This window comes from Fundulus heteroclitus, unplaced genomic scaffold, assembly GCF_011125445.2.
Source record: "Fundulus heteroclitus isolate FHET01 unplaced genomic scaffold, MU-UCD_Fhet_4.1 scaffold_105, whole genome shotgun sequence".
NCBI lineage: Eukaryota > Metazoa > Chordata > Actinopteri > Cyprinodontiformes > Fundulidae > Fundulus > Fundulus heteroclitus.
The window spans coordinates 281,590-425,768 of record NW_023396518.1 but is presented as its reverse complement, the minus strand read 5'-3'; the positions used below and the strand labels follow the sequence as shown (position 1 = coordinate 425,768).

Genomic DNA, 144,179 nt, shown 5'->3' with positions numbered 1-144,179 from the left:
GCCCCTCCTAAGTGATAGCTGGAGTGTGTGGCATGGACTTAAGCATATTAAGTTGTAATTTTAAACAGTTTAATTGGAAGCACAATGAACAGCTATTTCATTCAAAATCCAAACACCAGCTAATGGAAGACGTGTGATTAGTTATAGAACGTATCAACTATCAATACTGATGCTTATTCACTGTGTTTTGGTGTGTTTACTAAACTCCCAACACTGTTAATTAGTCACACCATTTCAGAATTTTATTTATATGTGCATTTAATTACTTGGTATAATTCTATTGCCTTTAACATGTTTGCCTTGGTTTTAAAAAAAATGACCTATGCTCAAGCAGTTGATTGGTTTGAACTTGTTCTGTTCAGCTCAGAAATGAGTTTGACTGTGGTATGGCTGATTTTAATATACTATAATAGTTTTTGAGTGTTTCAGAAAGTACGCAGACTTCCATATCCAGGGAGATCGTGTCCCACACAGTGATATATCCAGTTGCTGTAATCATGTGACTTTGGCTAGTGAGGTTATGTATGTATGTATGTATGTGTCACAAGTTGGGTTTTTCCTTTTTGGACTGATTGGCTGATCCTTCTCCATTCCATGCTCCACTTTTCTCAGTCATCGTTCAGCTCACATAAATCAGTTTCACCTGCTGCTGCTAATTAGGTCCAAGTCTTTTCACCTGTTACTCCACTTACCTATGCCTGCCTCACACTACCACTCCAGCCAGAACATCTTGTCTCACTTCCTGCATGTTGGTTCCCCAAGTGTCTGTCTGATCAGCCTGCCAATACTGTGCCCGGCCTGCCCTCACTGGTTTGCCGTACTAGTGCTTGTGTGCACTGTCTGCTTCATGTGTTCCTGTATGTTTGCTGAGGAGACTCATCAGCTTGAACTAGGGCTGGGCGATATGGATTAAAAAATAAATCTCAGATTTTATCATACCAAATCCGATTAATCGATTTTTTTCCCCTCCTTTTTGTTTCATAAAAAGAAATTAAAGACATTATTTTAAAACCTTGCTTTTTTTGTCAATCATTTCGTCAGGGAGTTGACCTGGATTCAAAGTGCAACTAAAAACGAGCTGTGAAACATGCAAACAAGATGGTAGCCGTGCCATTATAAACAATGAAAATACAACAAAACATTTGCTGCTAGTGGTATTACACATTGAGCTAAGAACAGGCTTCACTGCACTTGTGAACTTGAAACTAAGTTAAAAAAAAAGTAAATATGTAAATGAAGTACCTTGTATTATGGTAAAAAAAGGTTTCCACTTAACAATATTTTGACAATAATTTTGCCTAAACATATGTTCAGCATCACATGCTGTTCTCTTCATGGAAACCCAATGAGTGTATTGGCAAAATAAAATCCAGATTTTCCAAAAATGAAATCTTAAAGAATTGTAAATTCAAATTAATCGAATAAATCGATTTATCGCCCAGCCCTAGCTTGAACTCTAGTCATCTGCCTGTCTCTGCCAACCTCATCTGAGGTGTATTTCACAAAAGCCGAAATTGGAACTCCAGGATAAGCACTTAAGCCAGACTTGACATAGCATGATCAGCACACCCTGGTTTTATCCATTTCACAAAGCCCAATCCAGGCTCAGGAAGCACGACTATGTGAAGGCAGGTGTAAGTAATCTAGCTAAATGCACATCCCCGGCTGTCTACAAAAGACCATGGAGTTGATTACAGATTCACTGATGCTACAATGGATGAGTTGCGTGCACCAATCTTTAAACCAAACCAGCAACATCTTTTGATGGAGCCTTATGAGGAACGGAAGCACATCCGACTCAAGAAAGGAAACACTGCTGCTATTATAAAGGAAAACGCATTTGTTTGGAGCTACTCATTTTGCAAAAAACAATGTTAAACCATTTTCTATGATCTATCCAATTTTGACTCTAGAGGGTGGTGTTTCACTGACCTTTCTATAACTCCTGAAGCAGTAGAACAGCGGCCCTCACGCTGGGGTCTTCGGACCCACAGGGGGTCCGTGAACCACAGGTTGGGGGTCCATGAAACGCATGTTGTCGGGCCTGAGGAGGCACTGCTGAGGATGCGTTGGGGTTGAGCTAAGTAACACAGGGGACAAATATTTAGCTCCGTCCATTACATCAAGTAAGGTAAAAGCCAAATCAGCTAACATTAGGAAGTATAACAACAGTTACATTGAGTTTGGCTTTATCGTGAATGAGGATCTAATCTCCACCAAAGCTCTAATATTAGGTGTATTTTTATATCTTTTTAAAAACACATGTAATTCCTAATGTATTTAACAGTACAAAAGGCTATTTAAAGTACTATCAGCATGAGGAATCTAAAGGGGTTCTTGGAAAATTATTTTACTGCTGCTAAGGGTTCCCTGGCCACGAAATGTTTGAGAGGGATGGAACTTCTTCAGCAGACAGCCTTTGAAAAACAATGTTCACCTCTTGTCAGATTTTAATGGTGGCATTAATTATTAATACAAATATTGTTTGCATTTAAAAAACTAAGCATATACTCTAAAACAAATGAAATAAGTTAACGTAGGATATCTGATATGCCATGAAATCCTATTAATGATAAAAATATATCAAACAGCATAATATTAGTTCCATTAATAGTTATTAGGTGACTGGGCCTAATGGTTTGTATAGTTTTGTTTTCCTGTTGGGGCTGTGAGATTGCATATTTTGTGCACTTGAAGGCAAAAAAAAAGTTAGTTTTCTGTAAGAGTCAACAAAACCGCAACCCCTAGAGTCACAGAATGTCCTGGAAAATGGTGTAACACCGGACTTTATTGACGCCTTTGTTTCATCAGCCATTCTAATTTCCTCAACACATTGAATATTCTTAAAGGCCTTTCTGTTAAATTCAGAATAGCAGCAGCTATACAGAAAACCTCTATTATTATCTTCAGCTGTCATTTTTGCATTCCGTATAAAATAATACTGTATATTCTTCAGTGATGGTATCAAGGCGTTGCTTGTTTGTACCTGTAATACTTTATCGGCTGGTTTTGCTGTTCTTTTTATATATCTCTTTGCAGGTGAAGAAGCAGACTGAGGATGTTGTATCGTTCTCTCCCTTTTCTCTCCTCTTTCACCTTTTTTCCTTTTTTCTCTTCTACCTTCTTGTTTCAGTGTCCATTTAGCCTAAAATATTCCCAGCATAAATTACAATAAAGCTTCTTGCATATATAAATCAATTGGGGCACTATGGCGAAAGCAGTAAGGTTTTGCTTGTGAATGTAAAATCTGTTGGGCTCTTTTTGGCATTAAGTCAACAATTCTTAATGCTACACTGCCAGACAGGAGACACACACACACACACACACACACACACACACACACACACACACACACACACACACACACACACACACACAAATAACAGCTAATGACAACACCACATTCAGTTTTGTAGAGAATTACGATACTGAAAAAGAAGAAAAAGGTATTTAAAAAAGTACATTTCCGCCTAACAAAAAGTAATAATAATAATTTAACTTAATTGATCCCACAACGGAGAAATTCACTTCTGCATCTTAACCCATCCCTCGGGGAGCAGCGGGCTGTGAAACCAAGTACAGGCTTAATTCAGCCAGGATATCTGGGATATCCTGGCTGAATCATCTGTCTTGGTTTTGTGAAACAGCCCTCTGGTCAGACTGTTTTTACCATCATCACCTGCTCAACATGTCTCTGCCGTCATCATCATCCAGCCTCTACTCTACTTTCATTACCTAGTCAGCCTGCTACATGTCATTAACTATCTTCACTCTGTCCTGCCTGCTTGTGACCTATACCTTCTACACTAAACTTTTTTAAAACACAACTCTGTGTCTGGCTCAAATATCGAGTTCCCAGTGATGTATGGATGTGTTGACTTGACAGTTGTCCAGTAAACAGACAATTACACCCTACACAAGGTGAATGAGCTACAACAGACTGATGCTACAGAAGCTGAGTGCTTTCACCAATCATAATTTTGGAAAGTTGTGTGGAAATGTGGTAGCACAAGGTGCACAAGCAATTGTAATAACAGCATTAAGAACCAAGGCCCATTCAAGAGTTGATAGGAGAGTCACAAGCTGTAGACTCCAGCTCGTATCAGAGACTCAAGGAACACCACACACAGATGTATTCAGGACATGGATTACAACTGTCATATACCTTGTGTTAAGCCATTCCTGAACCAGAGAAATGCCAGGAGTGTGTTACCTGAACCAAGGACAAAAAAATGACCTCTTTTTCACCATGTCATCTGCTGATGTTGGTCCACTGTGTTTTTTTAATCATGCATGAGTCAACGCATACGCCTACCAGGCAATTTTAGAGCACTCTGTGCTTTCCACTGTCAACCTTTACAGACATGCTGATTTCTTCTTCCTGCAGTACTTGGCGCCTGCCCACACTGCCATAATGAACAATACCTGCTTTAATGACCATGGTATCATTGTACTTGAATGTTTACAGAACCTGTATGACCTGAATCCCACAGAGCAGCTATGGAGTATTGTCAAACGAAAGATTCAACAATACAGTAGAGTTGCATGCAGCTTTAAAGCTAACTGGACTTGTTTATTACTTGAGCAGTGCGGGGCTGCAATTGTCAACGCAAAAACTCCTGCATCGACTTGTCATTTATAAATATATAAACATTGCAGCAGTCTCAAAGTTTCACTTTCAGTGGTAGTCAAATGCAGTTCACTAAGGTTGCAGCCGAAGCCAGTATAGTGTCAGTTCCTTGGAAAACAATTAGTGCACCTTTCGCATGACCCTCTCACATGGCTGCAGCTTCGTACTCCAAATTAAGAAGGTACTTGCCCTATCCTAGTACTTGCACATCCACCCTTGTGCCCCTTAAATGCATGTTCCCGCTGAGGGTGTGAGTACGTGGTAGTGTGTCCTGATTCTCCAGCAGTATTTCGCCCTGCCACCTTTGTGCCCGCGATCCACACTTTGGTGAAGTCTGCATTGATACGGGCTTCACTGAAATGTATTACCCAACATTCATTGTTGCATGTGACGTTTTGAGCCACAAGGTGAAAGTATTTGATCCAGAAAGACCTAAACTCATACTGCCACCTTGAAATAAACTACTAATCACCAATTTTAATTTCTTAAAACAAATATAGTTGCTACTTTTACTTATAAAACAGAAATTTCCTGAAGCAAAAGAAGCTGGTTTAAGTTAAATAAAATGTACCCTTTTGCAATTAATTTATTCCAGAATTTCTTGTCCATTATCTGTAAATGTTACACATTTTAACAGCTCTCTAATCAACACCAATAAAAAAAAACTCTCATTATGTATTCACACAACAAGGAAATTCTATAAAAGTCTATTTCTACAGTCCAGGATCTATCTTTCTCCAAAATGAACCCAAAGCCTCGGAGGAGTAAAACAAGCTGAAATTTTTGCAGTGTTGGGATACAGAGAGGCTGAATTCCTGCTGTTGAGTAGAGAAGCTGCAACATCAAGGTGAGTCAAAACAACTGAGGACCCTTCAAGTTTGAAGCCTGCAGCCTCTAAGGCTGACCTCATTGGTTTGCATTCTCTCCTGTAAACCAGAAACAGCATTATCTCTTTGCTAGACCCTGAAGCCACATCTTTTTTTCTTTTTTTCACGGCTTCAAAGAGGTAACTTTCCAATGCAGTTGCACCATATTTAGAAAGATCTGTTCCGAGGAAATGGGTCAATCGTGGATAGATAAACTTGGTTCTTATCTAAATGTCTTTGCTATCAATGCCATTGCATACTGATTGTCTTGCTGTTTGAGTGCTCATTAGAACGTTTCTTAATAATTTTGCAGAGCTTATGAAATCAAATGCTGTGCAGAGGACAAGTAAGTGACTTTTCCTAATGTTGTGCTCGGAGGAACCTTGCAACAATTAAAAACAAGCTTTGTTTTAAAGCAGATTTAACTCCTAAATGTGTTGTTAGGCTGTTGTTATTTTTTATGTCCTATTAATTAGCTTCTCCTTTCAACATGAGACAAGTTTGTGCCAGTGTGTGTGGCTTGCCTTTTGTCTCTGTCTCTGCCTCTGCTGTGTTTGTTTGTGTAGTTCATGCTGTTTTTAAATGCTAGAGTCAACTCTTTTTTGATGTACAGTCACCAAACACTTCTGAACTTTAGACAATTTTATAATTGTTTTACCAATGCAAAGCATACCTGGTTTGAAACTTTGTCTCCATTTCTATCTCCCAGGTCACCTCTGCCGCACTTTGGCTCTAATCTCCCAGCGAAGCCCTTCAGATGCTTTAGCATTGGTCTAAACCACCAGCTTCTCTGGTGCATTTTAACATGGCTCCTTGGAAGTAGTTTTGTCTTTTTAACGTCCTCTCTGGATTTCATAGTCGAGTGGTTGGTGCTAGTTGTTGGCTTGGATCAGATGTTCCAGCCCTGGAGGTTCTTCACTGCTCATCTCGCTGGCGGAGACGCACTGCACTTGCGGCCGCTGTGGGTCTCGTTAATAGCAATGGACGAGGTGACATCCACTAGATTTGGATAAGTAAATGCCAGATCACTGACTTAGATTTTACAGGATTTAATCACATCCCAGTGAGTGGAACATTACTGCTTTCGCCATAGTGCTACCCTTGATTTATATATGCAAAGAGCTTTATTAGATTTTATTCTGAGACTATTTTACATTCAGTGGACACAAAAACGGGAAAGTAAAAGAGGAAAAAGAAAGAGAAAAAGGTTAGACAAAATGCTAAAATGGAGAAAAGGAGACAAAAATAGACGAAAGGAAAAGGAAAAGGCAGGATAAGATCCTCCGAGTCTGGTTCTACCCCTGCAAAGAGACATATGAAAAGAGCAGCAAAACCAACCGATAAAGTATTACAGGAACAAATAATGAACTGCTTGATAACATAATTGAAAAATAAACAGTACTATTCAATACAAGATGTATAAAGTGACAGCTAAAGCTAAGGGGTTTTCTGTATAGTGTATAGATTGTTAAGTGAATCTGTTAGCACCTTAATCCAAGAACCTGTAGGTGTTTGCGAGAGTGCATTTGTGTATGTAAGGTTTAGTGGTTGTGTGGAGCCAGACCTACCCCCAGAGCAACGAGGCAGACGCCAAGGAGAATCAGAACCCCAGACGCCTAAAAGGGCCCCCAGAGCAAAGGGGCCTAAGAGGGACCGACACAGGGATAGCTGCCTCCCACATCCCAGGGAAGAACAGAGGAGGGCCGCAAGAAACCCCCCAAAAGCCACATTGCGAAAGCCCCTGGGAGATGTGTTCTCACAATGTTATACCATTGTAAGAATGTTATAAAATATATAAAATATGAAATTTGTACAAGTTGTACAATACAATTGGGCCCAAGGACATCACAAGACAGCGGGGCTGGGAAAACCTCCTCGGTCCCCAGCAACGTCCCCACTCCCCAAGGTCCTACATGTGTGACAGCGTGATGGAGCAGGCAGTGGGAGGTGTCCAGGGATGAAATGGCTGGGGAGTAGCATACCCTCCCAGGAAGCCAGCTCCCCTGCTAGCTCCAATAGACACCCCCGTTCTCCAAAAGCCCACCCTGATGGGGAGGCACCACTAGCCATGCCACCAAAGTCTGCGGGGTCAGAGGCTAGAGACAAGCGGGGTGGCCCGAGTGCCAACTGCAGACCAAAACCAACATGCCCCCAACCCCGGACTACCCGGAGGAGAAAAAAACATGCAGACCACCGTTCCCCAGATAGAACCAGCACGAGAGCCGCCATGAACCAGGACCGAGACAAGGAGCCAGACACGGAGCCACCCAAGCATGTCTCCACTACACCCCACCCACACACACACTGAGGAAAGAAAATTATATTTAACCCAACCCAACACAACCATTCAAACAACTCCCACACCACATAAGACGTGGTGACTTCTGTCTTAGCCTAAAAGTTTCTACCAGTGAGTCTTAGCTTAAAAGTTATTCAGATTGTTGCTGAGAGAAAATCTGGGAAAAGAAATGTATCTTAGTATGGAGGTGGTTGACCCCATTGCTAGGTTTGACATTAGCTTTCAAGAGCTGTGATTGGTTCATAGTACAAGGAAAAACAACACAAATACAGTCCTAGTAATCAAAGGAGAGAAATTAACCGATTAGACTGGATTAAGAAATCTGTGTCATGATGATGAAATTTAGCAAATTTAACTTATTGTCATACAGCATCAAAATGTTTGAAGGCATCTTATTTATGTTTGTCATCATTATTTTGAATTTGTTTATTTATTTTTACTTGCTAGCCATTTTACTACTTTATCTATTTGATATTACAGTGCACTCACATGTCAGCGTTTTAGTAAGAAAAGTGATTGTATTTTGCAAAACGACCAACATAAAATGGAGAAAAAAGTTGGACAAAACCAAACTGGAAGGAAACAAGAGAGCAGTGCTCTCTTGTTGTGTCTCTGCTATGTCTTCTCTAACCCCCAGTCGGTCGAGGCAGATGACCAATCATACTGAGCCTGGTTCTGCTGGAGGTTTTACCTTCCCGTTAATGGGGAGTTTTTATTTCCACTGTCACTTCATGCTTGCTCAGTATGAGGGATTACTGCAAAGCCATAGACAATGCAGACGACTCTCCCTGTGGCTCTACGCTTCTTCAGGAGTGAATGCTGCTTGTCGGGACTTTGATGCGATCAACTGGGTTCCCTTATATAGAAAATGTTTTACCAATCTGTACAATCTGATCCAATCTGTATAATATGATTGAATTTGACTTTGTAAAGTGCCTTGAGATGACATGTTTCATGAATTGGCGCTATATAAATAAAATTAAATCGAATTGAATTGAATAGCTTCCCGGATAACTTACTTTTACTAACTCTAGTAAACGTAACTACGGTTGTTTTTAAACATAATGGTTGTTCTCATTACCTTCACCATTGTTTGATAGTGCTACAACTGTACAGATAAACATTATATTGTGGTGTTCTCTGGATGTTGATTTATTGCTGTTAATAAATTATTATACTTGAAGAGAAGTTGTCACTCTTTTATTCCATATGCGTGTAGAGTTTGCTGTAAGAAGAATGCCATTACTCAAATCACTCTTTTAACTATTGTCCTAATATCAGCTGTTTGGGCTGATATTCACCAGGCAGTACCTAAAAGACAGAGAGTTATTTATTAAAAATTAAATAATCTAAAACATGCATAATGGCACAAAAGAAGGAACACCCCTGGCAGCTTAGGTGCGCAGGTCTGAATGTTACTCAAAAATACAAATACAAACAGAAGAGTCAGACAACATCAAGAATTACAAGACAGAAAAGAATGGCATAGTGAAAAAAACAAGTTTTTATAAAATAATGATTTCACAAGGCTTTCGCTGGAGGAAAGAAATGTTGCTTAAGAAATTTAGACCAAAATAACCAGAATTAATAATCTGGCAGCAGGCAAGTGACCGTGGACAGATTAAGATGTTGTTTTGTAAAACTCCTAGTGTGCTCCCACCAATTTTTTTATTACCAGCCACCAGCCATCTTTAAATTGTGTAGGTTGTATTAAGATTTAAAGGGCCCGCTCCTGTCCATTCCCCACGGCCTGTCTCACCCCGGTCCAAGATTTGGTAACAAAGGAGAAACAATTATCAGAGACAAACATTTAAAATATGCATATTTATTTCATTTGGAATTCCAAAGACACAAAGACAACTTACAAGCTTAATTTCAGTATGTTACCGATGTCCTTCTCCCCAGCCATTGTAAGCCCTTTGTCTGCCATCATCTCCACAAACACATCTTTTTAGCAGACTGACCAGCCCCTCCCGATTAGTTTGGGGAGTGTAAGTGGCCAGACATCCAAGACTCCAAGTCCTATCTGCACCCAAAACAAGGAGACTATTCTCTCGAGAGTCTTCATGAACTATGGCTGATTTAGCACCCATATGTCCTATCAGGGGGTCAACCTAGATGACCTCAAGAACCATAAAATAGTTTTCAGACCTTAATACAAACACCCTGTGAAGCTATGCATGTTCTCCCTCAGAGGGGCAAACCCAGGGATTAGAAGGTAACTATTGTTTTCCATAAAAATGCCTGATTAATATTACAACTAATTATACATTTCCATAACAATTCTTAAAATTTAAACAGTGTCAGAAAGTGGGTGCAAAACATATATTCTGTATTTTTTATATATATAATGTCCAGAAACCAAATCCTACAGTAAAGCCCTAAGTTCAACAAGAAGGTTGGTAATAATTGTATAGACAAAAAGGATATGTTTCTCATTTAACAGCTGTGCATCTTATATCTCATTCAATTCATATGACTCCTGCTAACTTAGAAGAGTTGTGTCAAGTGTCAGAATGCCAACTTTTCAAGAATATTTTTAGCCATTTATCTTACCCCTTTTACATTTTGTGAAGTTGCAACTATAAACTTATATATATAGCTTATTGGCCAACATGAAACACTATGAAATTGTAAAGTGGGTGCAATGTATATATATATATATATATATATATATATATATATATATATATATATATATATATATATATATATATATATATATATATATATATATATATATATGTAAAGATATTAATGTAAAAGTATGTGAAATGCATAAATCAGTTAAATATTCAGATCACTGATTAACATAAAAAGTTATTTGTAAGATGTTCAAAACTTAGGATATTGTTTTAAAATCTAACTCTGTTTTTTCCGCAATTTTATCACTGACATACCTGCTGTGTTCCTTTGTTTTCATGATGACTGATATTTACTTTTAGCAAACCTCTGACACCATGACAGAACGTTTGTATATATTTATATGGAGAAGGTGGACAGGTTTATGTATTTGATGACTTCTAAAGGCAATTGATTACAATGGATGTCCCTTAAGGTTATCAAAGTACAGAGATACTAAATATAATTTGCAAGCCACACTTCCAGATGAAGTAAAAATTTTTATCCTGGATTAGGGATAATTAACTTACTCATTAACATGTCTTTTTTTCTGATCTATACAAAGCTTAAATATTGTTGGATGGAAGAACTTCTTTAGTTGAGATCTGTGGCAGTTTCAGGAAAAGTTATTTTGCAAACCCTCTACATAATGTGAAGTCAGATGCATTGATTGAAGGTGGGCCGACTCATTGGTGCTTTGAAAAGTTGTCTACAGTAATTAATAGCAAGCAGTAGGTCTTTGTATAAGATAAAAGTAAGCAAAAGCAGATGGCAGCAGGGGGCATTGAGTGGAAAGGAGAGTACCAAAATATGACAAGGTTGTTTTTTTTAGCTGCATCAATGTAACTGTTTTTTGTGTAGATTCAAAGAAAATCTATATGATGGTTTTATATCCAAAAACTGTTTTCATATACATATAATCAAAGCTATTGTCACTGTTTTATTTCTTCCCACATATGTGCCTTAAATGTGTATGAAACAAGGTCCTGTGAGGAAATTAAATGTTCTTTCTAATAGATCAAGTTCTGCCATCTAAGTTCATTCAGATGTCAAAACACTTGAAATGCAGAGGTGGGTCAATCTTTATTAGTGTAGACAGAGCATTTGCATAGAGAATGTTGGGATTAAGTAAAATAGTTTTTTGGGCTATTACTCAAAGTTAAGTCACAACTATGTCAATTCTATAATACTAGCATATTTGCTACTATTTGCTAAGCAAAGTTAGTATTTTAATGCTCCCAACAAATTCATGGCAGCCTGGATTACCTGGAGATTTAATTTTATAAACTATAATGTTAAATGCAAAGGAAGCTGAGGTGATACTGGAGTGGTAGTGTGATACATAAAGCTGCTATGCTTCTCAAAATGCAAGGATAATTTGCAATCAAATGTAAGTGGTGCAATGCACCGCCAATACGAGCCAGTGAAACTAGGCCTTAAGTGACACCCCATTGTTAATCCATAGGGTTACATAGACAGATTGGTCAAAAGGTTTCCTATCTGTGGAAACCTAGCAGATTGGATTGAGTTTTAACAAGCAGTATTCACTTCTCCTGAAAGAGCATAACCTGCCTTTGCTCCACACGGACATCCAGTGACTCTTGGGCTCCCATGAATCTGGTTCAGCACTGAAACACTTAATAGATTGTGATCAGGAACATCCCACAAGTGTATTAAAGTTGAAAATGTTCTGCCACCATTCAGCCATCACAATTTTGCCTTTATCCATCTTGTCTGAGTCATCACGCTAGTCCAACTTTGAGGACAAAATGTCCTACTGCTAGTGGCTGGCAGAACATGCCAGCCACTAAAAGGTGTATTGATGAATAGATAATCAGTGTTATTCACTTACTTAACTGTGACCATAATGCAATGCCTGATAGGTGTAAATATTCATAATCATAAAGCAGGCAACAAAGAAATGCTGATGTTATGATTTGCAGAGATGGCAACAGAGCTTAGAAAAATAAATCAGGCAAAGTTGTAATGAGCTGAGATAAACTATAAAGATGCTTAACATTGTCCAATTTAAATATAGCAACACATCTCAAGCTTTTTTAGAATCTTTGCGCAATGCAAGCCCTGCCAAATGAGGTCGAGGGATGTACTCAGTGTGGCAAAGAAACAGAGGAGAAGCTAGGGATCAGATTTAACAGTAGCCTATGGTGAAATATTTACTTGGCCTAGATTCATATCTAATGAGCTTAAGAAACACAGTTGTGAAAACCAAACTGGAGTTAAATGTTTAATGCTGTGTTGTTGTGAACACACTGGAGAGGCCAACACTCATCTTTAAATGAGCTCATCTCTCTGTTTTCATATAAAGTATTTGCTGGGTTTAAAATGAGATCTTTGAGCTTTCTTCATGTGCAACATGGCTGTTGTCCTCTGAATATGAACTGACCGAAATATGTCATTAGCATGAATAAAATGTGTCTTTTTACAGTAAAATAACAATAGACCAGCATTTGTCCTGTACGCTCATCTGCTGATTTACTTCAAATATTGTTTTTGTGCTTTTAGCCTGTCTTAACTATGGTGTGCACGTATGACGCTATAGCTGCATGATAAGTTTGAAGTCTTCCTCCCTGCATGAACAAGGCCTGTCCCAGTTGGAGCTGTTCTGTAATATGAACTGCACTAAGCCATTGTTTGTATGCCTTTTTAATTAGCTAGTAACTATCTATTCATGAAGCCCATTTTGAAGCCCCAAACTTTAGGGGACCCACACTGCACTCATCTTTCCAGATATGCAGCCCAAGGCCACTGAACAAAAGCTCCAATAAAACAGAGAGACAGAGAGAGACCCCACTGGTTACAAAACTTGTGATGAGTCTAATAATCCTACGAAATCTGTCATTCTCATGAAAGGCTTTTTGTGTTTTTAGGCCTTTTTTCTTTCTCTTTTTTTTCTTTTTTTCTGGGCTACATCTGTGCCACTAAAGATAAAGTGAAAGAGCGTGAGCTACTATGGGAATTACAAAACTGTTGCTCCTTAGGAAATGCAGCTTAAAAGAATCTCTGGTGTAAAATGGGGTTTTGTGTCAGTCTTTGTTCAGAGTTTAACTTTGTTCACAATAATCTGCAATGATGCACCAAACTTTCACTATCAAATGGCAAGATCACATGGTTTCCACCGTTGGAGAATATTACAGAAATACCAGATCTAGATATTATTCCACCCACGATGAATTCCATAACCCCTAACCCCACCTCAACGTTTTCTGAGTTGAATTTGTTCTTTTAACACTCATAGTCTTCAAAAATTCCCCATTGTTATGTGTTTACCTCAGGTTTCAGGGGAGAGGAAGGCCTATTGGTTAAAGTGTTGCACTTGTGTCCTGGAAGTTTTGAGTTCAAATCTCACAGATTGCCACTCTGGGTCCCTGACCAAGACCTTCAGCCCCAGATTGCTCCCCGGGCGAAGCACAGTGGCAGCCTAGGGATGGGTTAAATACAGAAGACAAATTACAGTGGAATGTATCTTACGATGACGAATAAAGATGACCAATATTATCAAGTCAACATCAACATTTTCAACATGGCTGCCAAAAGCAAAATACCAAATAAAAACCATTGTTATACTATTTTTCTTAATTTATTGTCCTACTTTTTTATTGTTATTGTCACATTTACTGTATTGCCAGAAGTATTCAGTCAATAAACCAAAGTGTGGAGTTTGCATGATTTTCCTCTGTATGTAGGTACTCCAGAGAGAACCCCACATGGATGTTTCTCCTTTGTGTTGCCCTCTGATGGACTGGCAACCTCTCCAGGGTGTACCCTGCCTCTTCAATGAACACTAGAGACATGCACTCCAATACTACCCTACAAGGATAAGTGGGTATGCACAATGGATGGATAGATGAACACTCCTAAACCTCATAGAAACACCTTCTACAAGAGGATGCAAAGGATGGGCCAATTAACAATCAGATGTACTTCTGGTTCAATTGTGTACAAAGGCAAATGACCCGACACTTTCGACAATATGGTGTTGACAGTAATCTTCTACTTGAAATTGTAAATATATAGTTTAATTGTTCAAGATGCTCTTTGTGTATTATCAACTATAGTTGGCAGTTATCAAACTCCTTTTGTTTTCCAACATCTAAATTGGATATTGAGATAGGATTTTTTTGGTGTAACAGATGATTATGATTGTACAGATTAAATCTCATCTACAAAACATAAACAACAAAGATGGCAAAGTAAGACTGAAGGTGGTTTAAAGAAGAAAAAATTACCCCAATACTAGTTTGATAAAAGCACCACTGGTAGCATGGTAAGGCATCACTATTTAAAACTTTAACTTGCTTTACATGTAAACTCATCGTCTTGAACTGCTCTATATCTGCTCTTTCTGCTTAAAGTATCAGAGAACCCATGCTGTGGTGCTAAATGGTTGAAAGCTTGCAGGCATAATTCTATGATAATGTGAGCAGAGCCTTTCTCTAGAGAATGTTTTAGGGCTTCATTATGAGTTTTAGCAAACTACAGGTTTTCTCATACTGCCCAGGTGTGGGTGTGCTTGTTATGGATCTTTGAAATTCTGGACAAAGCTTCAGTTATAGCCTTCGCACCGTGTTCAGGGAAATCTCCCCTGCATCAACAGAATACTAACGCCACTCCTCCTTGACATTTAATTGCTTCTACCCATCTTGTTAAACAAGAGCTGTGATTGAGCTCAGTGGAAGTTTTTTTTTTTTTTTTTTTTTTTGATGCGGCTTTCCAAATGTTCTCTTTGAGGCACTTTAAGTCCTCCCTTGAAACCTGAGGTAAAAACATAACAAAGGGGAATTTGCTATCACTGCATTTTCTCGCACAAAGTGTTCCTAATTGTGTGCTAACAAGGAAGTAATTCGAATGTGGACTCATCAAGCAAGCTTTCATGTTTGGGAATTTGATGTGATTCAAGGTTAGAGTAATTAGTATGTGCGGTTGATGAAATCTGTCTAAATAATGAAGAATGGTTTACTATTTAGGACAAACTTCTTCGGCTAATCAGGATTAACAGAGTAACAGCAAATCTTGTTCAGACACCTCATTCCTGTAAAATTGGTACACAGGTCTGTCAGAAATCAACTAGAATACCTTGCAATGTTATTCATAGACCTTCAACCACTTTGCAGGTTGTAAATCCAAGGTTAAAAGAGGAACCAAAAAACAACAAAACACTGAGTTTTATTATGCAACTTTTAAGTGCAACGATGAACCCCCTATCCTCTTTATCTTCCTGCCTGCATAATGCCATTGTATTTTGTATAGGTTTCCCCTTACATTTACTTAAAATGTACTTACTACTTACATTTCTAATAGTCCTATTTTCTGAATTTTGTTTCCAAAATGATATATACCATTTTACTTGGATTTGTAAAGTATGGAATGAGCATATAAATGTCTTAATGCACTTAAGTACATCAACACACAGAAAACAATCAATACCAATAAACAACCAAAATGTCCAGCAGATATCACAAAAACATTCAATTCAATTCAAGTCAACAACATGATGGCAGCGACTGTCCACTATTGCTCCATGCTCATCAAGCAGGAGTGAATGCTGCGAGTCAATGGCCCGATGCGATCTGGTGGGTTTCCTTAGACAGAAAGCATTTTAATCAATCTGTCTGGATGATTTGATACAATTGATTTTGTAAAGTGTCTTGAGATAATGTGTTGTGAATTAGCACTATATAATTACATTGAATTGAACTACCAACATTGCAAAGTCTGAAATAGATCTAGTTGTATGAATACTTGCATGGTTCTATCGTAAAACAATAAAACAAAACAAAAAGACCTCAAAGCAATCGTGTTTTAAACCTTGTTTGAATACCAAGGTCTATAAATGTTAGCCATCAACAGATACATAGACTGTTTCAATTATACTGCCATTCTACCTATGACGGCCGCTTATTATTTCTTTCCTTAAAAACTATTAGTTTCATAGCTGAAGGAGCTTTGTGGATTACAAAATAGACCAAATAGCTTGTATACCATTCTGAAATTAAATCTGACACAAAAATATCTGCAATTTTATCAAACTACAACCAAGTCATCAAACATCTGTGCTAGATTTTAACCACAGTTGTGTCTTTAGGCCAACTGCAATGTGACTCTTCCCACAGTGATGCTCTGTCTTCTAAGCCCTACTTGCTCCTCACCTCCATAAATTATTCATTCAGAGCAGCATGAAAAACCCATGTCAATTAGCCAGGTTTATTTTTTTTTCTCAAATGAAAAGCAGCGGGTCTCTCTCTCATCATGCCAACCAGAGGAGTTATATGGTGAAATTGTGCATTATTTAGCATTTTTGGTCATGACTGCTCAGACTACATAGCCTCATTCTTCTTTAAAAAAAGGAACAAAGGGACAACGTCGGTTATTCTCTTTGATTTGAGCAGGCAATTTTTTTTTTTTTTTCATTTTTAGTGAGGATAGACTCAAGGTTTGCCTGCTGTGTTAATATTGCTGCGACTGACTTTAGTTTTCAGCAACTCTTCCTGAGCACCATGATTCACATATCTTCGCTGGTCTCTGAAAGTAATTACTGAATGCAATCTTCCTATCTGTATGAACATGTAATGCCACCAAAGCAGTTCTGCTATGACCAACCTAATAAATGGGAGGTATTTGGAACAGAAATTTAAGGAGGCAAAAGAAAACAGGACATTCTTAGAGAGGGTTTGCAACATACAGTATGTCATGTTCCTTTTCCATGTGTGTCAGCCTTTTTCCACAAGTTATTTTCTATATTCGCTGAATTAAAACGGTATGCCTCTAAATAAAAACTAGATTTTCTAAAGCCAGCATATACTCTTTAAAGTAAACCATTTAACACAAAACAACTGGTTCTTTAATAATTTCACAGCACTAAATATGAAAGTGTTTCTATTTTTAATCACAGTGATTAAAGAGAAACACTTTTGCTGGAGATGTTCTGCCTCTGTTTAGGTGTCTATATCCATCTGACCTCATCCCTCATAACACAGTTGTGATGAAAACATTATCCAGCTTTCATGGAGAGTCCCAGTGTGTTCATACACTGATCAGGGAAGTAAATATCATGTTGAGTTAGGCTTTTAAAGACCCATTTTTCAATCACTTTCAAAAACTAGAATTCTTTTGTGTGTAGGTTTTAATTATTTGTGTATTTCCTTGAATCCACACCGTCAAAATTATAGACTCAAATATGTACATGCCATGGCCTACATGTAAGATAACCCTCATGAGACAGTGCTAAAGGTTTACAAGTTTATTTTGTTACAAAGGAGAAATAGATGACTGGTCCAGGAGCAGACAGATAATGTTAAACAGTGGATCACTATGAGGAAAAGGCGAGAGATGAGCAGAGGGAATAAATGGTCAATCTTGTGAGTCATAGGAGTTGATCTAACGGGTTACATGCCAATGACTTAGATATAGGGGGAGTGCGTAGAGTCCAGGAGTGTAGGTCTGTATGGTGAGCTGCGTTTAAATATGAAGTAGATTGCTGAGCGTTGGAGAGGGGAAAGGTAGGGACAGGAAGGCCGGAAGTTCTTAAAGAGTGAGGAGCTAAATGTTGCCAGTGGAGGACAAAACTGTCCGAGAGGTTATAGCACAAGCAGGTATCCAGAACGCATACCTGAGTGCGAGATCCAGGGGAGAATTCAGGGGGTGACCACCTGGGTTGACTCTCAGGGCTCAAACAACCAGCCACCAGCAGCTCCGCTTATACTCTGTCCTGAACCATGTGACACAAACTGGTTCCTTTGAGAAAACTGTTTAAAATTATCAGAAAAAATCCAGGATCCTGGTGTGGAAGCTGTGTCACTGGACAGACAGTGCTGACCCAAACAAGAAGCATATGCTTTAACTTGATTTAGAGAAGATTATCTAAATATAAACATATTCATCTATCAAAGACCTATCTTAAATATGGAAAATTAAAAGATATGTACATTTAAAGTTATATACCCAATTCTAGTTTTAAGAAATAACCACTGAACTTGGTTCTTTCGTCAGAAAGAACAGCTTAAATAACCAATTAAAAGTCCTAAATAATTATTTTTAATATGGTTGTAAGTAATTATTTATGTACACATTTACTATATGGGCTTTTCATTTTTTTTTTGTTGTTTTAAGTTACCCGTCCACACAAAACCCACATTGTACTGTGGTAGGAAGAGGGAACAGTGTGTCATTTGAATTAAAAATAAATTTGTCAGTCGATCAAATCCCTGCTATTTTTTTAGTCGACATATAACAGTTCTGAATAATAGAAAAATCAACCAGAAACTTCTCAAATACTTTAAACTTTCCTAATTTGTTATCCCTCTTTTATGACTGGAGTTTTATTAGGACTTGCAGAATTGCTGCTGGTTTGGGGGTGTTTGTGGCACAGTGGGGAGCGCTTTCCTTTTTATTCGCCTTTAAAGGTAATTCAATTCAGCTTTGAGGAAACAAATATTTCTAAAATGTTTGGCGTCATTAAAAACAACAAAAAAAATTGTGGTATGTTTAAATTGATAGGTTTCATCACATTTGTCCACAAAAGAGCTTTTTACACTTTTGTTGACACCTGGAGGGTTTTCAGGTTATAGAGCACATTACAAAACCTTTCTGTGTTCCTTAATAATACCAAAATATGATTAGATCTAACCACGCTACACTTTAATCAAAGGTGGATTTGCAGACATGGTACTCAAGACATACACTTCTATCAGCGAGTTGTTGTCAGCAAGGAGCAGTGCATGCAGCCCTGTTGCTTAGTAACTATGCCTGCAGTGAATCATGACTTCCATGGCCCTGGGCTGCTCAGGTAGATTTAGTTCAACTGAATATATATATATATATATATATATATATATATATATATATATATATATATATATATATATATATGCAGGGTTATATTATTTATTTTTGAGATGGAGCTCGTGTGCAGTTATATCTTAAAAATGTTACAAACTAAAATCTGTAAAAACTGTTAGTTTAAAGCAACACAAATGAAATGTAGCCATCATTAGATGAGTGCTTTCTCCTATTATTCCCAGAAACCCTTTTTTTAATATTTTAACTTATCAGTTGAGCTGAATTACGCCCACCAAATGCAACATTTCGGCTAGGAATATGCACGTTTGGGTTGCCCATCTCTGTGCCTGGGCTTGCCCAGCGCACAGCCTTGACTGTGGGGGAACCCCAATGCTGGCAAGACTGGGAAACAGTGGCATGTTTTATTGGGCTTATACTTTGACCGTAGTTGAATAACTACGGTGATCAGGTTGAAGTTTGGGGAAAAAAACGACTGTAATAAAATTTTACAGACTAGTTAAAAGTTGGTATGTTGACAAGGCCTTTTTCAAACTGTTCATAAACAGTAACCGGATTTAAAGTAATGGATAATTGCTCGGCTAGTGAGCACAAATAATGGGTGCATCATTGGTGCTTGTGACAACTGTTTGTTGATACTCTAGATCAGAGGTTCTAAAACTTTATTAGATTAGATTAGATTGGATTCAACTTTATTGTTATTATACAGGTACAGGTACAAGGCAACAAAATGCAGTTTAGGTCTAACCAGAAGTGCAATAGCAGCAAGTGCAGGATAAAAAATGGTTCCATAAGTACAGGACATGGATATGTACTGAATAAATATAGAGATGGATACTATTATAAACAGAATTTTACTGATAGATTTGTCCTATGAATATAATATATAGGTAACTAGTATTGTGAACTAAATTTACAGCTGGATATGTACCGAATATAATATACATGTGGATATTACTATAAATAAAGTTTTTACAGATATGTATATATGCTGCTCCGCCTCTCTGCCTGCTCGGACGCTTTTTTCTCTGCTCCCTGCTTGCTTGCATTTTCCTGCGTTTTACTTTTTATCTCCTTTTTATCTCTTTGCCAAAACCACGGAAAGTTGGATTTAGTTATTTTTATTTATTTTCTTTTTATTTATTTTTGATTTTGATTTTGCAAAGATGCCTACCTTCACCACAGTGGACCTTGACACGCTTCTACAAAAGATCGCCGTTATAGAACAGAAGATATGCCGACTCGAACTGAATTATGATGTAAACGGCGCGTATGGAAATGAAACAACCCTGCCTGCGACTCCAAACGGGGACCACCAGCCCAGCAACTCTCTGAACAAACAGATCCCTGAGGAAAATGAGAATCCCTGGATCACTCAGGGTGCAAGACCAAAGGATCAACGAACCCCACGCCTAGACAAAGAAAACTGGCCGAGACTACAGAGAGATGTCCCAGGACAAGTGAAACAACAGCGGGCTGTTCCCACAACAAATGATAGGAGTAAACCTGCTGGAAATGCTGGAATTCCTTTACGAAACAGATTCGCTCCGCTCCAAAATGTGACCCAGGAGAATCATGACAACACTCAGAGGTACGTCAACGACTTTCGCTCTAATACATCAGAGAAAAGACATGCCACGGGGCCAAGGACCCTGATTTTATGCAGTGGGTCTGTATGTGGGATTAAACATTTCTGTAACAAGAAAAACACAGAGGTGTTAATTTATAACAATTCGAACTATGGCCTGGTGTCTGATTTATTAGACATCCTTCCAAGGATCTTGAAAGAGCGCCCGACCTTGGAAAAACTCATAATACAAGCTGAAGCCCTGGGCGACGTCACCCGGATAAGAAAATCAGAAGTATTGAAAGAGGATTACATTCGTCTGTTGAACTTAGTTCATGGCAAAAATGTCAAGGTGCTTCTCAGCGGCCCTTTCCCGCCCGTGGCTTGTGGAGACGAGATTTTTTCCCGAATTCTGATGCTAAACAAATGGCTGGAAAAAACATGCAAAGAAACAACTGTAACCTTCATAGACAACTTTAACATCTTCTGGGAAAGAAGACATCTGTTCAACAGAGATGGCTTCTCTCTAAATAGGTCAGGTGCAAAACGACTGATTTCAAACATCTTCTGTAAACATCATATTCTGTAAACCATACAGCATCAGCTTTGTCCCAAAACAAAGAACATCCAGTGCCAAAATAAAAGATAAGCCCAGTGCAGCCCGAACAAGCCAAGATAAAGATGGCCAGAAAGATGACACAGAAAGAGGCTTCGTCAGAGCTACAGGAGGATTCATCCCAGATCTCAGCAGGACAAAGAGAGGACCAAGAATCGCCATCGTCACAAACACCGATCCAGACTACACCCGCCTCGCCTTCCTCTCCACAAAGCCCAGAGGTTCCTTTCCTGGATTTTTCTCACACCATGAACAAAGTCCTTAAGATTGGTCTACAGTTGACATCCTCTCCACATATTAATTCTGAAAACCACAGTTCTGTGACTAAATCAGCATCTTCCAAAGGACGCAGAGGTCCAGATCCTCCTCCTCCTCTACATATCACAGAACATGCCTGTCCTGAAGACCTTCGGATAACGTCCTTGTGATATACAGCAGGCCCTGGCTGTACGTTTATCAGTCAAGACCGCCACCAGCATAAGCCTGGGCCTCCTGACGGAGAACATGGAATATCTGTTATGATACGTGGCAGAAATAAGAAAAGCAAAAGGAAAACAGACAGGAATAATCAGTCGTACTTAAAAGTCATAAACTGTCAGATGCAACCTGCCACAAAGACACCATCAACCACCAAATCATATAAACTGGGTTTATTAAACATTAGATCTCTGTCAGGAAAATCCCTTCTAATTAATGACTTCATTATTGACAACAATCTTGATGTTATGTTTTTAACAGAAACATGGTTACATGAATCTAATGAAGAAGTAATACTGCTGGAGTCAACACCTCCAAACTACAATTTTCTTTGTGAGAGCAGACAGCAAAGGAAAGGTGGAGGAGTAGCAACATTGTTTAATGATTCACTAAAGTGTAAAAAGGTGTTTTTGGGAAAATTTGACTCTTTTGAACATTTGGCTCTCCAGGTAAAGAGCCCGGTACGAACTATGTTTCTGAATGTTTACAGGCCTCCTAAGTCCACATCAAACTTTTTTAATGATTTCAGTGACCTCTTGTCTGTGATATGTGTTGATTATGACTTTTTAATTATTGTTGGAGACTTCAACTTTCACGTTGACAACCCTGAAGACAGAAGTGCAAAAGAACTGTGTGACACACTTAGAAACTTTGGTTTAACTCAGCATGTTAAACAGCCAACACACAAGCAGGGGCATATTTTAGACTTAATCATCACTAAAGGTCTAAACATTTCACAGGTCAATGTAACTGATGTTGCCTTATCCGATCACTTCTCCGTTACCTTTGAATGTATCATTACCAGTGACTCATTTAGCCAAAGGGACATCGTAAGAAAACGCACCTTTAAGGACAATGCCACTGAAAATTTTATTCAAGCTTACTCTGCTACTTCAACCTTGGGCTGCAACTCAGTAGATGAGCTAGTAGATAACTTTCAGTCTAAAGTCTCAGACATCATTGACTGCATTGCTCCAGTTAAAGTGAAGGTTTTTTACGGGAAGAAAAAATCTCCTTGGAGAAATGCTCCATCAGTTAGAAGTGAAAAAAGGGAATGTCGCAAAGCTGAACGCAGGTGGAGAAAAAATAGACTCCAGGTTCACTATGACATCTACAAAGAGAGACTTAACAGATATAACTTACAACTGAAAAATGCAAGAGAATCTTTCTTCTCTGAGATCATTAAGAAAAACATTAATAACGCTCGTGTCTTATTTGCCACAGTCGACAGGTTAACAAATCCTCCTGTGTCCGTGACTTCCGAACTCCACTCCACCAGGGCCTGCAATGAATTTGCTAACTTCTTTACTGAGAAAATCCTAAAAATTAGAGGATCAGTTTGTACATCCACACCAGCTCCAGAACCAAAGCGGTACTCAGCTGGAACTTATCCTGACAAAATGTCCCAATTCAGCCAAATAAACTACAAAAGCTTAGAGCAGATCATTCAGCAGCTAAGTTCCTCTTCATGCTGTCTTGATGTTCTACCCACAGCTTTCTTTAAAAAAGTCTTACCTGTCATAGCGTCTGATTTGACTCAGATAATAAACACGTCCCTCCTGTCAGGTGTTTTCCCCCAGTCCCTAAAAACAGCAATTATCAAACCACTGCTGAAAAAGAATAATTTAGACAAACTTCTACTCCAGAACTACAGGCCCATCTCAAACCTCCCCTTTATCAGTAAGATTATTGAAAAAGCTGTATTTCAACAATTAAACACCTTCTTAACTACGACCAGCCGCTTTGATGTTTTCCAGGCAGGTTTCCGTGCTCACCACAGTACAGAGACCGCCCTTATCAAGGTGTTTAATGACATCCATATAAACACAGACTGTGGAAGAACCACCGTGCTGGTTCTATTGGACCTCAGTGCAGCATTTGATACTGTCGATCACTCCATTCTGTTAGAACGCCTGGAGAACTGGGTCGGCCTCTCTGGTACAGCACTCAACTGGTTTAAATCCTACTTAAAGGACAGGGACTTTTTTGTATCAGTAGGTAACTTTACATCAGAGATGACAAAAATCACATGTGGGGTTCCCCAAGGGTCCATCCTGGGTCCCCTCCTTTTCAATATCTACATGCTCCCTCTAGCCCAGATAATAAAAAATAACAACATCAGCTACCATAACTATGCAGACGACACACAGCTCTACATCACCATGTCACCAGGTGACTATGAACCAATTCAGGCACTGAGTAAATGCCTAGAAGAAATCAATACGTGGATGTGCCAAAATTTTCTCCAATTGAATAAAAACAAAACTGAAGTAATAATATTTGGACCAATAGAGGAGAGATCAAAAGTTAGCACACAGCTTCAGTCGCTTCAGCTAAAAACCACTAATCAGGCCCGAAACCTGGGTGTAGTGATGGACTCAGACCTGAACCTTCAAAAGCATCTAAAGACAATTACAAGGTCGGCTTTCTATCACCTGAAGAACATTTCTAGGATTAAAGGACTGATGTCTCAGAAGGATCTAGAAAAACTAATCCATGCGTTTATTTTTAGTCGAATTGATTACTGCAACGGTGTCTTCACAGGTCTGCCTAAAAAGTGGATCAGACAGCTGCAGCTGATCCAGAACGCTGCTGCCCGCGTCCTCACTAAGACTAAGAAAGTAGAGCACATAACCCCAGTTCTAAAGTCCTTACACTGGCTCCCTGTATCTCAGAGAATAGACTTTAAAATACTTCTGTTAGTCTATAAATCCTTAAATGGCTTAGCTCCTAAATACATCACAGACTTGTTATCAGCGTATAAACCATCCAGACCATTAAGGTCTTCTGGCTCCAGCCTACTCTGCATACCTAGAACCAGAACCAAACATGAAGAAGCAGCATTTAGTTCCTATGCTCCAATTATCTGGAACAAACTTCCAGAAAACTGTAAAAGTGCGGAAAGCCTGAGTTCTTTTAAATCAAGATTAAAAACACATTTGTTTAAAATTGCCTTCAACTGTCCTAGTTAACTGAATCACCACTTTTTTGTTCTATTTTCTATCTATATTTTATTCCTACTTGCTCTTATTCTGTTTTATTTTGCTATATTTTAATCATGTAAAGCACTTTGCATTGTCTTTGTACTGAATTGTGCTATATAAATAAATTTGCCTTGCCTTGCCTTGCCTAGATAACTAGTATTGTGAACTAAATTTACAGCTGGATATGTACCAAATGTAATATACATGTGGATAGTACTATAAATAGAGTTTTACAGATATGTACAATAGTATAATATACAGATGATTGTTATAACAGTTTACATGTACTATGAATATATATAAGTGCAGATGGCTATTACTATTGGCAGAATTGTGTGCATGATATACAGGTAGCTATTACTATAAAATGAGTAAATAAAGTTTGGACAGAAGCTATTTATATGAAAGTGCAGTGGAAGGTAATTGCATATTACAGTTAAAGTACGGTATTGCAAATGCATATGTAAACAATTGGTACTGTGAATAAACAGTCAGCAGTGCAGATCAATATTCAGTCATGGTGAGTAGTGCAAGATGCATGTAAACAGTTGTTACAATGGTAACAGTCAGGAGTGCAGGTGAACATTACAGTTTTGTAAATAACAGAATAACAAAATGGAGGTAGGTGTGAGGAGGGAGAGGAGAGTCTATCAGTGAGGATTAGAGTTCAATAAAGAGACAGCTCTGGGGACAAAGCTGTTCTTTAGTCTGCTGGTTCTGGTCCGGAGGCATCTGAAACGCCTGCCGGAGGGCAGGGGAGAAAACAGTCTGTGGGCTGGGTGGGATGAGTCCTTAAGGATGCTGCGAGCTCGATGTAGGCAGCGTTTCTTCAGCGTTATAGCATGTGACCCTCAAAAAATTAGTGACAAAGACTGCCAACCCCCTAATTGGCTAGGGGGAATTTTTTTTGTTTTGTTTTTTTGGAAATTATGAGAAGAAAGTTGTAAAATGATCAGAATAAGGTTGTAAAATTATGCAAATAAAGTTGTATTTTTATAAGAACTTTTAAAAAAAGTGCAGCCATCCCCCTGCGTTAAAATTAGGAATGCTGAGCATTTTATAAAGTTATACATTCGTATCGGTTACACACTGTTACGTCCACCAGGCTCGTTTGGTGGGATAACATTACAAGGAGACCACACAAGGATTTCCTGGTTAAATTAAAACTGAATTTTATTAAATTATACTAAAGAAATAAAAGGCCAAAGAGAGAATACCTGAAATAAGAAACCATAACTAACCAGAAATAAGCAAATGCAAAACAAACCTAACAAAACCCAACCATAAGACAAGCTACAAACCAAACCAAACCAAATGGGGATCTGAGAAGGGAGAGCAGGAAGAGAGCCTCTCCTCTGCTGCAAGCATAGCAGCTTTAAAGCAGCAGAGCACTAATCAGGGAAATGCATCCCACCTGCAGAAAGCCTGTCTCTCAAACCGACAAGGACATTACGGCCAGGACTGACTGCAGCCGTAACACCTCCCCCCTTAAAACAGAGGATCCTACCTAGGACCTCTGTAACCATTTTCCTTTTTATGTTTGGTCTATCACAATCCGAAATCTAAGAAGGAGCAGCAAAAGAAGTCAGAAGGAGCTGAACTATTGAAACAAAAACTAGATGTGTTGTTGAAAAACCAATTAACCTGATGTAAAAAAAATAAAATACCCATTAAGACAAAACACAAATGACTTAGACGATGGCAACATGTGACCCAAAAAGGGAGCACAACAGTCAAATGGATTATTACACGAAGTTACCACACAATACCCCAAGAGGCAACTAATAATCCAACTGTCGACACCACAACACAAATGGTCACACACACCAAGTGGTTTAAAACCACAAGTTACCACGTCAACAAGTCACCTAAACACACAAGTGACCAACAAAATTTGGAGAGCCACGCCAACAAAAAGGATCAACATCAGCATGGTCCACTGCCACACTCAAAAGTTACTGCTTCAGAAAGCCAGCAACACAATATGTGATCCAACCACAAGTAGCTAACCTCTCCACAACACCAAAGGTCACAATACAAACACCAGAGAGACACTTAAGACGGACATCTCAGAAAACAGGTTTATCACAACATATCTCACAGCTTCAAAAATCAATTTTAAAGTGGTCAGCTACTATACGGATCTGCTCCTTTTGTTTGTTTTTTAAGTAGCTTTACATTTGGGGAAGACAAAAAAACAACAACACAGTATCCATTTTTGAGTAAAATAATCCAACTTACAAAACTAGTCAGAAAATACCAAATACTGTAACCAAACACTGTCAGGAAGTGCATGACTGGTTCAAACCGATGGCAAGTCTCCATTTTCCTGCAGCTAACTGAGTGATCAGAACCCTGCCTAACCTTAGCCTAGTCTTCAGGCCTTCCTCCAAGAGCCAAGGCACTTGAAGCACCAAGATACCGCTGGCAGCAAATCCTTCCAGGTCAAAAACCTCTCAGGCAGCAACCACGGCGGTGCCCTCAGCCCAGAGTCCAGCCCAAAAATAAACTAAAATAATAAACAGTAGTGATGTTACGTTATGTGCCGAGGCTTCGAGGCGTGTGTCGAGTAATGGAGGGGGCGTTTCCGTGAAGCGCGTATCGAGGCTTGCTTCATTTAGGGGAGGAGCCGAAAACGATGACGTCTGAAGCCTCGCTGGCCGGCTGTACCACGTGACTGCTCCGGGAAGTGGTTCAGATGTTGGCGCGGCTTCGACAGCTTTTAGAATCCCCACAGGCTTCATTCAAAATGTGGGTTGTTGTAGGCGAGTTGCGGTCAGTTGAGAGAGTGGATAGAGTTTTGATAGTTTGGATAGCAGAGTTTGGATAGTAGTTATTTAGTTTGCGACAGTTAGTTTGGTGTTTGGAGAGTTTAGGAGAGAGATAGATAGATAGATAGATAGATAGGAGATCAGTGCTCTCAACTATCACGCATTGACCATCACTGACTTCACACGGTCACACGCAAACATGGCATTTTTCACGCATAAAAATCCCAACGCCCATCTGGGCAGCGGACAATAAAAACTCCGCCTTCTGCTGAGATGTTTCAGCTTCTTTCACAGCTTGTGGCCATCAGTAATTCCTGCTGCAGTTCATGTTAACAGAGCAGCAGGAAGAGCGATCAGAGTTATGAATAATTTTAGTCTTAACCAGCGGTTGAAAGTGTGCCGGTAAGGTCCTGTACTACGTACGCAGGAGGGGAGGGGGCGGGGGAAGAGAGCTGCTGCCAGATATTGCCTTAATTCAGAACCAGTGATGGCTGCACTCTGGATCATAAAACAGTTCTGCTCACCAGATGCAGTTTAAAACGCTACGTCTGGTTATAAGTTGTTTTTATTAATTCTGTATTTTTTAACTACATGCACCGTATTTCTGTGCCTCAGCGCTTCGATGCGCTTCTGCCGTGCGCTTTTTTCAGGTGCGCAAAATTACGTTACTTGTAATTTGGGTGCGCGCTTTCATTTTAAAGAACTTGTAACATCAGGAGGCTGATCTCAGACCGGTCAGCTCCTATGATCACTGTATAGGAGCCCTTTACAGTTTTTATTTATGCATTTCCACCCTGTTTATCCCTCGCACGCAGCGCAGGCATCGGGTAAAATCCTCCCACCTCACCACCCAGAGCGCACTGAGGAGAGCAATAGAGATTTGTCTGGTCGACTGAGATGAGAAACCTGTTGCTGTGAAAGGTGATATAGGTTATAAACTGTTACTGTCTAGAATTGCATTGAGCTGAAAAGAGAGGAGACATCAGCAGCTGGATCGTGCGTAAAGACGCAGCGGGAACCTCTGTGTGCTTCAGTGTTGCTGCTGAGGGTAAACTGTGGGACCGTATAGTACTGGGCTAATCATTGGTCACAGTACCCCAATCTGTACATACTTGCACTTATTTATTTATGCACCCCGGCATCATCTGTGCCATGTGAGCGTGTCTTTTCAAAGGTTGGAGAAGTAGTATCAAAAAAGAGAAATCATTTGAAACCAAAAACTGTGGAGAAATTGTTGTTTCTTAATAAAAATGCACGAAATCATCCAAGTTACACAAGCATTAGCCTATTCACTACCCCCTGCCTAGTTCCACAAGCACTTTCATTGTCCTCTGCCTGATTAAGCCCATGCCATTTTACTAGAGTCACAGAAAAACATTATTACACAACATGCCATATCATGTCACTACTATTTTGGGAATAATTACACACAGAGAATACATTCAAACAATATTTTATTGTACACATGTGTTTACAAAATTTATGTAGACAAATGATTTCGTCCTACACCTTCTGTGAAGTCATTCCCAAGAGCCATAATAGACAAAAATGATATGCATCACACGTGTTAAGATACAGCTGGCTGTGATTATACAACTTGCCAGTAGGTGGTGGTGTGTGCACATGAACCGTCAAGAAATGAACCTTTTCTCGAACCAGTTGGCTGAGTGGTTCAATGCCTCATGAGGCTTCATCTCGCCATCACTAATAAACAGGGTTGTCTAAACTGGAGTTGCCAAAACCACCAACACAACACTTACCTAACAAAACAGAGACTTCTCTCTCCCCCCTCTCCAAAAAATGTGCCAAAATCCTCATGGACCTCCAACTACATACAAATGGAACATTAAAAATGTCCAAACTGTAGTAAGGTTCCAAACACCTTAAACTAGCCCAGATATTTATCAGAAACCTGTAAACAGGAAACACACAGTCAGGGCATGTAACTGCAACCTGAAAACAAAAATGAGCCCAATTAAGCCTTATTAGTCCACATAAATTTGGACGAGCCCCCACAAATGTTACGTCCACCAGGCTCGTTTGGTGGGATAACATTACAAGGAGACCACACGAGGATTTTCTGCTTAAATTAAAACTGAATTTTATTAAATTATACTAAAGAAATAAAAGGCCAAAGAGAGAATACCTGAAATAAGAAACCATAACTAACCAGAAATAAGCAAATGCAAAACAAACCTAACAAAACCCAACCATAAGACAAGCTACAAACCAAACCAAACCAAACCAAATGGGGATCTGAGAAGGGAGAGCAGGAAGAGAGCCTCTCCTCTGCTGCAAGCATAGCAGCTTTAAAGCAGCAGAGCACTAATCAGGGAAATGCATCCCACCTGCAGAAAGCCTGTCTCTCAAACCGACAAGGACATTACGGCCAGGACTGACTGCAGCCGTAACACACACATAAGAAAATACAATCTTTTTAGCACATCAGCATCAAATCTTTTTAAGACCTCCAAGAGGTATTTTGTGATGCCCTGGCGGGTCCCAGGGAACCCCTGGTCTAAATGCTTACACCATGCTGTGTGATGGCAGCAGAGTCCTTGTCAGCAGTGTACCTTAATAAATTCAATACTTTAAATCATTTAAAAAATGAAAAGAAGTGTGTATCCTCGGTTTGGCCGCACACCACTTGGCTCCGTCCGCTTGTGAGTGTTTCAGGAGCTTGACATAAAAAAAATGGGATTAAAAACAAAAGTCCTAGAAATATGTAAAGTAGCTTTATGAAATAATTGTCACAAAATAAAATTCCATTATGAAATAAATAAATCTTGAGAGATATATCTTGAAATAAACCCATAAATAAATCTTGAATTAAAAAAATATATCCATAAATGAAAAAATACAAATACTGAAATAAATAAATATATCCATAAATGAATAAATAAAAATACTGAATTAAATAAATCAAACATTTAATAACCTTGAGACAAATACATAATGGGCAAAATAAGCATTTCTTAAATATACATTTTTGTCATGGGGACAGTTATATATTTGATGGAATATTTGTTAATATCATTATGTATTTGTTTAATTTTAAATGAAACCGCTCTTCATAGCATTAAATTGAAAAAAAATTTGACATGCTTAGATGTTTAACAAACCTGCTCAAAAACACTAAACCAAAGGAGAGGATCCTCTTAACTCTATCACTGCCCATGGTTGTATATGTTTGTAAATAAAGTTCCAAAAAAAAAAAAACAAAAGTTGGCATTGGTTTGCAGAAGTACAACATTGTTCTACTAATCTGCGTTTGAATACTCGGGCTTTCTCAAAGACCAGGATGTCTGCCCCAGAAAAACTGAATTTTGGAATTTAAACTGAACATGTATGGTGAGAATTGTAACTAAAAGTAGCTATTCGAGAGCTAAATATTAACTTGGATCAAATACAGTTGCAAAGCAAATAAATTCAGTTTCAAAATATAAAAAATCTGTTTCAATTTAGTGACAATCATTTCCAAACTAATAAATTGGATTTCAAATTACACTAATTCAGATTAAATTTTTAAAAGCATTTATTCAACTAGAGCAATTCAGATTCAATCTGAGCTCTGCAAATTTGAAGGGAACTAATTCAAATTCAGTTTCTGATGGCACAAGTTTCTACCCATAAAACTTTATACATATTGTAATAAACAATACTGTGTATTTTTCAGTGATTTTATCAAGGCGTTGGTTGGTTGGACCTGCAATACTTTATCGGTTGGTTTTGGTGTTATTTTTATATGTCTCTCCGCAGGTGTAGAAGCAGACTCTGAGTTTATCATGTTCTCTCCTTTTCCTCTATACTATTTTGTCATCTTTTCTCCCTTTTAGCATTTTGTCAAATCTTTTTCTCTTCCTTTCTTTCTCTTCTACCTTGCCGTTAATGTGTCCATTGAACATTAAATAGTACCAGAATAAAATCTAATCAAGCTTTTTGCATGTATAAATCAAGCGGAGCACTGTAGCGAAATTAGTAATGCTCCACTTGTGAAAATAAATCTATTGGGCTCTATTTGGCATTAAGACAGCAAATCTCTTAAAAAAAAAACAAACAGAGGAAATGCCTACGTGGTGTTTTGACAGGACATTAATTATTTGTAAACTACACCATAACATCTCTTTATTTCTACTACATCAGCATTTCAAAATTTTTCAACATATATTTTTCAAAGTGACACAAAATATTTTTTTTTTTTTGTCGTTTAGGCATACCTATGTCTGGACATTTATAGACGAAATCTAAAATTCAGAATGTGTCATTTGTAGTAGAAGTGTCTTATTCACAAGATTGTGGCTAAAGTTTAAATATTCAAAATTAGATTGAACACAGAGATTTAAGAAAGTACAAATCATTGGAATTTCAAAATAAACATGGCTGCTTTACTTACATTTTATTAAATTTTTAATTCACATTTATACATGTAAATCTCATTGAGTCACAAAGTCTCTTTTTCAATAGTGACTTGTTTTATTAATAATAACAGGAATAACAGCCTGAAGATGAAGACTCTCAAAAGCAGATACAAAAGAGGATGGGGGAAAAAAATAACATTTTAAAGAATATCCATTTTCTCCAAAATAGACATAAGTTTTAATACATACATTTAAGCATGTGAGAAATAGATCTGTTGTGAATAAATGAAAAGAATAAAATAATAAAGAAAATAAATAAAAAAAAAAAAAATAAACTAAGGGTATATTTGCTTTACAGCTCCAAGTTAAATAAAACCTGAAAAACATTAGGTTTAACATAAATTCTATATATACAGACACCATCTATATAGTTAATCAGAGCATTTGTCCTAAAATTCAATTGGAATTTGACCTGCTGCTAATATTCCACTGCAATGTGCTTTCCTCTGTAATGTTTTTTTTCTTATATTCTGTTCATGTGCATAACTATGATTTGTCTTGTACTTTGTTGTTACCTTGCCTTAAAAATGTAAAGTCCCTCGCTATAAATGATTGTAATAGGATACAACATAAACACACACACACACACACACACACACACACACACACACACACACACACACACACACACTCAGCTAACTTATCTACAGTAATTTTAAAATCTCATATAAAAAACTCCAAAACAAAATGTTGCAAATTGAGAGCACAATTAAGTCTTTAAGAAATATATGCTTAATGAAGTGGTATTACTTCAAAGAAGCAAGGAAAATCATTAAGACATGAGTGATTCTTATTTTGTTTTTTGCAGATTTTCTTTTCTTTTCTTATTATAATAAGCATCTATGACTGGATTGTAACTATCAATATATATATATATATATATATATATATATATATATATATATATATATATATATATATATATATATATATATATATATTTTAATATCTGAACTGTGGTTCTGTGTCATGACATTTGGCTTCCTTTGAAAAAAATATGTTGAACTGTTTGAGAAGTTTTTCAGAAAGTAACAGATTTGAAATTTAAATGAAATAATGACCCTTTCTTAGAAAAAAAATCTGTGTATGTTCTGTTTAAGGATGTTTCTGAAAATGTACATTCTGGCATTCAGTAAAATGTTCTGTAAGAATTCAACTGAACAAACATGGAGCTGTGTGTTTATATGTTTTTAATAACTTATTTAATACTGCTGTTATTTTTGTCTTAGGTGTTATTTTTTGTTTCTTTGGCACTGATAAATTGTGAAAGATTTCAACCTCTTATAGCTGAAATCAATGATGATCACTAAGGACAGGAAGGAGGCTCTATCCACGCTGACTGGCTCCTTTTATTTGGCTTTCCTTCTGTCGGTAGTGAAAGAGGCTTTTAGTGTCAAGATCCGCTGCATAACCAATAGCTTCAGCAAACAACTTCACCACCTATGAAAGAGAAGAGGAGAATTTTCCTGAAAACCATGAGACACAGCCAGTTGAATTACATAATTTCACTGCTCTGGTGACATCATTTTAACTGACCTGGTAATTTGTAATGAGGGGAACACCATGGTCGATAGCCATTCTGCGTATCACGAAGTTATCCTTCAGATGGCGCGTGTTGTTATTGGGCAAGTTGACAACCATGTCAATATGGCCCTCACTGATCAACCTGTAGATGCATACAAAAACGAGAAATAAAAAAGAATTTGAAACAGTCAGTGTAAAACACTAATTTGCTAAACTTTGAGAGAGTTTGTGAGTGTGCAGGGAATAGTAGGTTAATTAGTTCATACTCAATGGATAGGAGTGTTTGCGATGCAAATAGACTGGTGGAGTAAGATGCATGGATCAGTTTTGATGCAAGTTGGCAAAATAGGATACATTCTAGAGACAATTTACAGTGAAGTTAGTGAATGAACTAAAAGACTCTTCTCTTGCCATTCTTGAACTGGAGAAGTATTATTTTGTCAGTGGAGGCCCCTACTATTTGGGAAGAGATGTGCTGTGAGCAGTATTGTCTCTGTATGTGGGACCAGTGGGGCCTGGCCCCACCAGATGTCGCTGCGGAGCTCTATGTTCACAATAATCAGTGGGGCAGAATAATTCTTTATAGAGTAATATTGTAAAAAAGACAGATTGCCTTACCAATACAGGGCAGTTAAACTTTTTTACAGTAGCAGGCTACACACTATCAGGTAGGAGGGTGCACTTATGCCGGTGCCCAAGCCCCGAAGGGGAGAATTTTGCAAAATAGAGTCTCCCTGATGTATTTTGGAAGCTTTCAAGACAGGTGATTATTTAAAGAATAGAGTCAGAGTGCATGTTTTAAATTGAATAAAAAGCAAAAAAAAGTGAATGATCAATTCTTCAAAAACAACCTTTGTTTTTTTTGTATTCTTAAAACATTTTTTCACATGTTATCATCATGTTTTAACAAGGTTTTGAACAAATTTGCATAAAATTAGTTGAGTTTGAATTACTAGCACCATATAAAACAGATCAAATTAGGTGAATATATGACAATTTACTAACTTCCGAGCGCACAGTGAAACAACACGCGCGCGCTCAAAACCGGTCTCACGTCCGCTCAGTTCCTTCTCTGCTCGCGCGCTCAACCTGCTCATTCCATGCTCAACACCAGCTGTGCTGTGCGCTCGCTTGTCCGTTTCTCCGCGAGCTTTGCGCGAGAAGAGTTTTTCAGAGTTGAGCTCGGATTGGTTCCTGCGCCGCTCAACCAGAAGGCACAAATATCGCTCCATTATATAATCGGGGAAATGTAGGCGGTGGCAACAGCTGCTATAGACGGCGATTTGCCGCCGTTGACCGGCTACTTTTGACTGCCCTGCCAATAAAAATTATGTTATAAACATCTGTGTCTGTATATCCAAGTCCGCCAGAATACTGACAAGTTCAGTAGGATAAATCTTCTTGAGGCGCCTTGATATCGGGGCTGGCCTACCAACATTTGTTTAAATATTAAACATCTGAAACTGCAGTCTGCATTCCACAACATGCTCTCAGTCGACAGCCATGGGGCACAAATCTTGTGGCCCCAAGCTCGGATTGTCCAATCAAAATACTGGAATTGCACACGTTATGTTTGCGTTCTGATGGATAGTGTGGGACCTTCTAATGTTGAAGGATCGACGTTAATCTTTGCTGTTCAATAAATGAACATTATGAGTAAGCCTTTATTTGTAATTTTTTGTATGAAAATTAAATTACACTTATCTTAAATAAAATATATAGGTGTCGAGTTTTTATGCCTCACTTAACTTATCATGCCAGCAATGAGTGAGCCGAAAACAAATTGAAAGTAGGCTACTTTTAGTTCTTCATCTTTTAGGACTTCATCTGTCTATAGTATCAAACATAATTATTGAAGAAGCAACTTAAACCATAACCTGGTTTTAATAATGGCCTGACCAGTGTGCATTTTATTGGTGTAGCACAGAGTTCTTCACATTATTAAAGGATTGTTTTTGCTTCGCTTTTAAACAACACTATTTTCATATAAGCAATGAGACTGGTTTTGTATTTAGTTAAGGCCATGGATCACATTTTACATTTGTGAGCACTTTTGAAGGTCTCTGTGAGATTAAATTAGTTGCGGTTTTTAAGTTTTGGATTAATAACACAAAGCCTTTTAATGATTTTTTTTTTTTTTTTTTATAAATAATGACCTTATTATTCTCATTTATTTGGAAATCCTCATTGTATTACTATATCCTAATGTATTGCATCAAACTTAAATCATGTTATGATGGATCAATAACCACTGACTGAATTAGGGTTGGATTATTTAATGAAATCATACAAATTAATTGTTTACCGCTTAAATATCTTTAATATATAAGACGGCTCGCAGTAAGACTGTATATGTATTGTGGCAGCAACAAACCAGAAAACCTTATACAGCCCCTTCATTTCTGTTTTAATTCAAAACATTTTATGCTATATTACTGTCAGGAAAAGCCAGCAAACTAGCAGAAACATGCTGACTGTTCTGTGCAGAAACCCCACAGATCCAAGGCCAAACACTGAAGAAAAGCAAATATCAGACTGGAAAGTCAAGGTGACCCTGGTACTTGATCTAATTGGACTAACTATTATGAAAACCTTCTTGGGCACAAAGAGAAACAGAACCAAAAAAACCAAACAAAACAAAAAAAAAAACTCTGGAAAAAAAAGACCTGGAAAGATCTGCTAACTCTGGTCACTTCGTATTCCGAGTATGAAAGAGTTCTGTTTTACAAGACATATTTTTTGTTTATCCAAGATGTTTTTATTTATATTTTATATAAATGGAAGTAATGGCAGAGGGAGCAACGTTGCCCGTATTTTCTGCAGTTTACGGTTGCAATAACCGGTGATAACCGCTGAAAGTAGATTACGCAGTGCAGATTACCATTTTGAGCAGAGATTAGTTCTGGAGATGTTTTTTTATGTGCTGATAACATTGCTTAAACCCAACCAATAAGCCATACTTTAATGTTTTTTAATTTGTTGTCTTTGTATTTGACAAACTAAGGCTGAATCACATTGCCAAATGAAGTACCCTAGAGTTACAGTGTCAGCACATGTAAACTGTGCTAAACAGTTCTTGTTCAAGGGGATTAAGATCCTGCCCCAGTTGCAAGCAAAGTGTAAGACTCTGGAATCACCTGGAATTTTTAAACCCTTTTCCAGGCTTTGTAAAAAAAAAACAAAAAAAAAAAAAAACTGTATGAACGTGGATATAAAGAAATGCATATTAAAACTGCCCAAATAGGCTTTTACACTTTCAGAAATAAAAGGTAAAATACGCAATTTATTTGTGATTAATCTCAAGTTAACTATTGACATAATGCAATTACATTTTTAAATCATTTGATAACAATTATATATATATATATATATATATATATATATATATATATATATATATATATATATATATATTTATTTATTTATTTTTTTTATTTTTTTATTTTTTATTTTTTATTTTTTTTTTTCCTGAACTATACTGAGACTTCACTTGGAACCTGTGTTTTTGGTCAGATTAGCCTGAGATTGAGACATTTGATTTGAAAAGAGAGAAACTTGTAAAAGTACCTCATGAACTATGTTAAGTATGATGGGTGACTTGTTATGCTGTGGGCCATTTTGTCTTTCAGAGTTCCAAGGAACATTGTAAGAATGCATAGCACCATGAACTATTTGAAAAAGCCAGGACAGTTTATATTAAGTTCTGCTGCACTCCAGTAAAGAAAACTGGGCAACAATCTGGCTCTCCGTTTGCTCAAACATTGCGAAATGCTATAGGTGAAGACCCACAAAGCGTTTTTTTCTTCACTGAAGAAACAGACTAAAATGAAAGGCTGTACTAAAAAATATGTAAGATTGTGCAATAAAATACTTTTCATTCATATATTTACCCTTTTGGGATCTGAGGCAAGACATGTTTTTTTTTTTGTGTAATTGATGTGTTGATGTAATAATACCATGTATGAGTGTTTCTGCTTGAAGTCATCATTTCTTGCATTAGAGGTAAAAAAAAATGCCAACCTTTTTATACTGGGCAATGTTGTGTTTCCTTGTTTTTCAGATGGCCAGGCTACTGGAATGGCAGGCACATCATTGGCACACAACCAGGCTGAGGTGGCTTCAGTAGCATAGAGCTGGATGGAAAATTCAGTAAATGTCATGTTTTTTCTAATCTCTTAATTAACAAGTGTTCAATCGGTAAAGTAAACATCTCTGACTTTCCTAAAATGTCTTGAAGACTGTGTTAAACAGTTAGATTTTTCAGCTCTCACCTTGAAGCCTTCTTCTTTCAGCTGATGGGCTGTAGCAAGAAAATTCGGTCGGAAAGATTGCTGGAAGGGAAAAGTGCTCATTTAAAAAGGAACAAAACAAACAAACATCTTCAACAAGAAAAAATAAGATACACTGTTCCTCTGTTTATATATAACGACTTGAAGAATTAAACAGAATAAGATTAGTACTGAGCTGAAAAATATTAAGCTTGTTACCCTTGACTCAAGCTCAAATCAACTGACACAGTCTTCAAACTGAACATGTTTTTATTTACATTGTATATACATTATTTAAAAGTACACAACAACGAACACTTCTGTTTTTGCCAAAAATATTAAAGCTCATTTAAATATAGCTATTTACTTATTTTCATCACCGGTAATGTAACATGTCCTTGCCAAATCTGTTTTCATCACATATTGAATTGGGATATTAAAAAACTTCATCATGTTCAAGTAAAAATCCTGTGTTTTATTTATTTTTTTTTATTCATGTTACTTTAATTTTAGGCAGTTTAGATATTTATGACTATGAACCATTCAGGTCAATGAATTTAGGTGAAAAGAGGATTGGCTCTTTGTCTAGCAAATTACACACCTAGTTATTTGTTTAATTTAATCTTTTAGTTCACTTGTGGTGATAAATCTACTAGCCTTTAGACAAAAATGTGAAGGAAATAATACTGACAAAGGATACAGAACCTTCCACATCCACTGACCCTTCTGGTAAAGATGAGCTTTGAATTCAATAAGTTCACTGCAGATGTATTACCTCCTAGTGATTTTTTTCAAGGAATGCACAATTTAATTTGAATACATTTATGTTGTGAGGAAATAAACGGCCACCAGAAGAAAAACAAATAATGATTTGTGTCAAAATCAACTAGCTTCCCCATAAACAGTTGCTATAAAAGTTTAAATAAAAATATTTTTCATGCTCTACATATGCAAGTTGAAATGCCAGTGATGCTCAACGGATGGTTTATAGAGAACTTTCCGTAGGGTATAAATATGGCTTTACAAGGCGGATTGTTTTTAAATATGGTATACTTTTTAAAATGGTAAAGACCAGAGAATGCCCCAGTCAAATGTTTTAGGTTAAGTCAGGAAACAAACAAAAACCGCTACTTATCTAAACCTGCCCATATCTACAGTCAGAGCAGAAATAAAGAAGTTTGAAACAGCAGTAAAATTGTCAAACATAGGCTGAACAAGTAACAAAGATAGATATTATCCACCAAACACAATGCGGAAGATGGTAGGGAGAAGTAAATGCGAGACCACTGATTGACATCAAGAACAATTATTCAGTTCGCAGTGTTAGTTTAATAATCTAAAAAAAAAAATTTGTTCACATTTAGCCGTTTTTTTAACTCATCTTTACCAGTGGAGCCAACAACTGTGGATGATGCTTTACATAATCTATAGCACCATAGCATCTCTTTGCACTACAATTAAACATTAGTAACCATTTACTGATTTTTGGATTTTTAATGGAACAAACTTTTTTGACTTGCAATATATTCTGCTATATAGAAGGATCTATTTAAACATTTCAAAATAGTGTTTGTGCATTTTCATGTCATGTAATTATGGCTATAGTAAATTGGTAGGTCAATTCTAAATTAACATAGTGCTGCTAAGCCATAACCTGATTAACATTTCCCTGTCTGGATTTGTACCACAGAACGGAGACGAAGCACATCTATAGGGTTGTCAACTCTCCCATATTAGCTGGGACATTCCGCATTTGGCCCAAATTAAATTGTCACTCTTTTTCTTGTATTTTGGTTGCAACCTGCAGTTTGCATATGCGAACACTAGGTGTCACTGCAGGTGGTTTACTACTTTGCTGTTGCAGACATAGAAGCTTTAATGACCTTTTTACATTGCTATCAAACATCGGTGCTGAAGCGTTGGGATGTATAATTAGCTTAGCAAGTAGGCCTAGCATCGTTCAGCAATTTGTTTTTGGTTTTTTGTTCATCTGTCTCATAAGGAAAGTTATTTTGAATGTTTGTCTTATCAATTAAGAGAAAGGCATATGTTTTCTCGTTGTACCAGCAGCTGATCACTGTTGAGATGAGCGATTTGTAAGGGTGCTACCTGTATTGTATTGGTGTGGTCGGAAGAAGAGCGATAATTTAGGCAAATGTGAATGAGTATTTTTGAATAATGTTTTTTTAGAATCAATTATTTTGAGATATTTTTTTAATATATAAAAGGACTGAACTTATATAGTGCTTTTCCAGTCATAGTAACCACTCAAATAGCTTCACACTAGAGCCACATTCACATTTCCATTCATATGCCACTGCACAGATTGGTTCCTTGGGGTTAAGTGCCTTGCCTAGGGTCACAAGTGGAAGATGCATTTAAACCCACAACCTCCCAATTGCAAGACGACTACGCTCCCCACTGAGGCACAGTCACTCCCCATCCCTCATAATACATTATTGTCTTTCAATATTTATCAAAGAAATAAAAAAAATGTTTTTGCTTTAAATAAAGAAGTTTGTAAGTTTCTCAATTTCAGGAATTTAAGGTCTTTACAAAACTGTATTGAGTAATTGTGGCATGCTGTCCATTAGCTGTCAATTGCACACAACACAGTGTTTTTTTTTTAATCCATTCTCTAAAATCTGTTTTTATATATTGGTAGTCGTAGGCCTTCTGCAGTGTCTGATCTATTAGCCTTCGGGATTATATCTTAAAAATAAAAATAAAATTCTCTCAAAAAAATTGTTTTCATACTTAAGTTGATCCTTTGTATTCACCTTAGATCTTTGAACAGTTTTATAGTGTATCTCAGTGGGATTTATATATATATATACATATATACATATATATATATATATACATATACATACATACATACATATATATATATACATATATACATATATATACATATATACATACATATATATATATACATATATACATACATATATATATATACATACATATATATATATACATATACATACATATATATATATATATATATATATATATATATATATATATATATATATATATATATATATATATATATATATATATATATAAAAATGGAGGAATGTGGAGCTAGCACAGATTTGGACTGTTTATTCTGCACTTTTATTTTAATGTCTTGTGGCCAGGAAACACCAAGAAGAGAACAAAACAGGAGGAATGTAGACCTGTAGGTAGCTGTGTTGTTACCTGAATTCCAATCAGGATGCCCTTCTGTGGAAGTTTAAATCCTGTAGAGAGGATGGCCTTCAGAAAGGCTGAATAAATGTTTGGTCCAAAACAAGCTACCTAAATAATGACAGAAATGGAAACATTTCAAAACAGTCATTCTTGTTATATTATTGATTATTTTTATCTGTTCTGGCAATGAGAAACAAAGAGTTTTTATTGTTTTTTGTTTTTTTTTTCGAAAACAGAATAACAATAGACTCAGGTTGCATAATTGCAGCTTGCTTACTTCTCCAGTGGAAGCCATCTCACAGCGAAGGACAGGGTCAGCATCCCTCAGTCGCGGCCAAGAGAACATTGGCGCCTGGAGAAAGCAGACACATTTAATTTGAAGAAATGGGATGTCCCAGCATGTGTGCCAGTATACTTGATTGCTGCTTTTGAAATATGTCATTTTTAGCTGGTTGTGCAGTTATAAAAAAAAGGTTAGGTCCACAGGACTACTTCCACAGGATAGCAGTATAAATGCAGTTTTGCAAGATTTTTATTCTGACAATATACAATTCAGAAATAAAAAACATAATAATTGCCTTTTATGTCCTTGCTCACAATTATCTATTCATTGTACTTGTCAATGGCTGTGCCAATTGCTAGATATTGAAGTGTGTAGTGTTGTAAGAATTTAACTTTAAAAGTGTCATGATGGGTATCTGTCTCCTTTGGAGCGGCTTCTAATGTGTGAGTGTCAGGACTCATGTCAAATGGGCAAAACGACTAGGCCTAATATTTATTCAATGATCTCTAGGTTAGAACACTCTACAACTGGTTTATACAAAAAGAAAGAAACAGTTAGTTGAAATGTCCAATATATATTGTTACAGAAGAATGAAGAGGCAAAGACATCTGCATTTTCCATTAAGCAACAATCCTTCAAAGCTGACAAAAGGGTTGAATGTAACAATTGTTCTTATTTGAGCATCAACTTCATAAAAATACATTAGGCTGTTCTGCACCAAAAAGATTTCATGTCAGATAGTGTATGTATATCAGAGCTATGCTAGCTACATGTGGGACTTATACAAAAAGGTCAAAAGTCAGGATGAAGAACTTGAATTGTGAACAATATGTCTGAGTAGCAGTATTTAGCAACAGGGTCAGGGACTTTACAGAGAGTAAACAGATAATTTTAATTGTTAAGTCGACTGCTGGAACACAGGTTAAATAAAGCCTAAATATAAGATGAACCTTAATCAGAAAAACTAAAATGTCACCATGGTTTAGTTTTTGGTTTGAAGCATAAGGTAATGAAAACTTTAGTGGGATTGATGCACTCCAGAGATGGATACAACTATTTGATGTTTTAATGAGACACCTAGGTGGTTGTTACAATAAAACCTGCATTATCTGAACCGGTGACATGGGTGTGGCCAACATCATAACTAAAGAAATCCACAAGGAATAGGCAATGTTTTTTTTTTTTTTTTTTCACATAGGAGTTTAGTTTGTGCTGAACTTTTTTTGTTTGGCACATCTACTAAAAAATAGCGATTATATAAAGGATCCTGTCATCACATTTTAAAAAGTATAAAAAAGTAAGAATTTATGTTGGCAAAAATATATATATATAATAAAAAGCATGAATTAGGATCAAGGAGCAGGGCCACATGGATAGAATTCTATTAATGACTGAATAGTTGGTCTGAAGTGGAAAAAAACCTTTAAGGTCAACACATTTTGGATTATAGCTTCTGGATCATAAAAATCACCATCAAAAACTATACAAATAGAATCATTGGATGGTTTCACATCAGTTTTGCATCCCATTTGCAAGGATTACCTGGACAAAAAAAAAAACACTAAATGCATTACACATCAACTTTTGAAAATGATAACACCACCAGTGATGGAACAATACAATTTGAATGAAAAAGTCCACAAAAATGTTTAAAAGTGCAGTCAAATAATTCATCAGTCAAAACATTTACATTCCAATCCAATGTGCAATGAAACGGTTATTGTACAATTTGGATTGATGTATCTGTGCTTCTGGTATATTTCTTTCTGGTTAACTACTCATTACGTCAACCTGGGGGAGACAACACTTTCTGGATTTCTGGATTATTTCTGGATATTGGATGATCTTGGATAACTTATTGTTACAGATCAGATCAATTTATTTTTCAGGATAGTGCCTGCCAAAAGTTCAGAGCTAAAAAGTGTTTAAACTCTACGTAAATTTGAATTTAAAAGTTTGGTAGAACAGAAAGTAAATTTGGACCTAGCATTTAAAAGAAGGCAAAAAACAGTGATGGGAAATGCCTGCCATAGGATGATTGAAACAAAGCAAGCAAAGAGAATGAGTGATAAGGACAATGAAATAATAGGGATAATTAAAAAGAGACTGAAAAGGAAAGGGGACACGGGACGAGATAGAGACACAAAGAGAAGGAAAGAAAGAAGATACAATTGTGAAAATAGATGATAAGATCAGAAGGGGAACAGAAAAGTGCAGAAACATGAATAAACGATGGAATCCTCACGCTATTATGTTAAACAAAAAGTAGGAAAAGTCGAATGTCATTTGGGAAGCCATTCTTATTGCTCCATTTAAGAATTGCAGAACGCTTATTACCTTGAGAAGAGCAAGAGGTTGTGTGATGTTGTGTGACTTAGGTGTCCATTCACACACACACACACACACACACACACACACACACACACACACACACACACACACACACACACACACACACACACACACACACACACACACACAAGCAAGGGCCACTGGGGGAGATTCATCCTTGAAGAAGGCTATCTAATCAGTAAATGTAATGTTGGCATGCTAATGTAAGAAGAGGCGAAGAAAAGCAAAGGGAATGCACACAGGGAACCAGAGCAGCTTATCATGCCTTTGTTTAAAAAGTCAGAGACAGACAGGGGTGTAACCAAGAAAGAAAATGAAACAGGGGGATGAACATGTACAGAGGGAATAACAATGAGAGCAAACCTTCTTTTAACGCTTGAAAGCAGATGCAAGTGAAAGTGAGCGACAAAAAGACACATGCAACCATACTTTCTAGCTGATTTTACCCACCCAACACAAAATCCCCGGAATCAAATTTACAGGAGGTTGATCTCACTCATTAAAACAAAAAAAAAAACAAAAAAAAAGAAACCTTCAGTGAAAATGAGGTGAAAGTGCAAAGGCACAAAGCAAGCAACAACCAAAGCCTAAGGAGCCGTTAGAGAATACAGTCACTTGCACCTGTAAGATAAAACATACTAGCTTGCAAAAGCTTTCCTACTTTTAAGGCGGTTTGTCCTTCGGTAACATATTTAATATGTGCTTATGAAATTACATGTTTTTCTGCCACAATAATCGAGCCCTTTTAACTAAAACATCCAAACACAGCAGCACATATAAGCAGGACTTCCTAATTCCCCAATTCCATGCTGACTGCCCTCTCCTGGGCATTACCGAGAGGCTTAAAAGCATGCACAATGTTATCATGGGACACCAGATGTGCTAATGAACAGAGCATTGTTGTTCAATAACAGTGCACCATGTTGGAGGTGGGAGTGGTACCAGTTTAAGTCTCTCAATAGTCGCAGCTAAATGAAAATGTCCTATGCTTACATTTGTACTAATCAAATTGGTGATGGTATTGCATGACATTTCAATCCTATTCTTATTATAACAGTATTTTATATTATATATATATATATATATATATATATATATATATATATATATATATATATATATATATATATATATATATATATATATATGTACTCAAATGTCATGTAGGCTTTAAATTCACTTTAAATTATTTCTTGGTGAGCATTTATTTTATTCCATTCTATTTATTTGATAAGGGGTGGTTTACATTATAACTGAGATATAGAACCTATTTACATTAGTGCTATTGTTAGGTAAAGTTATTGTCATTGCACATTAATAAAAAAAGAATATCAGAACAAGCCAGAACATGAAAAAAATAAATAAATCTTCTCTGTTACAGGAAAGAGTGGTTTGATCATCATTTTCTAGAACAAAAAAAAAAAAAAAGTAAAGATATACATTGTAGTTTAAAACCAAAAACAAAAATAAGAGAAAATGCAAATATAAGAATATATAGCCCTGGGCTCCGAATGGAGTGCAGGGGCTCCAAAAGAGAGCATGGTTGGACATTTCAGAAACAATTTAGAATGAGTGAAAAAGCAATTCATAAACAGATTAAGTCATGTTTGACTGTATATTGTTAGAGGATCTATTTTCTGACCCAAACTGCAGCCGAGACTGGTTCTGAATGAGGGCTTTACAGCAGGCTGCCACTATCCTCCCTTCCCGGTGTTGTGCAAAGAATTTTCCACCTGCTCGTACAACAGTGTTTTTTAAGCGCTGTTGTGAGTCCCCCTCACCAGCCTGCAGCCTTCTAGCCCTAACCTCACATGACTTGCACCTAAACCTAAAGATGTCTGGGGAACAAAATAGTTCAGGGGAACCGAATTTCGCACAGCACCAGTAGTGTGATGATGAATTCTTTTAGTGGCTCAGTACCGGCTGACATCACCTCTGGGTGATAAGAACTGACAGTATTCTGCACCTCCGATACTTGCTTGCACAGAACTGCACAGACTGAGCTGCGTAGCACTTTGTATTGTCCTAAGCACTTTAGGTTGTCCTTGTACTGAAACGTGCCATAGAAATCAATTTGCCTTACCTAGCATTGCTATTTCAGCCTCATGATGACAAGTTTGCAATATGCCAGAACAGCAAAATGTGCTACAATACCAAGAATTATAAAAAAAGGTCACCATTTTAAAGCATACACCTGACCTCCTCCCCCCAGTGTATGGTTTGTACGTGTGTGAAAATTATGAAAATTTTGAACCCCTAAAATTATAACAGACAAGCCCACATTTGTTTTTAAAGGTTTAAAGTCCATCCATCCAGCGGTTATTAGGCAAGAAGCAGGGTACACCCTGAAAAGGTCTAGATTTCATATAACCTTTTTAATTTGATCAAAACAGTTTATTTTTTTCTGATTGGTTAATGTTAATGTTGTAGAGTGGCCCATAGATTTCCCACTGGTATATGATAGAAACTCTATATAGGAAGCCAAAGATTAAGGTGATGGAAAGGAGGCCGTCAAACCATAAAAGGTAAAAAATCTAAATACCAGTGGGAACACACAAAAGGCTAGTCAGAAATTAGGGTTAGGTTGCTTTAATTCTGATAAACGTTTCTCCAATATTTCTTGAGAAGGGAATAAACACTTTCTGGCATACCATTTTACTAAAATGTATTAAAAAATAGATAAATATTTAATCAAAGATAATATTTCTTTTACATTGCTGTATTGCCTTTTGAGAGATGCCTGACTTATGTCAAGTTAGAAGTAAGGACCGAATAAAAACAATAATCAAAATTTTTATAAATAATTTTAGGCTTAACAATACAGCCTAGTCATAGCCTTATGATTAGTTTAATTCTTACTGGCTCAGTTCATTTAATTTACCTCCTTTGGTCCCCATCCATCCCGTCTCAACCGGCATGCTCTAAAGCTCTGTCCTGAGACTTTTACTGTTTTTATTTACATTCTTCCCATGGACAACATATTTCGGCCATTCAACATCCATTTTTTACTCTTATGCAAATAGCATCCAGCTCTATCTTTCATATAAGTCAAGTTAAATACTCCCACCTTTTTCGCTTACCTCCTGCCTATCCAAAATATAATCCTAGTTTACCTACAACTTCCTTAAACGGAACAGTGATAAAACAGAAATCCTCCTTGTAGGAACCAAATCTATATTATCCAAAGCTGAAAGTTTCTCCCTTTCACTTGACAGTCCTATATGCTCCTCCTCACCTCAGGTTAAGAGTCTGGGTGTCATCCTAGATAGCACTCTATCCTTTACCTCACACATAAATAACACCTGTCTGCCTATTTTTTCTTCTGAACTCACTTTCCTTTGGCCTTCCTCAGTAAGGTACCAGTTGTTCAAAACTCAGCTGCTCGCATCGTTATCAAAACCCCCTTATTTCATCACATCACCCCAGTCCTACAGCAACTCCACTGGATCCCTGTTCAATGTAGAAGTATACTCAAAATCCTTCTGTACACATTCAAGGCCAAGCACAACCTTGTCCTTCCCCCCACCCCTGCCCCCCCTACTTATCTGGTCTCCTTCACATTCCACTCCATTCTGCACCCTTACCCCCAAATTCCACATCCTCTGTGACCGTTCTGTTCTGTTCATGTACATGCACGTCCGTCCGATAGAGCAACTACGTTGTATTTTTAATGAGTGAGAACCATTCCACATTCTCTGTGACTGCTCCGAACACCACCGTCATCGAACAAGCTCTCCATCCTTCCCCGCAAAATACGGAACAAGTCTATTTTCTGTTCCGTTACAGTCCATCGGGCTCCAGCCAGAGAGAAATAGCCCACTATTTGCTACTGACATTCCTATAAAATGGTGAAGTGTGGGTTGAAATGTCTATCAATATACCGTATTTTTTGGATCATAAACCGCACCCGATTATAAGGCGCACCAACAACTCGTACCTCTTGTGCATGCTCTCCTCGAGCTCCAAGGAACTCAGAGTGGAGCAAGAAGGAGTAACAGCGGATGCAGCAGGCATTGCTTTTCATGGACTCATGGACGTGCAATGGAGCGGACAAGTACAGGAGCAGAGGATGTGGAATCTGGGGGTTAGATCCTCCTCTTCCTATCACTTCATTAATCCTCCTTCCTGCCTCAGCACCATGGGGAGCAGAGCGTTTTCCTGCTCTACTCCCAAACTCTGGAATTCTCTTTCCCCAGACATATGCAATTCCAACACCCTCTACCACTATAGTCTACACTCAAAACACATCCATCCATCCATCCATCCATCCATCCATCCATCCATCCATCCATTCTGTGCAGTGTCATTCAGTGCTCTGAAATAAGTTTTTAGATTAAATGTATTTTATATTATAATTATTAATGCTATTGTCCCTTTTGGGCTTTTGCTTACATAAAAAGTGTAAAGTCTAAAATGCAAGTGAAAATACCCATTTATTTCCATTTCTTGTGGTCGTGGTCCCCATTTGGACTGACTGATATAGTATATATAGAATAATGTTAGTATAAGATGTGATTGAATGAAGTCACATAACCACAGTTTCTTACATATTGAATAGTTTACAGAAAATTACTTTAAACAATGGGTATTCAAAGATGAATGACCAGTGTGAAATGCCTTAATACCATTTAAACCTACATTGTGTGTTTATTCGGGGGGAAATGAATAAGTAATGAAAAATGGGAGAGAAACAAAAGCAACAGTATGCAAAGACAGTTTTTTTTTAAAAGAAATCCAAGTCCAGCTTAGGTTTTTAACATGCACTTTTCTTTTGAGTTTGAATGACTATGTTCAGAAGAACAAATCATTCAGCCTTCCAAAGGTATTTTTTCTTCACCACAGCACCCAAGAGCGCATATAAACTCTCTCATATTTGAATGGTGTTTTCATGTCATTTCTCTTCTTAGTATTAAAAAGCAAACCCCAATACTGCTCCTATTAATTGGTATAGTGTATGACGATAGCAATTACACAACAGGGACTTGTTAGTAAAAATGAAAAGAAATTATGCTTCATCCAAGGCAACGTCAGAGTAAGAGAAAATGGGCAACAACAGCAACAGAGGTTATAAGGGAATGAGACAGAAAAATGAGAATGATCTCTCTTTTTGCCAATAACTTGTGCCTTGAGATTATATAGTAAGGATGAAGGCTGTTAGAGATGAAATATTGATGAAACACACATCGGGCTACTTATAATGGAGACAATACAGTGTTTACAGTACCTGCCTGATGATACAGCGCTTATAATGTGCTTAGCGGTAAAAAATAAATTAGCGTTGTTTTGTTTACCAGCTGCAACACACTGTGGCAGGGTTTCCTGCAAAGTGTTTATTGGTTGAGGGTATAAAGTATGTATCAATGACTTCATGTAAACTCTAGAAGTTTTTTTTTTGCCATTCACCTAGAGAATTTGCAGTCTCTATTAATATTCCTCACCAATGTGCAGAATGGAAATTAAAAACTTATGGTGGTGGGGAAGAGTGAGCGAATGTACCTGCATGATTGGTTCCAAACTACAACCATTGTTACAGCAGCTCTGTTGTAATTAGACTAAGAAATTATTTTTGATGGAAATAAAAATGCTTTAGAGCAGCTAGGGAGAAGTAATCTCTCTCATACCAAAGCAGTGTAAGACTCCCATTCAGAGAGAAAAATGTACCTGCTTCTCCCGTCATCAGACCTATGGAGAGGGGTTTAGCAGTAATTAGCAGTGTGTAACAGTAGTCTTTTGTGTGATCCAGTGGAAGCTGTTTTAGTGGAACATACGATATTCATTAACACATCATACATGTACTGTATACATAATTATATGTAGTACTGTCCAGCCAATCCACAGTATACTCCAAGCTAACAGCAGTTCAGATAAATAGTTATAAAGACTTTTAAGTCAATTTAATTTAACTTTTTACACAAGCAGTTTGTGACAAGGGTTTATAAAGCAGTACAACAAGAAGTCCTGAGGTTTACAGCAAAAAAGGTTTTGATCTAAATAGATCTAAACTATTCCAATTATTGGCTATTTGTGATGATTGTCCTGCTGAAAGGTGAATCTGCACCTGACCAGCTAGTTTGTGCTTGCTGAAAAAAAATCTCCAAAGAGTAATGCTGCCATTACCAGGTTCCACTGAAACAACGTTGTGTTAAGGATAGGGTGCAATGTTAATCTTCAAAAACACAATGCATTTTCCATGTATGCAAAAATAGTTATATTTCATTCCGCCCGGACCAATGTTCCTTTTTTACCATATTTGCTAGTGTCCACTAGTTGGTTTGTAACAAAGGGGATTTTTTATGACTTTATTTTCACCATTCTTAAACAAATATATATTTTTGGAGTTTAGGACTCATAGCCATCTTGTTGACAGATTATCTCACCAGAACTTTCGATCTCTGCAGATCCACCAGAGTTACCATGGGGTCTTTTATTGCTTTTCTAATTAAAAGGTGCATTGCACTAGCCTCGTGAGACCATCCTGATCTCGCGAGCTTTCAAGGTTTCACTCGCAGATCAGTCTGGCTACTCTCCGTTGAAGAAAATTTGGAGCCGTTCACCAAACGAACGTCCAATCAGAGGCGGGTTGAGGTGTGACGCAACGGGAAGCGCGACAGTTCAGTCTAAACAACATGGCGGCTTCAGCCGATGAAACTAGCGTTAGCGTGGCTATCGAGCAAGTTTTATCGGAATTACAGAGTATTTCTTTGCTGAGCTAACGAGCCTTTACCTGCAGCAGCAAGAGTAGCTTGGCTTGTGGTTGTGTTTTCGTCGTCGCTCGTAACAGAGCGACGACGAATCTGATTGGTTCATTTGGCCCGTCTATCACCAACATAGGCCAATCAGCTAACCAGTATTTTCGCCCCTTCCCAAAATTACTTCAACGGAAGGTTTCCAGATGGATATGCGGAGCAAATCTATCTGGCGGAGTCAGGTAAGCATTGCACAAGTTCCAGGATTCTTGCTGATGTCTGCCCTCTCTGGCGACAAGATCAAATGACACCGGTGTTGTGCACGCACATGGGAGAAGAGGAAAAACGCGGTAGAAGCAGACGGGCCATCGGGTGCATCGGGAATATTCCCGGTAGCCCGGACTGTTTGGGTCGCGCTTGATAAAAACAAACTATGCCTTTCATGTGGCTAGTTCAGATCGCTTGGGTTTGTGCCAGACTGAAACTCCCACAGATTGCAATTGTGATAGGGAAAAGACAGAGTCCCTCCCCCTTTCATTTTTTGAGGAGGCTGATGCTCTGACGCTCTGCTCTGACAATAAAGAGTCAGAGCAGGGCAGCACAGAGCCCCCTGCAAACTTTCCCGATTTACTCTGGTCTTCTTCTGTTGCCGATCAGTCTCCAATTTGCCCTTTTTGTCGCAATAGACATTTGTTTTAACTCCTGTGTGGATGATTGAAGCTTCAAGTTGTTTTATAACCCAAACCTACTTCTCCAATACTCTATTAATGACCTATCTGGTGGATTCCTTGGTATCCATGATGCTGTGATAAACATACTAAGTTTGTTATTTATTTAAGTAATTTAAAAATGTATTTCTGTATTTTGACTATAATGACATTGTTCCATATTCAGTACCGTGAAACACAAGTTACCCATTGATCTGAATAGCATATTTAAGGCATTACATGGAAGCTTGGGTCCTAATCAAGGGCATAAATGCTCAAAGCCTAAACAGCTTCTTTTGCAGAGCGTAGCAACAGAACAAAACTTGCATACTTTAGATAAGCACAGTGGTCAACATCCCTCTTGCCATTTGAATAACAGCCACTTAGGTCAAAAACAGAGACAAATGGGACACATGAAGGGGACACTTGAAGATTATGACTACTATAAAAACCACCAAAGCTTTCTAAAAAGACAATGTGGCTGAAAATATGGCAACTGACTCTGCAGAGGAACACTTGATGACTTGATGACAGCTGTATCTTGTGCTTGCCAAAGAAAACGTAGTGCAGGCAATTTGGAAAGAAAAGAGGGGCAGAATTAGAGCATTTTGAGTGACCATAGAAGCCTTTCTAAGGCTATTGGTAAGCTGGATGGGTACTGTCTGTCAGGGATACAAATAGAACAACACATAAACTATGATATTACAAAACCAGGCTGTTCCTACAATGTGTACTTGTTAATGGGCCATTCTCAGCTGTAAATTATTAGTACCATCAGGAGGTACATTGGAGAAAGCCATTTCCCTTAAACAAATACTCCAATACTACAGGTGTTTCCAAACACACACAATTTATTTGTGACCACATGTTGTTTTTTTGTCTTAAATTGAGATACCGACAGAGTCATTAGGAAAACTACTTTGTTTTTTGTTTTGTTTTGTTGGGAAATTATCCCATTGTAGCTCTGGATGTATTTTTAGGATGACTGTTCTGGTGGAAAATAAAACTCCACCCCAGTTTAATTTTTTTGTTGCATCTAACAGGTTTTCCTCCAGGATCACCCTGAATTTATTTCTGTCCTGATTTACCATGAGCCCAATGATTTCAAAAAGGTGGCTGTCGAAGGTTCATAAACTGAAACTGCAGCAATAAACACTTGTGTTTTATTGGGACATAGTTGCAAAGGTTTTCAAGACTCTCCTTAAGTCTCAATTTCGAATGCATCATGTTGCACTAACTGATTTTTTTTCAAGGTAAAACAGATAAAAGCATGCAGTACCTTGTTTATGATGAATGAATGTTAATGAGACTAATAAAATTAGGTTTTAACGGTTTATAATGAGCCGGGTTTTGCCTATTTACACAAAGAGTTCATATAAGCCTTTGAATTCATGTAGAGTAAAATATGTATTACACTTTTATTAACCATTTGTTTTTCTGCAAAGAATAATTATAAAACATATAGCAACTAATTTAAAAAAATGCAAGAATTATGTGCATAATTTTATTTGTGGTTTTGTTAAAATCCAAACAGCCTTAAACATTATTCACATACATCTACCCAACACTTAATTAGGTACACCTTGCAATTCAAACATATATGCATTGATCTACATCATTCCAATTGTATCGATCTGCATGTTAAGAGTTGATGTCCTGCTGGAAGCTGAACATCCACCCAGTCCCAGGTCTTTTACAGCCCCTAACATGCCTTATTCCTGGAATTTCCTGTATTTAGCTCTATCCATCTTCACAACAACTCTGGCCAGCATTTTCTTCCAGAAGATATCACTGCTCCCACAATGTTTTACCGTGGAGATGGTGTGATAAATATGATGACCAGTGTTAGCTTTTCACCATTCAATACGTTTTGCCTTTTTTTAACAAAAAGTTAAACTTTGGTCTCATCTGACCAGAGATCCCATTTTCCACATGTTTTCTGTGTTTCCTCAAAAATGGCTTCTTGTATACTGAAAACAGGACTTTACATAGCTCTTTTCAAAAGTGTCTTTTCTCATGTCACTCCTGCAATAAAAGGAAGAATTGTTGCGCAAAGAGCTAATAGCCGTGTCAACAGATCCTTCAAACAGAGCTGTAGATCTCTGTGAATCCTCCAGAGTTACTACAGTCCACTTCTCTAAATAATGGTCTACGTGCCTGGCCTATCAGCTTCGATACACAGACATATTTTGGCAGGTTTGCAGTTGTGTTATACGCTTTTATTTGTATGGTGATGCAGTGAACTGAGCTCCATAGGATGTTTAAAGTTTAGGATACCGTTTTTTAACCTAACCCTTGTTTAGACTTCTCCTAAACAATATCTCTGACCTGTTGGATGTGTTACCTCATCTTCATTAAGCTGTTTGTTTAAAAATGTTCTCTAAAACAACCCTCTTAGAGATCTTAGGCCTTCACAGAAAAACTGCAGCTATAATGAGATTAGATTGCACACATTCGCTGCCTAATTAGTTGACTTCTGAGGGTCAATTGTGGCACTTCATTTTATTTAGGGGTATCAGAGTCAAATGGGTATTAAACATATCAGATGAAATCCCAACACTGAACTTTAAAATCTGTGGTTGTGATGTGACAAAATAGATACAAATTAAATTAATATTTGCCCCTGTACTTGGATTCCCTCCTTACCTTGATTCCAACATAGTCTACTGGAATGATTGGATTTTCCAGTGAAGGCAGGCAGGACTCATCTAAAGGCTCTCCCACCATCACTTTAGTTGCCACATTGATAAAGTCCACACCGATTGTTTTCGATACAAAAGGGAAAGATCGTGATGCCCGCAGATTGCACTCTATCACCTACATGGGGAAACACAACACAAAACACTTATATAAGAAAAAGTTAAAGCTTGAAATTATTCCAGCCTTCTGCAAACTTTAGATTAGGATATAAACTTAATCTGAAGAGCTATGCGTTATGAATTCATAACCATAATGTGCCTATTTCCCAAATGACACAGACAAAATCTCCATACTGTGGGACATTAAAGAATGTTTATTTTCCATGCTATACATATGTAAGTGCACTGGAGCCGAAACATCAAAAATGAAAGCATCACTGATCAATAAAACTTCCCAGCTTGACAAATCTTTCGGAACATGAAGTGATTTCAATTTGTAAGCGAATTGCATTTGCTGCCGCGTGGTGCGAAAATGTCAATCTGTCATTTGGTCATAGCAGGGGACACTTTACCTACCATGACGTCGTTGCCTTTAATCAGAAATTGGGTGTTAAAGGGCCCCGAAATTTCAAATGCTTGAGCAATTTTCCGGGTGGCAATTTTAACCTGAAAGCAGCAAAAAAGGAGAACATATATTCAGTAAAGATATGAGGTTCTCTCTCAGACTTACATCACGTAGTAAATTTAATTGCAAAAATGGTGAGTATACATTTGGTAAAACAAAAAATTTGATTCAAGCACACGTTAAAAAGTAATCAGGTTGGATACCCTAATAAAATACAGAGAATGTAATGACTTAAACCCATTATGATTTAAAATACAAATTAAGCATTCAGTTCTACAATTTCGCCCACCTATTTTGTCCTTGCTTTTCTGTGGCTAAGAAATGCATGTACCTCTGGTATCACTCAGAATGTTCGAATACCTTGTAAATGAAAGGGCACGAAAAACAAGCAAGCAGTAATGTTTCTTATTCAGATGCTAGTTGTTGTTTTTTTTAAATTGAAAAACATCAAGCCCTGAGCATGATCTGATTGTAGTTTGGTGACCTGATCTGCCTAATTGGGCTTTTGCAGATACACCATGGAAGGAATTATATTGCATAATTTGTAATACTACTGGCAAAATATCCCTAATGCAAAAAAAAGACAGAGATGGCAATATCAGCAATAACTATAATGTTAGGAGATGCACAAGGAGGTAGGGGATAGAAAACGACCCAAAATACTACAAGCTTTAAAAGGGATTTAAATGAAAAGTTGCTTTTATGCCTCAAACTGCAGGACTTACAAAAAGTAATGGGTGGAAAATGGTCATTGGCCCTTGGAAGATCACTGCCACACTGTATAGCTTTGGGGTGTTTAAGTCACCATTAGCTCATGTGGTCAGTTATCAAGATGGTTGTGGAGAGTTTTTAAACTGCAACTGCAGCATAAATGGTTATTTTTCAAAAAGCTATAGCTCCAAAGGTTTTTCAGGCTCTTTTAGTCTGAATTTCAAATGCATTACATTGTACTGCTAAGAGTATTTTTACAGTAAAAACTAAACAAAAACAGAAATGAGCATGTTGGTCTCTTTTATGATCATGTGTTGCTGGTAATTGTCACTGATTAAGTTGCCCTTTCCATGAGTCAGCCTCTGCTTGCTTACAACAGGAGTTCATGAGTTTTGTCATTTATATATCAAAAAGATTCAAAACATTTTTTATGGACAAAATTATTATACAACATACTATTAGGATTTAAACAATGCAGAAATTAGGTGCACAAGTTAGAGTTTGTGCAAATTTTGCAAAGTCCAAACAACCTTAAATACTATATACATATGAATATGGGACAGTTTATTAGGTACACCTTTTTATTAGAGACCTTTTTACCTTCAAAACTCAGATAGATTCAGCAAGGTGCTGGAAATATTCCTCAGATAATTTTGGTTGCAGAAGACATGATAGCATGACTTAGTTGCTGCAGATATGTCATCTGCATACCAATGATCTGGATCTCTCGTTCCACCACATCCAAAAGTAAAGGCCATTGGAGGACTTTAAGTAATTATCAAGTTTAAGAAACCACTTTTAGAGAATTTGAGCATTGTGGCTGGGTCCATAATCCTGCTGGACCATTACACTTTACTCATACGGTACTAATGTGTCACCAGCTCAAGCTATGTGTCACCAGCTCAATCATGAATAACAGTTTTAAATGGTTATCATAAAGTGTATCTATGATTAAAGTCTGATATGGAGTGAAATTGAGCATCTGAGAGGAATCATGATGCAGTTTGACTGCAATTCACCACCTTAACATCTGCGTCGTCAATTTCCCGTCTCCGAAATGAGCGTACGCCATCACAGGGGTCAGAGTTGCCATGAAGACTGCACATTCCCTGTCATGTTTCTTTTCATAGATCCCAACGTTTGTGTGGAAAGTGACGTACACAAGTTTCAGGCCCCATTTTGTGCATACGTAATCTTTATAAATGAGACCCCTGACCCACTGTTCCACGGCCAGGATGGACGCCTTATTGCTCCTCCAGTTTAGGTTCAACAATCAGTCAGAGCCTCCTCTGCAGCACATCCATAATTTGAACACACTCTCTGAAGCAATAAACATTTTTATAAATCAATGATTGTCAAGTTTTATTGAGATATAATGAATTGTATCCTAAGGTTCTGTTCCAAGTTTTGGCACACATTTAGAGATGATATGATAAATACTTTGATTGTAAAGAGTGGATTTTTGAGCATTTTTTTTTTTCATTTTCTATAATCACTTTGCCCAATCTTGTCTGGCCTTTACATTAACAAGGCCTTTTTGTGCACACAATTGACACTCATTTGATGTTTTCTCTTTTACAGACCCCTTTCTGTAAATTTACAGTATGGTAGTGGGTTAAAATTCAGGTAAATCAACTAGTCCATCCATTTCACAACTTGGAAACTCTTCCTCAACATGTTAGGATACCTAAATCCACTGATTTGCTGTCATGTGATAGATTACCTGTATGTATTGATAACCAGCTGAATGTGTAATTGATGTAATTGATTGATGCATTTGTAATTGATTTTTGTAATTGTAATTGATGTAATTGTAATTGATGAGTGTAAATTTGTCTAACTGCTTTATTAAGAGGTGTAACATGTTCTATGTTCCATGTGTTTTATCTTGTCAAGATCAAAGCCTAATAACTTCTCAGTGACCATGATTGACTAAAGTTGCTGTTTTTGGCATCTTTTTTTCCCACGTATAACAGGTTTATCTGAGACACCTTAGCCTGACAAATACTGACATGAAGTTTAAAAATGTTGGTCGTCTTCTAAAGCGGGAAACTGAACATTTATAAAAAGTGGAAAAATCTTCTGCCGTTATTTCGAAAACAAATTAATTTTGTTATAAGGTGCAATAGCAATTAGCTAGACACTCAGATTAAGTGTTCCAACTTGCCATGATTCTACAACATTATAACCATCATGGAGGTCCTGGAGGCCATGGGGTGATATGTCTATTGTGATGGGGACAAAACTATGCAATACAATAAGTGATTGTAAAGTATGACATAATAACCTTTTCTAGAGCTCCCTGGCTGATAGTTTGGGTTGGGAGCATTAGGGTGGCGTCTCCTGAGTGTACGCCAGCATCTTCTACATGCTCTGTTATGGCATGGACAAGAACCTGAAAAGAAAGGGATATGTTGAAAAAGACAAAAAAATGTATATCAGCTTGGGAAAAATATAGCTATACAAAGTCAAAGAGAGGCCTATACATCTCTACTTTCACAGCTTTGGTATTGCCAAAACAAAAATGCTTTAGGCTTCTCAGTTCTCCGAAGTGAATGTGTTTGTACTTAAAGTATGAGATGAACAGCACACACATTAAATTGTTAACATTTGCAAAGCAGATTCAACATCACATTTAATAAGGTCACCACATCATTTTAAGGAAATGATCTTGTACTTTCTGCTGAGCATCATAACCAACTAAAGGAGTGTTCCACTGCACTCCACTTATCTCATATTTTTTATATAGAAAATATTCCAAATCTACTCAGTGTCCCGAATTTATCCTTTCCGATAGAGAGCATATCGTAATATTCTATATTTTACTTATTGCTACAGTGTTTTATAACTGAATTCACACTTTTATCTTACCTTTTACCCTGGTAAAGGAATAATGCAATTGAAAATTTTTGAATCAAAAGAGTAACTGCATGTTTCACCCAAAAGAGAAAAGATATGAATCACCCACCAACTCAGTGCAAGAATGTGTCTGTAAATGAGCTGCCGTGTCATTAGCTCATTTGAACTCCTGCTTACCACAGCATTAATTAGCACTCTTCAGATACAGCCTGTAATTAATACGTATTATCTCCAACTTTTTTACTCTCCTGTGCACATAGACACAAGTTATGGGGGCTGTTTGGTATTCTCTGAAAGGATGGCTTGTTAATGTGATACTGAAGATAAAGGAGGAGCTGTATTCAGAGAAGACAGAGGGAGAAAATCTACCGTGGAACTGGATAGCCCACGTACAAACTGACACCCTTGAAATGACTTTTGCGACTAAACAATAGAAAAACAGACAGGATGTTCAGGAGAAATCACTAACTGCAGCTTACCCTGCAGATGGAACTTTAGGAGTATTTAAAAGTTATGCCACTGTTATTCAATCACTTTATTTGTCTACTGCAGGCTTTACAATATTAGTCTGCACTCAAACAAAGAATACTGACAGAATGAATAATGTTGAGCAACAGAGATGAATAACAATAACTTTTATAAAAGAAAAAAATGCCTAAACGTGGAAAAATTGCTAATAGAAGTCTGAAAAATAATGTCCCGTTCTAAGCTGCAACACTGAGCAACATTACGTTACATCATGTAGAAGATGTTTAATAGCTACAGAGATTTTAAAACAAGCAAACTGAATCTCCATCTATTCAGATGCATAATATTAATAATCCAATTACATTTTATCTATATAGCACCAATTCACAACACATGTCATCTCTAGACACTTTACAAAGTCAAATTCGATCAAATGATACACATTGGTCAAAACGTTTACTATCTAAGGAAACCCAACAGATCGCATTGTCTTGACAAGCAGCATTCCCTCCTCCTGAAGAAGCGTAGAGCCACAGTGGCCAGCCATCTGCATTGTTGATGTTCCCTCATACTGAGCATGCATGAAGAAGCAGCGGAGAGGAAAACTCCCTTTTAAAAGGAAGGGAAACCTCGAGCAGAACCAGGCTCAGTGTGAATGGTCATCAGTCATGACTGACTGGGGGTTGGAGAAGACAGAGCAGAGACAAAAAAGCACAGAAGCACACATTGATCCAGGAATCTTTTCTATGTTAGAGGGTAATGGCGGATGATCTGCCTCCCCTGGTGTCACAGCTAATGCAACGCCAGACCAGGTGTACCTACTATGAAGAGAAAAAGATAGAGAGAAAAAAAGTTAAAAGTTGAAATGATAAACAATGCAAATTGGAGAACAGTAGGATGATTAAGCAGAGTGAGAAAAATAGATCCTGATGTCCTCTAGCAGCCTAAGCATTTAGCAGCATAACCACAGAGATAGCTCAGGATAACCTTAATATACTCTAATTGTAAGTTTAGTCAAAAAGGAAAGTTTTAAGCCTAGTCTTAAAAGTAGACAGTGTGTCCTCTCGGAACAAATGTTGGTTCCAAAGGAGAGGAGCCTGATAACTAAAAGATCTGCCTTCCATTCTACTGTAGGAGACTCTAGGAACCACTTGTAGACCTGCAGTCTGAGAGGGAATTGCTCTGTTAGGAACATACGGGGTAATCAGAGCTCTGATATATGATGGAGCTTGATTATTAAGGGCTTTATACGTTAGAAGGAGAATCTGAAATTATATTCTTGATTTAACAGGAAGCCAATGAGGGATGCTAAAATAGTAGAAAAATATGATCTCTCTTCTTAATTTTCATCAGAACTCTTGCTGCAGCATTTTGGATCAGCTGAAGGCTTTGAACTGCATTTTGTGGACCTCCTGAATGAAGAATTACAATAATCAAGCCTTGAAGTAACAAATGCAAGGAATCGTTTTTCAGCATCACCTGGACATAATATTTCTAATTTTGGAAATGTTCTGGAGCTAAAAAAGGAATCCCTGGAAACCTGTTTAATGTGGGATTTTAATGACATGTCCTGGTGAAAATCTTCAAGGTTTTTTTACTTTATTACAAGAGGCTAATTTAATGCCATCCAGATTAGGTCCGTCCGTCCGTTTTCTTCCACTTATCCGGGGTCGGGTCGTGGGGGTAGGAGCTTCAGTAGGGAGGCCCAGAAGTCCCTCTCCCCGGCCACTTGGGCCAGCTCCTCCGGGGGGATCCCAAGGTGTTCCCAGGCCAGCTGAGAGACATAGTCCCTCCAGTGTGTCCTGGGTCTTCTCCTGGGCCTCATCCCGGTGGGACGTGCCCGGAACACCTCACCAGGGAGGCATCCAGGAGGCTTCCTAATCAGATGCCAGAGCCACCTCAACTGGCTCCTCTCAACGTGGAGAAGCAGCGGCTCTACTCTGAGTCCTCCCCGGATGACTGAGCTCCTCACCCTATCTCTAAGGTAGAGCCCAGACACACTACGGAGAAAACTCATTTCAGCCGCTTGTATCCGGGATCTCGTTCTTTCGGTCACGACCCAAAGCTCATGACCATAGATGAGGGTAGGAACGTAGATCAACCGGTAAATCAAGAGCTTCGCCTTTTGGCTCAGCTCTCTCTTCACCACAACAGATCTGTGATTAATTAATAATTTTTTTGAGGATTCTGGCCCAAATATTACAACTTCTATCTTCTCAGAATTTAAAAGTAGAAAATTCAAAGTCATCCAGGTTTTGATGTCATCATGCCTGTTGTTGAGGTAATTGATTGGATTCATCAGAATAAATATGTTTTATTTATATTTAATATTTTATTTATGGATAAATATAACTGAGTGTCATCAGCATAACAGTTGAAATTAATCCATTGCTGCTTAATAAGTTTACCAGTTGGAAGCATATATATAGTAAAGGGAATTGGTCCAAGGACTGAACCCTGTGGTACTCCACAAGTAACCCCAGAGTTTGAAGGTTTATTTTTAACAAGAACAAACTGGAATCTGTACAGATAAGATTAAACCAGGATCGTGCTTTCCACTTAATCCCTACAGTATGTTAAAGTCTTTCTAGGAGAATATCATGATAAACTGTATCAAATGCAGCACTGAGATCTAACAGGACAAGTAAAGACACAAGTTCATTATCTGAGGCCATGAGAATATCATTAGTGACCTTCACCAGATCTGATTCAGTGCTATGATGAGCTCTGAAGCCTGACTGAAACTCTTCAAATAGGCCATTAATTTATAAATGTTTACATACTTTCTCAAGAATTTTAGATAAGAATGGAAGGTTAGATATAGGTCTATAATTTATTAAGTCATCTTGATCAAGAGATGGTTTCTTAAGTAAAGGTTTAATAACAGCTATTTTAAAATCCTGTGGTACATAACCATTTACTAAGGATAGATTAATCATGTCTAAAATAGGGGCATCAATCAAAGGGAATACCTCCTTAAATAACTTGGTTGTGATTGGGTCAAACATACAAGTTGAAGGTTTAGATGAAGCTAAAATTTTAGATAACTCAGAAAGCTCTACTACATCTAAACAGTTCAAACAGCGATCAGGTTCTAAAGATTCCTCCAACGCCGTCCTCACGTACTGAGGACGAGGTGATCTTGTTTGGAAGGATGGCAATAATTTTATTTTCAATACAATGAATTTTATTTATGAAGTCATTAATGCTGAGAGTTGAGGGAATGGATGGTTCAACACAGCTATGACTCTAAGTTTGGCGAGTATACTAAAGAGAAACCCATGATTATTTTATTCTCCTCTATTAATGATGAACTATATGCTGCTCTAACTCTGCTAAAGGTCTTTTTATACAACAGTAGACTGTTTTTCCAAATAGGATTACTCTAGATGTGTAGAGTGCCATATTCTCTCCAATTTCCTAACGTTGTGCTCCAAAGACTGCAGTCTAAATTAAACCATGGAGCCAGCTTCCTGTAAATAATCGCCTTCTTTGTCAAGGAGGCTACGTTGGCTAATGCAAATGTAAAAAAGAAAGTCACACCATCAACAAAGGCATCTGCTGGGCATTTCTGTGATACTGAGGATATTAAAAGGGGGACAGACTCCTTAAAGATTGATACAGCATTATCTGATGAAGATCCATTATAATGAAACCTTCTTTTGGGGGAGGAGAAGTCAGTTAAATTAAACTCAAAGGTTATGAAAACTTGTCAGATAGGACAGGGTTGTGAGGATATATTGGTAATTCTTCACAATCAATGCCATATGTGAGCACAAGGTCCAAAGTATGAAAGCAGGAATACGTTGGTTTATGCACTTTTTGAGCAAAACCAATTAAATCTAGGATAGTATTAAAGGCTAAATTGTTTATTAAAGGTTATCACATTCCGTGTCAACATGAATGTTAAAATCCCCTACTATAATATCCTTGCCAGTGTTTCACACTAAATCAGATAAGAAATTTGAGGACTGATCTAAAACTGAGAGTAAGGGCCTGGTGGAAGATACAAAACAACAAATAGAAGAGGTCGTATTGCTTTGCAGTTTGGATGAGGGAAACTAGGGGGTAAATATTAAAACTAATTGTAGTTAATAAGCATAATAGTAAGATACACGTAATAAGAAGAATAACAATGCGAAGAATAATGATAAGGATTGATACCTTGCCACTGTTAGCCACAGCGTCAACTTCTACCTCCCTGGCACCACGTATGAACTTTGTGATGACAACTGGATGCTCCTGGAGGAAACACAACAGGATGATTTTTTTTTTTTAACGAAACAAAATAAATAAATAAACCACAGATTTGGACAGTACTGACCTCCCAAAACAAGATTAAGATGTGTGACACAATTTTTTAACACAGCATTTAGCAAAAATCTGAACAAGACTATTTAAAATCAAACTAATAACGTACAGTGACTGATTAAAAAAAGTGCCTCGTGTTTTTAAGATTGTAAGAATATTTGAATATTCCCAATGTACTGTTCTCAAATTACTGTTCTCATAACTAAAGACAAATCTTAAGTTTCAGACTTCTCAGCTGTGCTTTTTGACAAATACACCACACAGAACCAATGTGAAGGCATTTTGAGGTTAATATGGTTATCAACCAGGTTGATTCTGCATACAGGCCCCGACTTCTTGTGCCAACTTTAAACATCTGAGTGAACATAGCAATGAAAGTCCAATTTAAAATAAAGTGAGAATGCTGTGGTTTCCTAAAAGCCATCTATAATTTTCATAAAGGTACTACATAACTGAAATGTCCCAAGAAACTGAAAGTAAAAATACAAGCAAAATAACTACTGAAAAATATTAGCTGTTTCCAGAAAAAAATTAAAAGGTACAAAAGATAGAAAGTATGATAGACTGCAGACCCAGGTGGCATCAACTCTAGACTCCTGAGGTGCTACATAGCTCAGTAGTGGGGCATCATGGGATACAAGATCACATGAACCCAAACCTGGAAAAGTACCTACAGATATGGAATATATTCTGTGTGGTACCCATGCCAAATACCACACATTTGATGGGCCTCAGCAGTTACAGGCCAGTAGCACAGACCTTTGCATCAGATGAAGATCCTCGATTGGTTGGTACTTAAGTATCTTGGTGCCCTGGTGAGATCTTTGATGGATGCATTGCAGTTCGCCTAACCTTTTTCATCCATGTTGATGTTGGCAAGTGTACTCCAAGGTAGCTTGACCCTCTTGACGACTCCAAACACATTGTTAAATAATCCCTCTGCCCATGTTTTCCCTTTAAGGGACTCCAGGGCCAAATACTTCTCAGTTATCTCAAAATTGTCATTCATCTTTTTGACAAAAATAAAAGCTGAGCGGTGTCTTTTATGTCATTACTCTCATCCAGGGACAATGACTATAACTTAAGTGATTAATTTTTTTGTTTAGCTTGCTAGAAAACTCTTAATCATTTAGTATCTTAGAGACAGTGTAAATGATTCGCGATCATCAGATCAGAACTCCTGCAACCACTTGCATGTTGTAAACACTTACTGAGTTGTGAGCATTAGAGATAATAAAGTCTAACAGCAGCTGGCAGGAACGACTTGCAGAAGCGCATATTTGAGCATCTGGGATGCAGCAGTCAGTCACTAAATGAACTCTCCAGTTCTGCAACAGCTTCATGCTTGGGGTGGAAAACATTGTCTATCAATTATGTTTTTTTTTTCTTACAGTCCTTCAGTTTTCTATCACCTGCACTGGGTCCTGGGGACATCCAAGGACATCTCCTAATGAGCTCATCCAGCCGCTTCCTCTCAGCTACAGATAAGTTGCTGCTCCAACAGACCACATCATAAAAGATGGCTGATGCCACCACAGAGTCAAAGAAGGTCTTTGGGAGCTTCCCTTGCACTCCAAAAGACATTAGTTTAACTTGAATATTGCATTTTTATCTGAATATGTCATATTATTAATAATTCCACACCATTTTCCTCTTTGCTTTTCTGATAAATTATTTATTTTGCATGATAATTCCCTTTTCTTTAACCTTTAGGTATATCTGCATGCTCAAGTTGCCTTTCACTTTCCTGCACATACACAGGAATGACCCCACTGTGGGACAAAAAAATATATATATATTTTATTATATTCAAAAACTGAAAGAATAGAAATGAGAGTAAAGAGTTTGAATTTTCATTTTTGGCAAATGGAGGGTTTTGCTGTAATAAATTATGTAGTTTAGAGCTATCACAGTTTGGCAACCTGTTTGTTACTACATTGCCACAAACTTGGAGAATCTAGTAAAAGGTCACACTGTAAGGTCCATATTCTACAAGCACATTTCACTTTCTAGCATTGTTTTATATGTACTTCCATTAAATATATTTTATATTATATTATCTTCAAAAGAAATTTAAACTCTAATTTTTAGAATGCTCACATGTATATTACTATGAAATTATATACAGTATAAATAGGCTAATATTTAAGAACACCTACTGCAAAAATTCGGCTAAAATAACCAGGTCTGTTAAGTCTTTCTTGGGGAAATTAATAAGTTTCCTTACCTAAGGTCTCTGCCCTAAAATACAACCAAAAAAACCAAGTGTGTTTTACTCCAAACTACATTAGCATACTGTAGACAGCAACCAAAAGATATAGATGGTTGCAGTGGATGGGTTTCCACTCTCTTTGTAATTGAGTCATACACTACAAAAGGGCAGATACATTTCTGCTAAAGGATTGGGTGGGTTAGGATAAAAAAGAGCCTGTGTAACCTTGCTGCCAGGTTAAAGTCAAATGTATGATGTCACAGATCAAAAACATCACTCAATGTTGACACACAGTGTGCATAAGACTGGTGACATAAAGACAGTCATAGCATAGGAAATAAGTCAGAGCTTCAAGATAAAAGATAATAAGTTTGATATTTCAGACCTTACATATTTTTCACATGCACTAAGTACCAAACTCAAAGGCTATTTCGGAAATTGAAAGTTTATTGGCTTAAGTCAATCTAGACACTGCTCAGGATTAAAGTAAATGTCTGTTATGATCCTTTTGGGTTTGGGTTTTCGTTATATTTTGTGTTTGTGTTGGGATCTTTCTGAGTTCTTTGTTCAAAATGTCTTGTGGTCTTCAATTTTGTATTAATTATTAGTAGAACAGTGTAATTATATTACTTTATTCCTTTGTGTTTCGTTTCTTAGTTTATTATTGTGTTCTGTACTGTTGTGCATTTGGATTCATTTTGTTTTGTACTTTCTTGCTGTCTAGCTTAGTTTATTTTGTGTTAATTATTCACCTTCCCTAACGCTGTGTGTGCATGGTGATGAAGACAGTACATTTTCATAAACCATTAGGTATGCTGTATTTATTCATTGGCTCTGTAATACTACCAAAGAAACAAAAAAGAAAAAAAAGTTAAAAAAAACACCGGGCAAGTGCAAAGCAGACAACTCATGTGAAGTAAACACAGTGCCGTGTCAGAGAATCAGACATAGGGGACACGCTGTGTAGAGTGGGCTTGTTAGAAAGGAAGAGTCCAAGGACGCTAACAGCCATAACAAAGCCCTAACACAGGACGGCGCCATCTTTGCTGTTATATGTGAGAGGGATGCACATGTGGTTTACAAGGGGAAGCAAAGCTACAACGTCATTGTTTCAAAAAAGATGTGGCTCGCATGTGCACATGGAAAGATTAAACCAGCATTTTGAAATGTATCCACACTGGGACCTGGTTCCAAAAAATATTGTTTTTTGGTCTTCCAAAACACTGCATCCATGAAGACGAACAATTTAAAACGACAAAATGAATCTCGGATACACCTAATCTCATCTCTGTGGGCACGGGACCTCATTCTGCCTGTTTGCGCACTTTCTCAGCTGTTCCCCATCCCCTGGTTAACTCACCTCCATTCAATGTCATTCTTCACTTGTCCTCAAATATATAAGCTCACTGTTTGTAATTATTCTGCGCCCTCAGTACCGATCAATTCTGCTCAACACTGCTCAATTATGCTCTAGTTGTTCTGGTTGTTTATGAACCGAGAACCTGGAAAATCCAATTTAGGAATACAAAGAGATACACAATAAGACCATGTTATATGAATTGGGTAAGCATATAAACCACAATTTATGGATCCGCTGGAGTTATACCAAACATTTTTATACCAAACATAGATAAGAATTACAAAACACAACACAAACACAGTTTCTACAAAAAAAAATAATAATAATAATTTTATGACCACCATGGGGAAACCAGGGATAGATAACCACAAACACTTGTTGTAAAAAAAAATAAAAAATATTGATACTGATGGAGAGAACTACAGGGCAACACAGTTACTGTATTATGAGTGCATAGCTGTGTGTGAACATGCAAAATGTGTGGCATGGGCTTTAAGTGAATTGTGCTCAGTAATGGTTGCATAGAGCCACTGTCATCTCCCCTCCAGGAACAAGAAACAAGCAGAGAGGCCCCAAACACCCAGAAAACCAGCCGCCCGACAGGCATAGGGGTCTGACAGCCCACAACGCGGACACCACACATCCATCCAGTGGAAAACAGACATGAGGCCAGGAAAGAGCCGCCTCTGCCAGGATAATGCCCCTCGAACCAGAGTTGACAGCCTTCTGAACCCACCAGGCCATGGTCACCAAAGCGTGAGTGAGGTGTGGAAACCACACCCCACAGGAAGTGGTCAGTCACAAAGGCTCAACGTGAACTGCTTCACCACCAGTGCACCGCCCCAGGAGCCCGTATTACATGTAGGTGGGAACAGTACCAAGCAGGAAAGAGAGGCAAATCGGAGGCAACCCCACCCCAGGCCAGGAATAACATGGGCAGGCTATGTGAGAAATGACTTAGGGTAAATGATATACTTTGTATCAGTGTCCATCATTCTTCCCTAAGATGACTTCAGCTTGTTCAGAATGCAGCTAAAACCAACACCTTTAAACGTGAGCATATTATCCCATTCCTATTCCTTTTGGTTATTTTATATTAGGTTTTAAAATCTTAATGTTTGTTTTTAAAGTGTTGAATGTACTAGCCCCACCCTACGTATCTGAACTTTTAAGTCTTCCTGTACATGGGAGATCTTTGAAATCATCAAGTTGCCTTTCATTAGATGTCACAAGAACTAGGTTAAAGCACTGGGGTGACCAGGCCTTTAGATCTGTGCTTAACTTCTGACCAGAGAATATTTATTTCTAAGCTTAAGCCTTATTTTTTAGACATGCTTTTAATACTGTGTAGTGGAATGGCATTTTCTTTATTTTATTGTTGTTCTTGTGTATTTCTTTTGTGATGTATAACTTTGACCGCACTTCTTTGTGATGTAACTTTTACTGCATAGTGCTTCGTTCGCCTTAGTTGGTTGTTGCTAAGTGCTATATGAATCAATCAATCAATCAATCAATCAATCAATCAATATACCCGATATCATTCTTGTCTATTCATGGAAGCAAAATGTATGAAAATTGTAGAAAAGACATAAGGAGGGAGACCTATAGCAGCAGTTCTGTCTATTGTGCAGACATGTACACTTAGATTTAACACTTTCTCTCACCTGGGAAACCTGTGTAGCCTCCTCCAAGAAGCGTTTCATTTCTTCTTCCCCATAGACAACATTCATTGCAGAGCCACTGGTGAGACACAAGCAGCAGAAGGAGAGAGAAGAAGAGAGTAAAAGGGGAGAAAACACGAGGGCACGGAAGATGAAGAGAAGCAAGCCAACAGGAGAACATACACGCTTCAAATGGTTGTTGAAAACACTCATTATCTCTCTATTGCATCACTATTACCATAGGGAACAAGGTCTGGAAACAGTCAAAATGAGGAGTGAGAGAGAGTAATGGCGAAGAACAGCTATTTAGGTCGAAAAGCACTTCGGGCTCTTGAAAATGAGTTCAGAACTTCATCATTAAAAAAACAACAGATTTAGGCTAGTTTTGTTGTGGTTGTTGTTTTTGACTTTAGCTGGGTTATCATCCTGTTTGAAATGGAGGGTTTGAGAGAAACAGGATGAAGTAAGGCCACAGGCTTCAGTCAGATCTTTATTCCTCAGCTGTCTATGGCTTACAGGCAGACATATGCCCAGCCCCCTAAAGAATACTGACCCTCTATTCGAATACAGGAAACAGAAGATTTAGAATGCATTCAAATTAGGGCAAATCTTTGACATGGATGACATCTAGTTTCGGTCTCAGTCTTCTCTGGATTTAGAATGAATAATCCAACAAAGTAAAACAATGATTTCAATGTATTGCATATTACAAGCTAAGAGATCTGAAGTAAGCATACCAGTTATGTTAGACAGACACCCAGAGTAGTTTGTGACGGTTATCGGATGGTGTTTAGCCTGTCTAGCCCTGATGGGTTACAGGCTAATTGGAAATGCACCATAGGCACTTTCTAACAAGCTGCTGTAACAACAACAGCCTTCTCTCGTGTGGAAGAGGTTCAGAAGGAAGAAAAATCAAAGTTTTCAGTGTCTGTGTCAAGTTTATAAAATCAATTCAGAAGTAGAACTGGCATGTAAAATGTTATATAAAAGAAAACAGTATTTTTGATGACATGTCTAGAGACGATATTCAGACTCTTACTTAATAGCACCATGTAACTGAGGAGCCTATCTGTGTAACCTTTGTTTTTTGTTTTAGCACAGTTGTGTGAATATGACATGTTCTTATACAGTGGTGGGCACAGCTAACCAAATGGTTAACTTCCCAAACTTATATTCCGCAAAGTAAAATATATAAATCAGCTTTGCAACTGTTAAACCGAAGATAAATAAGCAAATTTGAGGAAGTTAACGTCAGCCACTCACCACTAACAAACGGCTCTCACTCAGTCACATTTCTTTGTCTGAAGACCATTTGTCTGAAGTTAAATGGTGTTGCACGCACACACTTGGCACATGACGGACGTGCACAGTGCTGCATGTTTGAGGGGATATCTGTTTTAGTTCAGAATAAATTACTTTTTAAATTTAACTTTTACCAGGCAATGGAAAGTTATGAGAAGAATATTCTATCCCTCTGTGCTCGGAGTACTGCATTTAGAAAAAAAAACAGTGAGTGTGGGTCTGGAAGCCACTTCAGTGTTGCCAGTTATTGTGAGAGAAACAAGCAACCAGCTTTATTACCTCCATCTTGAAAACGGTATAAATGAACAAGCCAAAGCCGCCGATAATAAGCGGGCGTGGCAACACTAGAAGCTAGAAGCCTGGAACACAGTGCTGAGTGTTTCCTGAGGTCCCTTTTCCCCTCTGTCATCATTATTCAAAAAAAAGTGCAATAATTCATGACTTTTTGGGTTATAAACATCACTAATGTCTTATATTTAATGTGCAACAGTTTTGAAATGAAAAGCAGACATAAAAATTGGTTTCATCATAGCTGTGTAGAAACAAGTTTTACATATGTTACACGTGGTGGATAAATGTCCCTCGAGGATTGCAATAGGGCAGCTGCCCAATGTTTTGTACGGAAGTGTAAAAACCAAAGGATCCCACTGAGCTATGCATCAACTCAAAGGCCCAGCTCCGAGTACAGTCTCCTTCCACCTCATGCGCGGCCAGTGACAAATCCAGAGAGTTTGGTTACAATACTAATTAAAGGGATTAGAGTCACACAGTGACGCGGTGGTTACAGAAAAAAATGTGGGTTCTGGTGTCTTTGTTTTTGAGCAATGGGAGCCAACAGTGGCAGCCGACCACATCATAACAAAAATATGAAAGTTAAGAAGAAAACAGCACAGCTATCAACCATGTTATTTTGTGGAGCCGTGACTCTTACTGTTGTGGACAAGTCTGTGTGGATCTGTATTGAGAGAAAGGACAGTGACGTAAACGGCAGATGAATATCTTGCTGTGGAGGTTATCATACTTACAGTTATCTAAACCAAATAAATAGGACCCTACCTGTCTGCGAACAATTTCTAAAATATTGTGAATGAATGATGCAATTAAGAAAAATTTAGCTCCACAATTATCTATTTTCATATTATCATGACTGTGCCTATCACTGTCCATGTGTATGTAACACATTTTACGCTTTTAACATCAGTTTTAAGAGAGGAAGAGATGTAGGAAGATTTTCACAGATGTGGGCTGCTTTTACATTGGGTTTGCGCAGGAAACTGTCAGTCAGATCTGGCAACCCTGTGCCTGTCTGCCTGCTGTATAAAGATGTAAAATATAGAAGCTAACGATTTTTGCAGTCTTTGGTCAATGTGATTTCATATGAGGTTATGCCACACTTTAATTTGGTTTCTGTTAGAATGCAACTGCAAGCATGTAGATTTTCAAGGCATTAAAGTCCAAGACTTCTATTTTCGGTAGGTAATGCCAGCTTCTCATCGCTAAAGTTGTCTGTTAAAGACAGCTCAAAATATTGACTCACAAATCATTTTGTTTGTGTTCTAAAATAACCATTAAAACTTTGCTTTAGAGCAAGTGCTCTCGTATGTAGCATTGATTTCGAAAGGTCGAAGATTTACAAAAGCTGGAGATCAGAAATTAGTCATAAAACTCTGGTGCATCTCTGCTTGTTACCATTTTCACTGCAAGGGGTGCTTTTGAAGCTGTTCAACAGTGGTCCCACAGAAAGGGATTAGCAGCTATTAAATAAAATTAGACGGAAGAGGAGGACAGTAATGTGTGGGTTATAAAATGTCAGATTTTACTTTCATACCAGGTGGCTTTTTGATAATTCTGGGATTTTTGTTTTAAGTCATTTGAATAAACAGTTACAGTAAAAGTAATGGTTATTGACATCTGTTCATATTGGTAGAGCAACATCTTTTAATTACATTAAAATGTGATCATACTGGTAGAGCAACATCTTTTAATTACATTAAAATGTGATCATACATAGGAATGTATTAAAGAAACAGGCACACTTTAAAGAGAAGAAACCCATTGAGTACAGACTTGTGACCACATAAGTGACCAACATGAGTCACAATGTGGTATCACTCCCTAGCCTTAGCCAAATACAATGGCTATATACCCCCCCCCCCATGTTAACATAAAATTCCGAGATGTTTAATATAGGAAAAGAAATGCTACCAGTGTGAATTATTTGATATGTGTATATAGCCATCTTTCTAAAATCTCAATTTGTTTTCTTTGAAGACAAACTAAGTGTTCTCAAAAAACTGGCCAATACAAAGAAAAGAAAATATTTAAACAATAAATGTGCCTGTGAATTTAAAGTTAATAGCATGGTTTTACCTGAATTATATACTCCCTTTCTTTCTTAGTTCAAGTTATTAAAGCAATTATCCTACATAGATATGCATTTAGTTTTTTTCGCAAACTTTGTCACAATTTCCACTGTATGTACTCAAACTCTGAAGGCTGTTTACACTATGCAGAAATGAAATGTGCCTAAAAGCTAGATCTCATTGTTGTACTGTGTGAAGCACCACTTGCATGTGTCACTCATAGCAATCAAATAGTTTCACAACCAAAGAAAAAAACTAATCCAACAAGAGTTAAACCTGCAAATAAGATGCAGGAACTTTTTGGAAGCTTTGAAATGAGCCCTGAGTACTGATTGCAAAATTTGTTTTGACAGGATAGAATGTGTTTAGTATAAATGTAAGAGAAGTTGTGCAAATTAGATCACACGGAGTTCATAAGATTCTAGTACCCAAGAAAAAAGGGCATAATGTTTCTTTTGAACAGCATTTGGTCATAGTCAGTTATTTTACAGACATAATTATTATTACTTTTAATGTCAAACTTAATTATTGGTAAACACCTCTTAAATGACTTCATTCGCTTTGACATTTAGAAGAGTCTTGAATGTTACTTACTGATGAACACTCTTGTGCTTAGTATTTTCCTTTTGCTGTTTAGACAGATTTGTTTAAAAATAAATAAATAAATAAAAATCACATCTTTCAGAGCCCCAAAAACAACGGAAACAACAAAAACACCATAGGCTCAATTATGCAAAGCTTTCGGTGATCTGTTCTAGGGTGTCTTTCTGACATCTGCTGGGCAGACATTTTACTGCATAGTTAAAGGTTGTGTAACTTTTCAAGTCATTAATCATTATAAATGAAAAAGGTATTTTGATGATTTAGTACTTAGTTAGATAATTAGTAAAACAATGTAATGGTTTGTGCATAAGTGACCACAGCTTCTATTTAATGATAAAAGTGTTCTAAATGTTTTATGCGTTCAAATTGTTTTTTTACTTGGAAACATTTTAGACAAAGATGATAAATTACTGAGAGGAAGTCACAAACTGACTAAATAAAGGTGCTATAAGGAATTGGTACTGGCATATATAGGGTAAAATACTGCTTATAGGTTAAGATAGATATCATCTACTAGTAGTCACCATTTAAAAAATGTCAACACATATAGGAGTGCAAAAAACTATATATGACTGATATTCGGTATTATAACTCACCTAAGAACATATGAGGGCCGCAGCAAACAAGGGTAGCCCACCCGGTTGGCAAATGCAAAGGCATCTTCCTATAAAATACAAACACATAGCAGATACAAGTACATATTTACTAAAGGCCAGAGATTACACAGATACATGTCTTGCATTGAGATGCTGATGAGAAACTGGCTGGTGAAAATAAGAGGATTTTCAGCTTAAACGACCCTGACCATTAACTGTCTAGTCACAAGCAAAAAATAAAATAAAAAAAATAAATAAAGCTGTTTTTGCAATCACTGAATGCACCACAAGTACTAAGCTCAATTCTTTCTAGTTACTCTGGGAAGACTCAATGTTAGGTAATTTCAGTATCCGGTGTTTAAAAATCAAGTCAGAGGAAGAACAAAAAAGGAACTGTTTACAGAGGCATGCCTGCTGTTCATTTAGGCTGCTACAGCAACGAGTTGTGTATAATTTGGTGGTGTGCTGATAATTTTGCTCATAAGTAATTTCCCTACAGTTTTGGTTGTTTCATTCTGTACTTTTTTGGAGGTGTTTGCTACAGATCTTTAATGTGTTTTTCACTTGAGGATATTTCATTTCAATGGGTGAAAGGACTTAACTACCAAGAGTCAACTTCAGTAGAAGTAGAAGTCTAAACATGTAGTCAGACCGTGCTCTATTTAAAAATGTCTGTACCGTTTTGGAAATCTCAGGCATAAGGCGAGATTTACAACAACTAAGGCAAACTACACTTATAATCTCGGGAAGGATAGAAAATAAATATTTTGAAAACGTTTGTTTAATTACAGCAATTAAAATTAAGTTGAAGTTGAGCCAAAATGGTATTCAGCGTTGTTGGATGTTTAGAAATACCTAAGGTTTGAAACCGTCCAGAAATCTGTTTGATGTAACTTTATTCATTTGCAAAGTCTTAAAAACTCCCAAAAAAAGACTTTCTGCTGACAATACATTCAGTTTTGAGAATCTACCAGTCAATCTTGAATTGTTTAGTCCTTTTGCTTAAGGAAGATTGCACATTATTGCAATAACAACTTTATATACGTGAATTGTAAGAAATTATTCAATTAAGCTAAACTAAGAAGTAAAACAATCACCTTCACCATGTCATTTGACCTGTTTGTTGTTCTGAATAATAGTTAATCTGTTCTCCTTCAATTTTTTGAAAGTCTGTAACTGTAGACACAAATAAGTGCAGTACAGTCTCATTTTGGGGTTGGATTTTCTGAGTGGAGAGAATTATCACTGCTGCAAAACCATCAAAAAATGTGATTATTTCACAGATAATCCTCAATGACCTCAGTGTTAAACCACCGTTTCTGGTAACATTTATATAAAGACAGGCAAAGGGTTCTCTTGCTGTCAGACAGAGCAGGACAGGCAGCTTAGATGCATCATCATAGTCTGGTTCAGACATTTTGTCTGATGGTGGAAGAATAAAGTGGATGAGAAAGGGCACTCAGTGGTTATAAACGGTTTGAACCACCATTTATAGAGGCTTTACAGCTTGATGAGCAAATGATGTTAAATGGCTGCTCAGACACTGACGGGAATGATAAATAGTGTTTTTGCATTAAATTCCATTTTTTCTTGGCATTTATTCTGATGTTTGTATGTGAAAGTTTTTTTACCCCCATTTTAGCAGTATGTCTGAACTGATTACATTATGCAAATTTAAAATAAATTCACCAGTGGTAATGTAGGAGGTCATTAGCAATCATGTGAAAAGATTACAGATAGAATTGTTAGATCTTAGAAGTGTTTCACTTGTTTTTCACCAGCATCCTCACCAGAGGAATCATTTCCCTGGAAGCAGCTGTGAAGCTCTCACGTGTCCTCATTTTGTCTGTGTCAGATCATACCCTCCTGCTGGGATGTTTTGTTTTTATGACAGACACAAAGGTCTTTTCACAGCTTAAATATAAAGAACTTTGCACAAATAATTAAACTCAATCTTATAAATCCTAAACCTCCTCAATCTCGAAACACGTGACAAAACGAGAGTTAAGAAAACAAAGCTGGACAAATGATTACATTGACCTTGTGTTCATTATAACAAACAAGGTCACAGAAGATGACATTGTCCCTATCATAAAACACTAGGTAAACCATCCTTTTGCATAAAACAAACATCACAGAGCTCCAGATTGAGATCACCTTCCCGAATGTTTTAAAGAACTTAAAGAACTCCACTCAGCTGAAATCGTCCGAAATCTGAAGACGACAGGACGAACACTCATTGAAAATAGCAAAAAGAGATTTCCTGATTGATGTTTACTATGATTCCTCGTAAAGATGTGTAAAACCCTATAACATAAATAAATCCTTGGTTGCAGTAGCAGATTCTTGCGCTGAAAAACACAACCCAAGGTCTTGAGTTTGGAAGACCTTTTTACCATCACTCTAATCTTTAGATTCTCTAATAAACGTGAACCAGGAATCAAGCCGGGCCGCTCCAAATACATTAATATTACTTAGTCAGAAGGAACATTTTGGCAAAATTAAGTTTACTTTAAACTTAAATCTGCCCAAAGTATCAATAATTCTGGGCCTAAATGTAGGTAGAGAAGCATCTCATACCTACTGTTAGGCATTGTCGAGGATCTGTGATAATGTGGCTCGTTTCTCTTCCAAAGGCCCTGTGAACCTTCTTATTAGTTCATAGCAACATATAACTTTTTGAAATACCAAGAAATCTTAAATAGCGTTTGGGGGATCCCTGACATAAAATTGAACAGTTGACTGTCACTGGGTTTTTCAAAAGAATAGTGATCAAACAACTAAATTAACACAGAATTTGGTCGGCAGACATAAAATCAGTCTCACAAAACCATATTAGCTCCCAGACATAAATCCAAAGGAAACCCCATAAGATCAGTCTCAGAGGAGACTGCAAGACAGGACCATGCACGCTGTAAAATATGCAGAGATTGTGCAAAGAGTAATAATTCTCTGCGTATTCCAACCTGATGAAATGTCATAGAAAATTAAGTGTTGTACTAATGGCCAAGGGTTTTTGAGCAAAAACACCAAGTTTGAACACCAAGTAGGCCAAAAAAAAATTTATATAGGCTACATAATTTAATCAAAAAATTATGATTCACAATAAGAGATTTTTTTTTTCCTCGAGGGATAGATTTACTCAAATCTAAAAAATTGTTTCAGAGAGAAATGATACTACTGTTCTCTTAAGACACATGATATAAAGCTGTACTCCCATTTTTTTCAAAAAAATATAGCAAATACAAACAAAACTATTTTTCCTTTTTTTCCCCACTACCCACTGAGTTTATATGAAAAATGAAAGGATTAAGAGTAGGAACCGTGGAAAAAGTCTGATAGTTAGAGAAAGACTCTCCTCCTTATCATCATCATTACCACTATTTCTCCTTGCTTCCGTCTCTCCTCCTCTTAAGCAGTTTTCTCTCAGTCATTACCCACAGTTTCCTTACCAGGTGAGGTACCATTTATAAACACAAAAGAGCTTCAGAGAAACACAAGAATCATCTCTTCACAGCAACGCTAGAGTTGCTCTAGCCTATTAAAAGCAAACTACCTCTGAAAGAATGACACAGAAAAAGAATATGTGAAATATAGAAACACTTTCAAACCTCTTTAAATTTCTAGTAGATAATTACTGCTAAGTGGTGACTTAATACATAAAAAACAATGGAAGAGGTAAATTTAACTGTAGACATCCAGCATTCTAGAACTCACCAGTATTCCACAGTATGTTTTAATCATATGGAGGGATAAGGATTGGTTAATATGGGCCTGAGAACGTCCAAGTTAATTTATGCGCAATTTCATTTACAGAAAATACCTACGACATTGGAGATGATAGTTTTTTTATTGTGACACAAACAACAAATAGATCAAAATCATGTCAAACTTCAGTGTGCATAACAGTTCTTAAGACTATATTTAACACACCCCTGGGGGTGCGCGAGCTGCCACTAGGGGGTGCGCGAGCTGAAATCTGTAATGGCGATTAGACAGTGTTTTTTCCCCACACCATAAAAAACGTGTAAATAAACGTTTCCTTTGTGGAAACCAAAATCAAAACAGCAAGTTTAATAAATAAATAAAATCTATTGACATGAAAATCTGTTTATTTTAAAAAGTCTTCTTCTACGCCTCATTTTAAGATGAATGTAATTTCTTCTATGCATTGTGCTTCAATACCTAGAAGAAGCAGCTTGTGCTCTCTACTTCATTCATTCTCGTAAATATGCTCAGTTGGCTGAAACCAGGGAATCGGAGGCAATGAACGAGTGAATTGCAAACCAATGACATGTCTCTCCAACTCTTTTCTTGCTTCACGATGTGTACGTCAGTAGAGGGACAATTGAATTTGGGCCAAAAGTTTTTACAAGCTTAAACTGAGCGACACAGTCTCTCTTCTGATCGCGCAGCACATACAAACAGCGCTGCTCATGTTGTGGTGACTCTGAACTTCTATTAGCACTGACGCGCATGACTTGCCCACCCCCCGCTGCAGCCGCCGCGATTTTTTAACTATGGTCCGGCACAGAGCTGCAATACGTTTCATTGTGATTCAGACAGGCGCAGTTCATTTTACAGATGCGGTTTTAGCGCATATTCAGACAGGGACAAACCGGCGGTGGGGCTGAGGGGAGCTGAGGTGTGTTGTCATGGCCATGTTTACCTGCTGAATGTAGCTGCTGGCGCACAAAAAAAAAAAAGTGAGAACACACACAGATCATCAGTTTAATCCCTTGCTTCAGAGACGTTTCAGGTTGTGGAGGTGTGGCCGATCTGAGCGTCTCTTTCTCTCGCTCCAGGCTGAGCCACTGACGCACCTGGAAAATCCTCAGGATACTGTTGTGGATGTTGCAACTTTATTGCACTTTAATTCAAATTATGTTCTAATTTTATTCCCACAACTTTTGTTAAAATGGTTGAATTGATGTAACTGCAACAGAATTTTTTCTTTTTTTCTTTTGGGGGGGGGGGGAGTGGGAGTGTGCCAAGCCGGTTGGAACACTGAAGGGGGTGCACGGCTAAAAAAGTTTGGGAACCCCTGTACTAGATGATCAAAACTGTTTATCAGAATTTGGAATTTATATCTTGTGCTCTTCATTCAAATATTATAGCTTCAAGGGAACAGGAAACATTTTGATATCCTTTTTTATAAACCCACCTTGACTTGTACTTCTTGTCCATGACTTGTTTGGAGAGCTATGGTGTGATGCCTCTTGTTTAGTAGTTCTGCAGCCACTGAGGCCTTTCAGAAAAGATTTGTTTATACCGACAGATCTTGAGATTGCATGCAGGTGGATTTATGTAATACATTATGTAATTTCTGATGGAAATTGGTCACACCAAATTGTTTAAATTACATTTTGGAATGTAACAAAGCAGGTAAAGAGCCAAGGAAGTTGAAAACAATTGCAAGGGACGGTATGATTTCTGGAATCCAAAAGGTCGATGGCATTATGGTTTTTACTATGTATTAGGAATGTTGAGCAAAAAAATCCAGATGTGCCACACAATTTCCAACTGTTCTTTGTTTTATTCCTAAGGAGCCAAGTTTGCTTGTAGTCTTTGGAAATGGGTCTTCAAGCATTGTAAAGTCTTGGGTTTCTTTCAGAATTTATTTTACTCTCTATGTCTGGTAAATACAGACAAGATATACAGTGTGTGAGCAAAAATAAGATTATATAGAGAACAAAAGAAGAGTCAGGCCTAAAAAACTATGCAGAGCAGATTAAGTGTCTTAAAGCTGTGTTTTAAGAGACAGCAAAAAATCAGTCTTGACACAGAACCTGAGAGATGCACATGACGTTGATCAGTTCTGCAAATATTTCTAAGGAAATTCAGCTTGTTGGTACTAAAATACAATGTTATGCTGGGCAAAGTCTTGTTTTTGGTGTTTTTCAAACATTAAGCCAAATATACTGAAACAAATGCTGCTGCCAAAGTGCATATTGGTTAAAACTGTTCATTTAACAGTTGTCTCATGTGGAGTCCATCTTTTAGGAACCAATGCCTTAAAATTAGGGGCCTTGTACTACCTGAATGAGTGACATTGATTGACAAAGAAGAAATACTCTTCCTTGCATGTCCAAAGTACTGTACTGTAAGCTTTTGAGGGAATTTTAAATAATCAAAACAAATATTTTTAGAGACTACTTAAAGAATTGCAACAAAGTCTAGCTCTCGTGAAGTAAAAAACACTAAAGAACGGAATTATGCGAGTACATAAAATCCTTAAATAATCGAAGCATTATTATTTCCTCACCAGTGAGCTCAGCGCCCTCCATGGAGCTTGGGCCACCTCAAGATCGTCGAGGATACTGGAGAAGACAGAGCGTTCCTCAGCCCGGTCAATCTGCAGGGGGCTCGTCCCCAGAATCTTCACTCCACTCATGTGCAACGGGACGGCCAGGTTGTTGGGGATCTGACCTCCTACAGACACAATGCTACCAGAACAATTCTATGAAAGAAATAAGAACTATTAAGTCACGCGATACAATAAAATAACAACAAGGCAAAAGGACAGATTGTGAGATCTCATAGTTGAGTTTATTTGTCTGAAGCTTTTTAAAAACTTCACACATGTCTGGAAAGTGTACGGTATTCAGTTACTCTTCCTGTTTGTTCACACTTGCATTTATATAGATTTAAAAATGACAATATCTATAACAAAGCATGTAAAATGTGTTAATTTTACATAAAGTTAAAGCAAACTCTGACTTTTCTACTGGTAGCCCTTCGTATGACACAACAACAATGTACACAAGTAGATCCCTTTAACTCTGAGGCAAGACTTAAAAGTTTATGTTCACAAAGGCTTTCTAACCAGTTTGACTGAGCTTAAGCTATTATGCCTCGAATGCTGAGAATTGGCAAAAATTCAGTCTTTAGATGTGGGGAAAAAAAGTTGCAAATTTAGACCCAAAAGCTTTGCAACTGTAATTGCAGTGAAAAGTGGTTCTGCAGTGGGAGGCTGCATACAGATGAATGCTGCACCTTTTAGATTTTGAAAACCATGTATCAGTTTTCTTTCCCCTAACATTTAGGCACTACCTTACCTAATTGTTAGTTTACCATATAACATCTCTACATTTACATTAAAGTTTGAGGTCATAACATGACGAAATGTGAAAAGGTTCAAAGTGCAATGATATTTCTGCAAAGCTGTTTGTTTAGCCCCTGAAATTGTTCAAGCTATCTCAACAACATGGCAAATATGACTAATCTCATAAATCTGAGGATGTCATGAGTACATCTAATTAGAAGCAGGTAAGTAGCAATTCTTATTAATGTTACGTGTCTCTTGGAAATAAATGTGAGCAAATGTTATGCCCTCTGAAGTCATGGAAACAACTCCATGAATCTGAGAGAAAAAATGTGAATGTGCCTTTTAATAACTGCATGCAACCCCGTTTCCTGTCTAGGTGATCCAAAGGGGATGCTGTTTCCATGGCAATGCCAGGTTGTGTCTCTTCATTATTCATGGACCTGCTCTCTTGCTCCTGTCCAGGGGTTATCACCATGCTCTAATACCGTATTTATCACACGCACACAGACACAGAAACAAACGCGCATGTATAGAACTGCAAAGAGTGAAAGTAGCTGCAAGAGAGGGATTGATGGTAAGGCTACATCCCTGAACAAACAAACACTTAATCACACCGTGATCCTATCGCAACTTTAACTGGATTACAATTCCTCTGCAGGGGAACATCAGCGGACATCAGTATGCCAGTGCACGTAAATACACAGGCACCAGCAAATCTAAACACAGAAAATGTCACGATAACGACACCTTTGAATGTGTTTTTTGACATGATCAGGATAAAGTGGAATACATTGACATTAAATGTTATATCAACATACATAAAGACATTTATGTATATACTCATTTATGTTAACATCAGCTCCGTCTAACAGTTTATTATTCAAAAATTCTACTTTCTACTTTTACTTTAAATATTTTTTTCAAAATATAAAGTAAAGCAACAAGGAGTCAGAAGACACTAAGCTTTGGACATTTGCCAGCATGGCAATATAACAAAGGTTTAAAAAAATATGGTTACAAAACCACAAAAATTGCCATCACATCATTCCTAGCATTTTAAAATCATTCTAATGAGATGCAATAGAAAGTGCCAGAATGAGTGGATATTGTTTTCTGACTGTATGCAGCTCAAAGTAATAAGTGTGGCAGCACCAGACTGCCTATCAGCTGGCTGAATGAGAGCTATCACATTTTTGTTTCACTTAAAAAGGACAAATTTGGCAGTTTCCAGCTGTGTAAAACAGAAACAATCATAATGTGGAAATTTGTTCACTCTTGTTAAGAGAACAGTTTTAGCACTACAGTTGTCAAACTAAAGGTGGCAGGTCTATCAAGCCTTTTACTGCAGGTAGTCCTACTAATGTTAATATTGATACTACACTTCAGCTAATATCAGTTTGTTATTGTTATGGATTACTTGATAAAGAGAAGACCAACATAAATGTAATAATCTGTGCAGCAAGAAGACTATTACTTTCTAAATCTATATTGTATACAGTGTATGTAAAATCCGATGTCAACTATATAAGCACTGTGAAGTAAAGGTCCAGATGTTTCCAGTTTTTGACAAACAGTGACATGTGTTTCGTTTGACTGCTTTTAAGGTCCAATTAGCATCTTTAGGCATGTAAATCAGAATAATGTGGAAGTTAATAGCTAAAAGCTCTCTGGTGTAGTGCTAGTGTAATAAGGAGAATATTATTTCACAACAAATATATGTTTTCTTTCTCTCTCACACACAATTGCAGCCTAATCTTTTCCATTAAACATATTTTGAAAAAAAGTTCCATTACTGTTAATTGATGAAATTCTATGTTGCTTTTTGTTTGCTTTCATACTTTTCCTTTGATGGTTTGGTTTTTACCAAAAGTGTCACGTGTTTAGCTAAAAAATAACAAAAACAGATTTTGTTATTTCAAACCTACACCTACATGTAGTTGACATAAAAAGATTTAGCACCACATTAAATTTAAGTAATTAAAATTTGCAATAATACAAGGTCTTTGTGAAACTATTTTTTTTATTTAAAAATCATAATCACCTTAGAATAAATGTTTGAGTCAACTCATATTGCACAGACTGTGAGACAGACTGTCTGGAATTTCAGAACCCTAGAATATATTTTATGTTATAAACACAAGCATAATCTAGGTGATGCTGAACAATAAGCATGTTTTTGTGTCGCATAAGGAAACTGATAATCATCAAAATCATTTGAACAGTATCTTAGTTTTAAAGGGAAGTTCCACAACAGTGCACCTTTATGTAATTTTCCCTAAATTTCTAAATCAATAACAAAAGAAATCCAAAAATTATTATTAGATTTTTTATAGATTGCATGTTAGTAATGCACTAACCTCCTGTTGGGTGATATCAAGGATGCGCTCCAGGGTCAACTCTTCGAAGTAAAGACGGTCACACTCGTCAAAGTCGGTGCTGACCGTCTCGGGGTTGTGGTTGACCACCACCGTCTTCTTGCCAATTTGTCTCAAGGCCCTGATGCAGGACACTGCACACCAGTCAAACTCAACACTGCTACCTAGCAGATGATAAAGTGGGCAAAAATAAATATTTTGGACATATGCTGGACAAATATGAAATTCATCATAGTGATAGCAGCTGCTTAACTGTGATATCTGCTTTCTATTCAAATTGGAATTTATTTTAAGATTGAGCTATTACTAATAATAATTATCTTAGTGATTAAACATTAAGGATCACAGTACAACAAAAAAAACCTAAAATACAGTATAGAAGTGCTTAGCATAAGTTTGTCCATGAAACTATATGTATGGGCAGCAGTATTATTAAAGATTTTAGCAATATAATATCTAATATACATATTCTATAAATCTGAGAATAATTTAAAATAAACAGATAGCCTATAGTATCTCCTTAAAACATAGCTATACACGTACAGTTGCATTTCAAAGTTTGATGATATACCTACCAATGTGGTAAGGACCACACCCAAGTACCATGATCCCCTGGTCTTTAAAATCCAGATCATGCTCCTGGTGAAGTGGAGTAAATAGTGATTGTTTTTGGGATATAACAAAAATATAAACAGCATATATATGCCAGTACAGCAACATGAGTGCATACCTGACCATGGTACGTGCAGTACAAGTAGTTGGTCATTGCTGGGTACTCAGCTGCTAAGGTGTCAATCTATAATAAAAACATATGTTAAAATAATCATTACAAGAAAAAACAAAAAACTTGTCCTCTACATACATGTTGTAAATTGTCTCTCTACATAACTACATCAAAGTGAGTGATGTGTCAAAAACCTGATTTGTGAAAGACTCACATGATTAGTACTGCCAAACTTTGACCTTGTTTTCTCTAAATATTGTCTTTGAACCCTGACAATACAGGTAACACTGTGCATGTTGAGTTTAAAGGAGCTATAGGTAAAATATTTACTGTAAAATCAACCTAAATCATTCCTTATTGAAACTTAGGATTGAAGTAACATTAATTATAAACATTCGGCCCTCTCCATCAACAATGTCTTAGTCACATTTTTCTCCTTTCAAACCTAGAGGTACGGTCCGGAACTACATCGGTTCAGGGTGTGGCCTGTGCTTACTTCCTGGTTCCTGAGCCTATCTTATGAGACTTCCCTGGGTTTGAAACACAACTGTGGCATTTGTTATTTTATCTTGGCAAAAGAGCAGCAACCTGCTAATATGGAAGCCAGTAAGAGAAGCGGACTAGAAAGAGAACAGAATACAACATAATATACTTATCCTCTGTAAGTAACAGCCACACCGTTTAAAAACGGCATATTAGATTGTTGTGATTGGCAAAATGTTTTACCAATTTTATTACTTATATCTCCTTCAACGTCTAAGCATTTCCTCTTGACCTGAAACAGTGGCCAGAAAAAAAAAAAAAGTACAGACCTACCTGGGATCCAACAATTGCAAAGACTAAATGATAAGGGTGGTTTAGCGTAAACTGGCTAGGGGTTTAAAAGCTCCACCTGAATCTGATACTATCAAAGGCAGTGCAAGTAAATAAAAAAACTACATGACAGAAAAATAAGGAGATACACATATAGAACAGTTCACAAGATATTAAAGCATTAAACCAGGGTTTGCAAAACCTCTAAAGAATGAAGACCAAAAGAAGAAAGTTTTCAAAGAAATTTTATTTTTCTGCCTGTAATGTCTGTCATTTATTTTTCTGTCTCACCTAACTTGATGGGGTCACCAGTAAAGTGTCATGCAAAGATCAAAAAAGTTTGACTTTTAATGTTTTGTCCTATTCTGTTGAGTTGTGTTAAGATGCAACCAAAATGGCCCTCTTTGGAGATACCTTAACATATACGAAACATATACGATTTGAGATCACATGACATATTTATGATATAACAGATTAAGCCACTTCTTCATTTGTGGACTCATTATTATATAGAAATATAATAAATCAATATATTATATATTGTTTCTGCATACATAAATGTTTGCAGATCCATTCAGAAAGCCAGTTAAACATCAGTCAAGAGACCCAAAAGTTTAAACCTAGTTGGCCACTAAATGCTAACACTAGAAAAGTAGAAATTTGACATTGCAATTATATTTACTCATAACAGACTAAAATTAGCAGTATGTATCATACTGGCCTTATATGTCGGAACACTGGGAGTTTAAACTTAAGGGTATTGATAGTCATGAGTGGCACTAACAGAAAGTTATGCAACTAACTCTTAAATACTCAAATTATTAGTGTTCAGTCTTTTTAAGCCATTTTTAAGAAATCCTAAAAAAGCATGAATTTATGGCAGGGATGCTGTATGTATCAAAACATGGAACATACTTAAATCAAAGACCATCCTTTTCCAGACTTGCATAATATGTGGGAACCCAATAGCAATATTATAGAAATGCAAAATATTACTGATATGTAATCATGTTGCCCTGATAAACTGCCATGCATTTTTGATCAAGAGTGGCATTACAATTACAAACCTGGATGTGGGAATACATCCTCTGACCTGAGTAAACCTAGAGTCCATTATAGTTTAGAGTAAAAAAATGCTATTGATTTCCTAGACAAATGTTATTTTTCCTCATTATGGCCCATTGCAAGAAAAGGTACAATGACAAGTTGTTATTCCTGTACAGAAGAGATTTTATGATCATGCTTCAGTTTTAGCCACTGTTGAAAATGAGCCGAAACATTTCCTCATATTACATGAAAACCCAGTATCATCAATGCTTACTATAAAGTAAAGACCTTGAAAGTAAGGAATTTGTTGTTGAACCAAATACATTACAAATTTAAGACATAATTTTATGTAATGCTGGTCATTTTATGAGATTTGTGCATAAGCACTGTGCATGCTCCACGCAGTACGGAAACATTGGTATTGGGGGTCAATTTTACAAACTGGTGTGACTAACGAATGATTTGACCTAAAAATTAGAAATGATTACAAGTTCTATATTGTTATTATTCAATATCATGTCCTTGAAGTCATAAAATTCAACCTTTATTTGAGACCAAACAACAGTTGGCACACAGTATAAAAAGTGTGTACTTATTTACCAAGCCCAGCCAATCTGAACTCTGCTAGGAGATGCTCACCTGTTTTACCCAGGGCCGGATGCCATTACTGATCCTCAGCTCTCTAGCAGCGCTTTCACTGCAGCCCAGAATCTGACCGACCTGCTGGTCTGAGAAGCCATCCTGCTTGGCTTTCAACAGCAGCTCCTTGGGTACTGTAACACTGTGTGAAAGGACAAAAACATACAGCAATTATACAGCTCTACCAGTGTAGAAGTTTTTATAACAAAGAAGAAGAAGGGTTGCCTATAGCACCTGGAAGAGTCAGTGGGCAAGTTATATCATTAAGCAGAGTTATATCCTTATTCTTGCTTTAAAGTTTTCAGTTGTGTCTTTCTAAACAGGTCATTGGATTTTTTTAGCTTTTTTATTTATTGACTTAACAGAAGAAAACATCCACGGTTCATAACTTGCTGAAGTGAAGAGTTAAAGCAGCAGCAAAGCACAGTATCTGTCTCAATCCTCCTAATCCAAGGACCACCATGACAAATGATAATAAAACAGTGAGGGTAAAATATTATGTGAAACAAGGCAACAGAGGTCATTAGAAAGGCATCTGGCCTCTGTTTTTTTCTAACATTTCTGTGTATTTTCAAGTCTGTTGAACTTTAAAAGTGAATCTAGTGAGCATGTATTTTGCCCAGTGGTGCAGACAGCAGGGAATAGTTTACTGTAGAGGAATCAATACAAAACTGACAAACACAGCATAATATTGCAAGAAAACTCAACTGGTAAGAGCGAAGCATTTAAAAAGTCAATTTTAGCAACACCACTTTAAGTGGTAAAAATAGAAACAACAGCAAATAGAAACAAATGCTCAGATATGAAACACAAGTCAGTATCCAATACTTATCGAAAGTTATTCATAACCCCTGAAGGTTTTTACCTTTTTTCAAGTTACCCTAGAGGATTCTAACTTATTACAGCAATGACAGTTCCATAAAGTATGAGCTAAATTCTAATGTATGCTATACGTTTTGCATCTTTATTTGTGAAAATGATGTAAACCATGCAATTGTTTTCTTCAACTTATCAATTATGCATTCATTTGTTTGTTTTTCCATTACATACATGCCCAATACAATATATTAAAATTAGTTTATGTATAAAAAAAAAACTCAAGGTGAACAAATACCTTTGCATGGCATATTATTTATCTGACGTCAATTTACTACCTCTGATTAGTAATGGTAATAGTAATATCATCTTTATTGTCATTAAAACATACATTGAAACATGCATTACAACGAAATTTGTTCTCTGCTTTTAACCTATCACCCTTCGGGAGCAGTGGGCTGCCATGTGCGGCGCCCGGGGAGCGATTATTTGTGTTACTTTCTGTGGTAATTTCTTAACTTAAATCACACCATTAGCTTACAAAAAAGTAACAAAGCTAAACACTTTCAGTTATTTTTCATTTCTAGGGTTGCATAAAATAGGTAGAGACAAATGAGGTAGCTATTAATTAACAATCAAATAACAAAATCTAAATGAAGAAAACACAATATCCACGTTTCCATCTCATCAACACATTTTTAAAGAATAGTTCTAATTTTAAGTATTATTGTGATGATTTTTTTTTTGAAATTCACCTGTTTTGAAAAAAAAAATTTAGGTTTTTCTTCAATATCTGAAGCATAAGATTAAGAGTGTTTAGATTTTCTGAGTGAGGAGTCTTTGAGCTCAGTAATCAATATATTAACTGCTCTAGACAGCATTGAACTGCGACCTAGGGTCGCAGTTCAATGACCGACTATGTTGTCGTTTCATCTGATCTGCGGCCGTATGTCTTGGACACTCGGGTGAAGAGAGGGGTGGAGCTCTCCACCGACCACTACCTGGTGGTGAGTTGGCTCCGATGGCGGGGGAGGAAGCCGGTCCGACTGGGCAGGCCCAAACGTACTGCGAGGGTTTGCTGGGAACGTCTGGCAGAGTCCCCTGTGAGGCGGAGCTTTAACTCACACCTCCAGGAGAACTTTAAACACGTCCCGAGGGAGGCGGGGGACATTGAGTCTAAATGGACCATGTTCCGCGCCTCTATTGTTGAGGCGGCTAGTCGGAGCTGTGGCCGCAAGGTTGTCGGTGCATGTCGCGGCCGCAACCCTCGAACCCGCTGGTGGACACCAACGGTGAGGGAAGCCGTCAAGCTGAAGAAGGAGTCCTACCGGGCTTTTTTGGCCTGTGGGACTCCGGAAGCAGCTGATGTGTACCGGCAGTCGAAGCGGCAGGCGGCTCGGCTGGTCGCCGAGGCAAAAACTCGGGCGTGGGAAGAGTTCGGAGAGGCCATGGAGAAAGACTGCCGTATGGCTTCGAAGCGATTCTGGTCCACTATCCGGCGTCTCAGGAGGGGGAAGCAGTGCAGTACTAACACTGTTTACAGTGGGGGTGGTGTGCTGCTGACCTCGACTTGGGACGTCGTGTTTCGGTGGGCGGAATACTTCGAAGACCTCCTTAATCCCACCAACACGTCTTCCATTGCGGAAGCAGAGCCTGAGGACTCTGGGTTGGGTTCTCCCATCTCTGGTGCTGAGGTTGCCGAGGTTGTTAAAAAGTTCCTCGGTGGTAAGGCCCCGGGGGTGGATGAGATTCGCCCTGAGTACCTTAAGGCTCTGGATGTTGTGGGGCTGTGTTGGTTAACACGGCTCTGCAACATTGCGTGGACATCGGGGGCAGTTCCCCTGGATTGGCAGACTGGGGTGGTGGTCCCCCTACTTAAAAAGGGGGACCGGAGGGTGTGTTCCAACTACAGAGGAATCACACTCTTAAGCTTCCCTGGTAAGGTCTATTCAGGGGTTTTGGAAAGGAGGGTCCGTCGGATAGTTGAATCTCAAATTCAGGAAGAGCAGTGTGGTTTTCATCCTGGCCGTGGAACACTGGACCAGCTCTATACCCTCAGCAGGATTCTGGAGGGGGCATGGGAGTTTGCCCAACCAGTGTACATGTGCTTTGTGGATCTGGAGAAGGCATTCGACCGTGTCCCCCGAGGGATCCTGTGGGGGGTACTCCGGGAGTATGGAGTACCGGGCCCTTTAATAAGGGCTATCAGGTCTCTGTACGACCGGTGTCAGAGTCTGGTCCGCATTGCCGGCAGTAAGTCGGACTCGTTTCCGGTGAGAGTTGGACCCCGCCAAGGTTGCCCTTTGTCACCGATTCTGTTCATAACTTTTATGGCTCTCCCTTAGAGATAGGGTGAGGAGCTCAGTCATCTGGGTAGGACTCAGAGTAGAGCCGCTGCTCCTCCACGTCGAGAGGAGGCAGTTGAGGTGGCTCGGGCATTTGGTCAGGACGCCCCCTGGACGCCTCCCTGGTGAGGTGTTCTGGGCACGCCCCACCGGGAGGAGGCCCAGTGGAAGACCCAGGACACGCTGGAGGGACTATGTCTCCCGGCTGGCCTGGGAACGCCTTGGGATTCCTCCTGAGGAGCTGGCCCAAGTGGCTGGGGAGAGGGACGTCTGGGTCTCCCTACTGAAGCTGCTACCCCCGCGACCTGACCCCGGATAAGCGGAAGAAGACGGACGGACGGGCTCTAGACAGCAGTAAATATTAACCCAGTTTGAAGAATGAAACCTTTAGGGTGGGTTTAAGATGACAAATCCGTAGATTTATTTCAAGTCTAATTTTAGCTATTGATTGAAAAAATTATAGTTGTTCCAAAAACACCTGTTCCAAAAATGTAAACTCCCTCTCTTATTAGTGTCAGCCGGCTATTTACACAAACATACATGATTAGTTACACTTAAGATGGACCATATTAGTCTGTATCTAATAATATAAAATCGGTTGCAATACATATAATGTAAAACATGAGATGTAAAATGGAACATTATGGCTGTAGCTTGTTTACTTAACCATCTAAACCAAATATAATGCACAAATCAAATACTATCAACAGCAATGCAAAGAAACATCTGCTTCTTATTAATGAGTAACATTTTTGACTGGTTTGGTAGAAAGAATAAATAAGAGTTTAATCTTTCAGCAATACCCTATTGCACCCTTGAGAGGTGAGTTGCTTTCAAACTCTTCCTTGAGACATCTATGGGTCCACAGGTGTCTGAGACACACTTGTTCCCTTCAGCAGACATCCTTTCATAAAAAGGCTTTTTAACAGTTGCCAAGCCTGGACATAATGAAAGCTTATGATGACGACCTTAAGATGGAAGAGTACAGAGTAAGCAGAGGAGAGAGGCAACTCAACCCATGGAACCCTGAAAGTACCACAATTCACCCCGTAAAATAGTCTGCTGTGCAAAATTGTGCGTTGGTAGGGGTGAAAAAGCAGCTTCTGTGCATAAGCCACGACATATCTGGAGCAAGGCATGTCACAGACATTTCAATAACACCTCAGGAAATTACCTGCTGTTCCACCCCCCCCCCCATTTTTTTCCAAAAAAACAAAAACAAAACATAACATTTCTTTTGGCGTTATAATTAAGATGTATTCTGTAATTATAATGTTATGAATATGATGAAATCATATTCAAATCATTTTTTTTTGGGGGGGGGGGGGTGATTGTAAAATATAGTTTAAATGATTGCACAAAACTATTTTGTTTAGGATCTCTTTTACACGTGTGTCTACTTGTGAAATTGTTCATTCAAAAAGAAGTAGAAAGATGCTTGTTCTGCTTTCTGACTGTTTTACATTAAACTAAACAGATAACCTACTTAAGCTAATAAAATTAGTATTATCTAACCTCCAAAAACAAATCCATATTCCATTTTTCTCAGATTCCTCTCGAATTGCTTTAAATAAAGGTAAAGACCAACGGGAGGAATTAAACTGTTGAAGCACAAGCTGTTCTGCCTCCTTCTTATGTGAATTATTTATCATTTCACAGCATAACTATATTGAAAATATCAAATGTGTTTTAAACCCCCAATGCACATGGCTGGCCTGAGTAAGAAGCCCCAGAAACAACAAAAGGAGAGCAGAGCGAAAGACCAAGAGCAGGGCAGTGCAATTTTCCATTTAAGAGATTTACTGCCTTCAGTTAAATATAAAGTACATAAAAAGGAGAGGGGGATCATTCAAACCTTTTGAACTTGAATGCAAACGTATAACAAACAAATACAATATTTAACACCCACGCAAAATAAATTAGTAAGAACAAGTCGTTTGAGAACGGTGTTTTTTTCCACTTCTGTCTACCTCATCGCAACTAATAATGCTGCTCAAAGAAAAACATTTTGTGCCGATATTGCTAATAATAATAATAATAATAATAATAATAACAAGAAGAAGAATGCATTTCATTGCCGCTCCAATGCCAATACCCCTATATCAGCTGACTAGCTGATATAAGCTTGCATTCGACCTGAATGCAGGATTTGCTGAACTTTCTGCAAAAGAATGCAGTATATCCTATGGAGCTAAAAAGAAATGAACAAAATTGCTGATGTGCTCCGTTCACCCACAGTAGAGTACTGAGCAAAATAAATAGATATATATAGAAAACAAGGTACATTTTCTGCAAAGCTGCAATTCTTTATTGTGGTAAGAAGCAACAACAGTACTACAAGAACAGGCGAAAAATTTGAATATTGTTTTAGAAAGTAAAACCCATATATTATCTAGATTCATTGTTCATTGTATGTTTCATAGACTGACATATTTCAAGGCTTTGTCTCTTTTTACTTCAATGATTATGGCTTCCAGATAATGAAAACCCAAAATTCAGTCCAAGAAATTAAAAATAGCATATTCGTAGAAAGTTGAGTGGAAGGAAAAAGTGTTGTAGGAAAAGGTGCACCAACAACATGTATAACTGCAGCTTTAAGAGGATTGTCAGGCTAAATCAATTCCTGAATTTCAGAGAGCTTCTTCATGTCACACATTCTTCAGATCAAACTCTCCTAAAGCAGAAGCACCTTTCCTGGGCTAAGGAGAAAATTAACTGGACTATTGCCCTGTCGTCCAAAGTCCTCTATTGAAACATTTTATTCTCATTTGAAAATCAAAGTCCCAGAGGCTGAAGGACGACGCATAGAACCCATGTTGTTTGAAGTCCAGTATGAAGTTTCCACTGTCAGTGATGATTTGGGTGGCCATATCATCTGTCCACTGTGTTATTGACGTTGACGCTCAACGCATCCATCTACCAGGATGCTTTACGCCAAGCATAACGGAGATGCTGTTTTAATTTTTTTACAGGACTTGGAACCTATCCACAATCTCAAAGGTACCAAAAGCTGCCGCATTGTGTTTGACGGGGCGGCAAACTGTCCTCACCTGAACCCCATAGATTTTCTATGGAGTATTAGTAAGAGGAAAATGAGAGACACCAGACGCAACAATGCAGACGACCTGAAGGCCGTTATCAAAGTAACATGATGCTATGCCATAAGCTGGTTGAATATGCTTATTATTATTATTAATTATAATTTGGTATTATAATTTAAATAATAAATCATTCAACTCAAAATTTCGCTATAACAAATATAGTTCAAATGGTGGTGATGTTAGCTATAAGCTTATAAGTATTTATACCACTAATGCATTAGTTAACTTGCTGTTATGAACTCATTTATGCTGGAATAAATGATCAGGTCGGACTGTTAACCGACCAGGTTTATCCAGCAGGCTGTGAGAACCCCAATGTAACTGCAATTAGAGTTTAAATCCTTATTCCTTATCACCATCCAATGATATTGTCTCTGTATTAATGTCAGATGTTAACTCCAAAGGAGGTTAGCTCTGATTTCTGAATACCCATGCAACTGTGAATTGGATTGAACACAAAACAATTTCTATTCCGCAGTCGTTGGTTTTATTGAACCAAAAGCAATTCCCTGTTACAGTAATTCTCTGATTCAAACAACTTTGGAATTCTTACTCATTACTAAACTAAAACATGCAAAATATATATGTGGAAATAAAGAACAAAACAAAATAAACAATGGATTAAAATGAGCGGTTAGCAGATCTTAACTTAACTCAAAGTTGTTTAACACCGCCCTCGAGACATCGGCATTTCACGTATCAGCCTTGATAGACAGAACAGCTTCGGGAATCTCACTGGACGCTTTGATGTCTTACACAAAGCTAGTTCAGCTAAGCTACCTACAGTTCAGATACACGTGACCCTCCCAAGATGGCTGCTACGATGACGTATGAGGGGAGGTCCTAATGACGTAACCACGCTTACGCTGATGGGGTAATGCCTCGCTTCGAAAGGGGGCAGCTAACTGGGAGTTTAAAGCAAAGCCCGCGACTTGAGCTCGGACAAAGAGATTAAACTGATAAGGAGAAGCGAAAAGAGAGAGGGGGGGGGAGCAGGGAAAAAGATGAAAAGAAATAAGGCGGTAACCCACGGCGGGGTTATTGATGAATCACAAATCAACACAGCAAAATCAATTGTAAAATACATGCACATACAAAGAAAATGTTCAGCAAAATAATTCCAACTTCGTCGTGGAATAAAAGCATTAACCAACACCTACAAAGTTCTACGCCTGCCCAGGCACTTCTAAACACCCTGTTGGTGAGACAGAAATGAAAGGGGAAAAACCCCGTTACTTTGAGTTGCCTCGGGGCTGGTCCGGAACGCTCCGAGTGTGGCTTTCTGGACGCGCTTCGACGAGCGCAGTTGTCCACAGGCTGCAGCGGGACGGGGAAGAAGCTGCTTCGTTTCTTCCTCCGGGTTCAACAGTCGCTTTGTTGGCCAGACAAAAGCGGGGTCCTCTTCGATCAGTGGGAGATGCGGCGTCTCTCAGTCTTTTGATCAGAGGGAATTTAAAAGTACTTATTTAAGTCGACCTCCTGTTATAAAGCAGGGAATAACCGTTGCGTCGAAAAATCTCGGTCCAGCGAGCAATCGAACACGTGGCGTGGGAATCAGCTGTGCGTGTCTTCTCGGGTTGGCTAAAAGCCAGGGAAGAAGGAAGCTCATCGTGTGTGATCGGCTTTTATAGCCATCACTATAGCAACCTTATCTTGATCGGCGGCCATTTTGCCGTGTTGCGTGATGGGAGTTGGTGGCCATTTTGACCACATTGCATCATGGGTAACGCAGTCCGTTACGTCCCGAATTGATGCCGTTTCCTTGATCGGCGGCCATTTTGCCGTGTTGCGTGATGGGAGTTGGTGGCCATTTTGACCACATGAGTTGGTGGCCATTTTGACCACATTGCATCATGGGTAACGTAGTCCGTTACCGCTTTCTGTCACGTCTGAACTGGCACAACATACCCCCCTTTAGCTTTGAAGAGTGGGATGCTGGTCACAGTCTTTAAAGCTACAACCAAGTCCATTCTGGCGTGACGAAAATCCGTTGTGCATGAGTGGAACAACCTAATAGTCTTTCTAGTAGTCCATTGGGATTCATGCAGTTCAGTTCATCATCCAAGAGGAGGAAAAACGAAGCATTCATTGTGCCTGGGTCAGTGACCTAGCCTGGGCAGGACTAAGCTATAGCTAGTCATTTCTATTGGCTAATAAGGCAACAATAAAGTAATAAAAAAAAAGAAATGCAAACTTCACAATCACCATTGTCAATACATTCATTGGTCATCAGGTTTGAACTTTGAACCAAAGAAAGGAGAGAGGGAAAAAGGGAAAGGAAAGAGACAGCGGTTCGTAGTCTAATCAGCTTATGGCCTTCAAGGAGCTGGTGCTACGAACCTGGGAGCGACAAAGGTGAGGGCGTCAATCCTGGTTTGCAACTGTTTGATCTGCTTGTATGCTGCATACGCCATCGCAGTAGTGATGGCCCATCCAAATACAAGGAGAACCACAATAATGGTCATAATGTGAGTGTCGGTCGACTCTGTAGCTCTGGGGAAGCGAAGCAGAGGGACCGAGCTCAACTCTGATGGAGTGAGACTGAATTTAATCAGCTGGGTGCCTGCAAGTAAAAGCTGTCTTTCAATGCCGACATCAATGCTGAAATTGTATCCCTTAAAGACATCTATTATTTCAATCTCTGAGTCATATTTATCAACGTCAAGGTGATGCAGAACCATGTTTCCAATGTGGACTACAGCGCCTTGAGGTGGGGAACAGAAAATGGTTTGGTTGGGCAGTTTTAGTCTAGTAACTGTGTCATGCTGCTCGTAGGATAACAGGGCTTCTGCCTCTGGGGTGCTAACGAGCCAGCGGTTACCTGCCCGCTCAATTTTGGTTTCCACACCTGCATCTTTAAGGGTCATTCTAGCCTGACAGTTTTGTTCAGGAGATTCATTAGACCACACAGGTAATTGGTAACGTCTCTGATAAATGGGTTGCTTGGGCATACCCAGTGGATGTCTTTGGTTTTGGTACACAAATCCAAATTAGGGACTAAATAAAGTTTGGGGTCAGCATCATGATAGGCCAATATTGAGGGAGTTTGTAGGTGTACGTGGGTCTCACCTTGCCAAAAACCGACATTCAATACTGATTTAAGCCTATACACATTAGCTCTTTCAATGATGGGAAGGTTTAGCATAAATCCTATCTCCAAGTTGTCAGGATTTACAAATATCGGAATTGCACTACCTAGGCTGTACGCCAGGTGTATTTGTGGTGGTTGCAGTGTTTCACTAGAGGCAGATTTGAGAACCTTTTCAACCAAATCTACTGGTACCAGGTACGGAGGAATCCGTCCTTCAGCAAGGCTATTTATGGATGAACTAACCTCTCGAGTGAGGTCCTGCATTAAATCTCTAACAACCTGAGTATACATCATGTCATTCTTTACCACTTCTGTGAGCGTTTCCAAAGCAATGCATGGTGTTATGGCTGAGTGTGAAATTATAGACGTGAAGTTATGTATGGACACTTGCTTTATTTAGTGCATGTTTAAAGTGTCCTAATTGAACATGCACTTGTCCTATTTAATGCTATGCATTGTTCTCTTCGGCGGGGGCGGAGTTAGGCTCCCTTCCCTGCGAGGAGAGTTTGGTGGACGATTTAATTTGGTTCGCATGAACCCATTTGTACTCTGGACTTTGCACGCTGGCTTCTAGGTTCTTTCGAGGCCACGCGAAAGTCGTTCGGAGACGGTCTTTTAAGTCAGTGACGCACTGGTGTGCCGTGTAGACGGTTGTCACACTGACGTCTTCGGGCTGGTAGATGAGATTCAGGGGAAGTGTCCTTTGCCTTCCTGTCATCATCTGGAAAAGTGTCACCCCTGTGGAGCATGGTGAGGTAGAGCGGACTAGCATTAGGACCAGGGGAAGCTTTGTATCCCGGTCCCTGTCATGGCTGCTGGCATGTTCCTTTGACATGCTGGCCACGGTGCAGTTCATTCGCTCCACCTGTCCGGATGACTGTGGGCGGTAGGTGATGTGGAATTTAACTTCCACGCCCAACATGTTGAAAAGCACGGTCATAATGTTTGACGTTCCTCTGTCCGAGTCGATGGACAGGGGAAGGCCCCACCGGCTGAAAACGTGATTTAGCAGCAGGGCTGCTGTGGTGACAGCGGTGTCATTCGGTGCCGGCAAACATTCGACCCATTCTGTGAAACTGCCTGTTATTGTCAAAAGGTATTTGTTATCTCTTGACGATTTAGGGACTGGACCGATCCAGTCAGTCTGCAAATGTGACCACGGAAATATAACCCCCCTTTGCTGAAGCAGGGCTCGGTCTAGTGGCCGTGTGGGTTGTAACTGGCTGCAGGTTAAGCAGCCTTGTACATACTCCTGGGTGTCCTGGGCCGTTAAGGGCCGGGACGCCACCTGTTGGAGAGTTTTCAGATTAGCTTTGCAGCTTCTGTGTTCTCCTACTGGTGAGTCATGGATGTGTGTCAGTGGGATCCCAAGTTCGTTTGAATCTTTGGGCTGAATGGGCTGAAACTCATAAAACAGCTCCTTAAGTGCTGTTTCCTCTGTTTCAGTGGTCAGTGCATCAGCTTTTTCCAGCTGTTGCATGATTTCTGTTTCGAAGCCAGGGCAGGGCTCAGTGGGTGAGTCCCAATTCTCTGGTTGATTTGGTGCTGGTTCTGTTGGGTTGGTTGCTATCGCATACACCAACAGATTTCCTTCAGCTTCAAGCGTTGCACCACAAATGGATCCAGCAGGCCGAGCTTCATGTCGCCTGATTTGGATCATGCTGGAAGGAAAGGTAAACACGGTGTCTGGAGAGTCCTGTCTGCCAGTCAAGAATAAGGGCAGGTCTCCGATGACGGGAATGCTCAACTCAAAGTCGTGGAAAGAGCTTTCGATGAGCACCCCAAGAGGTTTCTTCGCCACCACTTGGATCGGCATGCGAGTTGGATTCTCCACTAAAAGGTAAGCTGAGCGGTTGTTCAGCTCAAGCAGGGGTGTGTCAGAGGATTTGGAAATCGGCTCTGTGGAAGGCAGAAATGGTGCTAAAAGTTCTTTGGGCTCCTCAGAGCATGTCACCTGGTTGATAGGGACGGACAGTCCACTTCCAGAAGTGAGGGGCTTGGGAGTCCCCACTTGGGCCCAAAGATGACCATGATAGCAGTCAATGAGTGGGGCTAACCTGTTCAACAGGTCCTGACCCACAAGAAAAGGTTCTGTGTCCAAAGTACATATGTAGATGGGGTGCACCAGGGTCATGTCACGGAAAGTGATGTCTAACCACGCCCGTTTGGTGATGCATGACTGATCCTGAGTGTAGCTGGTGATGCCCACGTCACAGGTCTCCACCTGGAACGGTTTCCCAAGAGACACCATAGCTCTGGTCACCTCATCAAACAAATCTGAGCACATTAGACTGATCTCGGAACCCGTGTCTAAAAGAGCATTTGCAGTTACACATCCTCCGATAACTGTCGAGCAGTATAAGCGGTGTGCATTTTCATGATGGTTTAGCTCACCTAGAAACCTTAGAAAAGGGGCTTTCTGATCACCTGCTGATGGGATCTTAGAAGGTTGTTGGTGATTTTTCGGTTGGTCCCCCCCCTTAATCAGATAAACTCTGTTAGAAGGGGAAGCCTGTTCCACGCCTAGTCATGCTGGCTGGGGTTTTGGGCCTGGCTTACCTGGAGGGTCGACAGGATTGGATGATGGCTGGGACGGCTGCGGCGCGATCTGACGCACTGTTTCGGCTAGCAACCTGCGAAAAGTCTCCTCTATCTCCTTTCTCATTGACTCCTCCATGCGCAGGTTCCAGCCTTTGTTGTCATGTGTGCTTTTCGACCTTTCTGGCCAGTCAGTTTGCTTACCGTCTCGGGCTGGATCCGGCCTGTGCCATTTTTGAAACCTCTCACCTTCCATGCTGCCATGCTGACCTCTCCTATCCTGGGAAGCTTTCTTCTGCTGCGGCTCAAAACCATGTTGCTTCTTAGGACCAAATCTAGTTTTAGGTTTGAAGGGAGGCATCTCATGTCCCTCCAGACCTAAACTCTTTTCTGGTTCGGCTTGAATCTGCAGAACCTTTTTATCACTATCGGCTCCTTTGTTGGGCCGGACACGTGTTTCCCATGCCACCTGCGCGTATTTCCTGATTTCCTGCATGGTAAGTTTCTTGGTTCTACAATGCATGGTAACCTCATAACGCACGCTTTCATGAAGATTATGGAGGAACAAAGATTTGAAAGTGTGGTCTTCCTCCAAGCCGGGAGCATTTCGTCCCTGAAAGTAAGCAGCCCGCAAGCGACGGTAGTACTCTTTTGGTGCTTCAGTTCTCTTTTGCTGAATTGCAAAAGCTCCAAGAGTGGCCGAAGCTGGGTCTGTAAACGCCGAATATTCTTCTCTTAAAGCCTGACAAAGAGCTGAATAACGGTCACGTGTAGCTGGAGGGAGGCTTTCTATGAAAACATGGACACTTCTGGACGTGGTTTTCCAGATAAGCTTCAACTTTTCTCGAGCTGAGGGGCTATATAAGTCTAGCAGACAGCGCTCTACCTCTCTGAGATAGTCATCAATGGTGGATTCTGTATTGCTAGGATCAAAACGCTCTATGTCTCGGGCCAGGGACTCAAGTTGACGCATCCGCAGTCCCTGTTCAGGGATCGGAGCTGGTCCATCTGAGTCCTCTCCTGACGACTCCTGCCTGCGGTAACCACGATAGGAGGGAGGCTCCAGTTCTGACCACCTACCTGGCATCGGCGGCCGTTCGTGGGACGCAGGGGGACCCCCCCTGTCATGAACTCTTGTCTGTGGACGCAGTTCAGAGGAGTGGGGTTCACCTGTGTCCCAGGAACGGTGCTCTCGTCGCCCTGGTGGGGGGAAAAGATCACAGCGGACCGTGTCAGGGGTCAGGTGGGAAGCAGGTGTTTTCCCATGATTTACATCATGTGGATCAGTCCTGATTGCCACCCTAAGTTGTTTAGGCATTTCTTTCCGTATCACACTGCTATATCTGTCCTGACCTTCGCTTACCCTTCGCTCAGAAGGTGTCTGGGGGCCCAGTTCATCCAATGTCCTCCAGGTGTGATCTCCATGTTTTCCTTTGGAGTTCTCACACTCAGATCCTTCTGTCTGCAAGCTAATGCGATCCTCCTCTCGCTCCTCTGTGGGATGACAGCTGCCCTGAACACTTCTCTGTTCTAGCTCCCTAACTCTTTCCTCAGCTGCGATCCGTATCTCAACCTCTCTGTTACGCAGATCGGTCTCTAGCGTTAACCTTCGGTGGTATAACGCAGTTAATTCACCCAAAACATCTGCTACCAATCTATGTTTAGGTTTGCTCTGGACCTCCTCCACCAATTCCTGAATTCTCCTCTCACAGTCTTCTATGCTAAACTGATTCAGACGGGTTTGTTCGTCCGGTGTCATTTTAAGCAGTGAGCTAATGACATCCTGGGCCTCCATTCCAATGGAATGGTTTGGACCTTCAGCTCCTTCAGCTGAAGAACCGCTACTATCCATTCTTTGTCAGCTATGGATAACAACACAACAGGTAACACTGTAGTTTAGCAGAGCGCTAAATGACAGACAACAAAAAACAACGCTGTATTCTAGCTTAGCACTAAGCAACAACGCATACACTTAAGTTTAGCTCAGCGCTAAACAACAACTGCTAACAACAACTGTTAAGTGGCTTCACTTTAACTGTTAACAGCAAACACGCACTATGACTGGCACTTAACTGCAGTAAGTGGGTTCAAATACGTGCGTTTAATTAGGCTGCACAAGGGAAAATCAACCCTGCGACTTACAACTCCTATGTTTTAGGAACGGTTAATATGCTTGTTTAACTTTGAGAATATTAACTTTGAGTGACATGGACCACTAACCTTTCGGCCAGTAATTAATGATAAAACTGTGGCTTTGTTTGTGATGTAAGTTATTTCAGAACAGGTGCTCTACACATGTGTGGAAAATAGCAAAGTGTTTTGGAGCTTCAGAGGTGGCAAAGAATGACAGTTAAAAACCGCTAAATTGCAACCTTAGTTTCAAAATCACAGCTCAATTTTGACCACTTATGATGAGCAGAAGGGGATAAAGGAGGAGAAGAAAAAAATGAATAAAATAAAATTAGAGAAGGCAAAAGGGCGGAACCGTAAGGTAAGTTTAAAGAAACTGACTTTCAAAACTGTCCCTCCGGGACACTGAGCGATCTAAACTGTCTTTAAAACCGTGACTGCAACTACCTATCCTGGCCACCAGATGGAGGCAAGGTCTCTTTTTTCAAAGCAGAACACGACACAGACTCTGATTGACAAGTAGCAGACGCTGGCTGCTGTGTATTTCAATCTAGCTGACTTCCAGTCCAGAAATCAATATTCAAACCTCAGGTTAACAACCTCAAACCACCACAAACACGTATATATTTAGTAATGATACCTCCTTAATCAATTATGACTGAATAGCCCTTTTGGCAAGGTGAGCAGTCAAAATGCTGGAATATGGATTGTGTTCATTCAATTCATAAGTTGCTGGTTATTCGATTTAGTCTAAAGGAACGCCAATAAGTAGACTCCAGCCCACCCCGGGAAAAGCCAATTTATGCTATGCCATAAGCTGGTTGAATATGCTTATTATTATTATTAATTATAATTTGGTATTATAATTTAAATAATAAATCATTCAACTCAAAATTTCGCTATAACAAATATAGTTCAAATGGTGGTGATGTTAGCTATAAGCTTATAAGTATTTATACCACTAATGCATTAGTTAACTTGCTGTTATGAACTCATTTATGCTGGAATAAATGATCAGGTCGGACTGTTAACCGACCAGGTTTATCCAGCAGGCTGTGAGAACCCCAATGTAACTGCAATTAGAGTTTAAATCCTTATTCCTTATCACCATCCAATGATATTGTCTCTGTATTAATGTCAGATGTTAACTCCAAAGGAGGTTAGCTCTGATTTCTGAATACCCATGCAACTGTGAATTGGATTGAACACAAAACAATTTCTATTCCGCAGTCGTTGGTTTTATTGAACCAAAAGCAATTCCCTGTTACAGTAATTCTCTGATTCAAACAACTTTGGAATTCTTACTCATTACTAAACTAAAACATGCAAAATATATATGTGGAAATAAAGAACAAAACAAAATAAACAATGGATTAAAATGAGCGGTTAGCAGATCTTAACTTAACTCAAAGTTGTTTAACACCGCCCTCGAGACATCGGCATTTCACGTATCAGCCTTGATAGACAGAACAGCTTCGGGAATCTCACTGGACGCTTTGATGTCTTACACAAAGCTAGTTCAGCTAAGCTACCTACAGTTCAGATACACGTGACCCTCCCAAGATGGCTGCTACGATGACGTATGAGGGGAGGTCCTAATGACGTAACCACGCTTACGCTGATGGGGTAATGCCTCGCTTCGAAAGGGGGCAGCTAACTGGGAGTTTAAAGCAAAGCCCGCGACTTGAGCTCGGACAAAGAGATTAAACTGATAAGGAGAAGCGAAAAGAGAGAGGGGGGGGGAGCAGGGAAAAAGATGAAAAGAAATAAGGCGGTAACCCACGGCGGGGTTATTGATGAATCACAAATCAACACAGCAAAATCAATTGTAAAATACATGCACATACAAAGAAAATGTTCAGCAAAGTAATTCCAACTTCGTCGTGGAATAAAAGCATTAACCAACACCTACAAAGTTCTACGCCTGCCCAGGCACTTCTAAACACCCTGTTGGTGAAACAGAAATGAAAGGGGAAAAACCCCGTTACTTTGAGTTGCCTCGGGGCTGGTCCGGAACGCTCCGAGTGTGGCTTTCTGGACGCGCTTCGACGAGCGCAGTTGTCCACAGGCTGCAGCGGGACGGGGAAGAAGCTGCTTCGTTTCTTCCTCCGGGTTCAACAGTCGCTTTGTTGGCCAGACAAAAGCGGGGTCCTCTTCGATCAGTGGGAGATGCGGCGTCTCTCAGTCTTTTGATCAGAGGGAATTTAAAAGTACTTATTTAAGTCGACCTCCTGTTATAAAGCAGGGAATAACCGTTGTGTCGAAAAATCTCGGTCCAGCGAGCAATCGAACACGTGGCGTGGGAATCAGCTGTGCGTGTCTTCTCGGGTTGGCTAAAAGCCAGGGAAGAAGGAAGCTCATCGTGTGTGATCGGCTTTTATAGCCATCACTATAGCAACCTTATCTTGATCGGCGGCCATTTTGCCGTGTTGCGTGATGGGAGTTGGTGGCCATTTTGACCACATTGCATCATGGGTAACGCAGTCCGTTACGTCCCGAATTGATGCCGTTTCCTTGATCGGCGGCCATTTTGCCGTGTTGCGTGATGGGAGTTGGTGGCCATTTTGACCACATGAGTTGGTGGCCATTTTGACCACATTGCATCATGGGTAACGTAGTCCGTTACCGCTTTCTGTCACGTCTGAACTGGCACAACAATGAGCTCCCTCAGAAGCCACACTGATGTGGTCATTCATGCAGAAGGACGCCCAGCCAAGTATGAGCGTATATGTAGAAAATGACTTTTGAGAAACTTAATATTTCTATTTAAAATATCCTTTTTTATTGATCGTATAGCTTCTTTCTGACTGGTATTTGCTGTAATAGTATCTCCATCGCTTCATACAGCATTTAGGATTAATCTTCTTTCTTTTTTTTTATTTTGACCTGAATGTAGCGCAAGTTCAACTGAACTGTGTGCACCTTCACACCATGTTCAATGTGCACGTTCCTTAGTAGATATCAAAACTCTTGAAGTCTTGAGCCTGCAACACAAGTTAATAGACTTCGGAGAGCCACAGAGATGGTACATCATCAACCTCAAAGTGCCTTTACAATGCCTTCAGCCTAATGCATGAATGAGGAGGTTGTACACTTGTCATGAGGCTAGCAGGGCAAGTCCAGCATTAAATCCACTGTGATTAATACATGTGTTTGCTTCAAGCTACAAGTCATGGATAAGGTGCCTTTTCTGCTACTAGGCTCACCCTCACACTTGTACTTGCTGAATCTTTATGCCATATTGCATGCTTAATTTTGTGAGAATGAGGTGTTATAGAAACTATTTGCAAAATTGTATTTTTTTTAAATCTCTTATTTGGGATTTTTATTTTGTAGCTAATGTCATTATTTAACAGCATTCAAAAGATGCACAAAAACTTCTGCATTCCTATCTTTCACTGTTAGCCCTGCATCTGAACCTAAAACAAAATAAATAAATAATTTCAAATGTCAAGATATTCTAAGCCAGGCCATTTTTTTTATTAATGATGTGATTACTGATAGTTTTATTGTGCCCTACTTACTGCAAATAAAAAAAATAAAAAAATTGTTATAGTATATACATAATTTTTATTCTGTGCAAATTACAATAAGTTTTACTGTATGTGCAAAGTGTCTGCTGTGCAGCAGAGCTTGAGGCCACCTGCACTCTATGCTCCATCAGTCTGACAGCCGTCAGTTCTTTGTTCACCCAAATGTCCCCAACACCAGTGGAGGTAGGGGAGCCAGTGGAGACTACAAGAATACTCCATGTGTCAGGGAGTTTTTGCGAGGTCCCCACCGGATTGCCAGCCATTAAATATTAACCAGCAAAAGAAAGCAAGAGGTCACCCATGGTTGATCCATAATAATTCACCACTTCTTTGATTTGAGCCATTCGGGAAAGAGCCAGAGGGCGAGAGAGGGCAAAAAACAGAGAAAGACAGGAAAGTGAATTCAAACCCTTTGAAAGCGAGAAACTGAAAACGTATGAGAATTAACACAAGAAAAGCTGAAATAAGACACAAAGATATTATCAAACCAAGAGGGAAATTCTAACAGAAATGTTTCCAAATCCATAAAGAACAAATCTAAAGAAAGAAAACCACACAAAACTAAACACAAAAGCATGAACTAATGTGAAAAATGAATAATAATAATAAGTATCCATAATAATAATAATAATCTAGAATTGCGCTGCTCAAGGTGGCTGCATGTTGGAGAAGATCAGTTGTTTTTATTTAGCAATAATTTTAAGAAACTTTTTGTGGATTAAAATGTGCTTTTTTGGATGTTTTTTTCTCAACTGGTGTTGGATGCATTGGCGCTTGATTTGATATAATGTGTAACTATAGCAACCAGCTGGTTCTGTACAACCGGGAGCAGCTGATTAACATCCCAAAAGCTGAAACAATACTTAGACTACATCCCCAAATCTCAGATGAGCTGAAAAGGAGACACAGCAGATGCAGAGCAGCAGCAGCAAGAAGAGTAGAGAGAAGGAGGAAATTTAAGCCAATGCCTCCATCAATTATTATGGGTAATGTGAGATCTCCAGGGAACAAGTTGGAGCAACTCCAAACCTTAACAAGGACCCTCACTGAATATCAGGAATGCAGTATTATGTGTTTCACTGAAACATGGCTGCAGGATCATAGTCCCGACTCCAGGGTCTCTCTGCCAGGCTTTCTGATCATACGAGCAGACAGAGGTTTAAAGAAGAGCGGAAAGAGCAACGGTGAGAGATTGGTGGTGCTGGTGAACAACAGATGGTGTCACCCAGGACATGTCACTGTGAAGTTTTGTCTCTGCAGCCCGGATATTGAAGTGTTAGCAGTGAGTTTTCGTCCATATTAATTACCCAGAGAGGTCACAGTGTTATTTTGGCAACAGTCTACGTTCCACCATCAGCTGCTGACACTAAATGTGATGTCATCAGCTCAGTTGTGGATAAGCTACAGACACAACATCCAAATGGTTTTCTTGCAATATCTGGTGATTTTAATCACGTTTCACTTCCAGTTTGTCACCTGTTCTATAAGAGAAAACAAAACTCTGGATTTGCTTTATACAAATGTCAAAGGCTCATACATCTCTGAGCCAAGACCTCCTCTTGGCATATCAGATCACATTCTGTTTTTTCTCTGATCAGAATATAAGCCTCTTTTTCAACAACAACCTGCATTAAAGAGAACTGTGAGAAAACGGTCACAGGAAGCAGACAAAGCCCTTAAGGGCTGTTTTGAGGCAACAGACAGAGATGCACTGTGCCAACCACATGGAAAGGACATCCATGCCATCAATGAGTGTGTGACTGACTATATAAACTTCTGCATTGACAACAGCATCCCCACCAGATCACTGAGATGCTCCCCCAACAACAAACCCTGGAGACCCTGAAGGAACTGCTGAATGAGAAAAAAAGGGCCTTCCGGCAGAGAGATAAGTAATTACTGAGGAATTTACAGATGAAACTTAAAGTCATGATAAGAAAAAGCAAGGAGGTGTACAGGAAGAAGCTGGAGAGCGTGCTCCAGCAGAACAGTATAAAAGATGTGTGGTCAGCGATGAAGAAAATCATAGGCTTCGAGCAGAGGGAGGATCAGACAGATGAAAGTCTGGACAAAGCCAATGAGCTGAACACATTCTTCAACAGGTTTAGTCCAGGAACAAGCTCGGCATCCTTCTGTAACAACCGAGCGATCAATCCCCTCAGCCCCGGAGAGTTAGGCTGCCTCAAGGGCACTAATAACTGTTATTGTTCAGCTTATATCAGTGTTTCACTTATCCCTGATATTAATGGTTGACATTAATATAAAGCTACAGAACGGGATAGTTTTATTTAGTTATTTTGTCTAACTGGAACAATAGAGAGTGTATTTGGAATTAAATAATTTGCTTTCTTTAATGTTGATGCTGAGATTGGTAATATGGCCTAATTAAACCCTTTTAACACTATACTATAGTTCAAAATCTTTGTAAAAGCTTGACCAACGAAATATTGCGTTTTTAAACACACTTGGATCTTTATTTAATGTTAAAACAGTAAAACGTGTATTTAAATAAGAAAATAATACTAAAAATAAATGAAGTCAGTTAAATTTAAAATGTATGTTTTGTGGATGATCATTTATAAAGGTAATGTATAAAGAATAGTGGCAACAAGAGGCAATAAAGGGAAATTCAAAGATGTATAGAAAATAATAAGTGAGTCAAAATATAAGTAATTTAAGTGACATTGGAGATCATACAAAAAAGAATTGTGACTAGTCCAGTAATCGCAAATATAATCGATAGATTAGTCGACTATCAAAATGCTGCTGCTGCCCTAGTGACCAGTTTGAGGACGGGTACTCCTGCGGCTATTCAACAACAGCCACTGTCAGAGTCTGATTTGTGAGTCACCCAAACCAAATGCAGCCTGGGATGGGCTCTTTTTCAAGTCTGTGTACCAGATCTTCATTATGCAAACTCAAACCCTTTAGTTATAATGAGTCCTTTCTGTTTGCAGGTGTTGCAAGGCCATTAGAAACCTTTCTGGTGATCTCTTTCCAAAAGTGAACCATATCAATCCTCAGATGCAAAAAGCTCAGGACATCGGTGGGTGTTTTTGTTTGACATGCATCTTTGCATCTTTAATGTTGCATTGAGAACCTGGACAATACCTGAGGAATTGTAGAACAGGGATGTAGTCTTAAGTTCTAAAGGGGGCCATAAAGTCAGTGTCAACTATTATGAGAAAACCTTTCTCAGCCTTTCTGGTAAAGGTGATTGGTTGCAACAAAACAGTAGAACACTTTTCCTGCCTCAACTTTTTCATTTTAAAAAGCCAAAAATATTTACATTTAAAGAAGGTGAAAAACATGGAAAAAAGGTTATTTTGAAACATGTGATTATTGCTGTTCAACAAAACTAAATAAGTGCCTACTCTTGTTAATTATATCCCTAGGAATTTAAAGAAAATGAATACATTAACAATTGAAAGTGATTTTCCTAAATCCCTTTTCAATAATTTAGGTAAACAGTGTCTTTGTGATGTTGAGGCTTAATTGAAGGTTTTACCAATAGATAGCAATTTTCTTTTCAGAAAATCTTGTTTTATCTTTTCTGCTATGTATTTAAATTCATTCAGTTCTGTCCAATTTCTCCTCAATGTTACCATAAATTAAATAAATTTTAGCTGTTGTTAGTTTTATTCAGATGATTTTCTGTAAAGTTATAGATGCATGTTATTCCCACCCAGTATTTGAGTTAAGAATTTCATTAAAAACATTGACTATTGTCAGCATTCTCTGTTCACAAATTGTACAAGTTGTAATCATGGTACATTACCTTTTGGCATGTACTAAATCTTTGAGCAAAGATGATGTTTACACCTGCTAAAGTAATGAGCATTCAGTTTTGAACAAGTTCTCACACAAGTTCCGTTATTTGCATTGGTTCTTTTTTCAGCCAGACTCTTTAGAGAGCTTTAACACAACAGATGAGGAAAACGGCCAGTGCAGAACAAGGATTGTAGAAGGAGTAGAGAAAAAATAACCACAAAAAGCAAGTACTGAACTACTGAAATTAGTCTATTTAATGTTGTGCTTTGTTTTGCTGTTAGTATTCTTAGCAATACATCATTAATGTGTTATGTTGATGAGTTGATGTTGGTTGGTTAATGGTTGAAGGTCAGGTTTCCAGTTTTCTATAAGTTCACATATATATTTGATTTTATGTTAACACTACCTACCACTACCTACCCTTAAATTGTAGCAATATATATATATATATATTTATATATATATATATATAGATATATATATATATATATATATATATATAAATATATATATAAATATATATATATATATATATATATATATATATATATATATATATATATATATATATATATATACACACACACACATACACATACATACATACACACACACACACACAGAATGTAAAGACTTTTTATGGTACTTTGGTGAAATCTAAACTCCCATAAATGTACATCAGAATGAAAATTTTAAGACCACCAGTAAGTATTAATTAACCAGGAATGCCAGTTTGGTAATATGAAGCACTCTCAGTTTAGTTCTAGACATTATCAATGTGGATCTGCTCCAAGCAAATTTTTCAGGGAAAGGAGGGACAATAGGCAGAGCTCATTGGATAGCCACTACTAGTGCCCGCCTACAAAACTTCATTTGATACCGTGATTTTAGGCAATCACGGTATCAAATGAAAATGTCGTAGGCAGGCACAAACATCTTTGCAATCCAAAAAAATCTGCAAAGTGCTTCTTGCTCTTCTTCTTTCAAAGATGAAATTGTGTATTCCGACAAAACAGATGTGATTGCAGGAGCTACACATGGGCCCTCCTATCATGTTTATTTTGGTTTGCCTGTGGGCTCGGCAGCTCTTGCTTTCGTCACAGCTGTACAGTATGTCCCGCCTTAAACTATTATACTGCGAATTGAATGGCCGACTTGTGCTGGGCCGCTTCTAAAACGGTCCAGGATCAGAAGTCCTAACATATTTTTATCCTCAATAATTTGTGACAAAAAAAAACAAAACTCTCTATTTAGTCTGAGTGGATTCTGGCTGATAAAACAACATGTTGATTTAATTTCAACAAAAAAAAACACAATATGTGAATGCAGTTAAAACTTCGTTCATGAACATCAGGGCCAAGGAAGCCTCAGGCTTCGGTGTCCAGGTGCCCCTGAGGGTATTTATTATCCTATAGTATTACCTGTTATAGTTTCCAAGGGTTTGTTCCAGCGTTGTTATTCTGCGAAGTTTGTGGAGGAACCACTTATCTATGGCCGTGAGCTGATGAATCTGATCAACACTCATACCATTATGCAGCGCCTGAAAAGTAAAAAGTATAAAAGAGACCAAGCATCATTTTTCATCATCACCCTATTCATCATTTACTCCCCTGAAAGCTGGCATTCAGAAGGTTTCAGCTGATGATGAATATCCAGCGATTTCAAATGAAGACCAATGGACAGTAAACATAAATAACATGCTGTTGTCCATTTCTCCTTCAAGGACTGCATCAGATGATATATATATTGCTGAAGAAATATATTACTTTGGCATTTCATTAAAAAGCATTGTTTAAACACCTTGTGTCATCGAAATATAATATAGCAGGGGTTCTGCTCAGACAACAGACAGTAAATATTTTTTACAGCCTTTATATTAGTCGTATGACAAGCAAAATCACTACAATAATGTGAAAGGATTTTAGTCAAACAATGCCAAGAACATTGCTTGCGCTGTTGCTTTAAAGGTGAATGACGATCAATTTAGTTTTGGCTCTATTAGAATACTGTTTTAATGTTGTTTTCAGTAACCAATACCTTGCTCCTGTCATATCACAACCTCATAATTCAATGTATTTGATTTGATTTTTTTATATTTATAATGCCAAAAGATAAGTCAGATTGGATGGAAAGTTTATGTGACCAGCAAATTTGAGGGGGGGGGGGGCCGGGAGGCGAGGGCAATGGAACCCCCTGATAACTGATCTCCCCCCAGATGATTGACATGTCACAATACGAGGTCATTCCTGTACAGTAGGTGGCACTATGTAACACAAATGGTTGCAATCCAACAAGCTACAGGAAGAACTTTACAGTATATAAAAGTAAACTAGAGAGTCAACAAGGTATCAATCAAAAACTGAAGAAAGAATTGCAGAAAAGAGGAGATGTGTAAGAACATCTGGATGGTTTTATAGGATTAAAAAGGCAGGAAATAGAGGAAATAGTTGAGCCTCCCAGACCGGACTATAAACAATCAATAAGATAAGCTATGCAGAGGCAGTGAAGAGGGTTGAAAAATAGAATGAAAGTTTGAGAACTTATTTTAAACCATTATAAGTTTGGACAGATATTCACAAGTGGCCCTATTGACTTGGAATACATAATAGTTTAAGTTTGAACTGAAGATAGAAAAACTTATTTTCTAAATAGACCTGCAACTTTTTTGCCCCCTTTTCCAGGTCTTGTGAGTACTAAACTTTACTGAGGGGAGCTGCGTGCATGTTGGCTCACTGCAGTTTAAGCAGAGGCCTATTTATTAAAGAAGGTTAAGTTTTTTTTCCTTTGTTTGTGCAATAAATGTGACTTAATGGTCTAGAGTAAGGGATTTTTTTTCCCTTCCTAAAGGAAAGAGGAATACAGTTAAGAAATCATTTTAGCTGATGTAGTACTTTGTTTTAAAGGGGTACTTGTGATGGTGAAGTTGGTAGTTTTCTGAAATTGGATCTGGTTTGATAGTTAGACCTTTGTTATCAAACCCAGGCATCCCCCCTTTCTGGTGCATACCCAGTGGTAAGAAAATTGTTTAAGAAACAAAACTATAGCAAACACAGCAAATTTGATAGAAGTCATACATCTTCAATAATGCTAACTTGATTCTTACAGGAGATAAACTTTCAGAAGAATTTTCATAGTTTTAACGACGGCACAACCTCATTTTGTTTCTTTCACAGATTGGTGATTAAAACAAGTGAAGTGCTGAACCTGTGCAAGGTTTCCAATTTGCAATAACTCCTCTCTTTGTTTGAATAAACAAGACTGACCCTGCAAATTTAAGCTGTTTGCCACTTAACCTTTAAAAACTATACGGACCAAAAGCAATTCATCTGCAATGCTCTGCAATGGTACTGTATACATTAAAGGATAGAGGCCAAACATTTTTCAGATAATATGCAATTTAGATTCATCTCTATGCCACACTTGAAACAGCCGCGTTGTCAGACAATCAAAGTGTTCATATGAGTTTTATGAGTGTAGTTCTTGCTGTTCATGTATTCTGCAAAAGACAAGCTTTCAAAGACAAGCTTTTCCACACAATTAATCATTCATTGCTACTCATGCAGAAGGCGAGGGAAAAGAAATTTCATTAACACTTCAAAATGTGGTTTTAATGAGCAAACGGTAGTCAGTCCCATTTATTATTAATGTTTTAAAGGATTTGGGCACCTTGGCAAGGGAGAAGATGCGGGTGCTGGAGGGCACAGCCAGCTCCTGTTGAAGGTTCTGTGCGTTGCCCCAGGCTTTCCTGAGTGGCAGCCGGGGAACAAAGCCGTCCACAGATGGATGACACATCCTCAAGGCCTTCTGCACACTCTCCTCAAACGTCCGGCCCACCGCCATCACCTGAATCCACAGGAGGGGCAAGGTTAGCGACTAAGTGAGCACATAAGTTAGGAAGTGTTTAATTATATATATATGTCCTACCCACCTCTCCAACACTTTTCATGGCACTGCCTATTTCCCGGGACATGCCCTGAAAGCGGTCCAGGTCCCAGCGGGGAATCTTGGTCACAATGTAGTCTAAACTTGGCTCAAAGCAGGCGGTGGTCTTCTCTGATACAGCGTTTTTGATGTCTGGCAAAGGGATCCCCAGTGCTAACTTGGCAGCTACAAACGCCAAGGGGTACCTGTGAAACCACAGCAAACAGCTGGATCAATATTAACTTTGGGGAAACACAGCAAAAAAAAAAAAAAAAAAAAGTTAAAATAATTTAATTTAGCCTTGATCTTTAATCGTTCTGTCCCATGTGTAGACCTAGTTTGAAAGTTCTGTCTTGTCCTAATATAAAGATAATATAATCTAGAAGTAGCTTACTTTAGATTCTGCCTAGTATGAATAATATATTATGATGTAGTTTATCATTGTGGGGAAAAAAAAAATTGGGATATGATTTATCATGGTAACATTAAACTTAAATTGATGATATGATGTTGGGCATTGTTTCTTTTGCCTTTTGAACTATTTTATTAAATTGTTTGTTCTGTGAGAGTATCAATAAATTCAAACGCATCAGAAAACATGAATAAATAAAATTATGTATTTACTCTGTCCTCTTCACGTGTGGCAGAAGATGCCATGATTTCAAGATACGAAAATATTTCTCATCAAAGTTGAGCAATATAGCTGTCATGAGTAGGAGACCTCATCTAGGTAATTATGTTTAAATTAATATATTGGGACTATATATGACGGTGAAGGCTTTACATAGAAAATCCTGATTTTTCTGAAGTGCGGTTATGTGAAATTCTTATCAGAAATAGTTTCCTTACTTGTAGTAAATAGATGTGATTTCAAAGGGAGTTTGTGGAGAACAAAATAAAACACCAAAGCAGCGACAGGTTAACAGTTAATCAGGACGCTCAGAAATAGCTGATTTTAGCAATTCAAAACAATTCAAGCTAAAAATTTCCATCGCAATGGGATACAATTCTGTATTGCCAGATATGAATCTTCTACAACCCTTCAAAAGGCCGTAGTTGAGTGTTTTTTTTTTTCTTTTGCTGTTGTCTAACCATGACTTCCATGTTGCCACCGTACAAAAAAGAGCAGTCCCAATGCGTTTGCAGGTATAAGGCCCACAATATATGGACTGGTCAAATCTGGACATTACATTCATTACATGCTTCACTGATAACAATTTGTGATTTCTTAAGCATTTGTCAGTAAAAAATGAATAAAAACTAAATAGAAAAGGATTCTTAGTTTTCCTCAAAACCTTGGTCTGATTAACATGATGTATTGTAGACACCCTTTTACTTTTTTCATTGCCGTTTTGCCATTTTGTCTAACCACAATCTGCTGAAAATTCTGTGCCCCAGATATGTTTTGCAGGAAAAACGACAGAAACAGGTTCAACCATAATCCTACACATTACATGTTGTTTGCGGTAAACTGCATTATGTGCTTTGAGATTCTTTTGCCATGAAGAAAATGCATGAAAATGCAGTTTCATACTCCTGGTGGCCTGAGCTCTCTACACATATGCAGTCTGTTTCTATATTTGACGTTACTATTTCAATTTTTAAGCAAAACAACATGTTCTTTAAATACAGATGATTTTGTACTAAATGAATTGATGTGTGAAAGATGAAATCTGCCATGTTGAAGAATATGTGAAATAAATGACATGCAGGATTTATTTGTTTTAATGAGTGATTGATTTTAAGGCAAAGTTGTTTTCACTGAAGAAGGCACACATTGTGAGGCAAGTCATTATGAATGTGTAAAGAACCAAGCTTTAAAGCAATTTTCACACCCAAACATCTTCTCTCATGGTGTTTAATGTTGTTTTCATCCTCTCCCCTCAATTTTAAATTGGTTTACGAAACTGGCCCTGGCTCTCTAATGTCGAACAATAGATACTGACACAGTGTCAGCACAAGTAGGACGCCTCGGTCCTTCACTATTTTCTGAAGGTGGTGGAAATGTGAATAATTTTCAGTTAGAGCTCTTTTTTTCAGTATATATAAAAAAAATCCCTATATAAGTTAGCAAAAGTACTGCACCAGCTTTAATTAATGCCATCACTAAAACAGCAACCAACATCATTGTGACCATAACAGTGTGTATGGCACCAGACCGATGTCCTTCATCATAGAGAACAGTCACAACAGTAAAGTACTCGTCTGGCATAATCATGCCTCAGGGCTGTTTTATATATTAGGGACAACAAAACTGTCTGTAATTTAGGGTAAAATTTAAATGCTGGCATTTCTTTTTATTTTCCAAAGAAGTGAGCTTCAGTTAGATTTTCTTCCTCTAAGATGGCATCCTTTTAATGCGTACTCTGATTACTTAACACAAGTGGAACATCTCTAGTTTGAGGGAGACATTTAGCCATGAGGAATAGGAAAACAATCCTCCTCATTCTTCCTGGCTACGAGTGAATAATTTCCTGATTAAATTGTTGTAAAATGACTCTCATCTTACTTCCTGTACACGATTAAATAACAATTATGCATCCTGGAGGTCATCTGCATTTTAGCTTCACAGCATAAATGTTCTTACCCAGTAGCTTTGGATGCCAAAGCTGAGCTTCTTGAGAGTCGGGCGTTGACCTCAATGATGCAGTACTCCAGAGATGATGGATGGAGAGCATACTGGATGTTGCATTCACCCACAATTCCCAGGTGCCGCACCACCTTAATAGCCGTCTCACGGAGCATGTGGTACTCCTCATTGGACAATGTTTGACTTGGTGCTACGACTATGGAGTCACCTACATAACAGGTAAATGAGGGGATATAAACATCCTTAAATATCTGTGAGCTTTAATTATTGGAAAAATGAAACATTCCAATGCTGGTTAAGCAACAAAAAATATCATATAATGTAAAACTCATGAAGTTCAATCAAATCACGACAAATCAAATGTAGATTTAAACAACTAAAGTGTTTGCCCTTCCATTGAAGTAAATGTTTCAAATTGTGAAGCAGAGTTCAATTTCAGCCAGCAAAAAAAAAAAAAAAAGCCTGATTACTTTTGTGACCGGTAGAAGGATGCAAAATAGAAAACATTTTTGCACAGTTTTATGCTGCTGACTGTAAAAAGAGTTTTGAGCTGGCGAACATTTCTGTACACCACAAGTAGGTAATAACTAGTTACATTGACTCAGTTACATTTACTTTAGTAACTTTTGTACAAAATGTATTTTTAGGAGTAATTTTACAGCAGTGTACCTTTTACTTTTACTTGAGCAATATTATTAAAAAATATTGCTAGTCTTGCCTGGGTAAAATCTCTGGCTGCTCTACCAGCCGTGAGAAAAATGCGCGGAAAAATGCACACCCACAGTTTATGTTAAAGTAAAAGTGCGTTCACATTGAGTGCAAATGTGTTGGACCGAGCAACAGATTTACATGATATCCTTAAGCGAGGGAATTCTAGTGACTCAAAAAGCGTGATGTTGGCGATTTACGTGATGCCAGAGCGACAGGAAACCTGCGAGGGATAAGAAACAAAAGTCGTTGGCGTTGAAAAATCTGAACTTGTGTGTCTTGCCGCGCCACAACAACCAATCAGGAAACAGATGTGGCTGTGACGTGGGGTGAAAGACAAAGCTGTTTTCATTCAACATGGAAGACAGGCTGATGGTGGTGGTCGGCCCGAGTTGTGTGACTCTACCAATTATTACTACCGAGACAAGTCCAGAAAGGAACAAGCCTGCAAAAAAGTGAGTGAGTAGACTGGGGTGGCAGTTAAATGAAAGTGTCACTAGATACAGCCATTGTACCGCCGTGTTTCTTTTTTGTCGTCCGCTGTGCGAACAGCCGACAAAAATGTCAGGTGACGTTGTCGCGGCAATGTGAACACACCTTAAGACTTCCTGTTTTTTACACAACTTTGGAGTTTTAATGCTAGTTTCTATCTGCTGAGCTCATTGAGTCATTTGGAGGTCAAGTGAACATAAACAGGAGACACTGCCATTGGAAGTACTTTGCACGATTCTAGCACACTGCATGCACATAAACTGCTCTAACTATTGGTTTCTGAAAAGTGTTTCTCCTCTCTGAATTAGTTTGTTGGTAATTTTTTTTATATATTTTTGTACATCTTTTTATTGTAATCTTTTAAGTACCAAAATCTGTACTTTATATTTTTGTTTGCCCAATTACATCACTTTTAATTAATAAATCAGATGTTATGATTAGTTACTTTCTACAAAATCTTTTTTTTTCTTTGGACCATCTCATCCAATGCTGTTGTGGAACAATCCTCAGATATATCTATAATCATATTTTTAAACCTTGCTCACAACCTTCTCAACAGAGCTAAAGCTGTTGCAGCAACAAAGGGTGGGCCAAGATCATGTTAATTCCCTTTCATTAAATATTGGAAAATAGTGTGTGTTTACCTGTGTGAATGCCCAATGGATCAAAATTCTCCATGTTGCAGACTGTGACGCAGTTATCAGCCACGTCTCGCACAACCTCATATTCTACCTCCTTCCAGCCAAGTAAAGACTTCTCCACCAGAATCTGACTGCTCATGGCCAAAGCCTGCAATGAGAAAAACACCTTTTATGCAATTTATTATTAGTTAAAAGATGCAATTTGAGACGTAATTTGATCGCATAAATTGACCAATTGAGACTAGGCGAGTCCAGGATCAGACATAGTTAATTTAAGAATATTCAACCAGTGTTCCAATGGGGGAACTTCAAATTAGCTGGATTTATTCATCATTTGGCCAACCTGTAAACAACAAGCTTATGGCTGTATCACCGTATGAAAACAAGACCTATGAAGGATTATGGTACAAATAGTGTAATGGATAAGTATCTATGACTCTCTCAAATTAGCTATTCAGGTGTGGTGTCAATCAATCATTCATATTTTATCTATAGAATATTTTCTATAACATGACAGCTATCAGAAATAATGTACAAAAGTTAAGCAAAATACAGACATAAGAATTGTTGTGAAGCTGTAAACAATAACTTTATTGGTATTAAGGCAAAGATGAACTGTACAGCTAATCAACTTTAGTTTGTCAAATAGATTTTTTTTTTTTTTTTTTTTACAGAAAAAAGGTCAAATTTGCAAGAAGCACAAAAATAATAATTTTAATAACTTAGATTGTATCCCTTCAATATACCTGCTGGGCAGTTTCCTCCAGCTTTTCTTTGTCAGCACACAGACCAGACCCCAGACCTCCCAGGGCATACGCTGATCGTAACATCACCGGATAGCCTATCTGCTCGGCTGCCTTCAAGGCATCGGAAACCTGAAAGATGCACATGCACTGTTCATCACCACAACTTCCTTCAAAATGTCTGTGTATATAAATTATCACAGATAAACATACACACAAACACACACCGCTGGAGTTTGGGGTCACTTAGAAATGTCCTTATATTTTTAATAAAAAGCACTATTTTCTTTAATTAATGGAGAGGCCAGCATGGTCACCAGATCGCAAACCATTTGCTTGGCTGTGGGTGGAGCTTGGCGTGTAAGAAGTGCCAACCAGAGGTGCCGCATGAAGCATGGGGTGACATGTCCTCAGATTACCTCAATAAATTGACTAGAGCTAGCATGCCAATGGTCTGCAAGGCTGTAAATGTCACAAATAAATGATTGATTCATGAAAGCAAAGTTTGAAGGACAAAATTACGATGTCAAGTACAAACCACTATTTCTAACCTTGTTGATTTCTTGGCTATATTTTCTATTCTATTCTATTCTATTTTCTTGGAAAAACATGACATTTTTTGACAGGTTTTGTTGACCCCAAACCTCTGAGCGGTATAATATATTTACAGAATCCTCTTGTTTTTTAACAACTGGACCTGGTCTCTTACCGACTCCACAGCAAAGCTGGGTGCAATCTTCTCATTGATCTCCATGAGTTTGTCAGCAAAAAGCTGCCTGTCCTCTGTGGCCATGATGGATTCCACTGGGGTCCCGAGGACCTTCACCCCAAACTGCTCCAAAATACCACGTTGGAATAATTCCACTCCTAAGAACAATTTAATATATGGATGTATATGTAAACCCTTAAAACCACAAAAGTGTTAGATTTGTGGAACATTGCATATTCAATCAATTAGACAAACACTAATAGTACTCTAATTAAAAGCATAGGTTACAATAAAAACTTGAACAAGTGGATTTCCCAATCTCAACAACTGCAAACAACTTATATTATACCACAGTTAAGTGCAGTCTGTCCACCCATGGAGAGCAGGATGCCATCAGGACGCTCAACTTTAATCACTTCTGTTACGAACTGTGGCGTCACTGGCAGGAAGTAGACGGAGTCTGCCTGCTTGGAGCCCACTTCATTGGTCTGAACAGATGCTATGTTTGGGTTCATGAGCACCGTCTTCAGGTTTTCCTCCTACATGTCCACAAAATAAAATTTAAAAGACACATGCAGGAACCAATATTATCTCGTTGGTAATTTATTTGACTAGAAAAATAATGTGTGAAAGGATAAATAATGTAAACACCAAAAAGCAGTAATCACAACTTTTTTTTCTGGGAACCTAGTTTATCCATCAAAACTCAAAGTCATGCTTGCACACAGCCAGAACAACTGATAATTGAATATGTAGTTAATTTTTAAATCTGTCAACTTTAGTATTTACCTGACATTTATTGTTTAGTTTTTCACTATGTGTAGTGATGTGCACGCCTGATCATCTTTTTTATTCACACTTGATATATTTGGCTTTTGACAAACTCCAAACCAAACTTATCATGGCTTCTTTTAACAATTGACTTCTTCTTACCCCTTTAAAGTGCCTAAACTGGCTCATCTTAACTTATCCAGAGTGAATAAGAATACCATATTTTAATATTTCATTAAAGTGTTTGAAAATCAAGTCTTGTTTCCCTTTTTCTAGCCTCTAATTTATGTTTTTTTTTTCCTGACATGTCAATTAAAATCCCAAAATTATACCTATAAGTTTGTAATTAGGTAATAAAATGAATACCCTGATAAGTACTGTATCAAAGTTCTGAATTGCTCAGCAAAATCTTCATCACAGTGTCACAGAGATGCAAAACACGTCTACAGCATCTGCATTTTGAAAGGAACACGTCAGGGTATCTGTTTTTAATTGAATCTAAAACCAAAAGTAGGTCATGCTTGCGAGGCAACAACCTAAAACACGAATAAATAAAACAGAATGTGTCAGGACCTGAAGCAAGCAGCTCGAATTAGAAAACACACAATCATCCATTGAAGCCACTATCAAAACTTTATTTCCCTAAAGCTAGTGTGCAAAATAAAAGTAAAAGTAGAGTGACAGTTATTAAAATATTTAGCCACAGTAATTGCAGCACAATATGTCCTAAATAAGCATAAGAATTTTGCTTTGTTTGCTTGAATAGAACTGGTATTCTATGCCCTTTTTGTGACTTAAGAAAACAAGAACATCCAGTCAGATTTTCAAGGACCACAACACAATATAGCTTTTATTTCATTCTGACTGACATTTCATTGGTTTTGTTAAAAAAAAAATTCAGAGAATAGGTCACACCACACAGTCTGACCTGATCTAGTTAAAAATAACATGTAGTACTAATTATTCTAAGAGCACCTGCTGTATATGCAATACAAACACAGCAGAAAAGCTTTTACCAGCCATAGACTGCAAAATCAAGCCATACTAATATTTTTCCTCTCAATAGTTATCCATTATTCTCCCACAACACTGTTGCATTTATTTCTTTATTATAATGGTTAGTAAATAAGCTTGCTTTTTGTTAAATTGCCTTTCTTGTCTTACTGGCTACTGAGGAGCTTTAGAAATCAAATAGCATTCACAAAAACAAACACACGCACATTTCTATTCAGCAGTTTGGCCGAGGAATTTGGAAATCTGCTCATAATTTTGAACTCAAGCTTATAATCTCTCTGTTGACAATCTCCCTGACATATGTAACGGTCATATGTTCTAAGATGCAGGTCAACTACAAAATTTACAAGTATAGGACTGAACTATTCGAAACAAAGCACATGTATTAGTTGTGCATTGTTTCTTAATAATTATTTAACTTAGAAAATGTTTCATCCTTTCTTAAAATTACCACAGTTGTTGTGCCTTTCTCTTTACTGTATCGGGAGATTTTTTTTATCATAGATTTAACAATGTGTCTGAAATATTCTTGAGAAATGTCGGTCCATATTGACCTGAGAGGAACATGCAGCTGCTACAGATTTATTGGCTGCACACCCAAGATATGAATCTCCTAATCCACCGAGCTCCAAATACGCATGAATGTATTGTTGCTTTGCACCACCAGCCTGGCCTAATGATCCAATGTAGGATGGAGCCATTCTTTCATGTTGCTTTCACCAAATTCTTACCCTACCATCTGAATGTTGCAGCTCAAATAGAGACACTAAAGAGCCCTAAAATGTCACAACTCTTAACTAAGAGGTTTTAATCAAACAATTTTACATTAATTGAAATCATATGCTTCCTTCAGATCCCTCGTTTTACAATTGACGGTCCATCTTGAGAGGATCAGTTTTGTTTCCAGTCAGTCATACAATGACAATAAAGCATTGCTTTCTTTTTTTGTGTCCATTCTCGCAGAGTAGCATGGACACAAAAAAAAGCAGACAAAACAAAAACAATACAAAAGCAGAATTGCTGTTTTAACGCCAAAGAAAAAAAATCATAACTACACCCCCCCTCAAAACCACTCTTGTCAGCCAGCCCGCCCAAACCATGCAGACCCCTGTTCTCCAGATAGAACCAGCACCAAGAGTTGTCATGAATCAGAACCGAGACAAGGAGCTGGACACAGAGCCACCCACGCACACATAAATATTTCAATTAAACCCACCCCAACACCAACAGTCAAACAACCCCCAGACCGCATAAGACAACAGACACCCAGGCAGGGTTGCCCCCCCCCCATCCATCCTCCTTTCCATCCCCTCACCAGCAGGATCCACTCCCTGAAGGGGAGAGCATCTGCCATGAGATCCTGAGTAACATACTCCCCACCAGCTTAATTAATAGTCACAAAAACAAACTTCTGCATATTTGAGCTCAACAATTTTCATTTGTCTTAAAACAAAACATGAAGCTTCCTGATGCTCTCACCTTCATTGCCTTGATAGCCTGAGATCCAGAATAGTCAAACTCGCCAGCCTGGCCAATAGACAGACCACCTGACCCCAGCACCAGCACCTTTGAAACCTACATTAAGAGAAACAGTTAATAAAAACAGCAAATCCTGCTTTTACTCATTACCAAACTGCAAATGAGCAGAAGAGAGCTTGTTTTGCTTTGGATCAAAACTAAGTTATTTCCATTTGTTCACATGACATAACAAGACTGCTACACAAAAATCCTGCCTATAAAGTTTCAGATACTGTTCCAGAATTTCTATAGCCCTGACTATTATTGAGTCTTTACCAAACATAGATAGATATCTTTATATTCTGATATACTTTAATAAGATACAGTTTGGTGCATTGCCATAACTTTTAGATCAACAAATGTCAATAAACACTTATTAAGCACTTGCTGTACCTGTGCTCTGGGAGGGATGCAGGGTTTTTTGGGCATCACTGAAACAATGTTGGCATCCTTTCCATTCTTTATCAAGGATATGAAAGCATCAAATAGAAACTGTCGAAAGAAATAAACTTTAATTATAAAAACAATATTCTTAAATGGTCAGAATTGTGCGTTAACAAGAGAATAGGAAGAAGCTTGATAAGTCTATCTTGTTACTCTTGCAAAATTTACTTTTTCTTGTTTAAAGATACTGTGCTGCATGTGAAAACAACTTAAAAATGATTGACTAGCTTGGAATATAATTAATTTCTCTGAAATTACTTGTTACCACACACACACACACACACACACACAAAGTGACAAGTAAATGGATTGTGCTCCAATTTTGAAAACAGTTTATCTTGTGTACCCAACCCAATCACTAAATTTTCTTAAGAAGTCAGATAAACTGACTATCCTTCAAATTTGCATTAAAACCTTCATATTTAATCCCTTACTTAAGTCGCAAGTCACACAGAACAAGTGTAAATGAAAACAAAAATACATAAAGATTATCTGATATAATATTTTGGTTAATTTTAACCTTTTTATCGCTTTTATCACTGGGAACATTAAAAGACATTGCAGGTTTGTTATATCAGCCAACAATTGTATTCTTAATTTTAAATAGAAGCAGAACAACAATACAAAAGCTGCACATTACCAAAACAAATGGGTAACACGAACTTAATGACAAGGAAGGGAGGATGAAGGAAGGCAGTCTTCAGAGCTAATGCTTTATGCAATCTGGCTAGAGTTATGGTATCTCCGAGACATTAAATATCACTGTGGACCTGCTGACCGCCCCTCGAGAACTCTGAAATTAAGGAGTGAAACTCTCAACATAATGCAAATTAGCCACAAACAACAGGGGTAGGTAGACATTATGGGTGCTACAAATTATTGAAATGACAGCAAACAGAACCATTTGTAGGTTTACTCATAAATAGACTACATTCAATGAATCAAATTGTGTGTTTTGGGGATAGAAAGGATGAAGAGAAGTTGTTTTAGCTTTTGCGTAAAGTACATGCACGTGTAAAAAAAGTGAAAAAACAGAAATAGGAAAAGTTTTTTCTAAGACATTTAAATGGGAAACATTACAAAATATCAAACGTGTGGGAAAAACGCAAAACAGAACTATCACACAAACCCATCAGCACTCTGCTACAGAGGAATGGACACTATCAGTCTTCCAAAGCACCTGTGAGCTACAGAGTGGTGCAATACAATGCATTATGCTGTCCATACAGATTATCTTTATTTGAGACAAGCGCAATCTTTATCCAAAGTTTTGTATAGTATGGATATTTTTTTTATGAACTGTATTTCATTTGGGATTTTAAGTGCTAGACCACACAAAGGAGAGCATATATGTGAAGAAGAAGGAGACCATATTTTTAAAATAGTTTTATACATAAACCCTTGAAAAGTGTAGGTTTATAATATTATAGAGCTGCCTTTTGCTGCAGTTGCAGCATCAAGTATTTCCTGTATTTTTCTTACGTGCTCATCAGCCTAGGGACTGACATTTTTGACCATTTTGCTTTTCAAAAAGCTCAAACTCGGTCAGATTTAAACAAGAACATATGTCATCATAATTTTTCAAGTCCCACCGCAGTTTCTGAAATGAATTTAGGTCCAGACCTTGACTGGGTCATTTAAAAAGCTAATTATTCTTTGATCCAAATGGTTATGCACTACTTTCTCTTCAGCAAACACAAATCAGCTATTTTAAATGTAATAAAACACCTCCAAGTTTGTGCTTGTAATGTGACAAAAAGTGAAGCATTCGTTCAGTCTGAATATTTTTGCAAGGCATGGTTTTTAGAGGAGCGTTTCAAAACAACAGTTTATTTATTATGAAAGAAAGGTTGTTCCCAAACATCTCATTGTTGCACTAAATTCATGTCAGTATCTGATTTACCTTAGACCTAAAACCTACAGCAACAGCTACCAACAAAAGAACTATTCATTCGTTTCTTAATTGCAAACTCTACCATATGAGCACGGCTCCCCTTATCAGGCCATCGTTTGTAATGTCCTATTTCTGTGGAATACGTAGAATTTTACCTTGGTTGAATCCTCTGAATAAATCTTTAATTAGTCGCAGTATAGAATTCAGGTACTTTATGCAACACCATCAAAGTCTTTAATTACCTCTGTGTCAGTGGGACCACCCTTAGCCTCCGGATGGAACTGGGCTGTGAAAACAGGCTTGGTGTTGTGCATGATGCCCTGGAAAATATGCATATTATACATACGGAAATTAAACATAAAAACAGAATATTCCAGAAACAAAAATGTGTCTTTTAAAAAGGTTTGGATTTTTTTTTCAGAGACATATTGACTCTTTTTTTGTTTCTGCTTCAATGCTATTTTTTAACGAAAACATATGACACAAATAAAAAAGAAACTTGCATAAGCATTGTCAAGAACACGGAGTGAGATTAACCTCATTGGTGCCATCATTAGCATTGACGAAAAGTGGGCTCCAGCCTGCTGGCAGTGACTCGCTGTCTATGCCGTAACCATGGTTCTGTGCTGTGATGAAGGCCTGTCCTGTCATCACATTCAGCACTGGCTGGTTCTGGCCTCTGGGGAAAACACAGATATGCACCAAATCTAAATATTTTTATCCTTTTTTCCTCTTAGGGGAGGCACATTTTATTTACCTATTTATTCTAAACAGGATGCTTTAACGGTTAGATGTGTCATGTTAAATAATGTGTATTTATTTACTATAAAAGGAGTTCACCTGTTACCCATTGGCAGTTTATATGACTTTGCTCCTGCAGCCAGAGCCGTGATCTGGTTACCCATGCAGATCCCAAACACCGGCTGGGGCCGATCACTCTCAAGCACCTTAAAACAACAAATTTAGTTCAAAAATGGCATTTAAACCTAATTTACAACTTAACCGTGTTCCAAATGTTTCCTCTACCTTTTCGACTTTAAATGGTCAATAAACAAGAGTTATACTATTTTCATAACACATACATGATTACATGGCGCAGACCCTTAGCTTTACTGAAAGATTTCTAAAAGGCTGGCAAGATTTTTAAATACAGGATGGTCCATAGCAGACGGAGGCCTAAATCTCTAAAGGAGAAAACAGAGAAACTTTTCTGTATTTGATTCAGTCTTAGCGGTAATCTGCTGAATTGGACTTTGGGTCAATTAGGTAATTTGCCAATTTGATTGAACACTGCAAGGTGGATACAAATAGACGTCTTGTAGTAGACAGCTCTTTCAGAACCCGAAAAAGCTGTGTATAAAACAATAAAAATTTCAAAAGTAAAAAAATAAAAAAAGAGCTAAAGGACCAGAAGTCTAGCTCTCTGCTATAGCAGGCCACGTGAATCCAAAGAATGTGTAGCTAATTTTAAATAGCTTCTTAACCCTTTTGTTTCCTCTTACTTAATTTTTGACACCTTACAGATATTAGACACAACTAATCAGTCAGTAACACCCTCCACAAAGTAGTGTGTTTTGGCTGCTGTGGCTTTCATTTAGATATGATGATTCACAGATCAGAAATAGATTAGACTTTTAAGATTCCTACTTGGTGGTAACCGGCCAAGTCCAGTCAGTCTAAAATAATTTGATTCGGATCACAAGGCTATTTCGCAATGAATTCAAATATATGCACACAACAAAACAAAAAGTGAGACAAATGGATTTCAACCATAAACACCATTTGGGTGCAATATTTTAAATATAGTGAAACAGAAGCACTAATCTTAGATTTTCTCTAAGGCTCATACCTTGCGCACATTGTTGATAAGTGTTCCAGCCAAAGATGGGTCTCCTGGTCCATTTGATATAAATAAGCCATCATAGTCTAAGCTCAGCAAGTCCTGATCCCACGGCACAAGGTGGACCTCTGCACCTCGCTGCATCCACAGGAATATAGACAACAGATCATCATTTAGAGCCTATACAACCAAATTACTGCTTTACTTAATAAAATTAAGCAAAATAGCTGTGAAATTGAGATGGATTCCCCAACTGAATCTTTAAACATACTAGTACTTATTTTTAATGAACAAGTGTCATAAGGGGAGCACTTAAAGTCTCACTTCAAGTTACACAAACAAAGGTTAAAAAGAATTCACAGCAGGCAACTTCAGTGTTTTGCCATCCTTACCTTAACCAGAAGCCGAATTATATTATGTTTAACACCACAGTCAACAGCCACTACTTTGATCGGGTTGCCTTTTCCAAAAACCTTGATCTCCTGATGGAAGAAGTCACATGGTGAACGAAAAATATTTCTCTACCTATTTTTTAAAAAAAAACAAGATTTATAACAAACATGCCTTATCATTTCTACCTTGGTTGAAACCTCTGCCATCAGGTTTTTCTGGTTGGGGTCAGATATTTCTATTGGCTGCCCATCAAACTCAATCTTTGCCAAAATGGTGCCCTGAGGAATAATAAAAGCACACCAGTGAGTGATCAGTTATTGCATTCATTTACGGGGCAATGGAGCCAACCTTTAAATTCACAAGACCTTGTCTCTGATGATCTTGGTCAGCATTCTGGTGTCTATTCCGAACAGTGCAGGAACCTTTAAAGTAGAGTGAAAACTTAATTGACATTAGAGTCCCATTCATCTCTGATGCAGCACCATGTGCTTGGTAATTTGACAACCAACCTTTTCTTCTTGAAGCCACTGACCCAGAGACTTGACCGAATTCCAGTGGCTGTACTCATGACTGTAGTCTTGAACAAGAAGACCAGACACCTATAGCCATCAAAGCAAAATATTAACCTTGAAAAAGGATTCCAGCTAATTACAACGTCAGTGAGTGTATTGAATTGTTCACATGGATGTGGGATAACCAATACTAGAAAACATCAAGCACAAAGCAGTAAATAAGGTGAATCCCATTATTTCATGAACAAAAACAATATGTGGAGAGCATTAAATACTTTGAAAACTGATTTTTTTTTTCAGTTATGAAAAAATAAAAATAACTCTACAATAAAGCAATGCTGTTTTAAAGTGTGGGCCTGCATAAGCAGCAATAACTGTTTTTCCTATTGTGCAAAAGATCAAAGGAGTCCCCAGGATTTAAAGGCAGACAGAAGTGGAGGTGGGAATATGTTTATTTCATTTAGTAATTAACCAGCTGTAAAACAGAGGAGAATGGGATTTATGTAACTTTAGAGAATGTTGGGGTTTGTGTGCCTTTTACCTTTTGTTATTTTATCTGGTTGTATTTGTACTTTTTTCGTGACTGCTATTCACATTTGTTACAGTTGGCCAGACTGGTAACGTCTGAGCATAAACACCGACTCCATACAAAAAGATGCTATTTAATAAATAGGCATGACAAAACCATATACAAACACAATGCCATGCAAAATCCACATTTTAGCACTTAAATGCATTTTGCTGTGTACTTGGATTCTCTATGAATACATAGAATTTGAATGTAGTACGCCCAGGTGCTACGTAGCTATCAAAATATTATTTTGGGGTCATATTTTTCAAGCTCTTCAGTTTTATCTATATTCTAATATGCTTTCAAATAATTACATCAAAGTATTTGCTGAGGTACTGCTAAAAAAGGTTATGGACTTCCAGCTTTCCAATTTCACAAATGTACTATTTTTATTTCTTAGAGCTCATTCTAGTCCAAGCTCAAGGATACCGAAGCAACAAGCGTAGTCAAAATGTTCAGTTTTTCAATGTACTCCCTCACAGCATACTACAAAAATAGCTTAATGGTGTGGAATGGAACCCTCTGCGAACTGGAGGGGGACGAGGTGTGAAGTGTAAAGAGACTGCACCAAAATGAGTTGTCCTCAGATGCAGCTCAGAACAGGGGTAAAAAGAGGGGATGTGGGGGTTCATAATGACCAAAGTATTGTGGTTCCACTTTATATAGACTACAACAAGAACAGGATGAACACCGGAACTGGCAGGTTTGACACTGGTGCCCTGTTCTTTTCACAGACGAGAGATCATTATGAGGTCAACTGACATACATGAAAACATCTGGGGAAGCTGTGGTGAAGACAATCCTTATATTTTTTAACATGATCGGTTTAGAGGTGGTTCAGTGTTGGTCTAGACAGTCATAACCCAAAGACTTGTACAAGATAAACAATAGCTCCCAGACTCCCATTAGGTATTAGGAAGAAACCATTAGACCCATTGTTATACCCTCTGCAAGAGCCATAGGCCCTAGTTTGCTCCTTATGCATAATAATGCCCAGCTTCCTATGGCAAGAGTATGCAGGCAGTTCCTGGAGGATGAAGGAATTGATACCACTGACTGGCCTCCATGCTCCCTTGACCTAAATCCAACTGAACATCTCTGGGACATAGTTTTTAGGTCCACCTGATGCCACCAGGTTACAACTCAGACTGTCCAGAAGCTCATTGATGCCCTGGTCAGGGTCATAGAAAGGATACCGCATCCCATAAGGAACACGCCCCAACATTGTCAGGTTTGCATACAAGCATGTGCGGTACTGAGTACCATTTTGCAATAATCTTTCAGCAAATTGTACTAATCTTCCATATCAGTGTTTCAGGTTCCGTTTCTTTGTGACTTTGGAATAACTCCTGGGTGGGTAGATATTTTTTATTTTCATTAAGCAGCGTGGCTTTCTTTGTTTCCTAAAACAGTACCAGTCATATTATAGTACGAATTACCAGCATGATTTTTTTTTTTTTATCAATTGAGATTTGATATTTTTTCAAAGTGTTACTTTGAGGCTTTTTGAGCAGTGCATTTGACTGCTTGAGGCGAACCCGCACATAATTGAACTTTAGTCCACATATGGTCAAATTATCATTCAAAAGAAATTACATAAAACAAGGCAGCATCTTTACGGCAAATGTAATGAATTCTGTCCAAGTACATTGGAGCACAGTGTTCATCCCAATACAAACACACTATATGCAGACAGCAATATAGATGTTAATGGACTGGATGTTGTAGAAAACAGCCTGTGTAGTTAGTTGTTAGCTTGCTAAATTAACTGTCAAATACATGCCTTTATACTGTATTGGCCTATGCTACAGTTCTTTCCAAATGCTTTTACACTACAAGTCACATTCACACACTACTTTGTAGAACTGCGGGCACATAGGGTTCAATACATTGCCCAAACACTTTCACATGTGGAATCAAACTGCTAGCCTGCCAGCTGGCTCTTTGTCTCTGACCCATAGTTGTGCTACTGTAATAGAAAAAATCTTGGAGGCTACATTTCAAAGAACCAGAACAAATGTTGATAAAGACTTGACTACTTACACTCCTGATCAAAATCTTATCTGGAAGAGACAGGATAAAGAACAAAAAAATGTATTCAAAAAGCCCGATCTCCGCCAACAGAGAGGTGATACTGAATGGTGGAAAAAAAGGTTTATTTCCGTAGAAGAAAAAAATTAATCCGTACAATCTTGATGGATTTTAGTTTTACTGGCACATTGAGAACCACCAACTGCAGAATTATTTTAGCATACTGGGGGGAAAAAAATCAATCATGAGAGCTTTTTCCTTTGCTAGTTGTGCCGTATTCCATGTTTGAGGCGATAATCCCTTTTGATTGAAACGCCACGTCTGTGTGGTGATCACTGGGTCTGTCAATAGGACAACATTGCAGTTTACAATGCACCTTTGATAAAGGATTTCTTCCAGAACAATAACATCCCTCTTTTGAACTCTCCTGCTTGTTCTTCGTTATAAAGTTAATTTAAAACATGGGGGGGAGGATGGCAAGAGAGGTTTATGAACACTGTTGAAATAATCAACAATAATGACGTGGCCACTCGCTACTGACACTTTTTGATGCTTTTAATTCTGTTTTAGGATTTTTCAGGCTATGGTCTGAAACCTTTGATTACGCAATAAATGCCCTGTTTCAGTTTAACTATTGTTTTATGTATATCATTTGTTGTAGCTCCCCAATCATAATGCACACAAAAAAATCAGCAAACCAATAGAAGACCCAGCAACCAACAAAGAACTCTTATACATACACTTAATTGTGACAAAAGCAAGACTATGAAAAGATAAACTGTGTATAACACTAATTTAGCTTATTTATTTTATAAAAGATTAAGGGATCTTACTAAACAGTTTTTTATGCAGAACTAAACATGTAATTAATCTAACATTATACTATAATATAATATCTAATAAAACAGTAAACGCATACAGAAAAATCAAACAAATGGAGCAAAGTAAGAATTTGAAATAGTTTGATATGCTGTACAGAGTAGAAACTCCTGAATTCGTTCACCCTATCCTTCATGTAATACCTGGATGTTTGCTGACTCCACATGTTTTCTCAGGCCAAGCTCATCCAGCTCCTGGGTGCTGGGTACCCCATAGTTCCCAACGATAGGGTATGTCAGGGTCAGAATTTGACCTCTGTAGCTGGGGTCAGTCAAGGCCTCAGGGTACCTAAACAGGTAAATCCACATTGTAGTGAAGTATTATAGAAAATCAATGTTGCTATCCTTTATTTTTTAATTTATAGAAATTTGGTTAAATGACAGAAAACATTTAAAACCATGATAAATCAAATTAGTATATGTGGTTATAAAAGCAGCACTGAGAGATTAAAGCATGCTAGGTCTACTAGGACACGCACCGAGTTCCGAAAGTCAGCCCTATTTTAATATGAAACTATGCAATGTTCTTCTATCTTAATATACAGAACAGTGCATGAAAATGTGCAATGGAACATCCCTGATGGTTATTGTAGCTATGTACAAGTTTTTTAGCAGCTTAGTCCAAAGTTCAGTCTGTTTCCGTTTTCTGAGGAAGAGGAGCCATTGTTGGGCCCTCTTCACCAGGTGGGAGTTGTTTACGCACCAGGAGAGGTCAGAGGAGATGTGGATGCCCACAAACGTGATGCTGTTCACACGCTCCACCACCTCATCTTGTATGTGAGTTACTTGTCTTTACAAGTAACTTGAAGACTTCTCAATGTGCTAGTCCAAAGTGGCCTGCTATCACATTCCCAAACACGGAGGGAGACTGTTTAATGTTGCGACAGTGCAGTGATGCCAGTGGCCCCTTCAGTTGCACTAAATCTGGAAGTTACAGGTCTAGCGCCTATAGTGGCTAAAAGTTACACGGTGCTGCTTTCAGTACAAAGGAACTTTTATATTATAACACAAAGAGAACAAAAGAGCCACCCAAAGCCTTCAGAAAGAAGGTTGTAATAGCTTGAAAGTCTGGTGAGGGGTGAAAAGAGGTCTAAAAAGAAATTGACTTCTTGTATTTCACTGTACAGAACATAGTTTACAACTGAAGGATATTCAAAAGAACAGTCAACGTGTCCAAGCTACCAAGTTCACCCAAAAAAAAGATGCTTAATGAAGTCTCTTAAAACACTAAAATGTCATCATTGGGACCTACAGCAGACTCTTGCTACTGTTGATACTGTAGGAAAGAGGAAAAGACTGTGCAATCAGAAGCATCAGAGAATTCATCATGAAGTCCACCACATGTAAGAAATTGCTTGAGAAAAGGAAGCAGAAGCAACAATGAAATAGCATTCAAGAAGGGACTGAGCAGACTATATTTCTTGAGGAAGCTTGGGTCCTTCGGTGTTTGCAGCAAGATGCTGCAGATATTCTATCAAACTGTTGTCAAGAGTGCAGTCTGTTCTGGTAATGTCGTCTGTGGTAGGATTATTAGAGTCAGTGACTCAGAAAAGTATAATAAGCTGATAAAGAAGGCTCACTCTGTTCTGGGGACTGCTCTGGAGCGGACTGCACAAAAATTAAGCTTTATTAAATTAAGAAAATAATGGATAACCCTGAGAAGCAGATTGTCTTCAGTCGGAGTCTTATTCAAATCCGTTGAAATAGAGACCACTATAGGGGATCCTTCTTGTCCATAACCATCTACAACAACTGTTTAAAGAAACCAGGGATAGTTGCAATTACAATGACATTTAATTCCCCTTTGAGATTTATAAAGTATCTTTTAAACCATCTGTAAACAATACTTAAAGCTAAAACAGAAATACATCCAAAACATGATAATGACACAAAACATACCTGTGAAACCGCCAAGGACTGGCTAAAAATTAAGGAATGGAAAGTCCTGGGCCAAGTAAGAGCCCATATCCTGAGGATCTTGTACAGATGCTGTGGTGTGACTTGAAATGGGCTACAAGTGCAAGAATCCCCTCAAACATCTCACCAGTGAAAATGAGGCAAACTTTCCTGAGATCGATATCAAAAACATGTAAAAGACCACAGGAAGTGTCTCACTGACGTTATTTCAGCCAATGAGGCCAACGTTAGCTATTAGGAGGTAAGGCCCCCTAACCTTTTCGCCAGTTAGAAAACATGTTTCTATTAATATCATTTTTTTTATATTATGCTTAAGCAGAATTAAGTCCATTTGATTTCAAGTTATACATAAACGACACGAGACAACCCTTTGTTAACATTTCGTAACAAAGATCTGAATATTTAATGGAGTGTCTTATTTTTTTACAGGATAGTATATGAGAAACCACTTTCTTTTTAAAGTCTTATATTCTTTTATATCTGACAGACATTTGTTGGAGAATACAGTTTTGTTTAAGATCGAATGGTGTTACAACAAAAGAGTGAGCTTCTTTCTTACCCCACCAGGCCAGTATTGAAGACAAGTTCCCCGGCTACAGAGCCATTATGCCCAAAGGAAAACCCTTTCATCCTGGTACCATCCTCCAAGACCAGGTGAGCTGTCTGTGCCTGGGAGTTAAAAGAAGGCAGAGAGATGACAAGTGAAATCTCAACCACAAATAATGTATTCTCTTTTTCTAAACCCAGTTTGGACAGACAAAAGGCAAAACTTTGAAATAAGACGGCCTGTAGATTTTGAGTGTAGGAGGGATATGGCAGCCAGTGAGCCACAGGGACTTTGTGCTGAAACTGCAGGTCATTGAGAAATGTGCTGCGAATGCTGAGACAGACAAATCTCTTCAACTGTTGTGAGCACTAGTTAGAGAGCGGGTTGGCGTTAGAGAAAGCAAGAGGGGAGATCAAGGGAGATAAAGGTATAAATGTAAAGGTTGGTTGAGACCCACTGTGCAGCAGTATCAGCTAACATCAAAAGGAATACAAATGAAACAGTGAATGATTAATATTATGCTTTGTCTCACAGATGATATCTAAAATACTGATATATTGGTAGAGATGATCCAGTAAAATGCAGAATTTTGGTTAATGGTTTAACTCCTGCTTGCAATACAATGACAATGTTACCACAGTAGGACACTATACAGATGTATCTGAACAAATTAGAATATCATTGAAAGGTTTTTTTATTTCACTAATTCAGTTGAAAAAGTGAAACTCATATGCTTTATGGATTATTTGAACACACACACACATTGATATATTTCAGATATTTAGATATTTATTTATTTCAATACTGATCATTGTGGTTTGAAACTAATGGAAACCAAACTTGGTTTCCCAGAAAATATGAATACTCATATTAGACCAATAAAACCAGGAGTTTTAAAGCAGGAATTTTGTTTTAGGGCCTACACAAATATGGTTAGGACGACCGATTTGACAGCTTTCCAGCAGACAGTGACTATAACCATCCACAACAAGGGTAAGCCACAACAGGTCATTGCAAACGAAGCTGGTCGGGCACATAGGGCTGTATTCAAGCATGCTATTGGAAAATTGAGAGGAAGGAAGAAGTGTGGCAGAAAAAAGTATACAAGCAACAGGGATAGCTGAAGCCTTGAGAGGGTTGTGAAGCAAATGGAGCTGCTGGACTCAGTGCTTCGAGAGTCACCATACAGGCATATTTAAGACATGGGCTCGTATCAAACCACTCCTTAACCAACGGCGATGCCAGATGGGTCTTACCTGGACTATGGAGAAACAAGACAGGACTGATGCTTAGTGGTCAAAGTCAATCTCTGCATGCATGGGTTCTTTGAAATTTTTCCCATTTCCTCCACCAATCCAAAAACAAGACCGTAAGGCTAACCGGGTACTCTAAATCAACCATAGGTCTGAGTGTGTTGATGTGAATGGTTGTCTGTCTGGTATGTTTCTTTGTTGCTCTGTGATAGATGGACAATCTGTCCAGGGTATACTCCGCTTGGCCCCCCGTTGATTGCTGGAGATACCATGGGCGGTTATAGACAGGGGCCAGAGAGCAGTGGAGCTGCAATGAACAGCTAACACCGAAGCCAACCGGATACATAAACACTAGAAGTGTGCATGCACAAATACCTCAAGATGAATTCTAGCTGTATTTGTGCATTCACAAACACACAAGAATCCATCTTGTACAGCTCAAGCTTCAACCATTTGTGTCTGAACCAAAAACGGTTCAGCAGCGCAGCAGGACGTATGCGTAGCTGCTGCTATCATAGCTGTTTTTTTTTTTTTTCAGAATCCAAAACTACTTCTTTGATAGCAGAACAGCAAGTAGTGCCTTGACTAGCTTACTGTGTTGCGTTTTCTCACAGCAGCTGTTGCTTACGTTTTAACTTGAAACCGTGATTGGCTAAAACCAACCTTTGGTAGGCGGGCACTGGGAGTCGTTTTGCCCAAATAGCTCAGATAGTTCTGCTGAAATTCCTTTGTTTCCCCAAACGGATTCAAATGGAGCAGTCCCAGACTGATAACATGTAGAACTACAGTGCTACACATTATCAATCTGGCTTGCCAGGTAATGCATGCCCAGCTAGCAAGTGGAAACTAACAGGGAACGTTCATGCACATTGGCGTTACGTGAGCTCGTCAGAATAACTGGCATGAGGGACAACCAATAGGGAAATTGATACCCTTGGAACTCTAAGGACAGAGGGGGGCGGGGGTGGGACCAAAGCTTTGACCAATCCCTGCCATCCGGTCCAAATGGCAGGGATTGGTCCGTTTTTAAAGGCCTGCAGCTTTCACAGAGATCAATTTTTTTAACCTCCTTTTTCTGAATACATAATGTATTTACTCCTTTCAGAATGGAAGGACCATTTCCCCCAATATAATAAAAAGTGTTTCTGGACAAGATTACCAACTGTAGCCTTAATATATCAAATAATGAAAGTTGGCCCATTTTTCCCCTTCCTTCTTTGATCTGTGCACCCATGAAAAGAAGAAAAAGAAAAAAAAACACACACTGGCCCCACCATGGCCCCCCTAATAAATGTGTTCTAGAACCGCCACTGGGAGATTGGCAGAAGATCCCACAATTAAAGCAACATGAGCTTTCTTAATATCTCAGCAGCATGACAGGCTGATTTGCTACCACACTATACTGAAGCAGTAAATCACACAAATAAATGTTTTTGGTGTTCATCAGCCATAATCCATAAAAAAAATCCAAATTAACAGAAGCAAACACTTGAAATATATAATTTTCTGTGAATTTACATGATACCTATCAATTTCCGAGGTAAACGAGTCAGTAAAATAAATAAAGTTTCGAAGATATTCCATTTGAAATACTGTAGATGCACTGGTAAATTTAATACAGCAATCAAACCGTCCCTGAACTATGACGCAACACAGGGTGATTTATACATCTGATGCGCGCAAGTCCGGCAGCTGCCCAGACAGCTGTCTGAAAATCTCAACCACATACAACATCATTTTCTAAAGACACGGGGATGAGAAGACAAATGCGCAGTTGGAAAATAAAACTTCAACCGAAAAAAAAAAAACTCTTTGCGTTTAATTTTATTTCGTAATTAGTTCAAATCTAAGTGCGCACAACTCTTCCAACGTGTCTCGTTAACCTGAATGGAACACGCTTCATGTCCATTTCAGCCGCTTGTATCCCAATTAGAAGAGAAGTTTCCACTTTTTAATTGCTCGCACGGATATAATATGGGGCAAGACACCGTATGAGGTTTTGCAGCGCTTCTGGGGAAGCGGCTTCAAATGAAAAGTTCGCCGCAGCTATGATTGGCACCTTACACTAACGAGCCGTTTCCTTACCTTGACACTAAAAAGTTTCGCAGACTGAAGTCTCGGCCAGCCCGACGTGTTGCCCACTTTCCTGCAAACCACGCATCCTTGTCTCAGAGATTTAACCACGCTGCAAGCCAACAGGATTTGGGTCATAGTAGCCTAAAGTCACACTGTTAATAAACTGGCACTGGGGCGAGAACAGCGGGCAGTCTGAGCACTAATTAATGTTTGAACTTAAATGTAGGGAAAATGAGTTACTAGGCTTCTCCTCGTGCGCTCGGTGGCCACAGACGGACAGTTCAAGTGGACGCTCGAAACGTTGCATCGGATTGGCCGCCGGCGGTTGTTGTTCTTAACACATGAAGCGGACGGTGTTTAGATTGGCCTCCACACACACAAAGGGAAGAAAAACGCCCACTGTTATCTCAAATGAAACAGCAAATCTGCTAGATTTTTTTTTATGACACACGAAGTTGTTGGTATTAATCAAGACATTTGTTGTTTTATTATTATTATTATTTTGTTGTTGTTTTCCCGGTGAAGCTGTACCTTTAATACTATATTTATCAGTTGGCCGTGAATGAAGCCTTTATATAGGTGAACCTAAAACTAAAATACACATTATTTGGGTTATTTCATCGATGTTCTCTGATTTATTTGTGGTAGGGGAAAAAAATGTAGAAAAAAATACACACGAGTAAGGAGTTATTAGATACACTTTCAGCATTTTTGTGCTTGGAACAAACACAAAACGCTTTCCCACTGGGAATGACCGTGCCCGCTTGGCAAACCTGTAGAGAGTTCTTTACGTGCAGCTAACTCTTTACAGCCTTTTCTTTGAGGCAAATTGCCGGCAAAGAAAAATAAATAAATAAATAAAAAACCAACCGTCCACAGACAGGCAGCATGGTGGTGGGATTAGAGTGGTGTGTGTATTTGCTGATGGCTGCAAGACTGGTCCTCTGTGGAGAAAGCTGTCTGACTGCCACTCTGCTGTGTTCAGCAGTCTGAACAAAGTGAGTTTGAATATCAGGACCTGAACATAATACCCGCAAGAATTAGAAAATGAACAGCTTGTGCTCACTTAAAAAAAAAAAAAACCTTTGTGCAAAGATTCAAGGAAATCTGTAATTATTATTTGTTGCTACAAGTATCCATCTTGTGTATCTGAATAAATTAGTTGCAAATGTGCCACATAGGTTTAAACCTAGACTTTATTCAGATTTTTATGTCTGAATATTGTTCAGGATTTTTGCATTTGATTAAAGTCATCCCAGTTGTTAATCGTGCATAAATAAATCTCTTATCTAAATTGAGCCTGGGCTCTGTGGAGCTATACTGACATCCAGTGGCAAATCTCTTCCATAGAGGCTCGGGAGGGAGTGTTAGTCATTGAAAACATGCACTTTACTCACGTTTTCATTTATTGGAAGTTGTTTGTTTGACATCAACATTTGAAAGACGTTAACATGGGATATATTTTGCTTGTATGAATTCACTTCAGAATTGTTTTACTCTTTACATCAGGATTTTGTGTTAAGAATTGATTGTATCAATGTCAATGTATTACTAAAGATTTAACATGTCATCTCTCTATCTTTACCATTCCTCACATTTTGTCACCTTACAAATTTTAATCCATTTTTAGGGGATTTTATGTGATAGACCAACCAAAAGTAGTGCATGAGTGTAATATGGAAGTGAATCGATAAACATGGTTTTCTAGGCTTTTAACAAAACAAATCTGAAAAGCATGCTGTGTATTTGTATTCAGACCCACTGAGTCCATTCTTTGACCCATCTTTTACTGCAATTGCAGCCGCAAGTCTGTGCCAGCTTTGTCCACTTGGCCACATAACATTTTTGTCCATTTCTCTGTGGATAACAGCGCAGTCTCCGTCGGATTAATCTAGGAGTTTCTGTGAAGATATGTGTTTTTTTTGTTGTTTGTTTTGTGGGAGAAAAGGGAAAAGTCAAGAAGTGTGGACAGGTTTAGCCTTGAACTCTCCCCAGCTTCCCTGTCCCTGCTGAAAAAAAGCATCTCCGCAGCATAATGCCCCCATCACCTTGTTTCACAGTAAGCGTGTTCATTGTGTTGTGCAATGTACATTTTTGCCCACATAAAGTTAAATTTTACTCTCCTCACAGCATCCTGTTCTGTCCTCTAAAAGAACTTGGGCCAAGTTTCAAGGGGAGATTTTATGACTTTCTTTTAACAGTGACTCTCAACAGTGAAGAGTGCCACTCTTCAATAAAAGACAGATTTGTTAGGGGCTGGACTGATAGTTTCCCTGACATTAGACTCTTTCTCCTGACCTGTGGATCTCTCCAGCTTCAACAGACCTAGCATGGATATCTTGGCTGCTTCTCTAATTGATATACTTCCCTTGCCTGGCCAGATAGTTTAGGTGGACAATCCTGTCTTGGCAGGTTTGCAGTTGTGCCATACTGTATCAGTTTTCAGATGATGGAGAGTACTGTACTTTCCTGACCCCACTTCAAACCTCAAAACAACTTCATCCCTGACATGCAGATCTGTTCCTTGTACTTCATGTTGCTCTCTGTTTGCTTATGTTGCATAGAAAACATCTCAGACCTTCACAGAAAAAGCTGCATTACTACTTCAGTTAAATAGAATAGAATAGAATAGAATAGAATAGAATAGAATAGAATAGAATTGAAAGAGTGTTTATTGTCTCACAGCGGGGACATTTAGAACATAAAAAAAGGTAAAAGCAACCCCACATAGACTCTCCTGACCAATTAGGTGACTCCCAAAAGCAACTATTTGCACTTATTTTAAATTCACAATTCACATTTTAGGTTTATATTTGTAAAATAATAAAAAATAAGATGGTAAAACCTTGCATGTACCCACACAATCATGCAATAATTTGTGTTAGTCAAGGAAATATGCTGCACTTTGTGGTTGTAACTAAACATCTTAAAATGTTTAAGAGATATGATTTTTTTCCCCCAAACAAAGTGGACGGGGAACCATTTATTAAGTGCAGTAAGAAACTGTGTTTTAACTGTAAGTCGACAGATGAGACAACCTCAGACAATCAGTCATGGTGATTGTTTTATGAGTACTGCAAAAACAATAATAACAAAAACAAAAAAAAATAGCTAGTTGTTTCCTCCTGAGACTGTACAACTCCTGCTTGCAATATATATGGAAATTACAGATGCAGTGCCAGTGGATAACGTTGCAGATCTGCACTGGCTACGAAAGGGACAGCACCAGTGTCATTTTGCATGCTGCACATAGTAGCAGCTTTAACAGCTTTACAGGCAGTCTGACACCTTTACTGAAATGTTTCTTTAGACAACATACTGAGTTTACAATTATGTAACAAAGGAGGCAGGGTAAAATTAAGCAGTACTCATTTAATATGCTGTGTGAAAATGATGACTTTTTTAATGCCAACTTTCTTTTTTTCCACAAAGGTTGGTAATGTATGTTTAGAGTGAGATCTTTTTTTGTAAGTGGAGGAGGTACATTTTTAAAAGTATCCAATATTCAACAAATGTTGAAAATAAAGCTAATGTTAAATATGAAGTAGAACTTACTGCTGGTGATTAGTATCTTCCTGTTTTTTTCCTGTTTTTATGTAGCCTGCTAGCAGATGATGCAAAAGCAAACTTTAACTGGATTTGGTCAAAGCACGGAATAATATTGAAGGGATACTGAGCACTGATGGCCTACACATGTGAACTTTAGTGTCATTTGGGCATGAGTAGGGCATAATGATCATATTGCATTTTACTTACATAGCTACATTGTAATAATGAAGCGCAGCGACTGCACATCTGATCCATAGGCTTTGCATTTTTGGACTCTAAGAACATGAAGTCATTAAGCAACATGCGAGACACCTAAACACTTATTGTTCATGCATTTAACTGAATCTGAAAATATGACACAAACAAGTAAAAGGAATCCAGCTCTAGTCATAAACTTCAATGGTTTTTGGGGTTTTTGTTCGCAGCTAGCTGCTCTCACCAGTACCGGAATGAGAAGTACAGGAAAATTGCTACGTGATGAGTTTGAGAATACGAGAACCCTGCGAAACACACTCCATGACCGTTTATTACCGCGAGGCCCGTCAGTAGATGCCCTCCAAAATGCGCCACTGATTGGCAGACTGGAGCTCTACAACAATGGCCGGCATGCGCCCTCGGTGGAGGGATCCCGCATTGTCTGCGGTCTCAAGTGTGAGATTCACATGGTGACCGAGCTTAAGGGCGGACGTAAATAGACAGACCGGCACACTCACTATCCTCTCTGTGCCAGGTTTCCGAACAATGTCTTGGTCCTTAGATGACAGAAATAAAAGATGACATGGTTCCAGGGGTGAATTAAGATATTTCTAAAGATTAGGACATCACTAACAAGATCAAAGACTGTGGTCTTTATGCTGAGCCCCAACAATTGTACTTGTCTGTTGTCTTTAAAGCTGTTGGTAATTTGCAGACTACTACTGTATATGAAACACAAAGGGACACATAAATTACAGGCATAGTTAGTTGTCTTAGAGCTGATGCTATGTAAATCTAGCCCGAAGAAAGGGTGACTCCAGATGTCTATATGAATCATAACTTATTAAATAACTTATTTAAAACCATACCATACGTACATTGTTTGATATTTTTTCTCGTTTGTTAAACAAGCAGATATTTTGGAAACAATACCTTCTGCCGGCCTGATATGTAGGCAAACTTAGGGCACCCTGCTGGCCCGAAGGACCCGAGAGGACTTGAATTCACACAGGAGCAGTCAATGTATGCACCACTTATGTACATAGAAAGAATAAAATATTCATAATTTTAAAGCATGGTAACAGATTAATACCTTATATGTGATTTAATAACTTCTACTGCTTGTGTCTGAGCTGCGGTCACATGGCCACTGTAACTGTCTGCCATTAAAATTAGCTTTAATCACCAGGTTTGTGCATACAATGCAAAGAAATTCCACTTTCCTTTCAATGAAGACATTTTAAAAATCAATGAATAAAAAGGGAAATAAATACTTCTTTGTAAATATGTATAAATGTTAATTTACAAAAATATCAATTTATAAGCAAATACACAAAAAATAATTGTTTTACTGTAGCTGCATATGAACAAAATACTAAACTTAGGCACTCATCTGTTGCTTTGGCAAATCTGTTTTGCTCACATCCATAGCTGGAAGTGAGCCCTTGAAGCTACGTTTTTCTTAGGACCTCATACAACCTTGTGCAACCCTGGGTAAAATAATCTGTAATTGTACAGCCATGATGTGCATTCATCTAAAGCTGTAAACTCAGAATGAAGAATGTAAAATATTTTCCAGTTTTGCTTTTAATAAAAGTTTTAATATAAGTTCAAACTTTTTGGAAAAGTGAAGATATCCTTGATATTAAAAGTTAGTTTTATGTTATATTTCACTAATTGTTAGCTCTATGTTTCAAAAACATTTCACATCACTCGTCTCTCCTCAAATCTTAACTTTGTGCAGAACTCTACAAACCTTAGTTTCCCATTCTGCTTTTTAGACAAGTTATGGTCTAGGGTAGCAACCAAACAAATTGAACTGAGTTTAATTTGATTTAATTAATTTGATAAATGTAGTCCCAAGTCAATACAAATGTAATCTTAAAGCACCGTTCAGTACAAACAGGTGCAATCTTATCCAAATGCATAGATCCAGTCCAATCCAACGTTATTTATTAAGCACTTTCAACATGCAGAGACCACGGTACAAAAACAAACAAAAGAAAACATAAATATGAACATATAAATCCCTCATCCAAATATGCTGTTCCTGTGTCCTTAATAAGTAAATTCAGAATTGTGAAGAAAATCTGGAAAAGGAAGTGATTCCAAAAGTCCTGGAATATTAAAGTTTGACTTTATTGATGTGGGTTGATGTTCTCTTCTTGTTTCAGCTCGTTGATATCTCGAGCTACAGATATTATCTGATGATCTGTCTGGGAAACAAAGAATTGGTTGGAGATTGAAAATTTCAGCTTCTGTGATGGGTATGTTGAGGGCGATGAGTTCTGCAAGCGTTCTTAATTATGTTCTAAATTATATTAGATAGACTTAAATCTTTTATTTCAAATATTTCAAACTGATCTTATAAACTGTAATTATAAGATCAGCTGGCAACCTTATATGGACTATAATGGACGAACAAATGGTTGGAGAACTACTGTAATCCCTTGCAGGAGTCCCCAAATAACTTTTTCTTTCCTCTATAGACCTTCACATATCAGAACAATAAGAGAGTCTGACTCTCCTGATCTTATGGCCCTTAATGTTTCAGGTTGCAAGAGGAAGAACTGGTCAGTGGGCAGGGAAAGAGAAGGTGGACCCTATTTTTCGACGCCATTGCATGTCTATCCTTGGTATTATTTTGTGACCCCTTTAAGAAAGGCCATTGGGCTGCTTTGTTTAGGCTTGTGCCCATTTAATCCTATTGGGGGACTTTAGAGAGTGCAGGCCACAGAGCCTCTATCAGCCCCTTTAAGGAGTCAGGGCCTTGACTCTTAGAAATCCCAAGAAACTTCACACCTCAATGCAGGTTCTATAAATAGGCACCATCTGTCCCCACAGGCTCAGTTACAGCCTCATTCCTTTTGGCACAGACGCAGAGTATCGGGAAGGAAGCACTCAGGGTTTAAAAAGGCGGAGGCATCGGATGGGACCAAAGTCCAGAATCTACTCTCTAGTCATCACACATGGCTTGGGGACCGGTGCTGAATGTTCTTTTCTTGCGGCAGAGGAAATCCACTAATGTGCTTAACGTAGTCATACTGAACAACAAATTTCTTAATGGTAGCAAAATGTCGGTGACCAGGGGGGGGGTTTATGCCATCTTTAGAATCTCACGCCACACTGCACTCATCGCATGATTTCTCCAGAGCTCAAGTTCTTCACATTTCATTAATCATGCTTAACACAAGACTGCTCTCAGGGCCAGGACAGGTGCTGCATCTTGAAATCAAAACCTGTGTTTTTGCTCCTTCACAAACTCCGGAGAGGAGAGCACCTTTCACCGTTTCATGGTTGAAGTGTTATTCCTTGTGCTTGCAACACTGCTGACGGGATTTCCTTATGGAAATTTGAATTTGAATACTTGAAGTGCAAAAACAACAGGCATCAGTGCTCCGCTCTGTTCAAAAGTTAGGAGTTCAATAATTTAATTGTTTTTTTATGTACACTTCACCTACCCAAGAACATAATCAGAAGGTTGGGAACTGGCAAGGATAGAAAAAATTCAACCAAAGCATGCGGTTTAAAAAAAAAAAAGTATTTCTGAAATGACACACTTCAAAACATACTGCCCAAAAGAGCATTTTATGAAAACATGTCTGGGCTTGCCATAACGTGATTTACATTAATTTGATGTTTTGTCGGCTGTAGAATCTAAGCAGTATTTCGTTGTCAATAATTCTTAATATATTAAGGCAGGTTTTTTTATATGGGCGAAATAGTTCCAACGTGAGCAATCAATAGATAAAATAAAAAAATAAGCTGTCGGTCAGTTGTGGCACAAATGATTTCTGCCATTGATTATTTCCTGGTTGCACGTGCAGGTTAAGGGATTTGGTAGTCTCCTGTGTTGTGAGTATATACGCATGGTGGTGCACCATAGCTGGATAATGAAGCTGAAGTTGGTATCTGATTCAAAGCTTGCAGTTTGGCATCAAACTAAAGGGCTATTCCACTCTTTTACAAACAATCCGGAGTGCAGTTGATCATCTCTAGTTGAAACATAAATGCTTAGAGCAATTAAAGCTCAACCAGATGTCCGTGTGATTTAATCTGACACCTTGAGCAGTACATAAATGAAATTAATGAATGAAGTTAACTTTCATATCATTTAATCTTTTCATTTTGTTTAACAATATTCCTTACCAGACTGTTTTTTTTCTTCCCTGAGACTGCTTGCTAATATTTCTCCAAAACTCACTAGTTGTCTGAGCTTGTCTTTTCAGAACCGACATTAAACCAATGTTTGAAAGCAGTTTTGCAGGAGGATGGATATCAGATCACTTAAATAGATGTGAGCACAAACCATAACATGAGTGGCATGAATATGTGCAATATGGACTTATTGATGTACCATTTTGTTACTTCTGAAGAGAAATAAAGTCATGTTCAGATTAGATTTTAAAAAGAAAGTCTGTTTACTGACAAACCAGATTGCCTGTAAGGCTCACAACAAGCGTAGAAAATATCTCTCTTCTGACAGCTCCACTGAGTGCTCTCAATCATGGCTCTAACTAGGCTATGTATTTGTTGATCAATTGTTTCACAGACTCAACCACCTCTGTCCATCACAGGCATCACCCATTCTTATATAAGCTTTACAGATTATAAATTCACAAAAATGAATCTGTGCCTCCACCCTGCCGCTTAATATACTCTTGTTCAAAACAAGGTCATTTTTCCAGAGCAACAGGCTGTTTCAAAGTAGATGTCAAAGACAGGCTGGCTTTGGAAAGAGTGGAGAGAAGAAGGCATTGGTTAAAGAAAGCCGAAGTAAGCCCTGTTTGAAGTTTGACACCTGCCGTAGGGGACGGAGCAAACGTATGGAAGAAGGTGGCCGGGTCAGATGGGACCAAAATGAAACTTCTAAGTTTAAGGGCAAACTGCCATGTGTGGTGGACAACTGACTCAGCAAATCTCCCAGAGCACACAACACCCACAATGAAAAAGGCGTGGCGTCAGCATCGTGCCACGAGGAACGAGATGCTCGTCAGGTGGGGTGATGGGATGATTGCTTGTGCTAAATACAGGGCATTAGTAAAATCCTTCTAGAGGCTGCAAAATAATAAAGACCGGGGCTGAGTTTCAGTAGCAGGACTATGACTCTGACTATCGCCTGAGCTACAATGAAAGGATTTCAGAATGAAAGTGTATTCATGTATTACCATGACCCCGCCCTTAATCCATTTGACTTGACTGACTTTTATACATAAAAAAACATTTAAAACTATGTATCACTATGTATGTGATATTGTGATAGTCCTAACATAAAGTTCAAATAACATACACAGGAGTTAGTGGTTGTAAAATGTTTAAATACAAATACTTTTACAAGACGCTGTAAGGGATCTGTCAGTATCTCCCAAGCACTAAGGTGATACTCACCATTTTTAACTGTAAATTAGCCTCATGTATAGGCCCACATGTTTTTTTAACAATAAATTCTATAAAGTATTTTATTTATGGCTTAATTTTTAGTTGAACACTAGCCCACCGATCGGTTTGAGATGCAATGGATCGGGCTTTGAGGGAAGATTTTAAGCAAACGTTTGAGTCTTTCTTACAAAATCTGGCATAGAACAAATTGTTTGAATGATTACCTTTACACAGGGTTTTGATATTTAGAGCTAACACTCTTCAAGGTGGGTGTAGAAGATAAAGATGTTTTTCACCACAAACATTTTAATTTATGGCAGGTTTAAAGGAAAGAAACAGCAGCACAGTACACTGAAAAGCCTCTCAGTGGAGTTTGAAGGGCATTGGGTTGCCTAAAGAAAGCAACCAAGTGCCTTTTTTTTTTTTTAAAGGGGCCACAAACGGTTTTTAATGTGATTGTTAAAAACAAATGGCAAAAGAGGTAAAAATGTCCCAAAAGATTTCTGGGTCTGTCAATGTTAGCCAGAAAAATGGACGATTGCTGTCCTCCTCTTGTGTATCTTTTGTCAATAAGGAAACACTTAAGAATAAACGTAAACGTATGAAGAAAAAAAATATAAAATCAAAGAGGATATTCATTTATAGAAACATATATAACATGACTCATAAAGAAACAATTAATTAAAAAAATATTTTTAGTAGTGATGGAAAGCTTGTTCTGTTATGGTTTTAGCTGTAAGAAGACCCAAATCCAGACGTTGATGTTCCGTGTTCAAATATGTGTAAATGAACACAAGTATTGCCGAGAAAAACATTGAATGAAAGAA

At 38.2% G+C, this 144,179-nt stretch overlaps 1 protein-coding gene across 1 annotated transcript; it reads right to left on the bottom strand.

The window, feature by feature from the left end:
• Positions 1 to 33,294: 33,294 nt before the first annotated feature.
• On the bottom strand, positions 33,295 to 134,539 carry cps1 (carbamoyl-phosphate synthase 1, mitochondrial). The gene is made up of 38 exons (XM_036128627.1): positions 134,239 to 134,539; positions 130,913 to 131,022; positions 128,581 to 128,725; positions 124,954 to 125,043; positions 124,810 to 124,866; positions 124,630 to 124,722; positions 124,444 to 124,533; positions 124,061 to 124,189; positions 123,052 to 123,158; positions 122,749 to 122,890; positions 122,454 to 122,531; positions 120,267 to 120,365; positions 119,835 to 119,930; positions 116,920 to 117,109; positions 116,571 to 116,728; positions 115,865 to 115,993; positions 115,122 to 115,266; positions 113,275 to 113,485; positions 110,695 to 110,893; positions 110,433 to 110,609; positions 108,188 to 108,306; positions 85,442 to 85,583; positions 82,949 to 83,014; positions 82,794 to 82,857; positions 82,201 to 82,382; positions 79,061 to 79,255; positions 72,796 to 72,863; positions 67,935 to 68,010; positions 62,552 to 62,629; positions 57,348 to 57,455; positions 54,301 to 54,390; positions 53,732 to 53,902; positions 41,335 to 41,409; positions 41,067 to 41,165; positions 37,860 to 37,919; positions 37,609 to 37,721; positions 33,601 to 33,730; positions 33,295 to 33,504 (listed from the first exon to the last, which is right to left on the bottom strand). Exons 1-38 carry the CDS (start codon positions 134,362 to 134,364, stop codon positions 33,391 to 33,393), a joined length of 4,521 nt encoding a protein of 1,506 aa, XP_035984520.1. The 5' UTR covers positions 134,365 to 134,539; the 3' UTR covers positions 33,295 to 33,390.
• Between the last annotated feature and the right edge of the window lie 9,640 nt (positions 134,540 to 144,179).

Coding starts and splice junctions, on each gene's coding strand:
- cps1 (XM_036128627.1), bottom strand. CDS start 134,364: ATGACCCAAATCCTGTTGGCTTGCAGCGTGGTTAAATCTCTGAGACAA. Junction 122,891..123,051: donor AAACTGCCAATGGGTAACAG/GTGAACTCCTTT, acceptor TGTTTTCCCCAG/AGGCCAGAACCAGCCAGTGC. Junction 37,920..41,066: donor GCATCCTGATTGGAATTCAG/GTAACAACACAG, acceptor TTTCCCTTCCAG/CAATCTTTCCGACCGAATTT.